Source organism: Phyllostomus discolor, chromosome 1 (assembly GCF_004126475.2).
Source record: "Phyllostomus discolor isolate MPI-MPIP mPhyDis1 chromosome 1, mPhyDis1.pri.v3, whole genome shotgun sequence".
In the NCBI taxonomy this organism is placed as follows: Eukaryota; Metazoa; Chordata; class Mammalia; order Chiroptera; family Phyllostomidae; genus Phyllostomus; species Phyllostomus discolor.
The window spans coordinates 1,233,580-1,349,958 of record NC_040903.2 but is presented as its reverse complement, the minus strand read 5'-3'; the positions used below and the strand labels follow the sequence as shown (position 1 = coordinate 1,349,958).

Genomic DNA, 116,379 nt, shown 5'->3' with positions numbered 1-116,379 from the left:
GCCAGCTGGAGTCTGCTGCCTTTGCGGTCTCGTCTCTGCTCTCCTGACCTCACGCCCCTCTTTCCTCCTCACCTGCTTGTCCCGCGACTTCGCGCTCGGCACCACATGCAGAAGGAACTGTCCGAGGGGGCACGCGCGGCGTGGAGCCCACGGGGGTGGGGGAGGTTCCAGGGAGGCTGCAGGACAGCCTGCAGCGCTGCGAGGTGGAAGACCCAGAGCCCGGGCGCTCAGAGGGCGGGAGGAGGTTCACCCCTCCGGCAGAGGGCGGGGCACAGGGAACCGTGACGGGGCGGCTGCGATCAGGCCCCGTCGCACAAGTTCTCCGGCCGCGGCCACGCGGGCCCTGCGGCAACAGCCCGCGGCCAAGGGTTGGCGGGGTCAGGGGTCGCCGCCGCAGCAGAGCGCGCCCCACGCCCAGCAACCCAGCCGCCGAGCTGGGGCCGACGTCCCGCCCCGGACCCAGCCGGCCGGAAGATTAAGCGCGGCGGTCCACTTCCGGGGGCGGGGGCGGGGAAATGGGCGGGGCCTGAGCGCCCGCCCCGCCCCGCCCTGACAGCGTGCCTGGCTGGCCTTTCCGCATCCTTCTGTCCATCCACAGGTCCCTCCGTCGGTCGGTACCGAGCGCGCGGCCGCAGCAGGTATGGGCGGGGACCCTGGCGTCCCAGGAGCCGAACCCGGGGTGGAGGTAGGGGAGGCGGGAGTTGTGTTCTGCAGGGCGGGACCACCTTGCGTCCGCCGGGGCCCCAAAGTCCTGCCCTCCACCGGGCCTCAGTTTCCCTGCCCGCTCCACAGGGGGACGTGGGCAGCTGCGCGGAGCGGGGTGGCGCCCGCGGTCCGGGTGCCCCTACCCTGGTCCTGGGACGGTTGGCCTTGGTGGCTGTGGTTTCCTTGCGCAACCCAACTCTCCCGCTGCCTGGGGCCGGGGGCACGGGGTGGGGCAGTGCTCTCTGGCTTTTGGCGGGTCCAGGGTGTGACGGGAGCAGGTGGACTCCGTCTCCCCCGTGGTAGGACCGGCGTCTGGGGCTGGGGTACCCAGAGGTGCCCTCCTGCAGGCCCACCACACCCCCAGCCAGGCCGGATTGAAGTGCCGGGACACCATGGGCTGGGGAGCGGGTGGAAGCTGCACTCCGCGCCCACCAATCCGCCAGCAGCCTGCGTCTGAGACTCGCGTGATCACGGTGGTCTTCCTCGGCCTCCTGCTGGACCTCCTGGCCTTCACTCTGCTGCTTCCCCTGCTGCCCGGGCTGCTGGAGAGCCACAGCCGTGCCCACGTGAGCTCCACGCCCTGTCCTGACGCCTGCCCCCCACAGTGGCTGCCCACTGCCCCCAGCCCCTCGGGGACTCCCCAAGCCGGTCATGCTTCTCCGTCCCCCAGGACCCCCTCTATGGCTCATGGCAGCGAGCAGTGGACTGGTTTGCCGCGGCCATCGGGATGCCAGCAGAGAAGAGGTACAACAGCGTCCTGTTTGGAGGTACGGCTGAACCCCACACTGGAGCCCCTAAGCTCCCATCTGCCTCCTCTTTCCGCTCCCTGGGTCCCCGTCAACCCCAGGTCCTCGTCCACACCTTCTGACCCTCGGGCACAATCTGCCTCCTGTCCGAGTGTCCACTCTCTCGTCAGGGCCACTTCGGCTTCCGGTCCATGGCCTGGGGGTGCAGGACCAGTGTGACCAGACCCTTGGGGACTGACACTGTGTTGTGTTGACCGTGACTTCTGTTTCCTCCAGGTCTGATTGGCTCTGTCTTCTCAGCCCTGCAGTTCCTCTCGGCACCGCTCACGGGGGCCATCTCCGACTGCCTGGGGAGGCGCCCCGTGATGCTCTTGTCCCTGGTACGGGCAGGGAGGGGCGGGTCCTCGAGGGGCCAGTGGCTCCTGTGTCTAAGCCAGGCTGCGACTGCTGCCATGGAACACTGGGAACACGAGTGGCTCTTGGGTGCTCTGGAACATGGCAGGGTCCCAGGGGTGCTGCTGGGTTTGCTGGCCCTGCCCCGGGCCCCTCCCGGCTTTAAGTGACTGACCATGCCTGCCCCTCTGCTCTGGCCCTGAGGCAGGCAGGTCTGGCCTCCTCTTACGCCGTGTGGGCTGCCTCGGGGAGCTTCGCGGCCTTCCTGGCCTCCAGGGTGATTGGCGGCGTCAGCAAGGGGAACGTCAGCCTCTCCACGGCCATTGTGGCCGACCTGGGCTCTCCGCCCGCCCGCAGCCGAGGCATGGTGAGGGCTCATGCCAGGGGACCAGGGTGCAGGGATGCCTGGGCCTGGGTCTCCCTCCGGGCTCAGGCAGCCTTCTCCCCAGGCAGTCCTCGGGGTGGCCTTCTCGCTGGGCTTCACGCTGGGCCCCATGCTGGGCGCCTCCCTGCCCGTGCAGACAGCGCCCTGGCTCGCCCTGCTCTTCGCCGTGTCTGACCTGCTGTTTCTCTTCTGCTTCCTGCCGGAGACGCTGCCCCCGGAGAAGCGGGTACGGTGGGGCCCGGGAACAGCTAACAGGTCCCGGGTCCGGGGACTTGGTTCTGGGGGCCCGCAGGGAACCCCTCGTGGGCGCCAGTTTTGGGTGCCAGGGGAGGCCGGGATGCCGGCTCTTGGAATCCAGAAGCTACTGGGGACGAGGTGCCCCCTCGGGCCCCGTCTCTGAGGCCCGGCAGGTGCCTGGAGGCCAGGCCGCTAGGGCCGAGCTGGTTTGGGCCATGCCCTCCCTGGGCTGCTGGACACAGGGCCACCCCCAGGCCACCAGCAGGCCTCTCCAGTTCTGCCCCCTGCCAGGCGCCCTCCATCACCCTGGGGCTCCAGGCTGCCGCAGACCTGCTCAGCCCCCTGGCCCTGCTCCGCTTCTCCGCCGTGGCCCATGGCCAGGACCCGCCCACCAGAGACAGTAAGGGGCAGCGCGTGCGAGGGTGGGGCTCCCCTGGCTGCCGTCCGCTGGGCCCTCACACGGGGGCCCCTCTGCCCCCCAGGCCTCGACCACCTGCGCCGCCTTGGCCTGGTCTACTTCCTCTACCTCTTCCTGTTCTCGGGCCTGGAGTACACACTCAGCTTCCTCGCACACCAGCGCTTCCAGTTCAGCAGGTGGGTGTGCGGGCCCCGGCGGGACCCCGCCTGGGGGCGCAGCCATCTCCCAACCCCCCCACCCCCGGGTTCAGCCCAGGGACCTGGGCCAGGTAGTGGCTGTCGGCCCAGCGGCCTCTCCTGGCCCAGCCAGGCCGGGCGGCTGGCTGGCTGGCGGGCGGGGGCGCTGAGCCTGCCCCGCTCCCAGCCTGCAGCAGGGGAAGATGTTCTTCTTCATCGGACTCACCATGGCCACCATCCAGGGCGCCTACGCCCGGCGGATCGGCCCCGGCAGAGAAGTCGCAGCGGTGAAGCGGGTATGGGGCGCCCCCGGAAACAACGGGGGCGGGTGGTTTCCCGAGCTCTGTGGAGTGCCCAGAGCCGGTCCTGAGGTCTGCTGTGCCCCCCCACCCCCACAGGCCATCCTGCTGCTGGTCCCCGCCTTCCTCCTCATCGGCTGGGGGCACACACTGCCCGTGCTGGGCCTGGGGCTGCTGCTCTATTCCTTTGGTGAGGGGGTCTGCCCAGGCTGGGGTGGGGGTGGGGAGGGGCGGTGGCCACCCACGGCTGTGAATCCTCCGGGTGCAAGCCCTCAGTCACTCCTCCGGGCTGACGGGCGCCTCACTGATGCCCTCCACCCCCAGCTGCCGCTGTCGTGGTGCCCTGCCTGTCTTCCGTGGTCGCCGGCTACGGTGAGCAGCCCTTCCCGACCGAGGCCATCCCACGTGGGAAGAGGCTGCCAGGCATCTGACGGCCCCTCCCTCTCCCCCGCAGGCTCGCCTGGGCAGAAGGGCACGGTCATGGGCACGCTGCGCAGCCTGGGTGCCTTGGCCAGAGCGGTGGGGCCCATGGCGGCCGCCTCAGGTGAGGGCTGCGGGACAGCACTGGGGCACGCCGTGGGCCCAGGGAGCCAGGCCGCTGCCCCTGGTGGGGACCTCCCACGGCCACCGCCTTGGGCCCAGCTCCATGCCGCCCCCCCAGCCTGGGGGCTGGCGGGCGGGGGCGGGGCGGGCTCACACGGCCGCCCTGCTGTCTCCCCACAGTGTACTGGCTGGTGGGCGCCCCGGCCTGCTTCACCGTGTGCTCCGTGCTCTTCCTGCTCCCCTTCCTCCTCCTGCGGACCCTGCCGCCCCTGGGAGGCACGCTCAAGGCAGAGTAGCTGAGGCAGGACGTCTGAGTCTGGGCCAAGACCACCGCTGACCTCGACCACTGGCCTGACCCCTCTCTTCCCCCCGGGGCCCAGCCGAGGATGTCGCAGGGCCTGGGCCCCAGGGGCCGCTCCACACCCCAGACCAGGGCAACCCTGCCCACTACACACAGAACCAGGGACTCCAAAACCCTGCAGGCTTCCGGTTTGCTTGTTGTTTTTTTTTTACACTTGGGAACAGGCTATCAGCCAGGCGTCTGAATGACAATAAAGCAGCTATTTTATGACAAGCGCCTTCCTCCAGTACACAGCGTACAGCCACCACGCCCCGGGCAGCAGAGGGACCTACACGCCTATTGGCTCCGCTGACCGCAGGGCTGCTCCCTCCCCACGGGTGGGGGTGGGAAGTCAGATGCAGGTCCTCCCAAGGCAGGTCAGCCCTGGCAAGGGGACGCCTGGGGTGTGCGCTGCGCCCCAGCACACTGGGGAGGGGGGCCCCTCCTGCTGGGCTGTCCCCGGCCCCACCTTCCTGCCCGGGCCCCGCCAGACTGACCCCAGGGTCTGCTCTGACAATGGAGGACACGGGCCTGTCTGGGTGGCGTTGGCGCTGGGGCCCTGCCCCGCAGCCCGACCTGCACCGCCAGCCACCGGGGCCCCAGGGCAGGGCAGCTCTGGGTCAGACGGTCCTCCCCAGTGCAAAGGGACCCACGGTGCTTCATCAAGAAGTACAACACTTGGGGGTTTTTTGGAATATGAGACGAACCTGCAGGCCCTATTAAGAAGTCAAAGAAAAGGGACTAAGAGGCAGGGCTGCTCCCTAAGTGCAGACAGGGCACAGGTTAAAGACCTTTATTCGTGAGAGAAATGCGGCACGATGAAGAAAGGGCACAGGGCCTGTGTCTGCATGTGCGACTACACTCCGTGTGTGATACAAAGTTAGAGTAAACTACCAAGGGAAATTAAAGGCGCCACACGTGTGGGATGGAGGGCGGGCCCGAGGAAGAGTCCGTGGCTGACTCGAGGACGGGGCGGAGCAGGGAGCAGGCTGCACCCGGGTGGCGACCGTCAGCACATGGGGAAGCAGTGTGCTCGCCGGGGAGCTCAGCGTGGTGGGTGGTGCCATGTAGCCCGCTTCGGCCCTGCCGGGGGGTCAGACCTGTGGGACTGAGCCCACCTCTGGGGCTTCCCCGAGGGGCTTCTGGGACAAGAGGGGGCGGGCAGGCTGGCACCAGGCAGCTCCCGGACTCGGTCCCCTTGAGGAGCCCGTGTGGCCGCCCGTTGGCTCCCACGAGGGAGCTTTACGCTCTTTTCCAGGGGGCGGAGTTCACGGACAGTTCACAGAAGTGGAGGAGGGCCAGTTAGGGCTCCAGGAGCGACGGGGGCCTGGCGGCTACGGGGACACCCAGGGCCGGCTTCTGCCTTGAGCCGCCCTTGGCCAACCCCAGGTCTGTCTTAGGACGAGGTCAGGAGCAGACCCCCTCTGTCCCGAACCGCCCCCAGACAGGCGAAGAGAAAGGACACAAGTCACCGTTCGTGCTCACAGCTAGCAACGTAAGATGAACTGCAAATCTGCTGAAAGAAAATTCTGGAAAGGACTCTTCCCCGACTACACACCCTCCCTGTGACGGGAGCCGAGAGGCCCCAGTAAGACACTGAGCCCTGAATCTGATCTGGCCGGGGGACCGGTCAGGCCGTGCGTAGGCTGCGCCGGGCGCACACAGGCCCGCCTGCTGCTGGGTGTCCGGCTGAGCCCGCCCGCCTCCCTGAGGCCGCTGCCGCCCCGGGCCGTGGGCAAGCACAGGGGGCTCTCACCGAGGCCCTGTGTACGTGAGCAAAGGGAGCCGCCGAGCAGGGGAGGCCAGCAGGGACGTCTGGGCCAGGCACCTGAGACCGTGGGGTGGGGGGAGCCTAGCAGGGCCGAGCGCGGTCACTTCACAACAGGAGGAGAGCGAGAGCGGTCAGGGCCAGCGCTGCAGGGCCTCCGTGCAGCCGGAGCCCTGACCGGATGGATGCCCCCAGGGAGCGGGACTGGAGGAGCAGCCAGGTGAGCACGGAGGGGGACACGGGACGGAGCCTCCCCGGACCGAGGCTGCAGCCCCGGCGCCGCGGGAGGCCCGTTGGAGCACAGGAGGTTAGCACCGGTCCGCGAGGGGCTGGGTCGGGCGGGGTGGGGGGTCTCTAGCTACATGGGGGTGGGCTCAGCATTCCATTACCGGGAAGACAACACGAGAGAGAGAGAGAGAGAGAGAGAGAGAGAGAGAGAGAGAGAGAGAGAGAGAGGCAGAGAGAGAGACAGAGACAGTCTCGGTTTGGACGGGCGGGCCTTCAGCAGTCGCTCCTCTTCTTGCTCTTCTTCAGGAAGGAAGGGGTGCGGAACTTCTTCTTCTTTTTGGAGGGGGACTTGCCTGGAGACCCGTCACTGCCTGGGTCGGCCGCGGCACCCTCCTCGGCGGCGGGGGAGGAGGCCTCCTCAGCCCCCGGGGCCGGGGCTGGGGCTGGGGCCGGCTCGGGGCTGGCCACCGTGGAGGACCTGGCGGGGCTTGGAGGGCCGCGGGCTTCGCCAAGCCCCTCCCCCTCCTCCTCCTCCTCCTCCTCCTCCAGCGCAGGGAAGCCAAGCGCTTCTGAAGGCTCATCCGGGGACAGGTCAGGGAGAGTCGGCTTAGAGGTGGCGGCTTCGCCGTCGTCTCCTGAAGCGGGGTCCCGTGGCAGGTCTGGGGGGCAGGGCAGGAGAGACCGGGTTAGGACGGCTGCCCAGCCCTCCGAGGGGAGCCTGAGGTGGGCACCGCCCCGCCCAGACGCTGCCCCGGCCTGACTCCAGAGCCTTCTACCAAGACGAGAGGAAGCGACTCGGAGTCAGGCTGCGCCACACGCAGACGCCGTCTCGGGGAGGGTCGTGGCCGGGCCCTTCTCGGGGAAGCCCGCCGACACCGGCAGCCCCCGTCCCGGGCCTCGGCGCCCAGGCAGAGAGGCCGAGGCGAGCCGGGGAGGCGTGTGCTGCGCTCAACCCTTGAGGCGGGGTCTGCCCCGGAACCCTGGGGTGCCGCCACCACACCTGGTCTCCCTAAGGGGAGAGCCACGGGGAGCGACGCAGCCCGTGGAAACCCCAGCTCACCCCCAGACCGTGTGTGAATCAGCATCACATAAACAGAGCCACGTTGGGCGGGAGGGTTAATTAAAGGAAGGGGTCGGGGAGGGGGGCAAAAACCAAGCCACCGAATGATCCGCAGGGACACCTGAAGAACACTGTGCGGCCTGTCTCCAGGAAACAGCCGGGGGCCGGGGGGAGCGAAGACGACCATCGCCAGGCTGGGGGGCGGGGGGGGGGGGGGGGGCGCTGGTTTCACAGACTTTCAGACTAAGAGCCTACGAAGCCCGAACGACTGACAGGCAGGTCAGGAGCACCAGACCATTCAGCCCTTCGGCAATCAGGCCAAGCCTCAGGCGGCCGCTGGAGGCCTGGCCCCAAGCACTGGGCGCCGGGCCGTGGCGGCTGGCACGGCCCCAGGATAACTGACGGCCCGTCCTCGCGGACCCGGGGCAGCAGGAAGTTAGGAGTCACTCTGCAGAGCGTGCAGAGGTGGCCTGTGGATGCTCATGGAAACCTTCATCATCGGACCAAATGTCACATTAAAAAATAGGCCAAATGTCGCTCTTCTGTCCTGAGCTTAAGCAACGATCCACACACGTGTGACTCCCATGTGGCAGATGGCAAAACCCCGCTCTGCCCGAACCTCAGTCTGGACTCGTGCCTCCCCTCAGCAACCCCGAGTCTCCAAGGCCGGACAGGACGACACGCCGCTGTGGGACTTCTGGGGCCCGGAGTGCTCAGCCCACTGCCGCAGTGGCTCACGGGAGCCCTGAGGGCGGGCTGCCCACCACACAGCGCTCAGGTGACTGAGCCCCTTCCAGGAAGGCCACTGGCCAGAATGGGAGGACTGGGTACCAAGTGGGGGGGAAGAAGGGTGGGACAGTGTTTTTATCTTGAACGAACAGAAAACAAAAGGCAGCAAGCAACAAAGCAGCAGCACGAGGCGAAGCGCAGGGCGTCCGCCGGCGGGCGGTACTTACTATGGTAACAGGTACTCTTTAGCACATCCTCCTGCTTGCAACGCAGCCACAGGAAGAGAAAAGCACAGGAGAGAATCTAGGCATTCGGTCACAGCCACCGGGCACCGAGGAGAATGGCCAAGCCATTCTTGTGGACACAGACGGGGTGGGAGGTGAGCCACGGGCTCCCGACGGACATGGGGAGCATGACGTACGAGACTGAGGGACAGACACGGAGGCCACACGCCACAGACATGCAGTGGGTGGTCTGAGAGGCTGACAAAGGCCAGCACTCTCCACGGACTGATGACACGGCAGGTCCAATGACGCCTTGTGCCCAGACAGCTCGGAGGACACTTCCAGAAGCGTGATCCGAGCACAGGAGAGGTTCGGAAATGTGCAGAGTGGGCAAGACGGACCTCTGTCCTCCCAGCTAGGGACAGCTCACAGACGCTCTGCTTTGCCTCAGGTCACCCAGGACAGAGCCAAAACAGGAGCGGCGCGGGCCGGGGCCGGGAGCCTCGAGCCAGCTGGCGCCCACACAAAGGCACACGCCTCACTTGCGTCCGCTGCCCTCCTTCACTGGGCGGAACACGCAGCTCCCCGCCGCCAGCCCTCCCCGAGGATGCCCGCCGCCCCCCCCAGGGCCCTGCACCCTCCCTCACCGGGGCGGCCTCGCCCACCCCCGGCCCAGAGCTCACCTTCGCCCAGCTTGACAGGGGTGCTGGCGGCGGCGGGGCGCTCCGGAGGGCTACCGCCTCTCTGCTCTGCGGCCTCGTCCGCGCGCTCTGCAGGGCACAGAAGGCGAGAAGGGCGAGTCACGCTGCCGCCGGGAGCCTGCACCCCTCAGGAGCAGGTGACCCCCTGCCGCCTCAGGGAGGACGGGCCCCCGAGGGCGCACCCAAGAGACCAGGAAGGGCGCACAGCCACAGCCGTCTGTGTCCTTCTCCACCCCCTCCCCGAAAGAGGGGGAAGGGAGTTCGGCACCACTGGGGTGCGGATCTAGATTTCAGAAAGATTTCACCAACTTTGGACTCCACGTTAACTTCTGCTCTCCCGCGCACCAGAGCCCGCCGAGCCGTCAGTGAGCCCCCCCCCGGCACTGCTGCCCCTCAGCCTGCCCTCCAGCGGGCGGCCCAGGGCGCTCCCCCTCCAGGGAGACTACAGGAGCATTCCTTCGCTTTCAACGTCTTACACAGAGCACTTTCTAACGCAAGTGGACACCTCGCCACTGTAATGCCCGCCTCCCGCCTCTGAAGCACAGCGTGCCGATGAGAACCAGGGCTGCAGAGACCGTGACCCGGGGTCCAGCACGTTCCGAGTCTGCCTGCCCTCAGGGGGCAGCACACACCCCAGTCCCCTCGCTCCTCAGCCCCCTTCTCCCCATGCACCTGCACAGTGACCGCTGAGGGCCGCCAGCTCCCACGCTCTGAACGAGCCTCTGTGATCGGCAGGCCCCGACCTTGCAGAGACGCCTACCCGCAGAGCCTGCGGCCGCCTCCCTGAAGCCAGGAACCTGCCGACCAAGGCCTTCCCATGGACCTCTGCTCCCTGGGGCTCGGCCTCTCTCCTCAGACGGCAGGCACTGACCCTGACCCATGGCACGCCTCCGCCTGTGCCCAGGGCCAGCACCAGGACGCACAGGGGATCCCGGCAGGGCTCACAGAGCATGGTCACAGCTGCCCCACCCGCTCACTTGCTGTAACATCCCTCCTGATTAAGGGGGAGTCTTGTGTGTCTTAGGGTTTGACTCAAAATAGAAAAGGAAAAAGCCCAGGTTTCCCAGAACATGGGAAGGGCACAGAGAGCAGACACACGTGCATGTGACAGGTGGCGACCACACGCGCCCCAGCCCTCAGCCTGCGACAGGCAGCCATGGCGGAGCCCCAGGCAGCTCTCCGCAGGGCCCCGTGTGCCACTCAAGACTGCTGACCGGAATCGGTGTGGGCTGTGTCGATGTGCGGTGAGTCTTACCTGTAATGCACGTGTAAGGGAAAGGGACAGGCAGGGACAGTGTAACACTTCCTGCACTCAATCCAGCAGTAGCATTTTGCACAACTCAAATTCCAACGGCAGCAGCAGCTGGTCTAATGCAAGACGCGCAAGGAGGTGAACTGGGCGAGTCAGAGACGGGGAGCAGCAGAGAGCTCCCAGGAGAGTCACCTGCTGACCCCGAGTGCGTGGCCAGGAGACACCCACTATGGGGCCTCACTCCCGGGAAACTGGCTCCCAGGGCGAGCGGAGCGGGAGGTGCGGGCCGACGTCGTCCCTGAGGCTTCAGCACCAAGGCCAAGGCTGCGCCTGCGGCCCTGCAGACTGACACGGGCACCTCCTGGTGGGCGGACGTCGTGCCCTGGGTCCTCCTGGTGCCAGCCACGGGTGCTCGGGGGAAGGGGCGTGGGCCCTCTGGAGCCTTCGTGGGAGAGGCTGGGGGGGGCGTGCTTCTCCCGTCAGTTCTCACAATACCTGAACCTACTTTTAAAACCTGAAGTTCGGAACAACCTGCCCTGTGAGGCCTGGCTCTCGGAGCCATTTGTCCCCCCTTGCTGTGCAACAGCCCCGTCCCATCCTACACAAACACGACCTCCCCGGCCAGCGAGTTCCCAAGAGGGGAAAGAGCCAGGCCTGGCAAGCAGCCACTGTGCCGGCCGGGAGGCGGCGGGGAGTGCGGAGACGAGGGCGTGCCGGCCCCCTGGCTGTGAGCGCCAGCGGGTACGGAGAGGAGCCCGCGGCCGCGCCGCCGAGAGAGCGGACTGTGTGCCGGCCCCTGGACCAGGGCCGGCCGGGCGCCGCCACACACGCCTCGTTCCCGGGACCCGCCCCACCCGTCTCGGCGTCGCTGTGAGCACCGGGTGGGGCGCATGCGTTCGCAGCGCTGGGCACGGAGCCTGGCACTGGGTGACTGCTCAGAGGTGGCCAACAAGTGTTAACTGAGACCCCCGCCTCAGAGCAGACCCCTTCTCTGCCAGGCTCTCGGAGAAGACACACGTGTCTGACGCTGTCTCTTACGAACGACAGGGAGCCCAGCGCTGCCACCAACGGCTCCAGAGAAACGTCCCCGTCACTCAACATGGTCGGCAGTCCCGCTAAAGACCTGGCCCCACTCAGCACGCACGGAGCTCTCCGGGGGGCAGCGGGCCCGTGGGGCTGGTGGGGGCATGAGGCTCCACGTGCCCCCCTCCTCCCTGTCTCACCACGCCCTCACGGTAACTTCTGACGACCAGGGCGCCTCCTGGCCCGGTCCCCTGCCCCGGCGTGGGGCTGGGCGCTGGAGTGCTCGGCCGTCATCTCTCCCACATGCACTGTGGGTCCCCAGGCAGAGCACTCTTGGGGGGGGGGGGGGGGGCCGACCTGTTCTCTCGGGGCCTGCCTGAGGAGGAGGGAGGGAGGGAGCACGGGAACTCTCTGTCCCGAACCAGACACCTGGGGTGCAGAGGCGCTCCCTGCATACCCAGACACGCCGCACCTGCCGTGCTGCCGGCCCTCTGCGCGAGTGCTCACCTGAGGGGCCCTTGTGCTTGCGCTCCACCTCCCTGCGGTACTCCTCCAGCTCCTGGTCGGTGAGCGTGGTGAAGGGGTTGGGGCCCGTGGTGCTCACAATGACATGGGGCTGGTACTCCTTCTCAATGATGGCCTTGGAGGCTGTCACCAGCTCCCCCTGAGGACAAAGAGGGAGGCCAGGTCTGTGGGGGCCCCACCACGGGGACTCCCTCCTCCCAGGCTGGGTGCAGGCAGGGGGCAGGCAGCGCTCCGGGGCACACACACCCCTGTGGCGCAGGCTGAGCCACAGCCGTCAGTGGGAGCAGCCAGAGAAGTGACCCCGGGGCAGCACACAGGGGGAGAGTCCTAGGAGGGTCCTCGGGTTTCGGAAGCAATGTTGGCAAGTGCAGGTGGGGCGGGGAGCACCACGCCCGCCGACACGGTGAGCGGGCGTTAAGGACCCCCCCCCCATGTCAGGTTGCCACAGACCACCGCACTCAGGTGAGGCATGCTCCTGGGTCTGCTTCCATTCTGAGAGCACAGGTAAGTTCTGTTCTTTTGACATAAACACCAGTGCCTGAGGAATTTGGGAAACTGAGAATGTGCAGAAAAAACAAGAGAGCAAAGCACTGTATAGTGCCCATGCCAGTCCAGTCTCCCAGGAGAAGGCAGCCCCAGGAGGCTGGCTGGACACAGGGAGTGGGGCAGGCCCTGAGGGAGAAGGGGAGGGCACCAGGTGGGCAGCCCTTGGGGCTGTGAAGCCCAATGGGTACCCCCTCGTCCCAGCACGGCTGTGTGCCCCACAGCTCAGCCTGCTGAGCCCCCAAGTGCTCAGGGGCTCACCTTTGAGAGTTAAGCAGGACTCACTCATGTGCCCATTACTTAATGGGAGCTTCCAACAACAACTGAAGAGAATCCAAAATCATTTTGGTCCCAGGCCCGCTCCGTCAGCGCTCTCCTCAGCGAGGGGTGAGCCCCGGAGGCAGACAGCACCCCAACCAGTGCACACAGAGCCAGACCCAGGCCAGGGGAGCCTGGGCTGAGCGGCCCCGGTCCCGTGAGCTGGGTACCGAGCGTCTGGAGCACTCTGCGGCTGATCAGTGACAACCACTCAGGGGACAGAACCCAGGGGACAGAAGAAAAGGACCTGCCGACACCAGCAACCTGTGCTCAGAGAGACTCAAGACTGAAGATGGCCTGGGCGGGCAGGCTTCTCTCAGGGCAGGCCTGGCCCAAGCTGACCAGCTCTCCGTCCAGAGGCAGCCCCACCGCACTCACCAAGACAGGGACCGGGACCCTCCTCTGCCGCTCAGCAGCCCTGTGGCCCGAGACAAGCCCCTTCCTGTCCGCGGGCCCATTTCACCAGTCCCGAGGGGGGTCTGCTGGGCCAGCCATGGCTCAGGTCCCGCTACGCACCGACACAATCAATCGACTGCAACCTGGCTGGCGGCCCGTGCACCCTGGTGTCACTGCCCGTGACACAGGGAGGTGACAGGAGACTTAAGAAAAAAGCACACATCCATTTAAGTCAGATGTTCAAAATCAGTGAAGGAAAACCATCAAGACCTGACCACCACAAGGACGACCTTTGGACTACTAGGCCCCAAGGCCCTTCCTGTGCCAGGACACCCGGCCCTCTAGGCGCGACATGGCTGCTTCTGGCCACTGCTGGCAGGGGCTCCCTCCCCAGGGAGGGCCAAGCTGGCGTTAGAAGAAAGAGCCATGCTCGAGATGCAGAGAGAAACACGCCCCGTGGGAGCCGCCCAGCTGTGAGGTCGGGTGTGAACGTGGAGGCTCTGGCCGCATCCCTGAGGTCCGGCCCCTGCCAGGGCCCTACACAAAGCAGGCGCCCAGCCACTGCCCCGCCCGGGGCTGAGGCAGCCTGAGGGGAATGACAGCCCCTCCCACAGCGCAGCCCTGGGCTGGCGACCGGGCCTCTCTGGGCATCGGGTTTTCACCCGCCAAACCTACACAGACGTGCATGTACACCTGGGCCAAGCACACGCGGGGCGCTGCACAGCAGCTTCCCCAGGGAACCTGCCAGGCAGCCCCAGGCCCCTCGCGTTCCAGCCGGGCAGCCCGGAGGGAGGCGGGCGCCTGGCCCTGCGCACAGGGATGCGGCAGAGCAGGCCCCGGGGCCGTACACGCCCCCAGCAGAACTCCTCGCGGTGCTGAGCAGCCTCCAGCGCAAACCTTCGGGCCCTGCTCTCCAACGACTGGAGCCCGAGGGCGGCCAGAGCGGCCGTGCTCCGGCACGCACAGCACTGAGTCAAGGCGGGCCTGGGCTGGCCTCCTGGGTCCGGGACACTGGCACGCAGGGTGTGGCTGGGGACTCGCTGCCCTTCTTCCGTCAGAAGACACGGGGGAGACAGAAGCAAAGGAAAGACGTTCCGGAAGAGCCCAACCTCCTTGGCCCCACGTGCCCGCTCCTCGGGCTCCTCGGTGGGAAGCAAACAGCTGCAGGCTCGCTCCCGGAGAGAGGACATCTGTGGGGCGGTAACAAACACGCTCCTTTCAACTGGCCAAGGACAAGGTCGCCTTGCCAGTGAGCGGTGCCACCTTTCAAAAGGAGCACGGTGACCTGTGCTCGGCGGTCCCCACATGTCTCGGAAGTGAGCCCCGGCAGCGGCGCCAGGGTCAGAGCACACCCTCACCTCCAGAGGAAATGCGCTTTGTCACGGGAAGGTGGCCAGGGTGCAAACCTGAGCACCCAGAAGAGGGCAGCGGGAAAACCAGAAGCTGGAGCGGGGGTCTCTGCAGGGCACATCTCCGCTGCTGGGCTCAGCACAGACCCTGCAGGGTCCAGTCTGGCGCTTGGCCCTGCAGAGGACGCAGGACTCGCTGGGAATCCCACCCCCACAGCCAGCCAGGGAGGGGCCCGCGCCACACGCCATCTAACAGGCAACTGCGATGCACTCCCAGGCGAGAGCACCACTGGACAGAGCGGAACCAGCCCTGGGACCGGACGAGGGACTGGCCAGCACAGCGGCCTCCCGCACAGAGGGCCGGTCTGCCACCCGGGCAGGCAGCCCTGAGGCACAGGCAGCAAGCACTGCAGGCGGCCCGATGCCAGAGCGCCCGCCTGAAGCGGCCCCGCTGCAAAGCGGGGGGCTGTGCCACTCGGTGAGCCCCCGGGGCTCCAGGCTCCGCACGTGAGATGAAAGAATGAGGATCTGACAAGACCACGCAGTGTGGAAACACAAAAACCAAGTGGACAGGCAAGAGGCCATCTCTTTCCCATGGTCTAAGGAGCTCCTCCAAGAATGGTTGCAGGAAATGTATTTTAAGGACAAGAGGAATGCGACCCGTGAATATAATACATAAATATGCAAAATAATGTCCTTAGGGAAGAAGACAGAACACAGAATGCCTCCAACAAACCAGCTTCTCCCTGGCACCTGGAGCACGGGTAAGAGGGTAGCTGCCTCTCCCGGGAGGTGTGCTAACGGACGGACACGGGCGCCCAGCTGGGGCCCTCACCCTGCACCTGCAGGGCCTCAGAGCTTGTGGCGGGCAGGTCCCCCACCCGGGCACCTGCTGCCAGATGGAGTTCCCCTACTGAGCACGCCCGCTATGCGTACACAAGGAGAACTGTAATTTTGGGTTTCAAATTTTCACAAGTCTTTTTCCCTCCTGCAACATTAAAAAATTGCCTAGGTTTTTTTGAAAGGTCAAAACAAACACATTTCATCAATAAGGGCCGACAAAGACGGTCTTGCTTCCTTCCCTGCTTCTGTGAAACGACATCTTTCAGTTACACCACCTCCAACTGCACGTTTGTCGCATTAGGGTTGCAACTGAGCAGGTGAAGGAGAGAGTCGCACAGGGCAGTGCCACCACTGGCCAGAGTCACACGTGGAACTTCAGAAAAGGACCCCATCGCTAAAACTGCCACCTTTCCGCAACAAGGAGAATGCCGAAAACTGGAAAGATAACTTTGTATCAGATGTGGCAACTGCGGAATGGAGCAGGCAGAACAGAACCTTCCGTACTGTCTCACAAATGACTCGGAGGGAGACCTGGGCACAGGCCAGACCTGTGTCAGCCGCCGCGGCACCGCCAGCGGGGGCAGACAGTGTGGGGCGGGCAGGCGGAAGGCAGCGTGTGCCGCCAGGTAATTAAGGGCAGGGCAGCGAGTACCTTTCTAAAAGAGAGAGACTGAGCTGGACTAAAGGTCTGCTCTGTGAGCTCGAGCCCTTCGATTGTCTCCGTGCAGTCGGACAGGGGTGCGTCCTGCAACAGTAAACTGAGTGAGCAGAGCCCCAGGCCCAGCCTGAAGTACCAACCGAGCCCACAGGATGGCGCCGCCGAGAGCATGCAGCAGAGACAGCCCTCACAGGGAAGGCGCGGAGTGGGGTGGGGTGGGGTGGGGTGGGTTGGGGGGCGCACGTGACCCCGGAGTCAGGAGCACAGCTGGCCACTCAGAAGAGGCAGTGACCACCACCTGCCCTGCAGTCACGTGTGAGGTTTCGGGGGCAGCCGCTCACACGGTTACCCTCAACGGGCCCCGCGGTGCCGTCTCTCTCTGGCAATGCGGGTCGCTGCTGACCACACCGACAGGTCCCCTCTGCGGCCACCGTCCCCAAGCAGCACTGGGCTGCTGAGACAGCAGCGTGCACGAGAGCAAGTCCGCCAAACCCCTCGCCTAGCACTTCACACAGGGCACCGTGCTCCAGCCGGGCGCGCCGGCCCCCCGGCGGCTGTGCGGCTGGCGCAGGCATGCACCGCACGGGGCAGGCTGGAGGGGACGTGCCCCAGGCATGCTCGTGCTTGGCCTATCAGGGAAACACGGCTGTGACTGCTTATCGTGAAGGTTTCCAACAAAGACCGTCGCCTAGAACACTTACCTCACAGTCACGCTCTCCCATCTTAAGAGTAACAAGAATTTCTGAGTGCTCACCTGGACGAGGCTCCTGTCCATCATTACACCAGACAAAACCTGGGACTGGGGACCGGCCGTCTTAATGTCCTGTAAGTTCTGCTCTCGGATCTGAGGACAGCAAGAGGGAGAAACACGCATCAGCAGCACACAGACGCCTCGCCGGGACTGGGACTCACGCCCACAGCCACGTGCCAGCTGCACCTCCCGTGTGCCCTGCCCACACTGGTCCTACGTGACCACCCTGCCTGCTGTGTGGCGCTGACCCCGCCAGCTCAGGAGCCGTGGGTCAGAGGGCAGGGCGGGCCCACCCCTACGTTCGGCACCCTGAATGCTTGGGGCGAGAAACACTCCCTCACTGCAGGGGACCCCCTGAGTGCCCACCATACGGGGACGCTGAGCAGGGCGGGTCCACGTTCTGACACACCGCACGCCCACAGCTCCCCACGGAGCCCGGAGAGGCAGGAGCAGGCTGTGCAGCCTCTAGCCCTGCCCTGCCGTGTGGGCGCCAGGTGAAGAACCAGGCCCCAGCTGCCTGTGCTCTCGCGTCACACTGCTGGCACAACAGCAGGAGCAGTGCACGGCGACCTCAGCCGCAGCTGTGGGGGCAGCAGAGGTCCCGGGCCAGAGCACACACTCCCTGCCCCCGCGGCAGTGAGCATCCGTCCTCCCGCCGAGGCCTCTGCCCGCCCGCCGGCCCGCCCCGGAGCACGCACCTTGTTCCTCATCTCCTGGACCTCTTTCGGGTTTGTGTTCAACGGAACAAACAGGTTAGGGACGGCAGAGGTGGAAGTTCTATGTCCATCCTCTTTAGTCCACTGCAATGTCAAGAACAGTGGGAACGTCAGAACCGGCACGGCGGGAAGCAACACCACAGCATCCAACCTGTCCAGCTCCTCTTACACCTTGTCATGCACTGAGCGCATCAGAGAGTGAACCAATGCCCACACCCCTGTGCCCTGCGGCCCTCGGGGGGGCCAGGCGTGTCCAGACAGACACCAGGAGTGGTGGAGGCCAGAGTCGTGACTAAGTGGCCTGGGCCACAGAGAAAGCCCAGCTGGACTCTGGGGTCTGACACAGGCTGACGACAGCTGTGCCTGTGACTCCCATGGGCTCGCCAGTGGGACCCTCCAGAGCACATTGGTTCACCACTCCGAGCATCGTCGACACCAAAGCCAGCTGGAAGCATGAGATGACAGGGTCGTGGGAAGCGCTGTGACGTGCCACCCACAGGGAGGGACGACCCGGCACTGGGAGGCAGGAGTGGGCATCACCAAAGTTCTGCACTACAACAAACCACACGTCGGAATGCACTGTTGCGTGGCTGTTTCAGCCCAGGAGGTGTGCTGAATGAACGCTTAGGCACCCAGTGGAAGATTTGGTGATGTCAAATATTTTATATAACATTGTATTTTGTTACAAAAATATCCCAGGCGCACTTGAAGCGCTATGGTCCTCGCCAGAAGGCTGTTTTAGGTGTCAGTGCACACCGCCAGCACCCTGCGCCTTTCAACTCTGTGTCTCGAGTCGGACGTGACCCTTCCATTCACACTGTAATTCTGAGGCACGAGCAGGCACTGAGCATTAAAACAAGCCCCCTTTAGAGAGCAAATGCCGTGCTCCTCAGTGTTCCCAAGAGACACCAAGGAGCCGTAACCGTGAGCCTGGAAAGGAAGCGGCGGGAGCGGCGGGGCTCAGCCACTGTGCGGGAGGGCGATGGGCGTGGAGCCACGAGGTACTCACTGACGTCCTCCTCCGATTAAACCACTCCGGCTTTCCATTAAAGACAAGTGTCAGTGGAACAAGAACACAGCAACCTCGGGAGCGTGAGGCATTTGCAGACTTGAAACGATCACTGTTAAGTGAACATACCGACCTGGGAGCGTGCACGGGCGTGTCCCTCCAGGACGAGACACCGTTCCAGGGCTGGCCACAGTCTCCCTCCACGGCGGCACCACTACAACACCCCAACACATCCACCCCTCTTCACGCGAACACTGAACGCAGCTCAAAGCCGCGGCCACACACAGACCTCGGAACAATCCGGCCTGGCACACAGCCCCATGTACTGGGACCAGCAGCACAGGCTGCTTGGGCCCACGCCCTTTCACAAGTGAGGTCAGTCAAAACGAAACGAACTATGTGCAAGAGGAAAAAGAGGGAGAGGGCGGCTGGGGGAGGGGGAGGCGGGGGAGGGCAGGAGGGCGGAAGGCAGGAGACAGGGAGGAGAAGGGATGGGCTTGAACCTGGAGCCCCTGCCCGCACAGGTGGCACAGAGCTCCACCCCCAGCTGGGCACCAGGAAGACACCAGGACCACCTGGAAGCACAAGACTCCCTCCCCGACACGTCTGTGGGGTGAGACGCGGGACAGGAGGCCCCGAGTGCCGACGGGCAGGCACCCACCGTGTCGGGACAGCCGAGCTCCTCTCGTCTGCACTAGAGCTAGTCACGCAGAGGGGGTCTGTCCCACCTCCGTGTCCACGGGACCCACTGGAGGAGCAGGGCGCTGCCACAGGCCAGGGGAGGGGCCCTGCAGACCGTCCTCACAGAGGCGGCCAAGTGCCAGGCCCCAAGAGCGGCCCGGGGTCGGGTGGCCAGGAGCGCGAGGCACGCCGGCAGCAGCCCCCGCCACGGGCGCCCGTGCTGCACGTGGGCCGTGCCGCACCCGGCAGGAGCCCGGAGACTCCCCGCGCCGCCGTCTACTCACATGCACAGTCCATGCAGGGGCAGCTGCCGAGGGCGTTCGGAGGCTTTGGGACACGAGCAGGGAAGGCCAGCGAGAGGACTGGCCGGCTGAGGGCCCGCCAGGGGCCGTGAGGGGAAACTGCTTAAGAAAGCACTAGAGACGCCAAAGAGCGGAGTCCGCGACACCCGGACACCCCTGGTGCCGGCAGCGCGGAGCGGGCAGGCTCCGAGTGGGCCGCCTCGCGGTGCGAGAAGCGTTAAGATTCCGTTAGGATTCCGCAGAGACAAGACGGGTTAAAGGGCAGCTCCTAGGGCGAGGCTAACACGCGTGTTAGTTGGTACTTTTGCCACAACAGAGGTGCAGTTACCGGAGAAGAACAACGTATCTTAAGCAGTTTCAAGCAGACAGCATTGCGACTGAGGCACTAAGTGGACACGGGTTCCGGCTGCAGGAGGCTAACGAACGGGAAGGTGTGCCGTGAATCGGGCCAGCGGGGCCGGTTCCCAAAGCCTCCGAAGCCCCAGCCACCCGACTTGCTCTACATCATCTAACTATGAACAGTAAGGTAGGCACAGACCAAGCAGTTGGTAATACAGCTTGGCACGCAGACACCGGACGAGAGAGACTGCAGCAAAGGTTTCACGTGATCGTGTGTAATGTTCGTCCACACCTTAGTCTTCGACTTGGGGCTGCTTCCGCTCTGCCCTTCCTCGGAGGCAGCGTCCCCCCGGCCAGAGTTCGGCCGCCTTGTCTTCTCTCGCTGCTGCTTCTGAAAACTGTGTCTGAGCGGGGAGCAAGTGCCCGCGTCGCCGTCACTAGCAAAGGAGAGACCTGTGACAGCAGCAGGGAGCTCCACGTCGCTGTACTTCTTCGACTTCTCCCGCAGAGCCGGGTATCGGTACGGGTAGCCGGTCCTGTAGCCCTAGGGCCGGAGGGAGCAGAACGCAGTCAGCACTCCGCCTCTGCCGCGGAGACCCGCCGCGGCAGGCGGTGCGGGGACGCCCGGGTGCAAGTGCCCAGACGCCGCAGGAGGGCAGCAGCCCCGGACTGCAGCCCTGCCCGCTCCAACACCACTGACGTCCGTGCGTCTGCACGGCACCTTTGTCGTCAAGGGGCAGCGACGTGCGTACCAGGTTATCGAGCATCCGCATGAGGGCTTCAAACTCCTGCTCGCCGACCAGCCACTGAGGAGGGGCGCCGGTGCTCTCCCCTGCGGGGGACTCCGGGGAGCGGGACTTGGCTTTGTACTTCCCAGGGTCCAGGAGCACTAGGTTGTCTGGCCCTCCTGCACTGGCCAGAGTTCGAACCTTTTCAGAACAAGCGAGCGTTACCATTGGAGCTGCTGACGGAGGGCACGGGAAGAACAACTATGAGAAGTCACGTGAACAGAAATACAGATTTCAAAGGCAACCAAATCACCGAGTCTGCGAAGGAGAAAAGCAGGGTGCACAGTGACGGACTAATGACAGTTATTTCAGAAGTTTTTCTTCAGCCTGACAGAAGTATTAGGTACGCCTACGTGATGGAGAAATGGGAAATAAAGCCCCTTCAGAGCACATGAGGCAGAACGGGGAAGGCACTGCCACAGAGACACAAGTTGGGGTGTCGGTGGGGAGAACCAACGAGGGGCCGCACACTGTAGGTGTCTAAGTGGCACCTGCAGCCCCGAGGCTGCAGGCAAGTCTCCAGCTCTCTGCACCTGCTTTGCAAAAGCAGTGCCCTGAAGGTCAGGGAGGTCAGGGGAAGCACCAGTGACTACACATGCAAAGCTCCTGACACTGGGCCAGCCCACACCCGGACTCCATAAACAGCAGTGGCTCACGTATTTGAATGACAAATTACCATTGGCCAACCCAAACCAGTGAAATGGCACTTGTCCTGGTCAATGTCCAAACCCCTAAATCCCTGAGCTCGGACTCGGCCAGGAAACTGCCCGGACTCACCCCCGCAAAGCCAGTGCCCAACGCCTGCGGGCACCCTGCCACCAGGGAGAGGGACGGCGCGGGGTCGCACACCCACCTGGATCTCGCACGCGACCACGAGGCTGTGGATGTAGAAGAAGGCCTCCTCGACGCTCTGCCCGACCGACACCAGCCCGTGGTTCCGGAGAATGAGAACCTGAGCGGGGCGCAGGCAGGGGAGCTCCAGGCGGCTGGAGCAGCGCAGGGACACCGTCCCACCCCTCCTGCCCTCCACCGCTGCGACCCCACGTCAGATGCCTACCGACCTTGCTCTTGGGCCCCAAGTTTTTCTGAATTAGAATCTTCTCCTCTTCATCCACCAAAATCCCATGATAGTCATGATAGCCCACTTCTCCAAGGGACAGGGCCTCTGGGGAGATGGGCAGGAGGCCACATTTCATCGCGGAGACCTGCAGAACGGGAGGTCGCGCTGAGCGAGGGCGGAGCGGGAGGCAGTGCTGCCCTCAGAGAAGTGAGAGGGGACAGAGTTTGTTCCGTGCTCTTCCCAGAGACGAGCGGACCCACGAGCGCCAGAGAAACGTCACTTCTGCGGCTTGCCACCAACTGCAGCCGGAGTGCGGGCTTTCATCTGCACTAGGCGGGTGGCCCCGAGAGAAAGCCCGCCTCTTTCCGGGCACCTCCGCCCTAGCGAGCTGCGGGGGAGGGGTGTGAGGTGCGTAAGGGGCAGGTGACTTTTATTTTAGGTTGTAGGTGGGACTAAAACAGCTGAAAATCAGATAGAAACAAATGTGTAAAAGTTGAGGATAATTATACTGTATAATTCCTCTACATTTATTTAAGTGAAAAAATTCTAACTCCATATAGCCCTTAGGTTTCCTTAAATTTCCCAAACTGACTTTATAATACGCTAATTATAAAGGCCCTCTATCTAGATCAACAGGCACCAAAGAGTCAAATAATATCTCAGGGGTAACAATTCCATACAGGATACTTAATGTAAAAAGACAACACCACAAACACAGCAATATCATACGGAACTCCTTTCACAGTATGAGCTTTAAGAAATTCCCTTACCTTTAAGAAGAAATTTCTTTACAAAGTAAGGTTTTGATAATTTTTAAAACAAATTGCTTGGCAGCTGCTTGTAACCACATTGTCAAAGGTACCTTTAAAAGTGCTTTAAAATGGATGGATTTTAGGAAAAAATTACACCCTTCAGAGAATGACATATTAAACTGCTGCTGACACCAAGAACCACATCCTCAAAGTAAAATAAACCAGCTCTATCACCCATCCAAACAAATCAACATGCGTGACAGTAAAACATCAAGATAGATTAAAATTCGGCATTACTGAATCAATAAAGTCCTCTATCGCACAAATAAGGACAGGAAGTCACTAATATATAAAACTGGTAATAAAAAGCCAATTCTGGACAGTTGGAGAGTGTTTTGCTTTCACGTGACTGCACCAGCCACGGAACGTGCATCCCCCACGGAGAAGTCTGGGCTCGGTCAGGGGGTCAGGGCGCCGGGAGCGGGGCTAGGCCGGTGATGGGTGGGGCCCGAGGGCGTGGAGGCCAGCCCTCCCGACAGCCTGCGTGACTGTGCCCTCTGGCCCCAGCAGCCCTCCTGACTCCCCGTCAGCAGCTGGCCTGTGCTCTGCCACTCCTCCTGCACAGCCGTTAGTGCGCTGCAGGCCCTTGAGCCCCACTAACTGGCCCTGCACTCACGGCACCCTCACCCCCACCCTCCTCTCCCGCCTCTCCAATGAGGGCTCTCCAGTCTACTGCTGCTGTCCTGCTCTTGCCAACAGCGCCAGGCGCTCTGAAACCTGACCTCCACCGCCAACACGCTATGAAGGTCTAATCCGTGAGTGCAATGGGCATGTGAGAATTGTTTAGTAGAGAGACCCCTTCAAAGCAAAGCCTTTTAAGGTCAAACTTGGTGAGTGCAGAACTTTTTTTAACCCCACAAAGCTAGGTTACGGACTCATCGCCGTGAGAGGCACTTCCGGGGAAGCACTCGGGGCCCCTCGCCGGACGGCTCCCCAGCTGCAGTGCGACACTCACCGCGGCCCCTGCCGGTGTGTGAATGTGCACCACACACCTCACGTCCGGGCGCGCGGCATAAATTGCAGAGTGTAACGTGAAGCCAGCCTGATTTACTCCTAGATTAGTGCTCCCACGGTCTACGATATCTCCTTGTAGGTTTATTTTCACCTGAAAATAAGAAAACAAAAATTTCCAGTGTCAAGAGGACTTCAAATTACTGTAAGTAGAAATTACTTAAACCAACATTTAAAGTATTAATAACTAATTGCAAAGGTTTTTTTTTTGAGTTAATCACACAAAACAGTCTCTGCTCTTCCTTGGGAGTTAAGCATCTAACAGGATTAGAAGGGGCTTAGTCGAGTAGCTTGACCTACACATTCATGACACCCGCAAGGGAAGTGACGTTCTTACCAAGCTGGATGCGGTCACCTCGCTGAAGAGCAGCCCAAAAGGTACAATGAGGAAGTGTTCCTGCTCCGAGCTCACTCTGGTCTGTGGGGACACGGCTGAGTTAGCACGGAAATCAAACCTATTTGCATCTCCCGCAGGCCACAAACCCCTGGGTCTGTTGAGTGTGTACACAGCACAGAGCATTTATCACAGTCGCTGAGCAGGCACATGGCGTACATCTTGGTCGCGTTCATGGTAATTAACTGGATGAAGAAAAACCTGGTGACGACAAAACCAAGTGGCATGTGCCAAGAGGTCCCTCTTCGGTCATGTAATAATGGAAACCAGAACGCATGTTCTGAAAGTCAAGCCACACGTGTGTGTGTGGCACACAAAGCCTGCAGGACAACGGACCATCACAGCACAAGGGAGAGCGCGCTCCCGCGCTGCCCGCGCTGCCCGCACAGCCGCGGCCTCTGCCGCAGCCCCGGGCCGCCCGCGCCCTCCACGGCGCTCTCCCTTCCCCCGCCCGCCCCGGCGGACCCAGCAGGGCTGGTGCATAGGTGCACGCGTGCTAGTCCCAGGGCAGGGAGAAAGAGGAGTCCTGCCCTCACAGAAATTCCGTCTAGGTCTTCGAAGGGTTTCGGGATAGACTTCCCAAAGTTATCTGGCTGGAATGAATACATTCACTTTTGGAGTACGAATTCTGACCAGGGCCAGGTGGGCGGAGGCTTCTGTTAGTGGAAACGGCCTTGGGACACTCAGTGCCACTCTCTCATCAGCCCAGTGAGTCTTCTGTGGTGGAGCAGGCGCACGCACACACACGGTGTGTCCGGACAGCTGCAGTGACAGGGACGCGCACCGCACTAAGCAGCCAGCGAACACTCCGCGTCCCGGCTGCAGGGTCCTGGGAGCAGCGGTGACAGAGTGCCAGCTGCAGAGGCCTCTCCCACACGGAGCACCACGTCCGCCCCCGAGGCTCCCTGAGGCTCCGGCACAAGCCCCACCCACCACTCAGCTCTCACGCAGCAGGGGCCGGCCTGCGGCCTCCGCGTCTTCAGGCTGAACAGGCTTCAGCGCCCCCACGGAGGTTCCCGGGGACCCGCAGTCACAGGAGACAGAGCTAGACCCCTGGCTCTGCTGCTGCTGTGGGCGCCCAGGGCTCCTGACCCACAGGTGGGGCGGCGGGCGCGCACCCAGGACACCACCGCCGTCCTTGAACCGGTGCTCCTACGCTCCTCCCGGCTCCCAGCTCGCTTCCACTTGCCTCCAAAATGCACACGGGTCCCCCCTTCCCCCCAAATACCGGCCCGTGAATGCTGGGCTAGCCAGGCTTTTCGAGGCTAATTCGCTCTTTTATTTCAAAAATCAGACTGATCTTTTTAATTATCTAAAAGAAAACTACACACCTGCCCCAATTCCCAAGTTGGGTCAAAACAAAACATAAAACAAGCAATTATTTTGTGTATTCATTGAAATGAAAAAAAAATAAGGTTGAAAATAAAAAATTTAATGTCAGGTATTTTTGCTTAAGTTTTTACTCTAAAACACCCACGTAGAGTACTAAAGGACAGGTGTACTTATTATGTATTTAACTGTAAGAAATCACACACCCAGGGGCCCCCTCACCCAGCTTCAGAAACAGAAGGCCTAGTGTCTCTGAAGTTCCGCCTCCCTTCCCGCACAGCCCAGAACTAGCCACCCTCCTGGCCTGTGTTAAGTGTTTTCTTTCTTTCCTGTATAGTTTTACTTTTTACCTATTCATCCCTAAGCAATAGCTTAACTTTTCTGTTTATGAACTTCCTATGACTGGAATCATACTGTCTGTATTTTGCAGTGACTGTTTTCAATGCTTTATTTATATTACTTACGTATAGTTGCTATACAGTATTAGTTATGCTTCAGGGGCACAAAGGAGTGATGAGATCCTCACACCTTATGATGTGATCGCCCCACTAACCCTAGTAACCATCTCCCAGTATTGCCACTGTATGTATCCCCTTTGCCTTCTCATCCCCCCCCCGCCGCCCCCAGGCAACCATCCCTTTGATCTGTGTCCATGACTCTGCTTTTGCCTGGTTTGGTCTGCTAACTTGTTCTCGTTATGTTTTTAGATCCCACAGGTAGCTGAAATCATACAGTATTTGTCTTTCCCTGCTGCCTTACTTCAATTAGCACAATGCCCTCTGGAGCCACCCATGCTGTCCCAAACGGCAAGACGCCCTCCTCTCTACGGCCGGGGCACGCCCCACGTGCACACGCACGCCCCACGTGCACACGCACCGCGTCTCATCCATCAGCACACTCCTAGGTTGCTTCCATGTCCTAGTAACTGCAAATGACGCCCCAGTGAACACAGGCGTGCATGCATCTTTTCAAATTGATGTTTCTGTTTTCTGTGGATAAATACCCAGAAGTGGAATTGCTGGATCATGTGGTATTTTGAGTTTTAATTTTTGGAGGAACCTCCATGCCGTTTTTCCCAGTGGCTGCACCAGTCTGCATTCCCATCCACCGGGTCCCCTTTCTCCACATCCTTGAGAGCACTGGTTGTTTGCTGATCTGGGGACACCTGCCACCCTGACAAGGGTGCGGGGACAGCTCACTGTGGTTTGATTTGCATTTCTCTGATGATGCGGGGCGTTGCGCACCTTTTCTACGTCTGTTGACGACCTGCACGTCCTCTTTAGAGAGACGTGTTTCCGCGTCCTCTGCGCACTCTGGGTCAGACGGCTTGTGGAGCCAGCCACCCAATTGTGAGGCTCCTCCAGGCGACGGCCTGCACGGCTGCCGTCTGCCGTTCTCCCGGCTGCACAGCACCCACTGGACAGACACACAGTCTACCTGACCGTTCTCCTGTCAGTGGGCACGGTTCCCACTTTGCTATTAAAACAGTGCCAGGGAAGGAGGGGATGGTGGCCAGGTAGATGGACGTCGAGTCCACTTGCTCTTGCTCCCAAATCGGATACTTGGCCGATCTTCCAAAAAAATAAATGGCACACTCAACAGCATCTTAGTGGACGTGAAGACTGGAAGCCAAGGAGGACAGAAGACACTTCATAACATGTGCGTGAGGGTCTTACAGCCCGCAGCCACAGGGGTCCCAGTCAGGGACCGCAGCCCTGCGGCTCCCTCCCCTCCCAGCACAGGAACCCCCGGACCTGGCAGGGGTGACCTGAACGCACAGGGTTGGGGAGGTCCAGGCTACACATACACAGAGAGCAGCACACCCGCAGCCGCAGCGGCAAACGCCAACGGCAGAGTGCCAGAGAGGGACCCTACCCGCACCGCGGCCGGGCGGCAGGGGCAGGCTGAGGCCAGCGGTGGCTGCGAGACAGCTGTCTTTCTGGAGAGGAGGTGTGCGAGGGAGCTGGACAGTGCCTCGGTGCTGCCGTGGGAGTGCCCGCAGAGACTTTCAAGGGGGCCCGAGGCGTGTTGGGCAGGGACCCCATGGGCAGCTGCCCTACCAGCCAGGGGGAAGGACTGAGGGCACGGTTTGCTCCCACGGCGCGCAGCTGGGCGGAGAGATCAGAAGGTGCACAGCAGGGGGCTTTCTCGGCCAGGCCCGGTGCAGGCGGCGGCGGGGCAGAGGCTGCTCCGAGTGGAAACTCTGGACTACGTCTGCTGCAGTGGCAGTGGGCTGGAAACCGGAGGGGCGGGCGGGAGTCAGCACCTCAGATCATTTATAGCCACACAGAGCTGACTGCCCTGGCGGAGACCAAACCTCTGGGAAGGCAGGGGGCACTCGGCCCTGCCTCCTTCAGGACCTCAAGCACCGCCAACTTCGAAGATCTGCAGGAGAGGCATGGCAGCTCCAGAGCCTCTGCAGGATGCATGCCCACAAGAGAAACACAGCCAGAGAAACGCCTGTGGCCCGTTCAGCACTTCTCTCAGGGAGACAAAGCACGCTGGTTCCCAGGGCCCTATTCCGCTGAGGCCAGCGAAGCCCAGAGACCAGACACTGGGGCAGCAAGGGGGCATCAGGGACGCAAAGCTGCCATCAGCACCAAGCAGGGAAGAGCTGACCGTCTTATCCAGATTGGCCCCCTCTTGCAACAAACAGGTAGTTCACCAGAAAGTACACATTACTGGAAATAAGCTGGGACAGACGAAGACCGGCGGTGCAGGGGGAGGGGAACACACCCACAATTTTACCAGAAGACCGAACAGTGCCTCCCAGGGGAGACGCAGGTGCCCCACCCTCCCGGTCACAAGGAACTCCTACCTTTTGCAGCCACAGGGATAGAATTGAAAACCACTACGCTAAGCGAAATAAGCCAGGTTGTAACAGACAAATACCGTATGACCTCACCTGTAAGAGGAAACCAATGAACAAAATAAACTAATGAACAAAACAGAAACACGGGCATGGGAACTTGGAACAGATTGACAGTGACCAGAGAGGCGGCGGAGTGGGGACAATGGTGGGAAGAAGGGGAAGGGACTAGACGAAGAACGTGGATGAATGACCCACGGACAGGGACACAGTGTGGGAACTGACTGTGGGAGGCAGTTGTGGTATGGGCAGAGGAGGGCAAAGGGGAAAATTTGGACAACTGTAATAGAATAACAAAAAGTGACTTAAAAATGATAATAAATTGCATTAACCAATGTTACCCCAATAGAAATAAGCAATCAATGCTGGGAACATCCTTACACCTACCTCCTGGTGTACATGCTGCATGTGCACGTGTCTCCGGAGAACAAAGTGGGGGTGATGCCTAAGCATTTCCCGAGGGGCCCAATGACAGGCACAGCACTGCCAGTAAGATTCCAGTAGTTCTGTGCCTCTGCAAGCATCTTCTCCAAAAACTAAAACCTGGTGTCTGTAAAATGGCATTCCACTGTGGTTTTAATTTATAAATTCCTGGTTACTAAGGAGTTAAGCAACTTTTCATATTTTTATGAGCCACTCTAATTTCTCCTGTGAAATTCCTTTCTTGTCTTTTGCTCCATATTACACTGCGGTGTCTTTTTCTTATTGACAGTTCTTTATGTGATTCTAGATATTTTCTGCTGGCTATCTGTGAAGTAAAATTGTTCAAGTTTTAGCTTTTATTTTTATATTCTTTGCGGTGTCTTTTAATGATGAGAAATTTATTCATTTTAATGTAGTCAAATTTATCCATCTCTTATGATAGACGTCTGAAGACGTCTTTCCTTAAGTCAGGGGTTTAAAAAGATCAATGACTTTCACCCATATTGGTCCCGAAGTTCTTCAAGTATTGCCTTTCCCATGTACTCCTCAATTCACTGGGATTGCTTTGTAAGCATACACAGTGTACACTCACCACGAACACAGGGCGCAAGTATCTTTTGTCAGTTCTGGCTTTTCAGTCCAAGCGGGCCAGCACCATTTGGCGGGGCTGCCCTTCCCCACTGGCCTGCAACGTCAGCTCTGTTGTGTCCTGCTGGTCCACTTGTCTTTCGTTTTGCCCAGAGCTGACTGCTTTCATTGCCATCACTTACAAGTCTGACATTTGATAAGGAAAAAATCTCCTTACCTAGTTCTTCAGGCTTGTCATAGCTATTCCTTGCTGTTTTTCCTCCATATACATTTTATTTTTAAAATATATTTTATTGATTCTGCTATTACATTTGTCACAGTTCCCCCCTTTGTTCAGCTCTGCCCTGCACCCTCCTCCCACCCATATTCCTCCCCGCCTTAGTTCATGTCCATGGGTCGTACATTCTTTGGCTTCTACATTTCTTATACTATTCTTGACCTCCCCCTGCTTATTTTGTACCTACCAATTATGCTCCTTAACCCTGTGTGTTTCCCCCCATCCTCCCCCTCCCCACTGATAACTTCCATATGTTACCACAGATTACCATTTCTGTGATTCTCTTTCTGTTCTAGTTGTTTGCTTAGTTTGTTTTTGGTTTTTAGGTTCCGTTGTTAATAGCTGTGAGTTTGTTGTCATTTTACTATTCATAGTTTTGATCTTCTTTTTCTTAGCTAAGTCCCTTTAACATTTCATATAATAAGGGCTTAGTGATGATGAACTCCTTTAACTTGACCTTATCTGGGAAGCACTTTATCTGCCCTTCCATTCTAAATGAAAGCTTTGCTGGACAGAGTAGTCTTGGATTAATTCCTTGCCTTTCATGATTTGGAATACTTCTTTCCAGCCCATTCTTGCCAGTAAGGTTTCTTTTGAGAAATCAGCTGACAGGCTCATGGGAACTCCTTTGCAGATAACTCTTTCCTTTTCTCTTGCTACTTTGAAGATTCTCTCCTTTTCTTTAATCTTGGTTTATGTAATTATGATGTGCCTTGGTGTGTGCTTCCTTGGGCCCAACTTGTTTGGGACTCTCTGGGCTTCCTGGAAGTCTATTTCTTTACCACATTAGAGAAGTTCTCCTTCATTATATTTTCAAATAAGTTTTCAGTTCCTTGCTCTTCCTCTTCTCCTTCTGGCACCCCTATGATTCGGATGTTGGAACATTTAAAGTTGTCCAAGAGGTTCCTAAACCTCTCCTCATTTTTTGAATTCTTGTTTCTTCATTCTGTTTCAGTTGGATGTTTATTTCTTCCTTTTGTTCTAAATCGTTGATTTGAGTCACAGTTTCCTTCCCATCACTGTTGGTTCCCTGTACATTTTCCTCTATTTCACTTTGCATAGCCTTCACTTTTTCCTCTATTCTGCAACCATATTCAACCAATTCTGTGAACATCCTGATTACCAGTGTTTTGAACTGTGCATCTGATAGGTTGGCTATCTCTTCATTGCTTAGTTGTATTTTTTTCTGGAGCTTTGATCTGTTCTGTCATTTGGGCCATTTTTTGTCTCAGCGAGCCTGTTACTTTGCAAGGGGCGGAGCCTTAGGAATTCGCCAGGGCAGCGCCACCCACATCACTGCACTGTGGCACAGTACGTGGTGGACGGGTCCGAGAGGGGAACAATGCCGCTTGCTCAGCCTTCAGCCAGCTTTCAGTCCCTTCCCCCACCACCCACAAACAAATTGGGCCCTTCTGGTGCTGATTCCCGGGTGGGTGTGGGTTTGTGCACATTCTAGGGCCCTGTGGGTCTCTCCAGTGAATTCTCCTGTGAGGCTGGGAGTTTCTTATGCTCCCTCGACCCCCACAGGTTTCTTCAGTTGGAGGTTTTAAGGGTTTATTTCCCTTAAATAAACCCTTATTTACTTAAGGGTTGGAACCATGGGTTGCAGGTCTGTCTCATTCCCCAGTCACTGTTCTCGGTTTATCCGCACACGAATGTGGGACCAGCCGCTGCCTCGCTATGAGTCCTGTCCACCCGGCTGCCCATCTCCACCCCTCCTATCGGTCTAGGGGAGTGTTTCTTTAACTCCTTGGTTGTCGGACTTCCATACAGTTTGGTTTTCTGGCAGTTCTGGTTGTTCTTTTTTAAATTTGTTGTTGTCCTTCTTTTGGTTGTGCGACATGGCAAAGTATATGTAACCTACACCTCCATCTTGGCCGGAAGTAGGCCTTCATATAAATTTTAGAAGCACATTATCAAGTTCCACATTAAAAAAATACCACACAATCATTTATATTCAATTTCTCTTTGTCTATATACATACATAATTCATACAGCTATAAACTATACATTTGTATTTTGTTTTGTAACGATCATATTTTGCACGGCCTTCAGGGCACTGTAACATTCCTTCAAACTGATGTCGAAAGGCCGAGCCACATCCCACGTACTGCTGGGAAAACGGTGAAAAACGCGTCGTTGACAGACGAGGCTGTAACAAATACATCTGTACACCATGTCTTCTTCTTTCACTCATCTCCTTAACATTATCTCTAGGAGTGAGCCTAACAGATCTGCATACTTCAGCGGGGAAAGTTTACAATACACGCCCTTCTGAGTGGGAAGCAAACAGAAAGAGCCAGCCACAGATGTGACGTGAAAAGCGAGGAGGACGTGCCGGTCCGTTTCCTAGTCCCCGAAGGACAGTGCTGGCTTTCCCGCATGTCTTCCCGCACAACAAATGGCCCTTCTCTGTGTCCAGGGAGCAGATTCTAACGTCACACGCGTAAGGTAACTCACTAAAAATCAAAATCAGTACCTCTGGCAAAGATGCTGCTGCACCCCAGAAACACAGTGCACTGGTCACAGAGGTAGCCGCCAGACCGCCCTGGAGCCGCACCTAGCACTCCGCTGACACCAGGAGGCATTTAGGGCCTGAAAAACCGGCCACCAGCCAAGTACCCCCAGGAGAGGACGGCCAGCCCACCTGCTGACGGGACCACCCTGTCTCTTGACAAGCCCCAAGCCCCTCTAAATCCAGTGCAGTCTGACGGCAGAGACCTAACTGAGACAGGCCCTGACACCGACCGGCGAGCATGCCTGACCCTCGCAGCGAGCACCCCGCAGCGCTCCTTCAAAGAAAGGGCCCATGGCCTGCCCACTTCTCTGGCTCACCGACAGGTACTGTGAACACTTCTTTTCTGTGCCTACATGGTAACACCCAGACTATAGGAAAAAAAAATGAATGACATAAGTAGTTAAAAAACAAAAACTTTCCTCCTAAAAGATTCTCTAGTTCACAAGAAAAAGGAAATATTTTGGTAACCTAAATTTCTTGTTTTACTCAGTAGTAAGTCCCAAACAGATCACTAACAGAAAACACTTCACTAATTTGGCCAAGTCCTAAATAACTAAAGGGGGGGAAACACACAAGCAATTTAAGCAATTCAAACTTATTTAACTATCATTCATAATAGGACTAGTGGTAAACAGAACTTTAAACTTGTAAAGAATGTGATGCTGTTATCGAAGCCGAGGATAGAATGTCCCGCCACAGCCATTGCATTCCCATGGAGCCAGGTTCCAGGCAGCGGCGTCCCACTGAACCCCACACAGAGCACCGGCCGAGCGCAGTCAGCCCCAGGTGCCGCCACGGTCACGCAGGCGCAGGGAGAGAGCTGGCAGCTTGGAGAGCTGACTGGACCCAATGACCCAATGTCAAAAGGCACTGTGGAGTTCCCGTCTGACGACCTCTAAAAAATACTCTGGTGTTTTTCCCTGCCTAGTGTGGCTCAGTGGATTGAGCTCCACCCTGCAAACTAAAAGGTCACCAGTTCAACTCCCAGACACATGCCTAGGGTGGGGGCCAGGTTCCCACTTGGGGCCTACGAGAGGCAGCCAATCAATGTATCTCTCACAATGATGTTTTTCTCTCTTTCGTCCCCCCTTCCCCACTCTCTAAAAATTTTAAAATCTTTAAATACTTCACTGTTTTTTATTTTTGATTCCAGAGAGAAAATAGAGAGAGAGAGAGAGAGAGAGAGAGAGAAACATCAAGCTGAGAGAAACATCCATCAGCTGCCTCCTGTGCGTGCCCCAACTGGGGAATGAACCCCAACCTAGGTATGCGCCCTAATCGGGAAGGGAGCCCACGGCCCTATGGTTTGCAGCATGACATTCCAGCCACCTGAGCCCCACTGGCCAAGGCTCGGGATCTCATTCAGCCATCACCCGAGAGTTCGCATGCACCTACTCCGTGGCCAGCACCTCCCTGGCCCCGGGGACACACACAGAAGACGTAACAGGGCTCCGTCTCGGAGCTGACAAAGACCGAGGGCAGACGTGGGAGACAAACAAAAAGGTACGGTACGGCTGGGGTCACCGCTGTGGGGGGTGAAGATGTGCCGGGGCAGGCGACAGTCTACAAGCAGGGCAGTGTCGCCACAGCGGAGTCGGGCCTGCACTCCGAACGGGTCACCTCAGTGGTAACACGGGGAACAGGCGGACGGGGAGGGCGGCTCGGTAACCCGGCAGAGGCCCGTCCTGCGCCCCGGAAGCACGGTGCTCTGGCTACCAGGTGGGCCCCGGACCACCGCCTCAGGGGCTCGGCACTCCTGACAGTCCGGGACGGAGCGTGAGCTGCACGGGCTGAGTCCGCGCGTCAGACCCACGTCCGCGCGTGTGCTGAGTGCAGACCAAAGGCAAAGACGGTCTGAATGCCGCTAACCCTGGCTGCCTCAAAAATGAGAGTACAGCAAGGTTACGACTCCTTCCTCCGTCGTCTGTGTAAGGGACACCTGTTACCAAAAGCAGGCATAGTATTAATAATTTAAAACACCCAATAAAAGAAATGAAATAAGAAAGCAAGGATTGGGACAAGTTTAAAAGCCAAAGGAGGAGAGCAATTCGAAGAGGCTATCACCACAAAAGAGCACCGAGAAAAAGAGCGACACCTGACACGCACTGGGAACCGAAGACAGTGGACAGGAATGGGACCCCACGGCAGGGCGCGGGGGCAGGCGGTCGGGAGCAAGGGGGGTCTCAGACATCAGCGAGCAGTTCCCGTTTTCTCAGTGACAATGTGATTACTTGCTGGGAGGAGGAGGTCAGGAATTTCAAGCAGAGGAGAAACAGCAGGACATCTGAGTGCACCCAAAGGTGGTGTCCTACAGCTGCCAGGGAATGTGGTGGGTCCCTTGCAGACCTGCTGCAAATCTAGGGGGAGGGCCAGTGGCTCTGCTGTGCAGGCGGACCTGGCGCTCAGGCTCAGGGACGGGGAGGACGGTGTTGGCAAAGAGCGCTCCCGAGATGACAGGCCATGACGTCCAGCTGGACAACACAGGGAGTGACTGTGGGCTGCTGGCCTGGGCTGCAGAAGGGAAGACCCACAGAGGCAGGGCCTGCTCTACTCCCTGCTGTGGCCCAGAGTCAGAACAGTGCCAGGCGCAGGACAGCAAATACGCATAGCTGGCGCCCAAGAAGTATTTATTGCAACCACGGTTGAATAGGTCCTGATAGTGTTGAAAAATGGCTAAAAACCAAACTAGCTAAAGAAGTAAAATAAGAGACAGAAGGAAAGTACACGGCTTCATTCTTCGCATTTTTAGGCATAAAAAGATTTTAAGAACTTCCTAATTTTGCTAAACATGCACTTATCAGGTTAGCATGCCAGAAGGAAGTTTTAAAGAACTACTGTTCTCATAATTGTTCATTCAAACTGGCTAGTTCTCAGATCACTATACTCTGCAGCCAGGAATCAGAAGGAAGCTGTTCCAAGATTTCCTTCGACTCAGCGGCTTCCCCCGTCTCCTGAACAGAAGAGGTGGCGCCAGACGCACACCAGCCCGTTAACCGCTCGGTCCCCAGTCACTGTCCCGCCCGACACTCACCGTGATGTGGTTGTAGATGAGCTGAGACCACCCAAACAGATCCGCCAGCCTGTAAAGTGCCGCCAGTTTGCAGCGCAGCAACTTCTCCCCTTTGTCGTAGGCGATCGAATCGGACCCTCTCAGGTCGTTCACAGGAGTCACCATGCCAAGACCTGGAGGAAAGAAAAGGAAAACTCAAAGATTTAATATTTCTTACCAAATGTAAATCAAATAATAGCAGTTCTGAAACATTAATCTTCCATACCGCAACATAAAGTCAGTCTCCAAAACTCAGAGGCTATTTCATAAAGACTATATTCCCTAACAATACAATTAAATTGAAATTTGTAACAAAAAAGTAGCAAAACTTGTGGGACGCAATAAAGCAAAACTCAGAAAGAAGGAAACAGGTTTTTTAAAAAAATGACCTAAGTTCCTTCCTTATGAAACTAGAAAGAGCAAATTAAATCCAAAATCAAAAAAGTAATAATACCCTGGCTGGCATAGCTCAGTGGATTGAGCGCGGGCTGCGAACCAAAGCATCGCAGGTTTGATTCCCAGCCAGGGCACATGCCTGGGGTGCAGGCCATGGCCCCCAGCAACTGCACATTGATGTTTCTCTCTCTCTCTCTTTCTCCCTCCCTTCCCTCTCTAAAAATAAATAAATAAATATATCTTAAAAAAAATAATAATAAAGATAAAAGCGGATTACCAAACAGAAAAATAATAGAGAAAACATTTAATCTTCAGATTAAAAATGAAATACAATAATGAAAACAAAACAAAACAAAATACACCTCTAGACTCATCAACAAGGCACGGCCACCATACAAATCACCACCATGGACGAGAGGACGGGGACATCACTACCAACCTTTCAGACATTAAAAGCATAATACCAGGATAATGTGAGCAACTATTCCAGCAAATTTTTTAGCTTAGATAAAATAGACAAATTCCTTAAAAGACACAAGCCAAGAAAGCTCACTCCATAAGAAACAGGTGTCCTGAGTAGCCCGAACTCCAGGCCCAGAGGGCTGTGCGGTGAATTCCATCCCACATTTAAGGAAGAAACAGCACCAGTTCTACACACAGTCTTCCAGAACCCTCTCCAGCTGACCCCGCCTGGCCCAGCACTACCTTGACAGCAAGAGCACACAGACATCCGCATTACGTGACATCGGGAGAAAAGACATACTAATATCCATCATAAACACAGACTCAAGAGTAATTAGCAGAAGACTAGCAAATAACCCTACAACACATGGAAAGAACACATCGTGACTGGGAAGGTTTAACTCAGGAATGCGAGGTTAGTTCAGCATTCGAAACCCAACTGATACAATTCACCATGCCAAACTAAAGAGGAAAACCAAGGAATCATTTTAACAGATGCAGAACATGCACTTCATAAATTCAACATCCTTTTAGATAAAAGCACTCAGCAAATCAGAAACAGAAGGAAACACCTTCAATTTGATAACAGACATCTACAAACACATAGAATGGTAAGAGACTGGAAGTTTTTCTTTTTAGAAAATGTATTTTATTTATTCATTTTTATATAGGGGAGAGGGAGAACGAGAGGGAGAGAAGCATCAGTGTGTGGTTGCCAGCTGGGGACCTGGCCTGCACCCCAGGCACATACATGCCCTGACTGGGAATCGAACTGGAGACCCTTTGGTTCACAGGCTGGCGCTCAGTCCGCTGAGCCACACCGGCTGGGGCTGATCCCAGCCTTTCATTTGGGAACTATCGTAAGCATACAGAAGAGTATAAATGAGTATATATTAATCTTCTGTTTTGTATCTTTAATTTTTAAAAATTGTTTCTTAGAAGACTTTTCAGAAGATGGTGGTAGTGGCAGCCTAGTTTTAGAATCTCCTCAAATCCCTGTCTCCGCCCCACACAAGAACTGACGACGGTGACTAGGGCAGCAAAGCCCAGACACGAGGAGGACCCCCGCGACACCTGGGGAGCGAGCCCAGGACACTGAAAACACAGGGCAGGGCTGTCCCGGACAGAGTGCAGGGCGCTGGCAGGGCCCGACTGCCGACCCCGAGGCTCCCGAAGGGCCGGCGGGAGCCCCCCAGGACACACAGCGGGCCAGTGCAGCGGGGCCTGCGGCCAGGAGGGCTCTTCGCGCCTGAGTGCAAGCAAACCGCCCACCGCTGTCTTTCGGGACAAAGCCTCACACCAAGAAACGTGTAGAAGTCAGAACCCAAGCTGAGCACCACAGACTACCAAGAAAGGAAAGGAGGAGGAGTGGAGAGAGAGGTTCAGGTAAAAGCACGGGGGGGGGCAGAGCCTGATTCATTCAACCAGCCACCACCTTCTCCGCTCTTCAGGGGAGCATAGACGGAGCTCCCGAGCCACAACATTAGAGACACTCTCCTGAAGCAGACCCTTCCGGGAAAACCAAGTTCATGCAAAAAAAAAAAAAATATTGTGCTCATACCATATAAAAATTACATAATAAAAGAAGTCAGAATCTCATCCTTACAGATAACGAAAGCACACAAAAAGACGTCCACCAAACAGATGAAGACAATAAACTCTTATTTCACAACAAGGTAGAGAAAGGCGTTAATATTGCGAGAGAAAAATACATTTAATATAATCAGGAAAATTCAGAAATGAGAGCTATAGCATAAAAGGATTAGGTACCGTTAGGTCAGAGTCGCTCAAGAAACCAGGTGGACTCACCGAGCTGAGGAGCAGGGTTTACTGGCGGGAACAAGGGCAAAGCGGGGACAACCTGGAGAGGTCGGGGAGCCGGCCCAGGGAGGCCAGGACCCGCTCGGCTGCTCTCAGGGCAGGTTTGTAAGCGCAAACACCCGCAAAGGGTCACTGGGTGGGGTGCCAGAGCCTGCCTGGTTAGAACCGGACGCTGGGTGCCGTGTCTGCTGACCATTGTTCTTGATACACCTTGTCAGGCTCCAGTTAAACGGGCTGAAGCTGCATCCTGTGATGCCAGATCGGCCGACCCCAGACCCCAATCTCAGCCGGGCATCTGTTTGTCCTGGGCAGGGTCGGCAGGGTCGGCAGGCAGCTTCCCAGGCAGGCATTTCCCAGGCTAGCTTCCCATGGTACAGCTTTCCTGCCTGGTGATTTTCCATTCCTGCTAGGCCTACCTAGGTCTGTCAGGTATAAACAATAATTTTAAAAATAAATACTAAACAAGAAGGTGAAGAAAAGTTAAAGGAGGAAGAAAAAAGTTTTTAAATCATGAAGAAATGAAGGACATGATAAAAAGGACTTGCGGACAGTGACAGTCAAGGAAGACACACAGGGCCCTGTCCAGGTGGCTCGGCTGGTTGCAGCGCCATCTCGGCCACCACGACTGCGAGTTCGATCCCCGGTCAGAGCACGTACACGCAGCAACCGATGAATGAACTAGTAAATGGGACAACAAATCCATGTTTCTCTCTCTATCCTTCTCCCTTTCTCCCTCTCAAACCAATAAAAAAATTTTTTAAAACACCAAGAACACCCAACATTCATGTAATAGGAACCCCTGAAGAAACCAAAATCGAGGCAACAGAATAAATACCAGATACCAATTCAAGACAATACTGCTAAATTAAAGAACTGTGCACGGGCACATCAGCTGGTGAAATTAACCCAGAACAACCAACACCAAGACACACGCTGGTGAACTTGTTAGACTCTAGAAAAACAGTATGCACATCCAGGAAATGGGACCAAGTCATTTTCATGGAAAGGTCTTCAAATTTTAATAGCAATGTTTTGGGCCAGAATAAAATGATCATGTATTTAAGATACAGCATATAGAGCCCGGCTGGTGTAGCTCAGTGGATAGAGAGCTGGCCTGCGAACCAAAGAGTCGCTGGTTTGATTCCCAGTCAGGGCACATGTCTGCATTATGGGCCAGATCCCCAGCTGGGGGCTTGTGAGGGGCAACCACACATTGGTGTTTCTCTCCCTCTCTTTCTCATCGCCTTCCTCTTTCTCTAAAAAAAAATACAATTTTTTAAAATCACATAGCATATAGGAAAACATGAGCCACAAATTTCACACCCAAACTAAGCAAACCAAATTAAGCGACCGACCTACACTAGCCAGGCCTTCAGGATGGAGGTTTGTGCTAATAAATTACACGTCTCTAGACATGAACGAGATATCACCCTGATGAATGCCAGTCAACTTCTAGAAGTACCATGGACAGGACAGGTAAAGAGCAAACGCCAGGCGACATTCTGGCACTGGTCTCTCAAAAGCTGTCCATCCAGCTGGACCCGCCACAGCTGGACCCAGGGCCTGGTCCACAGGAGGCCACAAGAGCTGCGGCTGCAGTTACCCTGGACTCCACTCTGCACAGCTACCCGTTCTTTGCCCACGTTCTCACATGCATGCACCCAGTTCACGGAGTCTCTCTGTGTCTCACTCACTTGCAAGCTGCAGAGAGAAACGGTGGCCTCACCACAGCGAGTTCAGGCGAAACTAGTGTGCCTCTCCCCGGGAACGTCATCCCTGTTAGTGTAACTCTCACAGGCCACACACGGGGGGCCGTATAAGAAGAAAGTCACCTACCTGAGAAGTCAGCCTCACGGGCTCATAAAGATGAGCTCTCTACATCAAGACACTTTCAGGCTCACAGCCTATGTTTTCCTATAACTAAAGCACATTAACCTTCAGAAACCTCCATTCTCTGTATCACACCGACTTCACCTAAGACTGTGTCCGGAAATTCTTCCTGGAAGGAGACACACGCGGGGCCAGGAGCTACTCACTCATGTTCAGGGCGGCCAGCCCTCCTTGCGGGGCTGCCGGGTAGACGTTGGGAACGGTCGTGGTCATAAAATCGGCAATCTGCTGCAAGGCCAGCAGGCCGGTGGGGTTCTTCCCCTTCTTAAATTGTTCCTGTATCATTGACTCCAGCTCTTCACAGAAAGCCTGCAGAAAGGCAAAAGCGAACAGTGAGACACCATCCCCTCTCTGCCCCCCGGGAGGGTCAGGGCAGCCCTCACCCAGTCCGAGCCCCTGCCTGTTCACGTCTAGCACCAGGAAGGTGCACGGATGCTCCCAGAACATTGCTACTTGAAGCGTGAGCTGGCACATTCTTTCTGGAAAATAATCTAACAATATAAAAGCTTGAAAATCTGAGCAGACATTCTATTCCCAGGAATTCTTTCTAAAGAAACAACCAGGGATGTGCTCAAGATTTGTTCGTGAGGACGACCATCCCAGCAGTACTGACCGAAGGGAGACCTGGTGACGGTCCCCGTGGGAAACAGCAGAAGACCAATGAAATGCACAGACCCACCCGACAGCACAATTGTATGCACGCATTCAACACAGCAGCCAAAAAAATTCAATGACATAAATTTGCTCTTGATACATATTTGAGTTAAAAAGGTTATAAAGCAACACAACCAGAGATAGGATTGAGGGTGGGAGGTAGGGGTAGGTGGGGCAGGGAAAAGTGGTGGCGGAAAAATGGAAAGACTAAAAGCCCTGGCTGCTGTGCCTCAATGGATCAAGTGCCGGTCTGCAAACCAAAGGGTCTCCGGTTCGATTCCCAGTCAGGGCACATGCCTGGGTTGTGGGCCAGGTCCCCAGTGGGGGCCATGTGAGAGGCAACCCCACAGTGATGTTTCTCTCCTCTCTTTCTCCTTCTCTTCCCCTCTCTCTAAATACAAATACATAAAATCTTTTTTAAAAAAGCAATATAACTGGTTTTATAAGAGCAAATACACATGTAAACACAGAAAAGACTAAAAGTAATACATCAAAATGTTCATTGTAATGCTCAATGATAGAATTACCAGTAATTGTCATGTTCTACTTTGTACTTATCAATATTTGCTTCATAATACATTTGTTGAAATTATTTAAAGTTGAAAAAGAAACCTTGACACACTCACCCTTTATCAACAACCCTACCTTAGGCAGAAAGGCCAAGTTAGGTCGATGGTGACTTGAACGTGAAGTCACCACTGAAACTACACACATAACGTACAGTTTCCCTGAACTGCATGATAACACCTTATCACATAGCCTAGGAAGAAATAAATCCTGTCAGGGAATTGTAAATAATATTTCATGTGAGAGTGCGAGCTCACCAATTATCCAAATCTGAAGTACTCCAAGGGCTTCTGGGTGATTTTATACTAAAAGCATTTCTAGTTTCTCCCAGGGTCAGACTAAGTCAGCTGGAGGGAAGTGTGCAAAAGCAAATGCACTGGTGTTAACCTGATGGCATGAAGGCGTGCCAAGAGCCAGGAGCCCCTCCGTCCTGCTAGGGAGCAGCCCCAGCGGAGACAAGGCAGGGCCCCTGTCCAGCAGGGCACACTGGAGAGCCGAACACAAGAGGCGAGGAGCAGAAAGGAGGCGTGTCTCACTGCTGATTCGGCAGTGCAGGAGGAGAGCCCTTGAAATTCCGTACGTATTGTTTCCACCAGCTGGGAAAGAAAACCTTTAAAACTGTGCTCTGATCCTAAGGTCCAGAAGGGAAGGAGGAGGGGACCTAGAAGCTGACTCAAGTATACTACCCCTGAGCCCCAATAGTGGACGCACTCAGATCAGCTGAGTGCCCGCTTGCAGCCAGCTGCTCCAGTGCACAGAACAAACTTACTGACAACTGCAGTTCCTCTGCACGTGGGGCATTCGGACTGGCGGGTGCCTACTGGCGGCTTTGTGCTCTCGTGTTTCATAAATAGACTCGCTCTCTCGCTCCATCACACGTGTTTGTCTCTCGTCTGAACTCTCCTGTGAGCAAGGCAAGAACCAAGGAGAAGGAGCCCCCTAACTAGGGTCTCCCCAGTAGCACAGCCACATCATGCTACATAACGTCCTACATCACATTCCGAGGTTGTCAAGGAGAGAGGGAAAAGCTAACAGCGGCTTCGACTGCAAGGAAGAAACCAGAAGAAACCGCTGTCCCCAAAACATGGTCAGGGGGCCCTCTCTGATGACAATGCCCACTGCACTGATACAGGGAGAGGGGCAGAGCTACAACTAAAGAGATACAAAGATAGGGGCTGCCACGCCCTCTTCCAACCATGTTTTCTGACAAGGTCCGAAAGTGGAAAGAGGGAATTCAAGGAATCCATCTTCCTGGAAGAGAGAGTGGCATACAAAGGGGGGCGGTAATTTTCCTGGGGATTGCTCTTAATAATTTCTTTGCTAACATTGATCATGGTCTTACTTTGTACCCTGATTCCCATAAGAACAGGCCATGAGGAAAAAAGTCTCAAAGTGAGTCAACGATTAACTTTGAGAGAAATTCTGAAGGGACAACTAGTTCTCCCTAGAATATTGAATCATGCCCAGATTGTTTTAAACAAGGTGTTTATAAACCCGAGTAAGAAATTATCCCCAAATGTTCCCATAAAAGAATTCATGAATCAGTTATAACAGGCTGAATTATTGGCAGGCTTCCCACGCCTGTTCCTTACCCATAGATACACAAAGAGTCTTTCTAGAAAACAAGAAAGAACTGTATAGACCCCTACCCACAGCCCAGGGATACCCCTGGGTAGCATATTGGATTAATGGCCAATTACAGTATCCCCCAAGAGGAGCTAATGGTCTCCAGAGGGTTCCAGATCCCCCATTGCCTTATACAGGAGCATGTAATGAGGGTGGCATTAGAATGGTCAATAAGGATGGAGTCCAAGTGCCTTATAATAGTCTAAATTTCATGGAAAGGCTAGCTCGAAGCAGACCTCCCTGGTGTTTATTAATTAAGAAATAAAAAGAGTTTATTGTAGCTGGATTTCCTGTCTATCTCTCCTTACATGTTTGTTTTGGTGATCAAAAGGTGGTGGGATTGTCAGACACCTGTATTTCAGGTTTATTGATTCGCATAATTCCAATGAAGTTGTACAAAATAATTTCTTGACCAGAGAACAAAATCTCCTCTAATGAAATAGCCCCTGAATGTCTAAAAGTTGTTGGAGTAACAGCCCCGCCTTTACCTTGAATAGGAATATACATCAAGTAGAATTAGACAGGCAAAGAAATAAGAAAAGCTGGTTAGCTATTACAAACTAAGCACATAGAAACAGTTACCAGGGAGTCAGATGACAAATTCTGAGAACTTTAATAAATAATAAGACATTCAAACTCTGTACGTACAGCTATCTCTAATTGTCTGATTTATGGCTCTCCTGGTCAAAACAATCTCTGTTTAATATAATTGAATCTATGGAAACTTTTGTATTTTTCCTGGTTACCTTTGTATTAATTTTTTCCTGCTTCACCTAATCGCAAATGTTAATCACTACCAAAAATGAAAGCATAAAAACCTGCTTGTACTTGCAATAAACGGAAGAGAGCATCACCGTCCTCTGAGGCATGCTGTCATCTGTCTCCCGTCGCCGACGCCTTACCCACCTTTCAGGAACCCTGGACCCCGTTGCGGCCGGACTGCGGCAGGGGCCCTGCTAACCTCACAGAGTATGAAGGGGTACAGGGGACACAGAAACTGAATTAAACAGCTCCTTGCCCTTGTGGGCCCTCAATCTGAAAAATCAATCTATTTCTATGGTTTCCAAATCCATATACAAATCAATTGAACATACACCGCCAATGTCCTACACACACTCCACCATGACACTGTAACTGAATATACACACACTGTTCAACACAGGACAGGTGGTCCTTGCGATCCAGGGACGTAGAGCTCAGTGAGGGCAACACACGCACACGCACACGCACACGGGGACTGCGCGGGCGCCCTCTGCATCCACAGCATCCCAGAGGACCCGCGTGTGCAGGAAGGAGCTACGCACGGCAGAGACCAGTGAGGGCCCGAGCCACTCATCTGGACCCCAGAGGGGCTCCACCTGCAGTCACCAGCCGATGACCTTGCGTGCTTCTAGGGTCCTAGCCCCTGCTGGTTCAACACCCACATTCTCACCTCTCGACTTCCTGACTGCCTCTCCTCCAGTGACCCGTCACCCAACTCATCCCAGCCCCCTGCTTCTGCGGACAGCCCCCGACCTGCTCACTCCTCGTAACCGTGCCCCTCTCCGATCTCAGAGCCAAGCATGTGCTCTCCAAAGAGCCCCTTCTGGCATCCACTCCCTCTTCCTTCAACACCACGGTTACCCTAAAACCTTCTCACTGTCCCGGACCTCCCCTGTGCCCTGACCTCCCTCACCCTGAGACCCTTGGCTGAACACTAGAGTCATTCCCTTGCTGTCCCCTGAACTCTCTCCTTTCCACCATTTCCTCTGGCAAAATCCAAGCCCTGGCTGAATCCAGTGTTCACCCCCCGACCTGCCATGCTGAAGGCAGCTGGAGAAAAGCAGCAAGGCCAGGCTGCGTTGTCTCACCATACACTCTGGACCACTCACCTGAGTGCACCCCCACACCAACCGCACAACCATGCTCGACTCCCTTTGCCCACCCCCCACCCGCTCATGTGCCCGTTCTCGGCAGAGGACTCCACCAGCCAATGTCACGGAGAACAGTCCAGGTCCCCTCACATCCATCCAACCATCGGCACCTGTGTGCGCGGGGAGGCCTTCCCACTCCTTCCTAAAACCAAGATGCCAGCTCCAGGGGCATTCCTCTGAAGTAAGCCCAGCTTCACCCATCTCCCCCTAATGCAGGGTCCCAGGCTGCACTGAGATGGGTAACTGGGGGCCGGGGGCTTCGCTGTCCTTGAATCCCCAGTACCTAACACATACTGGGTGCTGAAAGTTTAGTTGCTTCACTGTATCCCCAATAATTTTTACTTAGTTTCTTGTTGCTTTTACGTAGGAAAACTGCTCAAGCCAAGTCTAGATGGTATCCCGATTCTTTTGTTGCCTCTCACCTCTTCCTGCTGTTTATCCCACATTAAAAATGAAACTCGAGGAATCTACCTCTCTCCACCTCTATAGTTGCAGCCTGGCCCAAGCCACCATCACCTCTGGCTTGGAAGACAGCCTTCTCCCTTGCCCCACGGATGCCCTCTCTACATCAAACCCAGACTGAATTCTATGAAACCTCAATCGCGTCTTTCCTGTCTGCAGCCCACCAGTGGTTCTGTCGTACTCTGAATGCAAAAGGAACCCCTGATCTGAGCTTCCCCGCCCTCCCAGGACCTGCTCCCTTCTCCCTCCCCAGCCCAGTGCACCTCCTCCCTGTCCCTCCTGCGCTCCAATACACGGGAGCCCAAGCTCACCCCTGTCCTAGGAATGCACCTGGGCCCCTCCCTCAACCCGAAATGCCCCTCCCCAGGACCCTGTACAGCCACCAGCTTCTTCAGAGCTCAGATTCACCCTTCCTTCCTCAGAGAGGCCAGTCCTAACCAAGTCACATGCAGCTAAGCATCCAGCTGTTTCTGGTAGTGTGTCTGTTTGCTCCTTACTATGTCTCCTTCAGCTAGAATGCAAAGTCTGAGCCTTGATCTGGTGCTTGCAGGGGGGTTACACATCTGTCAAAATTCACCAACCTGTCTGTCCACTTAAGACCTGTGCATTTCTGTGTGTCACACCTCAGTAATACGTGAATAGTAGTAACAGCCAACAAGTAAATCTAGAGTTAGAGGCCAGTTCCTTGAACAGCACATAAGAGATGACAAATAATAATAAATTCATTGACTATCTGCCAATGGCCCTCCAAAATATTAAGGGAGTAAAGTAACACTAGATCAGCAGCATAAGACAAGCAGGGCAGCAGTGTGCACATAAAAAATAAAACGACAGCACTCCTTTATCTAGAGATGCAACCAGAAGGCACTTTGTTGGGTGTGACTGTCATTCAAGATGCCGATCAACCAGTAAACCAAGCACTGCTGAGGCCTACCAAGTGCCCAGCACCAACCTGGGTATTGTGGAGGAATCAGTGATTGTTAAAAGGCTTCAATAAATACTCGCTGGAGAAGCAGTAAAAGTGAAAATGACAAACACCTGTTATCCTTTATGACACAAGATGTTTCCTTTTATTTTTTTTTAATCCTCACCTGAGGACATGCTGATTGATTTTAGAGAGAGGGGAAGGGACAGAGCGAGAGAGGGAGAGAAACAGCAATGAGAGAGAGAAACACTGGCTGCCTCTTACACATACTTCAACCGAGGACTGAACCCACAATGAGGGGCCCCGCGCCCTGACCGGGAATTGAACCCAGGAGACTTCAGTTTACAGGACAACACCCAACCAACTGAGCCACACTGGCCAGGGCAAGATTTTCCCCGTACTGTGTCCCATCACGGGAACTGAACTGGACTCTCTCATCAGTGGCACCCGTGCAGGAGGCGGGACCACAGCACACACGACAGCGCGCAGGAGCTGAGGCGCATGGGGAAGAAGCTGCTCTTACGGGGCTCTGCAGAATCATGGACACCCTCTTCTTCTGCTCCATCATGTTGAAGTCCTGGCGAAGGTCAGGCGCCATGTTCCTCTCTCGCAGGTATTCTGGGTTGTTCTCGTCCACCCTGTCGAAGTACCTCTCTTTGTGAGGGGCTGTGGTCGGGGGCGGTGAGGTCACCACTGCGGCCTGAGTATCACCATTCATTGCACAAGCTTTCCGGGCCCCTAGGGAACCAAAATGAAAGAAAGCATTGTTGTCTGAATCAATGCGCAACAGCATCTCACGAACAGCACGTCAGCCTGACAAATGCACGCATCTTCAGCGTGAGGACGCTCTGACCGACTGACCGGTCCGAGGCATGACGTGTGCGGCTTCTCTGTGGCCTCGGTCACAGGGCTGACCAGCCTTCTCGTGCCCTCCCACCAGCTGATGACATTCTTGTCCTTGCCACTGTTCTTCAGCAGACAACAGAGGAACAGTCTACCAAAGCTATTCAGTCCTCTGACAACCTGAAGAACTAGACAGTAAAAATCTGACAAGATAGTTTAAAGTCAGGCCACTGTCCCACACCAATAGGATCTGCTAACAGCAGCATAGTTCCCTTCTGGAGAAAGCTAATTTACAGTGTTTCCCCTGAAAAGTATCGGCAGTGACTCTGCAAAGGATTCCCCACAGAGATCAACAGGAGAGAAGCTGCTCACACACCATCCACACAAAGAAATGACCCTCGTCACCACCACCTGCTCGGTTCAACAGTCGGTCTGCAAAGATCAACATGCCCTGCTCTGTAAACAACCTAAACAATACACAAAGGGCACAAATCTAAAAGTCTGGCCATCTACTTCCTTTACACTCTTTTCAATCCCAGTATCTCATTTGCAGCGGTGCCCAAACATCACGAATCACACTCATCCTTCACGGCCACACCTCTGAGAGCACTTCCTCGTCATCGTGCGGGCAGCCCCATGGCCGCTGTTTCCACGCCACCCTGAAGCACAGCTGCGACGACGCCCACACCACGCACGCTGAGCATCTGTTGTGTCTAGTGCCCGTGCTGGCACACAAGTCAATTCGATGCGGTCCTCGCTGTGGGGGAGCCGGACTCACCGAGAGGAGCGGGGGTGAGGGTTCAGAAACGGGAAGTAACAGGGCCGGCGTTCCACGGACGCCGTCTGGCTACAGAGCTTTTCTTCTTAACCTCTAAGCCGTACTTCAAGTGATAATGACGACAGTGGGTGGCAGCAGACGGGGCGGTGGACGAGGGAGGGGTGTCCCCAGAGGAAGGAAGGGAATGAGGGGCACGGGGCAAAGACCGGCCTTGAACAGGAGGCCCTGGAAATCTGGGGCTGGCATGGTCAGCTTTTTAATGTGCATACAGAGGGCAGGGAAAAGTAGGTTCATAGTTGTGAGTACATGAAACACACTTTATTCTTGCATTACTGTTTGATTATTGTATTATTTTCCATACAAAAATCTGTAAACTTCCTTGTGCTCTGCCCTGTAAATCACCTGGGGGTCGTATTAAAACACAAACTCAGAGCCAGTGGGTCTGGGAGGGGCCTGAGACTCTGCATGTCTCACGAGCTCCCATGTGACATCAGTGACACTGAACTTGGGCCACAATTCAGCTTTAAAGAATAGTTTATTTGTATCAAAAATATTTTGTAGTACCAACAGCCAAAGAATCCGTTTAAGAAAACTTTTTAATTTAATTTTATGTTTATTTTTAAAAATATTTATTTATGTATTTGTAGAGAAAGGGAGGGGGAAGTGAGGGAGAGAAGCATCAGTGTGTGTTTGCCTCTCGTGCGCCCAGGCATGTGCCCTGACTGGGAATCGAACCAGCGACCCTTTAGTTCTCAGGCCAGCACTCAATCCATGGAGCCACACCAGCCAGGGCAAAACTTTTTTTCTTAAATCAATTTGGATATTGCCCTTCTGAAACCTAAAGTCATGACAGAAGTAACAGCACACTGAAAATGACACTATTTCAAGCACTGAAAGGCAAAGCACGCAAACAGTAAGGGACTAAAAGTCAACACTGAAGAAATGAACCAATGACCCCAGTGTAGTCTTTAAGAGTACTGTTAATAGTCTTTAAGAGTACTCTAAACATTTCCTTTAAAATTTTTAGTTAGTCTGTTTGCTTTAACCTAGTTTCTTCTAAAACAGGGGAGTCAAACTCATGTTTGCCAGGGGCCACATCAGCCTTGTGGTTGCCTTCAAAGGGCCAAGATACTTTTAGGACTGCATAAATGTAACTACTCCTTAACTGTTAAGGAGCTGAAATTACATTCAGCCCTTTGAAGGCAGCCGCAAGGCTGATGTGACGCCCAGTGCTGAGTCTGGCACCCCTGCTCTAAACGACCCAAGGACAAAATAATAATGGGTGTCGGACATTTCACTAGATGTTAAGTGAAGCTGAACATTTTGAACTCGATAAAAATGTTCTACTTCATTTTTTAAAAAAGACAAAAAGGCTATACAGTTAGTAATTTCTCTATTACTAAAGGAGTCCCAATTTTAAGCTGTTTTGTCCATGAATAGGGGCAGAGGGACATTTAAGAGGCAACCATTGTTGCTCCCCGGCTCCCAGAGCTGAATGGGAGCAGACAGCCCTTGTGAACGCAGCGCGTCACAGATGAGGCGGAAGCAGCGCTCTGTTTACTACCCACTGCCCCGTGAGTGGGCTGCCAGCCAGGCACGCACGCATTCCAGTCCTCCAACAAGGAAGTCTGTAAACATAAACCACAAAGCATACATATTCTGAACGCGATAATCAAAAAGAAACACAATTCCATTTTTAAAGCACAAAACCTATACTTGTTTTTTTTTTTGTCAGTTTTAAGACAGCAAATTTTTCCAAGGAAAACCTCTACAAAGTTACAAATCCAATTTTTTAAATGGAAACACACAGATATACAAAATTCTCTGTGTGTGGGGCCAGGTGGTACTTAAAGTACTGAGGGACTACTCTATAAAATACATGACTGTCCGACCGCTACACTGCACACCTGAAACTAATACAGAGTAACGCTGAATGTAAACAGTAATAAAGGAAGGGAGGGAGGAAGAGAAACCAACCCAGATTCAGGCTTTCAATACAGGGTGGGGCAAAAGGTTTACAACTGTCTGTATTAAAAATAATACAATAATTAACAAATAATGATACAAGAATAAACTCTTGTGTTTCATGTACTTACAATGATAAACCTACTTTTTTGCCCCATCCTAAGGTTATTTTTACATCTGAGTAGGTTTATTTTTTATCTGAAAAAATAGAATGGATTCCATATCTGGCCTAGGAACATTCTGATTAATAAATCTCAAAGCGCGCCCTGGCTGGTGTGGCTCAGTGGATTGAGCACCAGACTTTGAACCAAAGGGTCGCCAGTTGGATTCCAGTCAGGGCACATGCCTGGGTTTCAGACCAGGTCCCCGGGGTGGGGGGGCCGCGCATGCTAGAGGCAGCCACATGTTGATGTTTCTCTCTTTCCTTCCCTTCCCCTCTGTCTAAAAATAAATAAATAAAATCTTTGAAAAAATAAAAATAAATCTCAAAGAACAACATTTTTACTTTCTGCCATGCCAAATAAAAGATGAAATCCATCTGGAAATAAATAAAAAGTAGCCTTTGTCTTGTTACAAAAAAAAAAGCACTTTTGCCAACTTAACTTTAAGAGTAGTAATAAATAATGTTTAATACATGGATGGTTGTCATAAATATTGACATCCAATACAATATTATAAAACTATGAAGATTCTTTAGCCTCATATACATAAGAGATCATAACATGTTTAAATGAAAACTATATAATTTCCTATTGTATAATCTTATCCATATTATCATAATCACACACAGACAAGATAATATCATGGCAAATAAACTATAAACTTGAATAAATTGATTTATGAAGTATGGATTGATGTTTCTCTGTCTCACTCAATATTCTATAAATTGCTATAATTTTACCTGTGTAAAAATCTCAAGATTTCACGAATCTTAGCATGCCGATACCTAAACCAGTGAGATCTCTGGGAGCAATCCTTTCAGACATACACGCCCAGTAGAACCCAGCAGTCCGGGTGAACCACAGCAGAGAAGCCCGCCCTGCCGTGAGGCCCCTCACGTCCAGCCCCGTCTCCATTCTGCCCACACCGTCTATGCTAGATAATGACCACTCACCTCCTGGGCAGTGACAGCCGCCAGTGACTCCCGCCCCAGTCCCTTCTCCACAGAGAAGCAGTTCAAAACCACGGCTGTCACTCCCTGCTTAACACCTGACAGTCGATAGAAGGGCCTTGCATTGAGAGATGCAAACAAACTGTAAAATGAAAACCTTAAAATGAAATTTGAGACAATCAGAAATTTGAACACTAACTAGACTTGGATGGCATCAAGAAATGACTGTCAAAGCTCTTAGGCGTGATGTTATTACAGTCATATTAGACACTTACAGAAGTATTTGCGGATAAAATGGCAGGACCCTGCACGGTGCGGAGGGAGAGCAAGGGTTGACGGGAGCAATCAGGACTGGCCGTGAGCGCTCACTGTCGGTGCGGGTGAAGGACAGAGCAGGCTCCACCACACCAGGTACTCTTGCGTCTGAACTGCCCTCAGAATAAAGTGCCTCCAGACCGCCCATCCTCTGGTCTCAGCCTGCCCTCAGGTGAACTCATTTCGGCAGGTTCTTCCAGACAGGCATCACTAACTCTAGGATGAAAGGCTCTTCGGATTAGCATCCCCTCTTTTCTAGCGTCCCAGAGGACGCGGCTCTGCCTAGTATGCCGCTGACCAACCTGGAACTGACGAAGGGCACCTGACATGTGCTCTCCTAGCAAGGGCATGCAGTGCGGCCCCAAGAGGATCCGTCCTCACTACCATGTAACTAAGCCTCACAACAGGAACCAGACAAATGTTTGCCTAAAATACCTACCTAATGAGCTTATTCTAAAGCTTTAGGGCAGATTCCACTATTTCTTAGCGTTTTCCTTCTGGCGCAGACACTTGGCTCATAGCTAACTATTTCAACTACTCGCATGATTTACTCCTAAACCCCTAAAGGCAGAACACTCAAACCGCAGCCGGAACAAGAAGGTGGCTCCGACAGGGATGCTCTGGGCAGGGCATCTGCTAGGAAACGCAGAAGGTTTCGTCAGTTGCTAAACCCTCTCAGAACACCTCTCAGTCAGGCACCAACTGCCACGCGACCGTGAATTACTGTGCCACGGAGAATAGACCAGGACACATCACACACGCTCAATGGGAGTGGTGGCCTCTGCTGGCGTCCCAGGCCACCTGCCGCCCAACTCCAGACAGCCTCTGGCACTCGTCAACAGGAGAACGAGAAAAGAGTGGGAGCCCTGCAGTATCCATCCCCCCTTTTTTCTAGTAACTCCTGGTGCCCCGTGCATCTCCACAGAGCTGTTTTGCACATGGCGTGCGAGGCACCAGAGACAAAAATTACAGCACTGGCAGGAGACAGCAGACAAATGAATGTGCGCAGACTCAGGGTGCCACGACAGAAATCTATCCGCTGGCAGGGAAACTGTGTGCATGGGCGGGGGAGGGGGGGCGCGGGTGCAGAAAGAACAGACAGGCGGTGTTACGGGATGAACTGTGTCTCTAAACATTCACGTTGAAGAGCAAACCCCCAGCACCTCAGGATGTGACCTTACTTGCAAACGGGGCTTCGCCCTAGACCAGTATGACTGATGGCACTACAAGCAGGGGCGATTTGGACGCAGACATGAATACAGGGAGGACGGCACACAAAGACTGGCTGAGGTGGTGCGCTACATGTCAAGGAGCCCCCAAGATGCCTGCAAATCGCCCGCAGCGGGGGCGAGCCCTGGCCCAGGCTCGCCCTCGGGCGGAGGGAGCCCCGCTGCCGGCAGGCTGATCTGGCCCTGTGGTCTCCAGCGCGGGCAGACGGCGTCCTGGGGGCCATCTGGAAAGCTTCACATAAGGATGTTCTTGGAGCTAAGCAGCTGCTCCCAGGTAGCTTGGGGCAAGTGGCAGTCAGCTGGGGAATGAACAGCTACTGAGCTGGAAAGGCAGCAGCCCGGAAGGGGCAGCACAGCGAGGGCCCTCGACAGCCCCCTCCTCCACAGGGGGGCCCGTCAGTCTCTCCCCCGAACCTTTCCGCCCCACTCACTCTCAGGACCCGACCCAAATACTCCCTGCCCCGAGACGCTTTATTCTCACCCCTCCTCAGCCATTCTCACACAGGACCAAACCAGGAGCGTATGCGCTCGCTCCATCGCCAGTAGGAGGGCCAGGAAGAACGAGGGCACTTGCTGTCTGACCCATGTTTTGTCAGCGAGCCCTGCGGAGTTTTACACACAGCAGGGGCTTGACAGGCACTCGGTCTGTTCTTCAAGTAGGGAGCCTACTGCTGCAGGGGACACCCCACTTCTCCAGAAGGACTCTGTGAGGTTCACATCGGGAATGAAGCTGCACCCATTGTTCCACTGAAACGAGACTCGATGAAACAGAAGGACAACTCACCCAGAAAGGGAAACCAAGAGAAGGGGCTGGACACACCCACTAACCTGATTGCGGGAATCACATCACCACACACACACCTATCAAATCAGCGTGTTGCGTGCTTTAAATACACTGCCGTTTGGTCCATTTGACATCAACACAGCCAGAAAAAAGCTTTGAAAAAGCGGAGCCTTTGCTGGAAAGAGTAACGAGATTTTTAAAATTTCTTTTTCAAGAACAGTTGACATGCAACATTATGCCAGTCTCCGGCGCACAGCACAGCGGTCAGACAGTCAGTCACACACCTTAAGCAGTGATCACCCCTCCGTCGAGCCCCCGCCCGGCACCACACGGCTATTCCCCTGTTTTTACTGTATCCCCTAGGCTGTGCCTCACCTCCTCACGACTCCCCTGTATTTCTTACTCCCTACACCTTTTCCGCCCATGCCACTGCCCCTTCTTCCCTGGCAGCCGCCTCTGTGTCTGTGAATTTTTTCCTTTTTCTGCTCATTTACTTGTTAGATTCCACGTGTGAGTGAGTGAAATCACGTGGTTCTTGTCTCTCTCTAAAGGGCGACGAGACTTCAGCCAGGCTCGGGGGTGCGACGCGAAGAGCCGAGGAACAGCACCGCGGTGGCAGCCCACCCCTGCCCGGCGCCTCAGGAGGGAAAGCAGGGGGCCTTGGACGCCCGGCCAGAAATGCATAAATTCATCAATCCATCGCCAACGCTCAGAACCCTGCCATTCTGGACCGGGCGCCGTGCCGTCCACGGAGGGGAACAGACGCCTTCTCAGCGGGCAGGAGGGAGCCAGCAGTGGAGCGCCCCCTCCTGGATTGAGGGGAGCGCACCGCCGTGCGTCAGAACCCTCGCTGCGCACACTCCGAGCCCGCTCCGCACGGCTGCGGGACAGACACCCCCGCCTAGGTTTCCTCCACAGGGCGTCCGGCGGACGGAGCGCACCCCGCTGGGGACGCCGAGCTCGGTGGAAGCCTTTAATCCCGCTGATCGGATCACTTCTATTCCTGTCTCTCCAGATGGTCTCTTATAAATGAAAATGCTCCAAGGTCCCCTTTAAAATAGTCCCTGTATACTGTGGGGTAAATACGCACTGGGAATTCATTTTTACATGCACGAACTCACTTTTTTCTGCAGATAAGGAAATGGCGGCCAAACCAGTCCCACCGCGAGCAGTGGGTTGCTGGGGTCTGAGCTCAGATGGCCTGGCTCCAGAGCACCTGCCCTCGACTCCACTGCGTACCACCTCTGGCCACCCCATGTCCCAGCAAGCTCAACAGAGGGAAAAAAGGGAGTCCTTGCTGGGGAGCTCAGCTAGTTAGAGCACCACCCCATACACTAAGGCTGCAGGTTCAATTCTCAGTCAGGGCACACACAAGAAGTAACAAATGAATGCATAAATACATAGAACAACAAATCAATGTCTCTTTCTCTCCCTCCCCCCTTCTTCTCTCTAAAAATCAATCAATAATTAAAAAAAAAGAGTGAAAGAAAAAAAGTAAAGTTGAACCACGGCTATGCTTCCCAGCCTTGTCACCCAGAGGCTTTTAATTAGGACATGATTATCTGGTCGGTCCTCTTTCTTCCTCTCTGCTTTAGGACAAAGGGTTAGTTAACAGGTTCCCAGCCTAATCCTCCCCATTGTATTAAGTTTTTACATGCAGCCACATACCTGCTGCTGTAGTCCTTTTACCTACGGCATTCTAACCGACCCCACCCCCATCCCCGGTGTGTTATCGGAGACCCCAGTCACCTGCCTGAAGCGGCACGGCCGCGAGTGGAGAGCAGTGTGGAGGGAAGCCTGGGCTGTGGAGGCTGCACTCTGAGGTGCTTCTCACAAGAACAGGGTCCTTGTGCTGACGAGAGGGCTCTCCAGGCCAAGGGTCAGGAACGGGCCGTGGTCAGGCCACTGTGCCAGGGGTCAGTGGTTTGCCCCACTCACTCCACTGGATCACTTCAACATGTGTGAAATCCTCCTTTATAAAGTAAAAATGTTTTTCATTTTCACCAATAACTTTGATGTGGATGTTCTAAGTATGCTGGCTATGCCACGTGGTAGAATGCTGACTGTTCTCAATTAACATCTCGATGTGATCGCTATCAACCTCGACTGGTCCACCCGACCGTGGAGCACCGTCCAGTGGGAAGTCTCCAGCAGGAAACTCTGCAAACCACTTCTGACACATTCGATCCGGCACAGCACCTTCTCCACACAGCGCACAGATCTTGTTTTGCATTTCAGCTGCACTTTTACCTTTCTTAAAATAAGAAAGCATGGTATGCTGAAAATGTTATATATTTTCTTCCATCTTCAATATCAAAATGGGTACACAAAAATTCACTCATTTTGATGTTTTTTTAAATGCACGCTGATATGACAGCTGTCACAATACAATCTAGCAAAAAATTTTCTGAATGAAGTTAAGGACAAATAAGCACTACTAGAGCCATCACACAGGAAAAAAAAAAACAAACTTTTTGGCCAACCCGACGCCTCCCTAAACTAGTGATCAAAAGCGACAATGTGGCTGACAGCACCTTGGGAGAAAGGAGAAAGGGGGACAGAGCGCAGCCCCCATCTCTGTGACCCCCCAGATGCAGTGGAGAGAATGGACTGGAAAGCACAGGGACCCAGGAGTGACCGGTGCAGGGCTGCTGTGGGGACAGCACCGGAGACCACTGCGGAGACCAGCACAGAGCGCCGCCGTTTCCGCAGGCTAGGCCACTCTGCGGACTGAGAGTCTCCCATGTGCAGAACTGACTCCGCTCAAGCCCCTGAGGCCTCTGGACAAAGGGCCGAGCCAGGGCCTGAACCCAAAGCACTCATCCCAGATGCCAAGCGCGTCTGCTGACTGCTTGCTGCACAGGACGCAGGAGCCAGTGGGGCGCGGGCTCTTCTGTCCGGCTCAGCACTACCTCCCCCCCATTTAAAGTGGCGACCAGTACTCTCAGATGGTACCCGAGCAAATCAATCGCTTGCTCTTAAATAAGTGCTTTCAAAAAGAAACTGCACAAGGAAACAGCAATCCCTACTCCAGAGAAGGAATCCGGGAGCAGTCCTCTTGCCCAGGTGCTTCCCGATCTAACAAGCAACCACCACGGCACAGGTGGGGCCCAGCACGGTGACTCCCCCGCCCTGCTCTTCCGAGCCACGGCCCAAACCACGGCCCGAACCACGGCCCGAACCACAGCAGAAAGCAGCCCAAGTCCACCTCCTCCCCCGACTGCGACTGCGCTGGCCGTTTCCTCTCCTCTGCTCCTTCGCACTGCTTCCTGCCTTCCCATTACTGCACTGTGTTCACTTTTTAACTACGCTTTTGCTGGAATCGTTCAAAATGTACTGTTTTACTGAATTTCGTTCCATGAAGGTGCCTTACAAAGTAAGGATCTGAGTTAATTTTGTTTATTTTTCTGGGGGAAGGGAGAAGATGGAGAGGTTTGGCGGGTTGTAAAGATGGTTAAATGCTGACCACCAAAGCAGGCAGCTTTTTCAGAATCTAACGGTAACTAAATGTTCCTGTTTGTGAAGTAATTGGCTCCCAGGGCAGACAAATGATAAAAGACAGCGAAACAACACCACTGTTGAGTGTGCTGAGAAATACACATTCTGTACACACAAAGGCAGAAAGATGATCTACTTTATCAACTCTGAGACTTCTGAAAGTGGTGCCAGGTTCCCCTCTTTAGAACTAGGCAGGAAGTGCTTAAAATCACGAGAATAAGCCTAAGTAAAACTCTGCCAAAGGCGAAGTCTCTGAAACATAACGATGCCAGCTGACGGAGACTGAAGGCCCTGTTTGTGCTCTCAAGTAATTATGAACACGCAGATTTTATTTTTTTCACTTTTATTTTTTATTTTTGTTCAAGCCCAGTTGTCTCCATTTGCCCTCCATGAACACAGATTTTAGATGGTCTAGTTTTCATAAAAGAAGAACATAGTGTCAAGTGAAAAAAAGATACAGAGAGCAGTAACTGGTTTCAAAAACATTATAAAAATAATTACTCATATAATTTATTTCTCATTATCACTACCACTTACCTATGTTAATATCCAAATAACTGCTGAAGTTTTTAAAAATTCCAACTGATAGTTGAAGGGGAAAATTATGAAAGTCTTAATAACCACAAATGGAAAAAAAGGCCAAAAACAAATTTAGACCAAAAACTTGTGGCTCAAATTCCATATATTTGTTAGTTTGTCTTAATCAAAATGGAGCCCTTCCAAAAGACATACCACCACAGAGATGGAGGGAGGGCCCCCCCTCACAAGAAGGCTCTGCACCCAGGCCTGGGGAGCAGAGATGGGTCCCTACGGCTATTGGGGACCCCACCCCCATCTATCCACCAAACATGGGCTCAGCACCTACAATGGGGCCAACCAGGGCTAGGCACTGTCCTTCAGTCTGGGTGCTTGGGAGACATCCAGGCACAAAACAGGTTTCTGCCATCGGAATTTACACGCCAGCAGAGGCCTGGCAGTAAACAAGGCAGTAAATTGATCACACAGTCTGTTAGAAAGCGCTAAGTGCTATGGGTAGGGGACGGCAGGAGAGGGAGGAGGGGAGGCAAGTGGCAACATCAGGTAGTTAGGGCTGAAAGAAGGAAGAAGGTGACCTCCTAGTGGCGAGGGTGTTTGCTAGGCACTCTGAACAGAGCGCAGGCAGAGCTAAGGCTGGAGTGAGGTCTTTGGAGTAAAATGAGCCCATCACCATTTTCTTGAAGCACCGGGGTGTTACTTCATCTACATTTTGGGGAACAGGCAAACAAAGATACAGGAAGGTCCACTCAACCCTAACAAGCCCCCACCAGAACTCTGAACCCTCCCCAGGTGTCGTCTCCCTGTCTCTACTCTTCACCTCCTGCAGCTCGGTCCCCACAACGACGCAACCCGTTGTGCCCGCCCGGCTGGACGCCAGTCCGTGGTCCCCCGCAGTCCCTGTAACAAATCTGAAACCTTGACCACGGCCAGCAGGGACCTCCAGGTGCGGCCACAGCCATCTTTCTGAGGTCTTGTCCCAGACATACCAGCTCCTTCCCACCTTAGAGCCTTTACACCTGCGCCTCTCTGCCCAGAACAGATTTCAGCTGCTCTGAGTGCCTCGCTCCCTGTCAGCCAGGTGTCAGGTCAAAGTTCACCTGCAAATTTTGAGGTCGCATTCCCTTACTACCCTATTCAAAGTACCCCCACTCCAAGCTCTCTCAAATCACCCTGGGTGTCCTGGTTTTCCTTCCCCTCAGGGCATTTGTCAACAAGCTCAGGAAACAGACTCTGGAGCCAGACCCCTGCTCAGCAGGCTTGGGGGACGCGCCTAACTCCCCGGGTCTCAGTCCCCGCACACGAAACAGCAAGGCTAACAGCCCCACCTCACACGGTTAGTGCACGTGTGTGCTCAGACACACAGGAGGCACTCCAGTGCTGGTCATTAGGCTTACGACCAGGAACTCACTGTCTGTCTCCCCCACTAGAATGGAGCCCCCGAGAGGGCAGGCTTGGCTGCCCGATGCACGACTGCACTCACAGGGCTGACACTGAAGGGGCCCTTGATCAACACACACTGAGGAACAAATGCAGCTCAGGTCTGACATTCCTGACTGGCGATGCTGAGTGTGGACCGCAGAGGCATCTGACTGTAAGCAAAGCCGTCGCCTCACCTGAGCCAGGCACAACTGACGTACGACTGCGGAGGCTCTGGGGACAGGGCCGCACACTAACCAGACCCACCCTCAGCCTCAGGCCAGACTGCAAATGGGCGATCTGCATATCAAACTGGGTTTTGTGTTTTGAGTTACCTGGGTTTTGTGTTTCTAAGAATTACGTCAATCCCCAAAGTCGGTACATGGCACAAGTAGCTTTATCTGTCTCTAACGGGCCAGACTTGGAGACTTAAGCAAGTGCAACTCCCAAAGGTGAGGAAGCAAGAAAAGCAAGAAAAGGAGAATTCTAGAGCTCAGCACTAAGTGTGTCAGTACGTAGACTGCAGGAAGACCCAACTAAGTCGGCCAGGAAGCACAGGCTGACCAGATACATGTGAGTACAGAAAATTCTATGTCGTTTTGATAAGGGGAAAAACACTCTGCGCTCCAGTTAGACGCGTTAGGAGGGACTGTGTAATGACACTAGCCTAAGATGAGTGTCTCCCCTGAAAAATCTATGGGTCAATATTGGGGGCACGGTTTATTAGCTATGAAAAGCAGGACAGACAGCGTTAGCCGCAGAAACAACCTCCTGAGTAACGTGCAGCCCGCACTTCAGGCTGCCACACCGACAGAACTGGGAGGCAGCCGTGCAACGGGGCAAAGGCACGACGGAGGCAGAGGCCTGCATGCTAGGCAGGGGCTCCGCCGGCCTCTCCCGCCCTCCGCCACCCGAGTGTCTGCGGGCCGAACGAGACACGCTGTCTGCGTGGTGGTTTCTGAGCGATTACCATAGGTCTGCCCTCCACCTGTCGTCTGCCTGAAATCCGTCTCCCGTGGGCGGCCAGGCGGTGGTCAGTAAGTACACGAGTGGGTGGCCCCAGGTCCTACAGCTGCTGAAACGCAGTGATAATCCATGGGAAGAAGGCAGGCACCGGAGACGTCAGGGTCAGGCCCCCGCCCAGACATTGCCACTTCCTAGGAACGCGCCCCAGGCAAGCTCAGTACCGCGCCACAGCGCGCTCACCGGTGGAAGAGATGCCATAACCACACCTCTGTTCCGAGACCACTGAGGAGTGGGAGGGAGGCGCTCAGCGGGAAGCCCCGCTCGCAGGCTGGCATGAGCACGACTGCTGGGGCCTGAAACACTTCCCCTGGCTTCCCAAAACCTGCATATAAGACGACTTACTTAACACGAATCAACACTGAGCAACTAGATCTCTGGTAGTTAAAGTTCCCTAGAATTGTTTTACTCGCCTAAATGAAGGTCAACAGCTCTCAAATATAAACTCCGTTTTTAAAAAGTTTTGACCTTTGGGGACTGAGTGAAACCCGATAATGTCTGCACATCCCTTTTGCTTAAAAATGAGAACAAAATGGCTAAGCACAGGAGCTGTCTAACATCTGTATATGCACAGGTGCTTTAACACTTTAAGATTATGAGGCTACAGATCAAAATTTTAGAAATAAAGTCTTTTCAATTTGGGGAACGAACAACTTGGAGGACAGGGGGAGGAGCCACATGCTGTCAACAGCTGACTGCGCCCAGACACGGGAGCAGGTCTGTCCCTGGGCGTGCGGGAGAAACCCCGCAGACACAGGCTGAGACACGCCCGGTGTGCCCACGGAGGGGAAGCGGAAGCCCAGAGGACGCCAGTCACTCTCCGCAAAGGAGCAGGCGAGACACCCGTCCCTCCCATGCCTGTCATTCAATATGCAACTCAACACCACGGGCGCTTTTAACCTGAACATAACCCAGTTTCAAAATGAGTAACCCCTTCCTTCCCAGGTATGTATCTTCTGTGTCTAGAAAAACCTTGGGCCCTGGCCTTGCAGCCTGACTTCTTCGGGGACGCCAGGACAGAAATGACCCATCCCGTCAGGTGTCAGCCCAGGCCTCAAGTGGGCATCAGTGCCTCGTTTGCTCACGGGAGGCAGGTCTCACCAGGCCCCAAGAGCACGACACACTTGAAAAAGCCCAACAGTCGGAACACTTTTTAAAAACTATAGCATATTTTTACAAGCCAATAAAAATGCAAAGCACTCTTGACTAACTGTAACACCACAGATAAAATAAACATCCCAGAAAACGTGACCCCTTTAAGAAGTCCCAGCTGCAGGGCCTCGCCCCAGCGGAGCAGCGAGAGCAGGAGCTGCCTGCACGGTGGGATGTGCCGTCCCCGAACCACCGTCCGCAGGGCGGACCTGACGCTGCAAAGGGCACAGCACAGGGAGCCTCAGACCCGGTTCGGGTCAGCACGAAGGTTCACTTCCTCTTTGGGCTCACACACTCTGAAAAGGAAGCGGAGGTATCGCTAAAATCTCCCCGCTGTGGGGGATCGGAAGTGGCTGCTTTATTTGGCATTTCTCTGATTAGTAGGTGAGGATCAATGTTCTTTATTTTTTTATTTACAGAAATTTCCCATATGGTCTGTTAATTTCTTTGTTCACCTACCTCTTCATTGAAATCTTGATGTATTTATTCCTACAAATTTGAAAAATAATATACATACTGACCCTTTGTCACATTTGACATTCTATAATCTTGTTTTTTAATGAGCAAGTATTTTAACATGTTGCATATTTAGGTCTAAAAACCTTTTTTCTGAGTTTTGCTTTTAAAGAAAACGTAATACACATTCCTTCACAGCACAAGTCTAATAAAATGCAGCAAGAAAGTTTTAAGACGTTATCTCTGATAAACATTTTACTTTGCCTTTCTCCACAATCTCTGCAACTTTAAACATTCCTCCTAAACCCATCTGGAATTTATTCTGATGAATGATGTTTTCCAGCTGTCTCATCGCCAGTAACCCCTGGAGACACGGGGCACGCATCTTCACGCCCCACACGGACAGCTCCACTTGACACTATCAGCGCCCCACCACCGCCTCGTAATCAACTGTCTGCCCCTGGGAAGGCCGACCATCTTCTGCAGCTCCGTTTCCTTCCTCATTTGTAATAAAACACTCTCAGGTCCTATGTTCCAAGGTTGTTGAGGCAATTAGAAATAATAAATATAAAATGCTTAGCACTGGCTGCTGTGGCTCAGTGCACTGAGTGCCAGCCTGCGAACCGAAAGGCCGCCGGTCCGATCCCCAGTCACGGCACATACCTGGGTTGCAGCCCTGGTCCCCAGTGGAGGGTGCGGTCCCCAGTGGAGGGTGCGGTCCCCAGTGGAGGGTGCGGTCCCCAGTGGAGGGTACATAAAAGGCAAACACGCATTGATGTTTCTCTCTTTATCCCTCCCTTCCTCTATCTAAAAATAAATAAATAACATTTTTTAAAAATAAAATATCTAGTACAATGTCTGGCACGTAATGGATACCCTATAAATATTTTAATTATCTAATATTTGATGAGAACATAAAAGTAACACACTACAAAATTCCTTTCCAAAACTTCAAAAACATCAAGTTTAACCAATTGCAAGTTAAAATGCATTGTTTTAATTACAAATAACATCTGACTGTAAACTCCCTTTATTTTACCTTTTCATATTCTAAGTAAAACCCCTGTGTCCCATCTGTACCCACACACGTAACACTAACTAATGAGGGAGGTTTCCCACGTTAACTCAGTCCCCCCACCCCGGTTCCAGTGCAGCTTACCGAAACAGACTTGGGTGTGGTTTCGAAAACAGCTCTGGGTGAGGCAAGCACAGATAAGCCAGCCAACCATCTGTTTAACTGAAGTGAACTTTAATGCACCCCGTCCTGTTTATAGTTCCAAAATCTGTCTGTTAACAATGGTACAAAAAGAACCAGGGTTTGGGTCTTCAGCAAATTCCCTTAGCCTCTCAAGGGTGACTAGCTAATAAATGTGCTGGTTCAGACCCCAGGGCCACCGAGCTCTGACCCCAGTTCACCACTACCCGCCTCGTAACCTCAGGAACTCTCCGTCCCTCTGCGCTTCATCCCTTCCTTTGTAAAATAGGAATATCACTACGTACTTTTTTGGTTTAAGATTAAATGAGTTAATTTATGTCAAACTGTTAGCATAAGTGGCTAGTTAATATTAATGAAGGAAGGGAGCAAATTAAATCACACATTGAGCCTAATTAGCTAGGGAGCTGAGCCAGACTTTAAGCCGGACTTACTAGGAGGCGGTAATGTTCACAGCACCCCAGCACCCCTGGGCACCCCCCACAGCGCAGATGGGACAGGACATACAGTCTCCCTGGGGGACAACCAGCCATCAGCTGGAACTGCCAAGGGGGAGAGAGAACAGTCCAGGGGAAATTCCTCTGCTGGGCACGTGCCCGACAGAAGCCAAGATGGCACGGGGGAGGACCCTGTCCTTGGAGATCCGTGAAGGAGGAGCCAAGATGGCACCCACAGAGAAGAGGTATCCGGCCTGCGAGAAGGGTCCGACTGGATGGAGACATGGAAGCCTGTGAGATCCAGGAAGGGGACTGCACAGGGGAGAGACCCAACCCAGGCCCGCAAAGCATGAGGAAAGGGACTGGCTAGTTTAAAAGGAAAGCCTCTTTCCCAAGCCTGCGGTAATGCAACCAGAGCTCACTCGCGGCCCCTCGCAGGGGCACGTGTTTGCCCCTTCACCCGCGCTCTCTCCTGCAGCAGGCACGCGGGCCGGGCAGCTGCTCGAGCTCCGAGCGCAGGCTTGGGTGCTGCAGCTCGGCGCCAGCCTGAGCACAGCCGGGAACAGAGACTGAGCCGGACTAGGTGCTGGCACGGATGAAACCAAACTATGGCAGCCTCGGACGCCCAGCTGATGCCAGGTAACGGCACACCTCCAGACCCTGGCCCTTCTCCTGGGCTCAGTGATGGCAAGGCTGGGCCTCTCCCACAGCGGGACAGAGCTAAGCCGACTGGTTGTGGAGGAGACACTGGGCATCTGGGAACAGTCCTCCATGTTTGCTCCAGCTTCAATAAAGCTTACCACTGCACTTCATCCTCCCATGCAGGGGACCCCAAATTACTTTTCCAGCAACTCCATGGGAGAACCCCACTTCCACCAGTGACGAAGTGTTTCCATACAGTGCCTGGCACACAGTAAGTCATAAACCAGTGTACAACCACCATTTCCATTACTAGTAAATTCCACTTGGAATTCTCAAGACAAAAATTTGAGGGGCCTCCACTCAAAACTACCTACCACTCAAATAAGATTTCACATAAAAACAAATGTTATTTGCATGTAAGAAATACATGAAACTTCCAAGGATCAAACAAACCCAAAACCATGAGAAGGAAACTAGAACACTAAATGGGAACACTCACAAAAGGTGACATTGCCAGAGGTCAAACACCCAACAAAATCAGCACTGCTGGAGGCAAAACAGGAGGAGCTGATGAGCTGGAACTCTGTAAGGCGGCTGGTCCCCAACCTTTTTGGTACCAGGGACCCGTTTCTTGGAAGACAATTTTTCGGGGGGGGGGGGGGGAGGTGGAGCTCAGGCAGCCATGGGAGCCGAGGCTTCACTGGCTCCCGGTGTGCAGCCCAGTTCCTAACAGGCCTGGCGCAAGCACCACCAGTCCACGCCCCAGCGCTGGGGACCCTTGTTACAAGGGATGAAAACAGTCTCAAGTGGGCAGTGACTGTCTCAGGAAAAAAGTGTCAGGAAGGAATGTTGACCTCCAGGCTGAGATCAATTAAATATGAGGTCCAAGTCAAAATTTCAACAAACCCAAAAACCATTTCCATAAACGACTGCCACCAGAAACAAAAACCCACAGATCTAGGCCCTCAAAGACTTCAAATACTAGAATTACAATACAAAACACAGAATAACTATAAAATGTATAAATTAATCATACTGATTAATACAACAAGCCACAGGCAGAGGTGAAGAAATCAAATAGAACTTCTGAAATAAAATAATGTTGAAAAAAGTTTAAATCAGTAAGTTAACAGCAGCTTCAACACAGACAAAGAGGAATTAGTGAATGAAATGACAGTTCTGAGAAAATTACCCAGCAACCAGCCTAGGGAGACAAGGAGATGCACAATACGCAGAAGGAGACAGAGCGTGCAGGACGAGAAAGGCAGCCACCCTCCACTGGAGTTGCAGGCAGGGATAAGGGAGAACAAGGGGGAGTCCGCACCCAGTGAGAGGATGGCTGACGCTGTTACACCACTGGAAGACATGAATCCACAAATACTCAGCAAAGTAAATGAGAAATACACACCTTATGCACACTATAATGAATCTGCAAAACAGCAAAGGAAAAATAAAATTTTCTAAAAGCAGACATCACCTGACAATTAGCCTATTGGCAAACTTGTAACAGAAACAACAAGAACAGAGGAGTAAAATATCTTCAAATGCTGAGAGGAAGTAACTGCCAACTTGGATTTCTATACCAAGCAAAACTATCTTCCAAGAAAGTGTGTGTAAGTCATTTCAGATAAACAGAAACAGGGGTACTATTTATAGACCTACAGTAAGGGAGCTTCTACAGAAGAAAAAAAAATCCCAGGAAAGAAACAGAAATACAATAAGGATTGTAAGTAAAAAAACTGCTAAGTGGGAAAGTAAATCTGAAAAATGCTTTTGGATAATATAGTAATAATGATGTCCAATTCACATGGTTAAAAGGAAGGCTAGACTAAAATGCTAACAATAGCAGCATGTAATTTGATCACTGAGTTTAACCGGAATTAAAGTATTTTTAATGCCTTTGTTTTGTCTGGCATGGGAATATGATATTAATTTCAGACTCTGCTAAATATGCAGGTAAAATATCAGGGATAACAACAAAAAGAATAGAGTATGTACTTTACAAACCAAAAGAAAAACATAGCAACTTGGTTGTTTAAAAAGGCAAGCATGGAGAGAAAAAAATGACAAATAGAAAACAAAATGTAAGATGTTAGAAAATACCAATTTATCAAAATCACAATAAATGTAACTGTACTAAACTATGTCAATTAAAGGACAGATATCACACCCACTGTAGAAACTGAATAATAATGGTCACCAAAGTATCAGTCCTGACCCCTGGAGTCTATAAATGCTCCTTTTCATGGCAAAGACTGTGAGGACAGTGTGATCATCCTGGATTGCCTACATGGGCCCCAAACGCAATCACCAGTTCTCTCTCTCTCTGTGAGATTTTATTTATTTACTTCCAGAGGGGAGGGAAGAGAGGGAGGGAAACATCAACATGTAGTTGCCTCTCACATGCCCCAAACTGGGGTTCTGGCCCACAACCAAGGCATGGCCTGACTGGGAATCGAACCCGCGACCCTTTGGTTGGCAGGCTGGTACTCGATCCACTGTACCACACCAGCAGGGCATCACTGCCCTCTCTTAACTACACAGACAGGAGGGCAATTTGACCAAGACGCAGAAACTGGAGTGATGCATCCACAGCCAAAGATGCCAGCAGCCGTCAGATGCTGGAAAAGCAGGAAACCGGCTCCCCTCTAGACCCGCCAGAGGAAGCGCACAGCTGCCAACGCCTTGATCCTGACTCACGGACACTGACCCCGGGCGCCGGCCTCCAGAACCACAGAGGATAACGCCTGTTGTTCCAAGGCACCACATTTGTGGTGATTTGTTACATCAGCACAAATACCTGTGTGTATACATCCACAAAACATTAGAACAGTTTGTTCTGTCTGAAAACAAATAGATGAAGATATGTATTCAAGCAAATACCAACCAAAAGGGAAAAAAAACATGGAAAATAAAAGCATTTACTTAGGCTGAAAAAGCCACTACAAGTTAAGAAAATGAAAAACACCCTAGCCAGGGAGCTCAGTGGGTTGGAGCATGGTCCCGATATACCCAGGTGTTGCAGGTTTGACCCTGGTCAGGGCACATTCAAGAAGGAACCAACGAATGCATCAATAAGCAGAACAACAAATCTCTCTCTCCTCCTTCCTCTCTCTCCCTCTCTCAAATCAAATAAAATTTTTAAAATAAATTTTTAATTAAAAATAATTTTTAAAAGATAAAAATATATACGCCTAATAAAATGTTATCAACACATATAAAGTGAAAACTGCTAAAACTCAAATCTACCATCATGTGAGATTAAAATGTTGCTTAATTATTAGTAGGCAAAAAAGTCAACAATAAATACAAAATAACAACAATATAATTAATAAGTTCGATTCTAAAAGTATGAAGGGCCTCGCACCTCCTTGCTTTCCAAAAACAATTAACTTAAAGGAACGCATACTCTTTAGACCACAAGTAACATCTGTAAATATGCACCTCAGATCTGGATGGAAATAAAGAAAATCTCAACCAATTCCAGAGAATTGCATATAAACCATTCTCTGGTTTAATTGTGTCACAACACAATTAAAACAAATCAGTAACAAGTATTTTTTAAACCACATTATTTATAAATTTAAAAGCACACTTAAAAAAAACTTATGTGCCAAAGAAGAAACCACGATAAAAATTTAAACATACTTTCATAATGAAAATATTACAATTGAAAATTGTTGGGTTCAATAAAACCTACTTCTAGAAAAACATATAACCTTAAACACATTTAAAAAAAAGAGTAAGTGGCCTTTCTCTAGAAGCTAGGGAAAAACTAGACTCCAAACCGTTTAGCAGTCCCACTCACCTGCACTTTAATACATATAACTTCTAGCCTTGAACAACTGTTAGATTACAGCTACAAGTTGTTCTGATTACCCGAGTTTAAGACACAAACCATATACCCTTCAGGGGAAAGAAAGAGCATGACATAAGATGTAACTCATGCACCCATTCTTGCAGCCTTAGTTTTTACTGAGAGTAAAGATGATGTCAGTTTTGCTCAACAGCACAGTGAAATCTGGAGTTAGTGGTTTCAAAAGCTGAAATAACATACAAATAACGCATTCAATGAGAAAGTACTGGCAACCGTCCACAGTGGTATTCAGCAAAGTCTGCACTATTTTCATGAAAATTCTACTCCCTAGTGCATATGAAGCAATCGAAATGGAAATGATCCACCAAGAAAAAATATACTTTAAAGGAGAACTGCTAGCTTGACTTTTTTATGAAACGGAAGTGACAGAAGCTGCTGTGGGCGAGGAGTGCGCACCACCTCGGCGACTGAACAGAACAGCTCCAGCAGGGCCCGCCTGTGTCCTGCAGAGAAGCTCCAACGAGCTCCCGCAGGGCCCCTCAGGACGGCCCTCTCCGTCTGGTCCGAGGAGCCAGCCATGAGCCTCTGAGGCTCGTGAGCCAGACTAACTGAAGGCCTCCGATTAAGTTCAAAGAATCAGTAAGTCCCTAAAATGCTATTATTGTCACTTAGAAACTAGAGACAAAAAAAAAAACAAAAACACATACCCTCATCACTTGCAAGAAGAGAAACACTGCCCTGAAGGAATCCCCAGTTTCCCCAAACAACCAATCCAACGCCCCAAGTGAAAAACAGAGCCCGGCAGCATCCCAGGGTCCCAGGGTCGGGAGGAAGGCCGCCGACACTGCTCCTGCTCACGCTGTCCAAGCATCTGAGCCCAGGATAAGTACCTGGGTGGTGGGGGTCATCTAGTTCCCCTAGAGACAGGCAGATTAATGTGACGCCCCTTCCCAGTGAGGCAGACACTCAGTCCTAAAGAGGCTCGGGCACCACGTCTAACCCTCCTCTACCTGGAGCTGTCTGTATACAGCGAACTGCATTAATGGTACGGCATCATCAGGAAATGAGGCTGGCCTGTTAACTAAAATATTCTTAGACCTTGAAAGAATGGCTTACCCACAAAGTTCCTGCTAAGCTGCAAACATGTACAGCTGTAACAGGCAGAATTATCTCTGCATAGAGATCTGGATTTATTTCTTTTAAAAGGCAGTGGGAGTAGCTGGCAAGCAGAGCTCTCTACGGCCTGCCCTCCTCAGCCCTTCCCTCCTAACGTCTGCTTCCACCCCGTCGGTGCGCTGGATGAGAAGAGGGGGCCACACACTGCCAGCAAGCCTGGGCACCCCGGGTGTTCAAAGCTCTCTCGCCGTGGCCCCACGCCACCATGTGCAGTTAGACAAGACTGTTCTTATTACTATTGCTGTTTCAATAGATGAGAACAAGGAATTCAGAAAATTTCACCAACTTAACTCAGGACCACATGTTTTGAGCAGCAAATTGGACTTGCATTCTGCCACTACACCCCTAATTCCCAGCACTATACCAAGAGAGCACAACTGACTCAGTTCAGTGAGGAAAAACTCCCGACGCGTTTGCATTTTTTAGCTTTAGTGACACATATTCACATACCATAAAATTCACCCATTTAAAGTGTGCAATTCAGTGGTCTCCAGTATTCAGAGGGATGTGCAACCACCATCAGCATCCATGTTAGAACATTTTCAACACCCAAGAAGCCGCCCCAAACACATGCCCATTCTCCCCCACCACCTTCCCCCCCAGCTCCAGCCTCTTTTTCTGGCTCCTTCCACTCAGCACGACACTTCCCGATGTCCTCCAGCTGTAGCTCGTGTCACTGCTTCACTCTCTGTCACCGCCAACCAACGTTCCGCTGTATGGACACACTGCATTTTGTTGCTCCATTCATCAGCTGATGGACACCTGGACTGTCCCCACTTTCCGGCGATAAAAAACACTTGTGTACAAGTTTTTGTGTGGCTGTATGCCCTCCTTCCGCACTGGCATTTTCAAAGCGTTTGCACAACATTCTCTCCTTTGCATCTTACAGCTGCTTCGCTCTGTGATGGAGAAAACTGGAGCTGGGAGCAGTGGCGTGACTTTGTCACCTACTGCCAGGCATCCTGTTCATCCTTACCACCACAGCGCTTTGTCTCCTCTGCAAGGAATTTCATGCAATAGCGTGCAGATGAGAAAAAACACTTTTTAGGCAACTAGCTCCCTGAATCATACCCCAGGGGTCAACCGTAAGGCAAGCTTCAATGAAGCCTCTCTGAGTCCGAGAACGAGAAGATGTGTTCAGGAAGGGTACTCCAAAGGCCCCTCCCCCGAGACGGCCCCCTGCCCGCCCCCGGGGGACACTGAAAGCTGCTGTTCCAAGGTGCTGAGGAGACGCGCGTGGAGTCAGCACCTCCTGGGTCCCGTCCCGAGGGCAGCCCAGGCCTGGCAGAAGTCTGCGGGTGCCTGCAGGCTCCGCCCCCCAACACCAGCCCCACGTGCCCACGCCTCGAGTCAGAGCTAACGCATTCGGTATCTGGGACAGTGTTGGGGGCCGCATATTGCCTCGGTCAACCACATAATTTCCCCACCTCCACAACAGTTACAGTTCAAAATACAGTTAAGATTATACAGTGTTAGAATTATACTGGATAACAGCCATTTACTGACAGCTTACTAGGTGCCTTTAATGTATTTAATTTGTTTAACACTCACTGTAACCGTGCTACTATCGTTACCCCTGTGTTACACGTGAACGCTCTCTCATACAGGAAACATACAGCTGGTGGGAGTATAAATTGGGGTTACCTTCTTAGGAGGGCCACTGGACACAGCTATGAACACTGAAAGTGAAAATACCCTCGGAGCAAGCAACTGCACTTCTAGGAATATATGTACGGATGGGTTCATAGACCCCAAGCCTGGACACGCAAGAACATTGACCGAAACAGTTATAATACTGAAAACCTGGAAACAAATGTGCATCAATACAGCAGCGATCAAGTAAAAAACAGTCTATCTATAAAATGAAATACCTGAGCCATACACTGTAAAATGAAATACCTGAGCCAGTAGGCACTAACAAACTAAGGAGGTAGTAGTACATTTAATTTGTTACAAACCAAGTCTTAGGTTCAGTTTTTAAAACCTTAGATGATAGGGAATTCAAAAAGGACATCCCCCTTCTACTTGCCAAAACAACCTGCCAAAGAGTGGCGGGGAATGAGAACAAACAACACGTAGGGGTCACAGATAAATGGGGTTTTTTAGTGACTTTAGACTCTCAAGGAGGCTAGGAGTTTACGTAAAATGAAAATGTTGCCCCCCCAAAAAAAGAAAGAAAAAAAGAAAATGTTGCCACTTGCCATCCCCACCACATCAAAACTTAAAGTTCTGTTGCGAATGTGTCAGGAAACTAGTAAAATATAACCCAACAAGCAATCAAGCAGGAAAATATAATGCACATTAAGGAAATAAATCAATCAAAACCAATCCGGAAGTGAAAGAGAAGTTAAAATTAGTGGACAAGGTCATTAAAACACTTAGTACAACTGAACACCATGTGTTGAAAATCTTAAGTAGAGAGAGGGCAAACACACAAAAAAATAGAAATTGGATGTCTAAAAATGAAAGTCACAATGTGTAAAGTGAAAAGTTACACTGAACAAGATAAGTGGTAGACTCAACACTGCAGAAGATTAGTAATCTGTATAGCAATGAAAACTGTCCAAGACAAAACACACCAAGAAAAGGCAAACGGCACCAGGCTGCTGGGGCACAACTTCACAGTCTACCGTGCAGGGAACTGCGGAGTTCTCGAAGGAGAGGGCACGGAGAAGGAACAGAAACAAATACGTAAAAAGTAACGGCCAAAATTTTCCCAAATGTGATGAACGAACGCCATAAACCCACGGATCCAAAAAAGAAGTTCCATGAACCCTGAGCACAAGAAACATCAAGAAAACAACTATACACAAAGGTATCGCAAAATAAAATCGCTCAAAATCAGTGACGGGAAATCTTAAAAGCAGCCTGAACACAGCAACATGTTATGTAGAGAAACAAGATAAGGAAGACAGCAGATTTCTTGTAGGAAATGATGCAAGCAAGAAGACAGTGAAGCAACATCTTTAAGTAAAAACTAGATTTTAGCCCCAAGGTTCTGAGCTTCAAGTCCTTTGTCACGAATGTATAATTTTGTGTAGCCAACTTCTGTAGCAATGGCGCCTCTAATTGTGAGCATTTCAGTGTCTCTAACACTGTCATATCATTTGGCTAGATTAGGCATAACATATTTAGCATCTGCTTTTCTAGTACCATGTTTTATACCCAAAAGGCAAGAGATAAATAATTTCTGAGGGTGCATTTAGGAGAAGTTAATGAGCTGTGAGTAATGATTCCTCTCTCCTCTTTCGCCCCCAAGTATATTCTAAACGTGTGGTAACAAATCACACACTTGAGCAGCATCTGTTGCTTACAAAGAACTCTCTCATTTAACCTTCGTACAGGCTCTGAGGCAGACGGGGAAGGCGTGACCATGCCGACTGTGTAACTGAGGAAAACGGAGCTCACGAAAAGGGAACTAACTTGTCCAAGGTCGTGAGGCGCAGGCAGTGGCGGGCAGAAAGCAGAAACAGGTGTAATGCCAAACAAGGTCAATCTGGCAAAGAAACTTACACAGCTAGTGCACCTGACCTTGCTAAATCCAAGTAGCTCTTTCTATTAAACCACAGCTGAAATATATTACACTAAAGGAAAAATTGAAATTTCATTCTACTCAAAGAAAAGTAAAGTGGATTTCTTGACGAAAAGGAAGAACAGTTTTTACTTATTTGTGTAAGGAACAAGGCCCAGCAACTGCCCTACAACCAATACAATGCACTGCCACGTTTCAGAACAGTATTCCTCCCATACAGTTCCTTAATGCAGACTAAACATGATGCAACCAAAGAAAGCCCACTGGCAGACGAAACAATTTAGTCCAGGTGACAGATGTCTAATTTGATCTAACGATAAAATTTAGACCCTTCGGGCAGAAACTGGAAAATGATGGCCTACCCAAACCCAATCCACTGACTGTTTTTACAAGGACCACAACCTAAGGTTTGTTATTAAAGGTTAAATAAAAGAATAATAAATGAAACATTAATAATAAGTGATAGACAAAGTCTTCTCAAATTTCAACATCCATAAATAACCTTTTACTGGAAGTCACGCTCATTCATTTACAAGTCGTCTACGGCTGCTTTCGTGCAACCACAGAGAACTGAGCAGTTGCAACAGAGATGTATGGCCCAAAAAGCCTAAAATATTTGCATCTGGCCCTTTACAGAGAGTCTGCCAGGTTCTGCTCTAAGAGAATAGATGGGCCACACCACCTTTTACAATTTGCCATGAACACTACTTCTCATAACTAAGCTTTAAAAAAATTAACTCAAGATCACTGATGCAACAGGTATTTCTTCAGGGCCTGTTCTGCGCAGGCCTTGTGCTAGACTCGGAACTGCAGCCACTCACAAAGCACAGCCCCCGCCCTCACCGGGAAGGCCCTCACCGGGAAGACGGGGGACAGCAGTTACTGTCGGGCATCTCAAGAGTCAGGGCTGAGAAGCACAGGGAAGAACAAGCATGGCCTGGTGGTCAAGGCTCCGCTCTGGACTTAGACAGCCTTGGTTTGGATCCCCGCTGCAGCACTTCCTGAGTGTGTCACCTTGGCAATCACTTAAACTCTTTTTTTTAATCTGAAAAGTGATACTTGAAAAGAAAAAAGCCACTAGTAACTATTTAATAAGACTGTTGTAAGAATTAAATGATAAGATACATAAAAGCACAATGCCCAGCATATAGCAAATATATACAAAGATGAAAATTCAAGTTTTTAAACTAAATTTTAGAAATTCTAATGTTGCCAATTAAAAGCACTTCCTCACTTTTAAACAATTATGTATACACCGAGAGGGAGAAATCTTAAAGAACAGTCCCGAGGCACTTAACCTGGACGCAGGCACCCAATGTGGACAGTAACCCCACCTTCACAGAACGGTGGTGCTGGGTCCACCATTCTAGGCGCAAAGCCATGAAACAGTGGTTCCTAATCACCTGGCCCAGGGCTGCGGTTCCGCAAGTCTGGGTAGACTCACCCCGTGTGTGTGTGTTTAAGCCACTGCTGTAAAACATAACTGCAAAACATTTTAGTTAAAAAAAAGTTCATTTCTCCTTCACAAAATGACGTTTTTACCTTTACCCTCTGTACCCAGCTTTCAAAGGTTAAGTCTACACTCTGCCCCCTTTCCGCAGCCTTCCTGGAAGGGTTATGACCTCGTGTGTTTAGCTAGCACTGTCCCAAGAGTGTGACAATTTCACGAAGACTTAAAAAGACTGCTTTTAAACAACTCACCCACTCCACAGATATTTACTGGGAACCTACTGCGGGCCAGGCTCCGTGCTCGGAGCCCGGTGGGAAGCAAAACCAAGATGTTATACGAGACAAAACTGGGGACACTGGGCTGGAGCCTGAAAGCCTGGCCCAGGCGCTCAGGGTTTTGTGTCGAGGGGAGTCACTGAAAAGCCCCCCACGGGGAAGTGACGCAGTCTAGTCACGTCCCTCACTCTAGCAAGAACTCAGAGGGCCAGCTGCCACGGCGGGCGACTGCGGCTCTGCCCCTGCGGAGCCCCACTGCTGTGGGAGGGAGAACAGAGTCACTCAAACCGAGGGACAGAGGGGATGGCTGCGGTAGGGAGTGTCCCTGGCAGGGCAGCCAGGGAGCCCTCCCGCAGGGACATCTGAGCGAGGCCTAAGAGAGGAGGAGGAGGAGGAGGAGGCGGAGCCGGCCGGCCGGCAGAGCAGTGTAAAAGCGTCCCCCGTGCGGAGGGACCAGCGTGCTGGCCCCAGACGGGAAAGCGCCAGGCAGGCTCCGGGAGGACCACTGTGAATGCAGCGCACGTGAGCAAGACGAAGAGCGGCAGAAGCTGAGACTGGAAATCACGAGAAGTTTGGGTTCTGCTCTAAGTAGAATGGGAAGTCAGGGAGTTCTTGAGCTTGTTTGTAAAATTACCGTACTTATTTTATTCTGAGTATGTAATCCAGCTGCACGAATCAACATCTGAAAGGTATTTAAGGTCATACAGTGGACAGTAAGTCTCCCTCCCACTCCTGTCCAACAGCCGCAGAGCTCCCCGGAGGCAGCAGAGCTCCCCGGAGGCAACCGCTGCATCAGCCTGCGAAGGGTTTCAGCAGAACGTGACCCGATTTACACTTGGCGGTGACCGCCCTGGCTGGCTGACAGGTGAAGAGGCAGTGGAAGGCCAGGACCCGGGGGGCCGGCTGGAGGCTGCTGTGATTGCCCAAGGGAGACGTCGCGGCTGCCGGGCCCCTCGGCATGAGTGGAGAGGGATTATTGGGGCTGCTTCGGGGTGTACTCTAAAGGCAGAACTGACAAAAGTAATGTCAGCCGGACAGTGTTAGTGACAACAGCTACAGGCACTGAGTTTCACACTCTTAGAGCTACAGGTCTAATCTTTTGGACTCTAAGGCTTAAATACTCAGAGTTCAATAAATATGTAGATAATGAGAGAACCGTGAGTAATAACAGAAAAAAGATTACTAAAATGTGATGTTAACCATTTGATTAATAGTAACACACTTACTCTGTCAATATAAATTAGATGACTTTATCTCAAAAATAGCATTTCTGAAACCAACCCAAACTGTACACTGCAGCTGAGGGGCTGAAATGGCAGCTGCTTAGAAAAGGAAACCTGTAAACCTGAGGAGTTTGACCCCGGGAGCGGTTAGGTGCCGCGTGACGGCGAAGGCTCCGGTCCTCTCCTTGGCCCAGAACTTGGAAGCACGACACCACACCTACGTGGAGAATCTCCTTCCACCCTGATCACTTAAAGTGTACCAGAGGATCCTCACCAAATCTTAGGATAAGAAAAAAGTGCCACTGATGGACAAGGTTTTCGTCGAGTGTTCTTTCCTATCTTCTGGAATAAAGCACGACACGACGGAAGGAAGGGAAGGGACGTCTGTCTGCACCACACGTGGCGTAGAGGCCAAATGTCGGCGCGAAAGGCACCTAGGGGCTAGTGAAACGCAAATCAAAACCACAAGATGCCACCCCACACCCGTTAGACGGCTCCTGTAGCTCCTCTCAGAAACACAGAAAAGCAGTGTCAGCGAGGATGTGAAGAAGCTGGAACCCCTGTGCTTCCCCCTGCGGTGGGAACGCACACCGGCACGGCCACTGTGGAAACCAGTATGGCAGGGACTCAAAGTGTTAGCCACACAATTACCACACGATCCGGCAATTCCACCTCTGTGTGTAGACCCAAAAGAATTTAAAGTGGGGTCTCAAAGAGATGTGTGTACTCCCTGTTCTTGGCAGCACTATTCACAGCAGCTGAAACATGGGAGTGAGCAAGCGAACGTGGTCCGCCCATACAGTGGAATGTTATTCAGATTAGAAAGGATGACAATCCTGACGCAGGCTACAACACAGACGCAAAGTGAGATAAGCTGGTCACAAAAGGACATAGGCTGCAGGACTGCACTCGTGAGTGACTCGGTCAGAACCGGAGAGGCAGAAGGGAGAACTGTGGCTGCCAAGGGCAGGGCGGTGATGAGAGTGGGGAGTCACGGCTCCCTGGCTGCAGAGCCCCCGCTGCGCAGGAAGGGGCGCAGGGGAAGGACGGCTGGCTGGCGGAGAGGGAAGGTGGCAGTGGTCGCACGGCAATGTGAATGTATGTAATACCACTGAACTGCAAGCTTAAAAACAGTTAAGATGTTAAATTTTATGTGTCTCACCAAAATAAAAAAAAATGTTAAAGCATGCTGGGAAAACACGTACAGCACACTATCTATCTAATAAAAAGGAAGTATGAATGTAACCATGAAATTAAGATTATATATCCTACCAAATGGGAGAAAATACTTGTAAATTATATCTTTTAAGGGGTTAATATCCAAAATATATTTAAAACTCAACAGCAAAAAACCAAACTGATGAAAAAATGGGCAGAGGATCTGAATAAATATTTTTCCAAAGAAGTTACAGACAGCCAACAGGAACACAAACGGTGCTCAGCATCACTGATCATCCGGGAAAACCAAAGCCACAATGAGATGCCACCTCACACCTATCAGAAGAGCTATTAATAAAGTATGAAGACGTAAGCGTGAGGGAGGCTGTTGAGAAAGGGGACCCTTGTAACCCTTGTGCACAGTTGGTGGGAATGTAAATTGGTTGTAACCACTAGGGAAACAGTATGGAAATTACTCAGGAAATAAAAATGGCTCTACCATATGACCCAGCAATTTCACTTCTGGGTGTTTCTCCAAAGAAAATGAAAACACTAACTCCAAAAGATACATGCACCCCCATGTTCCCTGAGACATCATGTACAATAGCCAAGACGTGGAAGAAACCTAAGTGTCCACTGGTGGATGCATGGGTAAAGAAAATGTAGTGCACATGCACAATGGAATGTATTATTCAGCCATAAAAATGAAAATGCTGCCATTTGCAACATGGATGAAACTTAAAAGCATTATGCTAAGAGAAATCAGTGAAAGACAAATACCATATGATCTCACCGATATGTGGAATTTTAAAACACAAAAACAAAATTTGAACTCATGGTTACAGAGAACAGATTGGTGGCTGCGGGCAGGGGTGGAACATAAAGAAACAAGACTTCTTTAAAAATACCTTATTTTATATGTTTGCTTTTAAAAGTCTTTTCATATTTTATATAATTACAAAACAAAATTAAAAAATTTAGAAGCAACCCCTAAATACGAAAGCAAAATAAAAAACAGAAGAACCAGTAGTGTGGTAACATCATGGAGCAACGATTCTAAGTGACTTTAAACACAGTAATTTGACTGCATAACCCTAATAAGTATGCAAAAAAACCCCTTACACAGTTTTTATTGGTTACTGGTAGTAGTGTTTGTATTACCCTCCTGAGACTGAGATGTGTACAGTGTGGGACAAAACACTGAGTAACTGGAATCAAGATGTTTGTCTTAGAAGAAAAAAAGACACAGGTGTAAGACCAAAAAGGTTAACTAGAACTCTGTCTCCCAGCTTTACCACTGGAAGTACCGGCAACCCACACTCTGAAAAGACTGGGAAACACTGACCAACCTAGTGGGAACGCGCAGCCGACCCCAGGGCCCAGCCTGTGGTGACCCAACACGGCTTTTCGCTTGGAGAACTGGAGAAATGGACGAGTCCAGGGCGGGACAGAAAATGCATGAGACGAGCCTGGGGCAGGCAGTCTGCTGTACCAGAAAGAAGAGCACCCAGAGACTATTAGCATTGTGTCTAAAGGATTTAGGAACCATTATTAAAAATAACTACTATTATTTTAAAATAGAGGAAAAAATGACTTAGGCACCAATTTGAGCAGATCCCTACTGGACAAAGATGGGATAACCTGAGAATCAGTAAGGGTAATGTCTACAATGGACTGAACCACATCAAATACGCTCAAACCCTTGAGTGCCAGTGACACACACACACACACACACACACAGCTCACTGGCTACTTCTGCAGGACACCAGCTCATTATTTTAAAACTAGTAAGTAATGGAAAGAAATTAAGTATTTATCCTGCCTTCCCCAATAGAACTATAATTTAAGGTAACAAAATTATAGAAGGGAAATGTCTCCTTATAGAAGTATTCCAGCTAATAAATGAAATCACAGGATTAAAATTTCCACATCTTCAACGCCTAATGAAATAACGACTCTAGGTCTGAGCGTCAAGGGCTGCTAGCAAGAAAAAAGAATATTAACCCTGATCTGCCTGCTCGCCTATGAAGTCTTCTCACCAGAAATTAAACCAAACCTGAATCTGATTACACCTTTAGATGTAACTACATTAAATTCACAGAGAATTCTGTGTAGTTAAACCCTAATACAGAATAAAATCCAGACTGTGTATAACTCCACAGGGCAAATCACCAAGTTCCAGCAACAAATAAACTGCAAGAGGGAACAAAAGACAAAGGGGGACCTGTGGGTTAAAACAAGTCACAATGCGTGAACAGCACTTGGATCTTGACTCAAACTGTTAAAAAAACCGAGGCAATCGAGAAGATTTTAACACTGGGTGGGTATCTGAAGGTAATAAGGAACCCTGTGATGGTGGTATTTCTGTTTATCTTTTTAAAAAGATGAATGTAGACATACACAGCGAAATATTTAACAGTTAAAATCAAACGACATCTGGGCTTCAGGCTGCAGCAACGTGAGCTGTGAGCTGGCTGTTGAGGCTGGATGAGGGCAAAGGGGCTTATAATCAATACAACGTATCCTTCATGTGTGTGAGACAAATCACACAGGTAAAAATAAATAAAGTCACCTTAAGCTCTCAGTTTCCCGTAATAAAAATGTGTTTTTAAAATTAACTGTCGGAAACCATCAATAAGCAAAAAGACAACCCCCTGACTGGGAGACCATTTTCACCGATACATATGATAAGGGGTTAATATCCAAAATTGATAAAGAACTTATAAAACTCCACACCAAAAAAACAAACCACCCAATTAAAACATGGGCAGAGGACCTGAACAGACACAGTCTCCAAAGAGGGCATGGAGACGGCCCACAGACGTGTGAAAAGGTGCTCAAGCCACTCACTGGTCAGGAGAGAAGGGCTAACTGCAGCCACACTGCGATCCTCTCCGACCGGCCAGAGCGGCCTGCAGCGACAGGTCAGCAGCCAACAGGTGCTCACCAGGACGAGGACCGGGGGGGGATGCGGACTGGTGCAGCCACTGTGGGAGGCAGTATGGAGACACCTCAAAAAAACTAATTAACTTTGAGATACATCAAAATTAAAAATGGCTCTGCCTTCCGGCCCAGTGATTCCACGTCTGGGAACACATCTGAAGGAACCAAGAACGCGTGTTTGAAAGAACACAAGCACCCCTGTGTTCACTGCAGCGTTCTCCACAACCGCCGAGATCTGGAAGCAGCCCAAGTGCCCGTCAGTAGAGGAGCGGATAAGGACACTTGCACAGCGAAGTACTACTCGGTGGTAAAAAAGAAAATGTTACCCTTTGCAGCAGCACGGATGGACCTGGAGAGCATGATGCTACGTGAAGTAAGCCGGTCGGAGAAAGACAAGTACCACATGACCTCACCCACATGTGGAATCCAATGCACCACCTGATCCAACAAGCGAAACAGACACAGACGCACAGGTGAGGAGCAGGCCGACAGCCGGGGGAGGGGGGTGAAGGGATCAAACAAAAGAGAAAAAGGACTCATGGACCGACAACTGGGTGGTGATGGCAGGGCGCGGGCATCGTAAGGGGGATAAATGGTAATGGAAAATACAATAAAAATGTTTTTTAAAAACTGTCAAACTAGTAAACAACGGAGACGACAAAACTTCAGCATTAAGTATTTGACTTTTTTAGTTTGTTTATTTTAAAGCATTATCGGTATTTACTTTTCTGATTCAATACAGTGACTGCCTGAAATAACAAAAACGAACAATCCTCTAAAGAAACAGCTTTTGCGGCGCAATCAGTGGAACACAACAACCCCGAACAGAACCTAATCAGTACCCGATAACGCCTCGGGTTAAAGGAGAAAACGGCCGGTCCCAGCCCGTCAATTCCTTTTTCCGAAGAAAACCAGCCCAAGTCCGGGAGGCGGGGCAGCTCTCCGAGTCTCCGCGCCCCGCCAGCCTCCGCGGAGCAGGGGCGAGCACCCGGTCACCCCCGCCGGCCGTGCGGCCGCGAACCGCATCGAAACCACGCCAACCTCCACTTCCTCAAAGACACCGCCGCCGCGCCGGTCCCCCCCGCAGACAGCACCGAACCGAAGGCGCAGGTGAGGGTTTGGGGGTTTAAGAAAGAACGCACGCACCGCTGGCACCGGCCCGACTTTGGCCAACCCCCCGGCCCGCCCTCCGCGGCGGGGCGGGGTGGACCTCCTGGCTCTGCGCCGCCTTCTCGCTGCGGCCGGCGATGCTCGCAGGGAGGCCGAGGGGGGCCTTTCGGCAGCCTGCTTCCTACCCCACTCCGATTCCAAAACATTTTCACGCGGAAAAAATAAAAAAAAAAAAACCCGCACCAGCCTGCCAGCGTTGTGCACAGCCACCAGCGGCGCGCCCGGTCCTCGGGGCCCCGGGCCGTCGGGGCGGAAACTCGCACGGTCGCAGCAGCAGCAGCACTCGCGGCTCGGCCGATCTCGGGGCTCCGAGGCGGCGGGCACGAAGGGAACCCGAGCCGCCCCCCAGCTCCGGACCCAGCACCACCGGAGCAGACAGAAAAGTGCTGCAGGCAGAGACCCCCCCCCCCGCCGACACCTCCAGAACCGGGCGAGGGGCGGAGGTGGCCCAGGGCTCCAAGTTCCCGGGCGGCCGCCCGTGGCCGTCCGCGGCAGGGCCGGCTCTGCCCCTTCCGCAGCAGCCGTCGTTGTAAAAACCGGGGCCGCCGGGCAGGATGCGGAGGCCGCGACGGTCTGCCTCGGTGCCCGGAGGGGCGCTCGCCTGCACCGCGCGGGTCGAGCGTGAGAGCCGGGGCCGCCTCCCCGCACGGTCCCCCGGCCCCCGCCAGAACCCGGGCGCCCCCACCGGGGCCAGCGTGCAGAACCGCTCGCGGGGCGTGGGCTCCCGCGCCGGGTCCCGGCGGACGGGCCGCGGCCCGCGGGCGGGCCCCTCCCCAGGGCGGGCCCCGCGGCCCCGCCAGCGCCCCCGCCCGCTCCGCCGGCTGCGGGCCCCGCACCCCGCCGCCGCCGCCGCCGCCGCGCGCCGGCCTCACCTCACGGACGAAACGCGGGCAGCGCGCAGGATTCCCAAGTCCGAGTGCGGCCGCCGCCCGTCGCCTCCGGCTCCAGCTCGGCCTCGGACTCCGGCTCCGCCCCTGTCCGCCCCGCTCCCCCGGTCCGCACCTCCCGCCCGCCCGGCCTCTCCGCCCCGTCAGCCCTCGGCGTTACCCTGGCCGCTGGAGTTGGGTGCGGCCTGCGGCGCTGCAGCCCAACAACACGCCACCCCATAGGTCCGGCTCAAGCCGCACCGCCAAGCAACACGCTCTACGATTGGCTGCTAGGGTCTGCGGGGCGGGGCCTGGGCGGCGAAGGGCGGGGCTGCCGCCGGGGCGGAGGAGACCGGACCCCGCGTGGCCCCGCCCTCCCCGCGGACAGCCGGGGGTCTGGCGCCACAGGTCGTCTGAGCGCTGCGGGCGCGCGGCGGCCGCTGCTCCGCAGGCCTCGTAGCTGGAGGAGGCCGGGTGGGCTGTGCCCGCGGCGCCAGCTCGCCCCGATCCGCCTCCCCTCGGTCGTTGTTGCCTGCAGACTGTGGTGGAGCCCTTCCGCGGGCCCAGTTCGCGGGATGCTCGGCCGAGCCTTCCAGACGGTCCCGTTGGCCAGGGCCGGGGCCGCACCTCTCCCTGCCCGCCTCGCCCGCTCCTCCAGCAGACGAACCCCCACGCGGAGGCCTCGGCCCCGGGCTGGTCTTTGCCCAAAGCTCCAGCAGGCGGGCGCGTCCCCCCGAAGCGGACCCCAGGGTGCGGCCAGCACGGCGGGGCCTGCGGAGCCTGATAAGGCTCGACAGGCGGGGCTGCAGCCAGGGGCCCGAGCCGGGCCTGCCGCCGCTGGAGGAACGAGCCTCGGTCACCTTCTCGACCCGGGGATTGGCCGGGCCGGGTCACCTGCCTGTGACCCTGGAGGCCAGCCTCGAGCCCTCCCCTGCTCCGCCCCTCCCCGTTGGGCTGTCTCAGCCCCCAGAAGGCCCGGGAAGGCGGGTTGTTGTTTTTTTAGACTTTATACCCACGGCACGCTGAGGTCCTGAGCTGGGCAGTGGAAGGACAGGGAGGAACCCGAGCCTCCCTGACCAGCGGGGACCTCGCCACAGGAGGGTCAGAGGCATTGTCCGTGTCTAACAGTGACCTCTGACTCCGCCCGTGGCCTGGACAAGACCGCGCAACTCAGTCTGGTTCACATCGGTGTCCCGGCACCCAGCAGCAGGCCCCAGCCCCCCGGGAGGGTCAGTGCACAGAAGGACGGGAAGGGAGGCAGGCGCGACGGGAGACGACTGAGCCAAGCACCGCGGAGAAAACGACTTGAGAACAGTAATAACTGCGTGGGTGGTGGACAGAGCAAGACCTATCACCGCGATCCCTTCGAAAGTCATATAAATGCCTGATCCCTGTGTTGTACGCCTGAAACTAACCTAACACGGTATGTGAGCTGTAGTTGAGAAACAAATTGAAGATATTATTTACTCATTTCTAGAGAGGGGAAAGGGAGGGTGAACGAGAGGGATAGAAACATCAGTGTGAGAGGGAGACTTCGAAGGGTTGCCTCTCGAATGCTCTCAGCTGCGGGCCTGGTCTGCAGCCCAGGCCTGTGCCCTGACCGGGAACCGAACCCACAACCTTTGAGTTAGGCCCTGTGCTCAACCTGCTGGGTCACACCAGCCGGGGCTAAAGATTGGTTCAACAAATTTGTAAAGACCAAATCAGAGTTCTAAAGGTGAAGACGACAGCGGAGGGGGCGAACAGCAGATGAGGACGCATCAGAGGAAAAAGTGAACTAGAAGCTGTGGAGAAGAAACGAAGCAAAGCGGGAGAGGACGGGGCCTGGGAGAGAGTGGGCAGAGCGCCAGCGAGCCGGCGGACAGCTCCAGGGGGCCAAACTCGGGTGTGATCGGAGTCCCCGAACAGGAAGGTGGGGTTGGGAGGGAGATACACTGTTCGAAGACACAACAGCTGAAGTTGGTTTTGGTTTTTTCCCCCAAGTTTGGTAAAAACTATGAAACCACAGATCCAAGTAACTCAAGAAGTCACTCTGGCTTGCTCCTGGGCCCCGGTACAAATGGGATGTTTCTACCGGACGTCAAAAGTGACCGAGGCCAGAACGGCCATCGCTTGGCCTGGGGGACGGCCAAGACACGAAGTTGGGGAGATGCAACAAAATCTGGATGTGGTGGACCCAGGACCAGGTTTGCACAGGTGCAGAGGCAGGCGGTCCAGCCCCCACGTCATCCCCTGCCACCGTCACGAGCATCTGCACCTCAGCGCCTGTGTTCTCAGGGACTCCCCGTGCCAAGCGGTCCCTTGCACGCCCACCAGGCAGGCTTTCCGGGCAGAGGGACAGGGCCTGAAGGCACATGGACGAAGCCGGATGTGTGTGTGGGAGCTGCCCTGGGAGGACTCACTGCTGCTGGGTCACAGCCAGAGACGGGCTGTGGCCTTCCCCTCGCAGCCCCTCCTCTGGAGACGCAGCTCTGTTCAAGTGCCAGCTTCACCCCTTGTTCCTCGTGTGGCTTGGATCCTCCAGGTCTCCCCTCCAGAGACCAGTCCCAGAGGGCGCTGGGCAAGAAGCCCCTTGGACCCAGATCCCAGTCTTTTCGACCCACTGGCCTGGTCGGAGCCACCCATCCCACCTGGGGGCCAGGAAGCTCCTCCTTGGACCAGCAGGGGGCGTCCATGCAACGTGACCCAGAGTAGGGGTAGGGTCAGGGAGCAACTACAGACTTCTTTTGTGAGGCCTCTTCTGGTTCTAAAAACATCTTTTTTTTTTTTTTTTTTTAACTTTTCTTTTTAATTTATTATTTATTTTTATAGAGGGGAAGGGAGGGAGAAAGAGAGAGAGAGAGAAACAATGTGTGGTTGCCTGTCGCATGGCCCCCACGGGGGACCTGGCCTGCAACCCAGGCATGTGCCCTGACTGGGAATCGAACCTGCGACTCTTTGGTTCGCAGTCCGCACTAAATCCACTGAGCTACGCCAGCCAGGGCAAAACATCTCTTTATAATAATAAAATAATAATAAATCTAACAACGGGGGTATCGAGTTTCACTGCATGATTTCTGACCAACCGCGGGAGAAGGAAAATCCTGTCTGTCTGGGGCTGGGAGAAGCTTCCCACAGCGTCTGGGGCTGTCTTCCCAAGCCCAGGAATGGACGGCATCTCTGAGCACGCGGTGATCTGGGCCAGCCCGGGACTTCTCTCTGAGCCTGCTTCCCTGTCTGTGAGAACCAGGAGCGGGTAGACCCGAGGGCAGGCCCCGGGCCTTCTGTTGGCTTACCCCAAGGTGGAGGCAAGTCAGTTTGGCTCTGCCCACGGGGCTGGGGCCCCTCGGCTGGGTGGGAACACGTTCGCTCAGGACCCCGGGAGACAGACTAACCAGACACCAGACAGGAACTGCCAGAGGCCACGAGGGTGGCGGGGAGCCGGGCAGGAGCCAGGTCTGGGCTCCGAGTACGGCAGGAGGCCACGTGGCAGTAAGTGGCAGAGCCAGGACTTGAAGCCAGGCCGTGGCCTCAGCTTCCCACCTGTGAAATGGAACTAACAGCAGTGGCTTATCCAAGCAAAGTATCTCACGTAGCCGGCTCCGCGCCTTGGGCAGTAAGTGCTTACTGAGTGAGTGGCACACACCCTCCCACCCTCAATGAGGAATAGAACATCCACAGGGGGTCTCCGGAGGCAGTGGGGCCCCTCTGGCCCCCACTTCATGCTGGAGGACCATGCCTGGTACCTCATCCACCCCCCCCAACGCACACACTCTTTCAACCGAGGCCCAGGGGCAGGTCACACAGAGGTAGGCCCAGGGCCCGGGCGGAGGGGGGCATGCCAGGCCCTGGGGTGGGCCTTGGGCAGCCACAGGCCTCAGCAGCACCTATCACGTGGCTCGGGGCCCCAGAACCACTGAACCTTCCAGCTCAGGTGTCTTCAAGTACGCTTCACACGCTCAGCGGCCTGCAAAGGGGCCGCGCGTCAGCCGAAAGCCTCAGCGTCCCACGTCTGCCTCACCACCAGTGCGGAGGGCTCCGGGCACCGGGTGGAAACTGCCTCTCTGATCCCTGTCCCCGGTTTAAAAAGGAAGGCTGCAGCCTCGGTGTGGAGCAGCGTGCCGCCCCGGGTCCCCGGAGCCAACGCAGGGCAGGGGGCTGGCGGGTTTCCAGACGCCGCGCAGGACTCGGGAAGCCCCCTGCGCCCCAGACTCCGGGGCGACCGCATCGGCCCGGCCCGGGCAGGCTGTAGAGGATACGTCTGCAGACAGTGCCGCCCTGGCTTCCCGGAAGCAGATGGCCGTCGTCCCCACTGCGGCCCTCGGCCTCCCAGGGACGCCGCCTCCCACGCCAGCAGACCGCTGCCGGGCTCCATCCCCTCCCCTTCTCCAGCAAACCGCCCCAGCCCACCCCCGAACATGCCTTCTCCCGGTGGAATGGGTTTGGGCGTTACACAGCAAATACCTTTTCCCGACACAAGTGCCGGGAGGGTTAGATGCCCCTGGCGTCCCCGCCAGCCTGACCCCCAGCCGAGGCTGTGTCACACACAAACGACCCATTCAGCCCAGATGGCCGTGCCAGGGAGAGAAGCCGGCGGGACTCCACGGCAGGAAGTGAGCGATGGATTGGGGGGCTGGGCCTGTGCTGTGTGGGTGCCGCCGTCCCCGCCTACCCTGGGCCTACTCAGGGCCCCCTCTTCCTGCCCCTGTCCGTACTGGTCACTTCCTGGAGCCACCAGCGGGACTCCAAGCCCCGAGCGCCACACCTGCAGCCCCTCGGTCTCCCCGGAACCAACCGCTGGTCCATGCAGCGCGTGACCCAACTGTGCGTGCAGGGGGAGCTCTTCGCTCTGCCGCCCCGCGCCCTGGTCCTGACCCCCCGCCATGGAACCTGCCGCTTCCGAGCGTGGGCTCTGCGCCCGGGCTGCCTGGGTGCGCCTCCCGTTCCGTCACCAGCTGTGCGCCCGCGGCGCGTCACTGAGCCAGCTCCACCCTGCACGGTGGGGGGCCGCTTCTCAGGGTCCCGTGGGCTGAGCTGCTGCGGTCTCCACTCGGACATCAGTGCAGACACGCAGCAAGGCCGGCCACCCCTCCTTCCCGATAAAGCCCAGCCACCGAGGCAAAGGTCGTCTGTGCTTTATTGTGCAGCAAAGGCCCCTCTTGGAGCCTGAGTCTTAGCGTTCCTGGGGGTCCTGGGGACAACCCTGCCCCAACCGCGGATGCCCCAGCCCTCCCTGCCCGGCCCCCAGCCCCGAGCAGGGTGGGGCCCAGAATTCCTGTCCGTGAAGCCCAGGCCAGCTCCGTCGAGAGAGAGGCCCTGGGCGGCTAGGTTTCACCTGGAGGTGAAACAGAGGGGGGGGGCGGGGCAGGATACCAGAGAGCCCCTGCCCTCGGCAGCCTGAGGCCCAGCCCAGCCCCTAGGACCCAGCCTGCTGGGTGGGGCCTGGCCCAGCCCAGCCTGGCAGTCCGGTGTTCCGTCTGGGAGGCCTCGGGTCGGAGCTCCTCCTGCCCTGCGGGCCCGGCTCCTCTGCGCAGCCTGAGATGGTAGCCTTGGGGTCACCTCTGCCCACAGTGCGTCCGCGTCACCTGGGCCCCGAGTAGCCGTAGGGGTGCTGCAGCAGCAGGCTCTGGTGGCTGGGCAGCGGGTGGGTGTGGTAGTGCTCCACCAGGCTGCCAACGCTCACAAACAGGACCTCGCCCTCCAGGTAGAATTTAGAGTCCTGCGGGGAGGGGGCACAAGGTCAGGGGCAGGGGGCCAGCCTCCCCTCCCTGCATAGCGGGGTGGACAGGCCCGCTCCCGCGGCCCCGAGCTCCCCGCTCACTCCCCGCTCCGCCCCAGGGGCGCGGGCCGGTCTGTGGGTCAGTCCAGGGTCCCGAGCTGATCGCCCCACCCCCTCTTGGCAAGGAAGGGGAGGCGGAGGCAGTGAGGGAGGGACAGTACCCAGAGATGCCAGCCTCAGCCCATCCGCCGCCTGCACACTGAGGAGACCGTCTTGCCCTCACGCCGGGTCCCCTCCCTCCCAGGTCCTCAGCAGGGCCAGCCTGCTCACCTTCTCAAAGATGCGGTAGTTCCTCGCTTTGTTGGAGCTTTCGTCCCACACGACCAAAACCTGCAGGGAGAACCGTGGGCAGCGGTGGGCGCAGGCTAGCCACAGCTCTGGCCCTGACGGGGTCAGGCTCCGGGGCCCAGGGGGTGAGCAGCACCACGGCTGGGCCCTGTGGCCCTCAGGGGTGGCACAGGGAAGGGCCGCCCTGCACAGACAGCAGGGTGCGGGAGGGCAGCCCTTTGCTCCAGGGCTGTGGCCTCAGATGGTCTCTAGCGAGACTTGAATGACAGTAGCAGGGGCCTGGCCCACCCTGGGACCACCGAGGATGCACAGGGGACAGGGAGGCTCAGTGGGGTTACGTGGCCACCCTTGGAGGGGCAGAGGCGGAGCGAGAAGATGACCTGCCATTCCCACTGCCCCAGCAGCCTCCCCTTCCATGTGGGGGGCCCCCACCCACATCAGAGGCCGGGGCCCCAGCCCTGCCTTCCCGTCTCCTGCCAGTGCTGGGCGGCGGCCACCAACACCCCGTCCACAGTGGCGTTTAGTTCCTGAGGATAGACGGGGAGGGGGGCTGCGAGGCAGAGACCCCAAGGACGACACTCAGTGGAGGGAGATGACAAACAGCAGGCTGCATGGGAAGCTGACCTACACGCTGCAAAGGCCTGTGCTCGCCTGCAGGCCGGGTGCGTGGAAGGCCAGCAGACGCCAGCACAGGGCAGCCGTCCCAGGGCCTCTGCTTGGCAGGGCGGCTGCCAGGGCACCCTCCCCGGCACCTACCTTCCCCGACTTGGTGGATGAGTTGCGGATGCAGTAGAGTCCGTCCTGCGGCTCCCCCCGGGGGCTCGTGGTTTTGAACAGCCTACAAAAGTCAGCAGGCGAAGCATCCTCAGGGAGGTCTCGCGGGGACCCTCCAGCCCCAGGCCCCAGCGTGGCTTTTGTCCTCTCGCTGTCCCGCAGCTCAGCTGCCGAGGGCGGTGGGTGCCGAGGGCAGTGGGTGCTGGGAGGGCCAGCCCACACAGAGCTCTGGGCCACAGGGTGACGGCCAGCAAGGGGCCTGAGCTGATGGCATCTGTTGTCCTAGCTGCACTTGACCGTGTACTTGTGCCAGCAACGACCCAGCACCAAGGTGAGCGGGGAACAGAAACACAGACAGAACCCTGGCTGGTGTGGTCCGGTGGACTGAGTGCTGGACTGCGAACCAAAAGGTCGCGGGTTCGATTCCCAGTCAGGGCACAGGCCTGGGTTGCAGGCCAGGTTCCCCAGTAGGGGGCGTGCGAGAGACAACCACACATGGATGTTTCTCTCCCTCTCTTTTTCCCTCCCTTCCCCTCTCTCTAAAAATAAATAAAATCTTTAAAAAAAAAAACCCCAGCAGCAATGACAGGGAACCTCATGTCCACAAAAACAAGGCCTCGGAGAAGGAAGGGCTCCCGACTGACCTCTCCACCTCGTAGGACTCTGTGGTGTTGACGAAGACCGAGCTGGGCAGCGGCACCTGGGGAGGGGTCGCGGAGGTCAGCGGGAGGTCTCCACGGTGCGCGAGGCCAGCGCCCCTCCCCCTCCCCCAGCTGGCTGCTGGCCTGCCCCAGGCTGTGCAGGGCTCCGTCCCCTCAACTCCAGGGACCCGGGGGCTCCTGGCTTGAGATGGCCCGAGCGCGGAGCCCCCTGGCCGGCAGCCCCCGCCACCACCGCCGCCCACCCGAGGCCGCGACTGGGGCGCTCCACTCCGCCTTGCCTTCTCGTAGTCCTCGTCGGAGTCCTTGCCTCCAGAGTCCGCCTGCGGGGCGTCGTCCTGGGAGGGCAGACGGGTCTTCTCAAAGGAGAAGCTCCTGAAACTCTGTCCGTCGGGGGGAGAGCGCCTGGGGAGGGAGCAAGAAAAAGGTCACGCTCCGCCGTCACAGTGGGTGGTGCCCCTCCACACCGGCCATGCACCCCCAGTGACCGCGCCAAGCTCAGCCTCGGAGCGATGGGGTCTGGCTGCCCGTGCTGGCCACCCTGAGGTGGCCAGGGAGCACCTGGGGCCGGGAAGCCTGAGCTGGGCCAGGGCTGGCAATGGCCCCGGCGGCGGGGAGGGTGGGGGTGCTGGGGGCCTGCGCGCCGGTGTCGTCACAGCACAGACAAGTGCTCTGGGCGCCGTGGGACGAGGCCAGGCTGGGGGCGCCTCATCCCCTGCTCTGCCACTGCCCCGCTTTGGAGCCCGGCCGAGTCACGCCCCTCCCAGAGCCACAGTGTGGCTGGATGACTGTGGACGGACCGAGTCCTGGGGACACGCCCACACCTGGGGCCACGTGACCACAGGGAGAATGAAAGGAGGCCACACAGGACAGGGTGCTAGGCTGTGGGCGCTGGGCCCCGGCACCCAGGCCTAGGTAGGGGCAAGGTGACCCTGGCCGGACCACCGCGGCCCCTCATGAAACAGGGGCGCCAGCATGGCGAGGGGTCCTCTCGGGCACCTCCCACAGGCGTCAGGGCGAGCAAGAGTCCTGGGGAGGAGGGGGCTGAGTCCGGGAGCCCCGGTCCAGTGCACCCACACGAGGCCCACCCCTGTGGCTTCCAGGACCTTCCCTGCTATGGGTGCAGGCATCTCTGACCACAGGCTGTTAACACAGCAGTCAAGCAGAAAACATTCTGGGGAGGCCTCGGGGGTGAGTCACCGCCCCTCCACGGCCCCCTCCACGGCCCGGCGGCTCCCAGGCGGGAGGGGCACAAAGGCAGCTTTGACGGCTGCCGGGCCAGCGGCTTACCCAGAGCCCCAGGCAGGGTCCGAAGGCTCCCTTCCCCACAAGGCCTCTCTCGGGGCCAGGCCAGCCCTGCAGGCCCTCCCCTGACCCCAAAGGCCCTCCCTCAGCCCAGCAGGAGCTCCGGAAGCCCTGTGTCCCCAGAGTCCACCTTGCCACAGCTCCCTGAGGCAGCCACAGACCCAGGCCCACCGCCCCATGGGCAGAGCACCTCCAGGGCAGGGCTGGACGCCCTGTGGGCCCCTGGTCAGGTGCAGAACTGGCCGCTCGGCCCCGGCAGAGCCTTCTGCCCCGTCAGTGCAGGGCTGGCGGCCCCCACCGTGGGCCAAGCGCTGGGGGCAGGGAGGCCGGGAGGCCGGGGAGAGCTGGCCGGGTTGGGAGGGGTCCCGGGGCACCAGCGCCTGCAGACTCACTGGAGGTGAGGGTGGAGCGGCTTCTCCAGCCTGGGCAGGGCCAGGGGCCGGACCGCGGCCTCTGGCACGGGCAGCTTCAGCGCAGGCGGCCTGGGGGCCACGGGGGGCACGAAGAGTCCGGGCTTGGCCGCCTCCCGCAGGGGGGCCTCCTCGGCCACCATCAGGAACTTGGGCTTGTTGGCTGGCACGGGCGGGGCCTCCGGCGTGGGCGGCCCCCGGGGAGACAGGTGGAAGGACTTGAGCTTGTCACAGTTCCTGGAGGCGGCCCCCGGGCTGGGGACGCGGGGCTCCGGGCCAGGGCTGCTGCTCTCGGGGAAGCAGGGGGGCTTCCGAGGGTTGGGCAGGTGGGGCAGGCTGCTCACGGGGGGGTCGCTCATCCTCCTGGGGGCAGCGGGCACCCTGAGGCCGGGCTCTGCCCGCCTCGGGCCCAGCAGGTCCCTCTTGGAGTCCTCGGGAGCCAGGCCGGCATCCGGGAGGCCGCGCTTGGGCGGCGGCGGGGGTGGCACCAGAGGGCCCGGGCCCCGGGAGGTGAAGGAGTGGGCCCGGGGCATCTCGAAGGCCGGCTTCCTGGCCACGGGCACGGGAGGCGGGGGGTAGGCCGGCGGGTGCGTCAGGGTGTCTGGGGAATGAAAAGGCCCTGCCAGTGAGCAGGCGTCGCCGGGGGGAGGCCGGCCCAGCACCACCCCTGCTCCCGACAGAGGGCCGGGGTGGAGTGGACAGGAGCCCCCTCGGAGCCCCCACCCTCGGCATTCCTGGGCTGCCTTCCTCCCGAGCTACGGGGCCCGTCCAGCCCTCCGGCACTCGGCAGCCTGAGCAAGCTTCCCACGTCCCCAGGGATAACGGAATCGTCAGCAGGGGGGAGCCCAGGCCGGGGGCGGAGCCTGCGGGAGGGTGGGCCACGGGAGACGGGGCCACGGGAGACGGGGCAGGCAGTGGGAGCAGGAGGAGAGACACGGAGACAGACGCCAGGACCGAGGCGCAGCCCCGTGCCGCCCGGTGACACGCGTGTGCGGTTCCTGGCCCGTGACTGGGTCGGCCGCTACGCTGTGCGCTATTGGAGGTGGGGGCGGGAGTCGGGGGCGCAGCGACAGGCCTACAGAGCTCCAGAGAGCTGTCAGTCATAGGGGGTGGACCCTGCTCTGGCCCTGCCCACTCCAGCCCAGGGCGAGCCCCAGCGCCCCGGTGCACCCCCAGCCTGGCGAAGCGGGGAGCAGAGCGACCAGTGCTGCCCCTTCTGCTCCGTTCCGCCCGACACGCTGACCCTCGGGGTCAGGAGAGGGACCCCGAGGCCGCCCAGACCGCTGCCCGGGCCCACCCGCCGGACACCTACCCTCGGGGGAGTCAGGCTCCAGGTAGGAGTCGTCGTCGTCGTCGTGCTCGTAGTCTGTGGGCGACGGGGTCGGGTCAGGGGGGCCCGGCCGCGCCCGCCCGGGGAGGCGCTGAGAGCACCTCTGCGTCAGGGAGGCCAGGGCGGGGGCGGGGCGGGCGGGCTACGGGGGGGTGCCCCAGGGACGGGGCAGGCAGAGCAGCCAGACCTGCCTCCCGTCCTGGGCGGAGGGGCCGCGCGTGCAGAGGGGCGGAGGGGCCGCGCGTGCAGAGGGGCGGAGGGCGCAGCGCGTGCAGAGGGGCGGAGGGGCCGCGCGTGCAGAGGGGCGGAGGGGCCGCGTGTGCAGAGGGGTGGAGGGCGCCGCGCGTGCAGAGGGGCGGAGGGCGCAGCGCCGAGACGCGCTTCACCTTCGCTGTCCGTGGGGTACTGAGAGACGCTGATGTCCACCGGCCGCTCCACGGCGCCGTAGAAGCTGTCCGAGTCCGAGCTGGAGTCGCTGAGGCTGGCGGGGAGGGGCGGGCGGGCGCGGCAGTGAGCTCGGGGCAGGGGTCCCCCTGCGCTCACCCATCTGGACACACTGGCACACGCAGACACGGACAAACACAGGCACGCACACGCTCAGACACACGGACGTGGACGTACACACAGATAAACACCAGGGCGCACACGGACCTGGATGCACAGACACGTACAGACGGGGCCACGCAGATATGCTCTGTATGGGGTTACACGGGCCGACAGGGGAACAGGAAGCTGCAGTCTGTCCGTCCCCCCCCCTGCTCCGTGGTTCTTGCCACAAGCATGGCCCCCAACTGGTCAGATGCTGCCAGGCCTCAGGGTCCCAGTGCCCACCCGCTCCTTCCTTGGGGGCGTGCTCAGCCACCTCCAGGCCGAGCCTACGGAGGGACACCAGCTGGGCCCGAGGGCCAGCAGCTCCGAGCGCAGCAGGGACCCGCAGGGCGGCCTTTCTCGGGCCAGGCCTTGCACGGCCTCAGCCTCCTCGTCAATGAGAGGACACTGTTTCTGGGCCACCCGGAGGGCTCCTGCTGCTGGCTGGGCCACTCCCGGCAAGGCCACCGGGACCCGGAGGGACTCGCCCTGGCCTCACTCCTGAGCCAGCCAGGGTGGACAAGGGGTGGGGACACCCAAAGCCCTGAGCTGCTGCAAATGCTGGGCCTCCTGGGTGGGCAGGTGAGAGCACGGGACCCCTCAATAGGAACTACCAACGGGGGGCACACACACACGGGCACGTACGCCCAGGCTTACACACTCGGGTGCACGCACACCCAGGATCAGCCCAGGGGACGCACACGGAGCCCCCAGGAGAACCTCCGAGGAGGGGCCTCTGAGCCGAGCTCCTGGAGGTGGGGGCCAGGGCCGAGCCCAGGGCCCTGGCAACGCCCGCCCGCCCGCCGACACAGCCCCAGGCCCACCTGGTGTCCAGAGGCGCCTCCTTTTTCTCGTGGAAGTGGCCGATCTCCCTGCGCAGCAAGGCCATCCAGCTCTGTAAGTCAGCCACGGCCAAGGTCAGCACGGTGCGGCCGGGGGCTGCAGTGCCTGCCAAGGTCGGGACGGCCGGCCCGTGGCCCCCTCGGGGCTGCAGCCCCCCTCAGTCCATTCCGGGCCCCTCCCGGGAGCACGTTCTGAGACTCTGGGCGTGAGGGCAGGTCACTGAGGGGCAGGCTGCCCCCCCCCCCCCCCCCCCCCGCCCCCGGCCCCCAGGCACCACCTTGCGCTCGTCCTCAGAGGAGGCCGAGAAGAACCACGTGCGGTGCTTCTTGCTGATGTGGATGATCTTGAAGGGGAAGACGTTGCTGGACGTCGTCTCCTCGGCCGCCCGCATCACCCTGAGGGCACAGACCCCGGGGTCACCGTGGGTCCACGCCCACGGGGGCCGCCCCGCCCCTGGACAGCACCCAGCACCAGGCTCCGGGGGACACGGGCAGGTCTGGACGGCCGGGCGGAGGCCCAGAGGCTGCCGGCGGAGGGGAGCGCTGGTCCTGGGGATGGGGGGGGCGGCGGGCGGCTGGGGCCCTGGCCGGCGTCCCGGGAGCAGCAGCCATGAGGCTCCGAGACGAGGACACTCCCCCCTCGCTGCCCAGGACCGGTCACCACCTCCCGCCTCGGCCCCGCCTGCCCTGCTGTCGTTTCTCTCCTAAGAAACGGGTGTCTCACTTTCCACTTCTCTTTGGAGACGGGGAAAGAGCGGGCAGGGGGAGAGAGAGATGAGAAAAAGAAACATCGATTGGCTGCCTGCCAACTGGGGATGGAACCTGCAACCCAGGCGCGTGCCCTGAGTGGGAATCGAACCCACGACCTTTCTGTGCACTGGCCAGCAGGCCAACCTCTGAGCCACATCCGCCAGCACCCCCTGCCCCCCGCTGTCTTGAGAGCATTTCAAGGAGGTGACTCACTGTGGTCGCTCGCCCAGCCAGGACGCAGGGTTTGCACAGAGATCACAGGGTCTAGCGGGGGTGGGGGGCCCTGCTGGGCCGGGCACCTCGGGCAGGTGTGCCCACGTGGCCTCTGAAAGGGCCTGAGCCAGCAGCCCCTGGGGCAAGACTACACCCCCGAGCGGGCTAAGGGTGCTGAGTTGGGGGAAGGGAAACACCCCTGCACAGGTGACCCCGGGGCAGCCATAGGAGGGCCCCAGAGCCTCCTCCCCCCTCAGCAGTGCCCCAGCCGGCCCGTCCCCGGGCTGGGTGCTGGGGCCAGGCTCCCCCACTGGGCTAGCGGTTAGGGTGGAAGCCAAGGTCGACAATCCCTCCCGGAGAGTCCCAGTCCCACCAGCAACACTGTGGGACCCTGAGTCACCCCCGGGCAGGAGGGACAGGCCCTTCCAGGAAGGCGAGAGGCACAGGCTGACGCCACGGGGCGCAGGGCCCCCGGGCCCCCTCCACCTGCCCTGAGGCCCCCGGAGACGAGGGGTGGGCCGGATGGAGCCGGCAGACGGCCCTGCACAGCAGCGCACCATCCTCACAGGGAGTTCGGGCCCAGTGCTCGCCTGCCCCGGAGCTGGGAGCCCTCGAGGGCAGACTTGGGGCCCCTTGCCTGGGAGGCCCCTGGAGCCAGGGTGGCCTGGGACAGGCCTGGGGCAGGCCGGCCTTGGCCCCTTGGAGGGAGGCTGCAGTGGACAAGGGGCAGGGAGAAGGGATGCAGAAGCCACTGGGCAGTGGGCCGAATAGGGACTCAAAAAGCAGGCTGTCCCCACCCTGGAGGCCTGCTGATAGAGTGCAGGGAGCCCCGGCTCACCCCAGGCCCTGGGGCTAGACCGTCAGCAGGGGCAGGTGCCACCAAGGGGCAGCAGCGAGGCTGGGCATGGCACCCAGGGCAGGGCACCCCAACCGTCTCGGCAGAGTCTGGGTGCCACAAGGGGCAGGTCCGGCCAGAGCCCTGTGGGGGAGCCGGGGCGCAGCTGGCCGTGGGGGCGGGGCAGGCAAAGGCAGGCAGGCGCTCACCGGTTGTAGCCGTTCAGCGAGAAGGCACCCTGCGGGGAGGCGGACGTGCTGGTCTTGAAGTAGTAGATACACCGCTTGTGGATGATGACGAAGCGCAAGGGCCCTGTGGGCAGCGGGGCGAGGGTGGGGGGGAGCTGCGGGGGGCTGCTAGGCAGACCCCACTCCAGGGACCCTCCCCAGAGGCTGTGGGGGCTGGACCAGGCCTCAACCCCCCTGAATGGCTGGGCTAGGAGCTGGGCCAGCATGCTGGCCCCTCCCCAGGAGTTCATTTGACCGCCACAGGGTACGTGCGGACAAGTTCATGGGCATGATGGCCGGCCCCCAGCAGGGGTGGAACCGGCGGGGGGGGGTGGGGCTGGCTATGTGGAGTTACCACGGCCCCCAGTGACGAGGGCTGTGAGGCCGGCTCCAGGAAGGGCCAGAGGCCCAGGGCAGCCCCAGCCACCTTGCTGGGTGCTGGGTGGCGGTGGGTAAGTCCCCTCCACCCTAGGGTGGCACTGCGAGCGGGGGGCACCTAAGCCCGGAGAGCCTGCGGACAAGAGCCACCGGCGTGGAGCCAGCCCCCAGGCTGGGCGTCTCCCTGAGAACCCCGGCTCTCCACCGCCCCGTCCCTGAGCAGCCCCACCCAGGCCAGGGGACAGGTCAGTGGCAGACTCCCTGCCGGACGACACCAGGCCAGCGGGTGCCCAGAGGCCAGGCAGCACAGGGCAGAGACAGGGCCCCTGAGGCTGCTCGGGTGGACGGACCAGGCCCGACGCTCTCTGACCTCCAGTGTCTGGACAAGGGGGGCCTTGGCTTGGCAGATGGGGCCATTTCCAACCTTGTGACAAACCCCCGACTGAACACCCACCGGCGAAGGCAAGGGCTCAGCTGTGTGCACCGGACGGAGGCCCACCCTAGCTCTACATGGCCCTGGACCCCCTCCTGGATCTGAGGAGGCCCACCGCAGGCCTGCCAGGGACGGCAGCCACCAGGGACAGAAGGAAGACTCGGAAGGGCCCACCATGTCGGGAACGGTAGGCTCAGCTCCGCCCCCACGTCCCCCCATCGCGCCCCCACGGCAGGGGACTCACACTTGAGCAGCTGCAGCTGGGTGCCGCCCTTCTTGTGCAGGTAGCCGGCCTTGGCCACGCCCCCGGGCATGGTGAGCAGGTTCTGGGCGCCGATGGCCTTCATGGGCACGGGCCAGTGCATCTCCTCGGCCGCCATGAAGCTGCGAGAGAAGGGGCACCGTCTCAGCCGGGTGTGGGGGACAGGAGAGGGCTTAGCCGGACGCTGCCGAGACCCCGGGGACAGCACGAGGGTTCCAGGCAGCGAGCGGTGCGAAGGCCCCGGGCTCCTGGGGCCGAGCCCAGGGAGACAGGCTGCCTGGTCCACCTGGTCAGCCCGGTCCATGTGGCCACGTCCCCGACCTCCAGAGACCCTGAGAGCTCGGCGTGTTCCTTCGCTGTCACTGGTTCATTCAGCGCACGCCGCCAAGCTCAGGTCCCACGGGGGCTGGGTCGCAGTGGTGAGTGAACCACTAGCAGTGAGTGAGCTCGGGAAACCGCTGGCCCGGGCAAGTCAGCCGTAGCCCGCAGCCACCCCACGTCCAAGCGCCAGGCGCGCCTGTCATGGGGCCTGCCCCAGACAGGAAATTCAGAGAGGGCTTCCAGGAAGAGGTGACAAGAGTCGCAACCTGAAGGAGAGAGTTAAAGAGGTGCAGGGGCTGGAGCTGGCCCTGGGAACCCTCTTTACCAGCTCTGAGCTTCAGTGGGGAGGGCCATGGCCCCTAGATACGCAAGCCTCCACTCCTGAGGCAACCCTGAGCTGGCTTCTTTTCTTTCTTTCTTTCTTGCCTTCTTTTCCTTTTTTTTTTTTTTTTTTTGAGAGAGAGGGAGAGAGGGTAACATTGATTTGTTGTTCCTCTTATTTTTGCATTTGTTGGCTGAGTCTTGTATATGCTGTTACCGGCGATTGAACCCGCAACCTGGGCACGTTGGGACGCTCTAACCAGCGGCACTACCCGGCCAGGGCCACTCCATCCCTCCCTCAAGGCCTTGAGACCGGGAAGCAGGACAGCAGGCAGCCAGGGGCCCCCAGCTCCTGGGTCAGATGACCTGCCTCGGCCTTCTGGGGGTCCCTGATCCACCGCTGCGGGGGCTGTAAAGTGGCAGGGCCGCGCAGACACAGCGTGGCACGCAGCACACCCGCATCCGCAGTGCCTGCGCACGACTGCCACCTCCCCACCGGCCTGGGGCGTCACCCGGGCAGGGACCACACTGAGCGCCGTCACCCGGGGCAGGCTGCCGGTCTCGGGCCGGCCCAGGCCCACGGGAACTCGGCTTCTCCATCCAGCCTCCTCCTGGGGCCAAGCTGCCGCACACTCCCGGCCTCGCTGCCACCCCTGCTCACCCTTCCAGGCCCAGGTTCCGAGTGCTCTTGTCTGTGCAGGACCTCAATGCCCCGTCACAGTTGGGCTCCCCCCTCCCCCGCCTCTCTGAACAGCACCCCCCAACCCTGCACCGTTATGTCTGGGCCTGCCCCCACCCAACCCCGGCCTGGTCCCTCCAGGGACTCCCCAGAGTGGGAGGAGGTGTGTGGTCCGAGGTAGCGCCCTTAGGGGCGCAGGTAACAGCAGACCCAGAGGCCCAGGCCTGCTGGGACTCCTGCCACTTCCGCCCCATCCCCGAAAACACAAAGAAAAGCACTCTGCTCCGGGAAAAGCAGCACCGTCCATGAACTGTCCACCGCCCGCGGCCCGGGCTGCCCCCGGCCTCTGCCCAGCCTCCGTCCCTCCCGCGGGCCCCGCACACAAAGCCGCCCCTCTGGCCAGGGCTCCCCTGACAGCCCAGGCTGCGGACAAAGCACGGCCCGCACTCCGCGCCGCCCGGCCCGGCCCCAGAGGCACCCGCGCCCACGCTCGCACCCTGGTAGGTGCTGCAGACGGACGGACAGGCAGCCGCGTGCCCCTTCGGGAGCCCCCGACCCACCCGCCGCCCCGGCCGGCCGACGCCCGCCTTTGTTCTCGCAGGAAGCGCTGACCGGGTCCGGGCTCGGTACTCACGGCGGCCACGCGGCGGGCACGGCCAGCTTCCGGGGGTCTGCCCGCCGGCCCTGCGCGCACCGACAGGGCCCTCGGCCGGGCGACCCCGCCGCCTCGCCCCCGGAGCCCGCCTCCAGCCGACCCCAGCCCCGCGGCCGGTGCCCTGCACCAGCCATGCCGCCGCGAACCCCGCCCTCCCCGCGCCCCGCCCCCAGCCCCGCCCCCAGCGCCAGGGGCAGGTGAGGAGCCCCGCCCCCTGTGCGAGCAGGTGAGGAGCCCGGCCCAGGGCCCCGCCCCTCAAGAGTGTGCTCCGGTAGACGCGGATCTCTCACGAACTCTTGCAAAACCAGAACAGGAAGAAACTCTGTCCCTGCGGCCCGCATCACCCTGACGCCCAAGCCGAAGGCACCGCCAGCCGAGAGGGGCGCAGGCCGACGACCCTCCGGACGAGGCAACCAGCTCCCCAGCAAACGCAGGACGGCGAGCCGGCTGTGCTCCTGCCGGTGGGACGCGTCCCGCTCGACCCAATGCGTGCGAAACATTGTGTCCATCCAGTAAAGGACAAAAGCCACGTGACAGTCTCAGGAGGAACAGGCATTTGACGCAACAATCCTTCACGATAACCCCACGCCGCTCTGGGGCGGGGAAGCTGCCTCCCCCTGGAAAGGGGGCGGCGGGGGAAAGGCCGGGGCTCGCGCACGCGCCTTGGTGTGAGGACGGACTCTTCGCCCGAGGCCAGGGGCCAGGCAGGCGTCCCTCTCCCCACTGCCCGCCACTCAGCATGGCCCCGGAGGGCCCAGCCGGGGCAGCTAGGGGAGGAAAAGGAAGGGTGTGCGGATGGGAAAGGAAGGAGGTCAGCTTTGTGGACTAGACGGCCGTACACACAGAACACGCCAAGGAACCCACCGAAAGTGATCAGCACTGACCGGCAGGCCCGCTGCGTGGCAGGGCACAAACCCAGGGTGCAGACAGTGGTCCCGTTCCTGCACTTGAGCAAGGACCAATCCAAACATAAGCCCAGAGTGTGCTCGAGGGTGACCTCTGGGGGCCCTGTGTCCCTCCAAACACTGGCCACAGCAGGCTGTCACTGTCCCCCAACCCTCGCCAGCCCAGGCCTGCCACAGAGGGGCACCCAGGGAGCCCCCGAGGAGGTGTGGAACGCGGACCCTGGCAGGTGGCGGGGACAGCAGGGGGCCGACACGGAGCCCCCACGCCAGCGGACCGAGTTCCCCCCAGTCTGAGAGCAGACCGGACACTTGTGAGGGCGGGAGCAGCTGCTGCCAGGGCAGGCAGAGCCCACACTCCTGGACCCACCCCCGGGGGAGGTCTGGGGGCCAGGCCTGTGAGGGCCCCCACTCCCACCTGGCCGCCGTCCTTCCATGGGCACGACGAGGGCTCCAGGCGGCCACCGGCTGAGCTCGGACGGGCAGGGTGGGTGGTGACAGGGCGAGGCTGTGTGCCACCTTCCCCCCCACCCAGGAATGCCCTCGCTCCAGGGACAGAGGCCAACACCCGCAGTCCCTCTCCGAAGGGCAGGCCACCCAAAAGGAAGCCCATCCTGACACCCCAACAGCGTCTGGCCACCACCATCCTGCCCTGCCCCAGGGGTGAACTGGGTGGGCTGGCACCCGCCCAGAAGCCCAGCGCCCGGCCAGGACAAAGTGGGAAGGGGAAATGGTGGCTGTGGGTGAGGGTGATGCGGGGCCCCGGCAGTCACAGTGACCACACAGCTCTGGGGGACTTCCAGGCTCCTGCTGCCTCCGTGCCCAGGAAAGTTGAGGGGAGTCCCCAAGGGGCACCCTTCCTGGGCACCCTTCCTCCTGGGCCGGCCTGGCCTCCCTGCCTGTTGCTCTCGAAGCCCAGGGTGTCGCCCCAGCCCCCGAGACCTGACAATTAAGGTCCACTGTCCCCAGGGGCCCCCGCAGGCCACCCTGTCAGCTCACCGCTTCTCTAGGGGGAGACACCCCAGCCCCCCAGCCCCCCCGCCCTGGCAAGCTGCTAGAGCTGCCTGCTGAGCCGCCCTGGCTTGGAGCCGTCAGGGACAATGCGGAAGACCCGGGTTCAAATGCCACCAGGCCTGTCCTCCTCTGAGCCTCTGCCTCTTCCCGTTTCAAGGGGGCATCGTGAGGCCGCTCCCCAGGGCGCCCCGCAGCAGCACAGTGACAAGTCTGTCCCCCCCCCCGGGGACCAGGGCTGCCCAGCGAGCCGGCCACAGAGTCAGCACCGGCCCCCCCGCAGTGCTGCGGGGGCTCTGCTCCCTGCAGCTCGGGGGGCTGCCCCGGGCAGGGTGCCGGGGGCCCAGGGGCAGCGTCAGTGGCCACATGGGAGCTGCACGAGCCCCTCCAGCAGGTGTGCGTGTGCTCGGGAGGTGGACACCTTGGCCCACTCGGCCCCTGCTCCTGGGCCCACCCCACACCCCCCCACTCTCAGGGTTGAGACTGGCCAGGTGACCGGAGACCGAGGGGCAGGGTGGGGACAGAGCGGGAAGGCGGGCGGAAGCAGCTCTTTCCCACAGTGGCAGCCCCTTCGGGTTCCGGGAAGTGCAGGCCCCGCCGGCGGTGGGGCCACAGCCCGAGGGGGGGGCTCCAGGCCCACACAGTTCCGCACGTAAGCTGTGGGTCCACCCCGCCGACAGTGGCCAGCTTCACGGCTTCAGTGTGCCACAGAACGCGTGAGAGCTGTGTGTGCACATGTGTGGAAGGGTGTGAGCCTGGCCGTGAGAGCGAAGCGGGCGGGGGGGGGGGGCCTGGGGGGCTGGGAACCTGGGGGGCAGCTGCAGGCACGGCCCTGGCCGGGGCCAGGGAGCGGGCGGCTCGCGTGACCGCAGCGTCAGAGAGTCCCTGTCCGCGGGGCCAGGCGGGCCGGCGGGTGGGAGCCACAGGGTGAGGGAGCGCTCACACACACACTCTCACACACCCACACGCACGCATGTACTTGTCCACACACATGCACTTGTGCCCTCATTTAACCATGCACGCGCACACACCTCATTCTCATGCTCACTTGCACGCATCCGGACACACACAGCCCCCAGGGGCGGCCAGGAGTCTCGGTGGAGGCCCCGTGCCCTGGGCAAAAGCGTGAGTCCTGGTCAGAGCCATGGCCACCACCCCTGCCCTGCGCCGCCCAGGGCCAAGGCCAGCCTGACAGCCCGCCACGCTCGCAGGCCCAAGGCCCCACTCCTGACTGACAGGCCAGGACGCCCGGCCCGAGAGGCTCAGGCACAGGGAGGCGGGGGGGGGGGGGGGACGGGGGGGGGGAGAAGGGGTGGGCACTTCTTGTCATTACCCCCGGGGCCCCCGACGTGTGAACCAGCGTCACCCCCGCGTCACTGATGAAGACACCAGAGAAGCTGAGTAACTCGCCCAAAGCCACTCAGCTGGTAATAGTGGGGTGCCCCCCCACATCTTCCCGCACAGCCACACACCCCCTGCCTGGCGGCGGGGCGGGGGGCACAGGGCAGACGGATGACAGCTGCTGGGAGGGGCCCCCGCGCCTCCCACCCGGCTCACTTGCTCTTGACTTTCGGTTTCCCCCAGTTCTTCCTCTTCCCAGAACCCTTCTCCATAAAAGAATCAAAACCAAACAGCTTCCATGGAGGCAGGCGACCCGCCGTGCCGGAGGGAGGGCAGCGGCCGGGCTTCGAGGGCAGAGCCCAGGCCCGCGGGGGCCCCACACCCGAGCACTGCGCCAGGCGGGGGGGGGGGGCCCGGGGATCCCCCAGCACCGCTGGACCCTCGGTGCCTGGACAGGCACACACACTGGTCCACACTACAGGCACACTCACACACCCACAGTCACACACCCACAGGCACACTGACACACCCTGCACACTCACACACTCCTTCATGCTCACACCCACACTCACACTCAGTCTCACTCAGGGTCACAGTCTCTCACCACGCTCGAACACACAGTGTGTGTGCACACAGATCCCAAACGCCAAGGCCACCCCAGCACGGTGTGCCGTGGGCAGACTCGGCCCAACCTGGGTCCCCACCCAGCAGGCTGCCGGGCCTCCCTGCCAGCTGCCGGCTGAGTGCCCGGGGCCAGGGCCCCGGGCCCCTCACGGGCCTCCCCAAGTGGTCCTGTAGGTGCCGGCCCACACTGCCTCCCGAGGGCCGGTCCCGGGGCCGCCCCACTGACCTGATGGCGCTGACCCAGCACATGGCTCTCCTGCCTGGCGACGGGTGGGGGACCAGTGTCCTGGGGCCCAGAGAGGCCATGTGGCTCAGGGGCCACGGCGCAGAACCTCGGCCCGCATCTCCCAGGCTGGTGAGGGCCGCTGCCCCCGGCGCTGCCCGAAGTGCCGCCCAGCTGGCTGCGCCCACGGCTCCCTCCTGCCGGCAGCCACCTGCTGCATCTGGGGCCCGCGGCCAGCAGGGCTCCGCACCACCCCCCGCCGCCTCACTTCCTGTTGCCGGCCGGCCCCGAGCGGCGGCACTTCCTGCCTCCCGCCCGGCGAGCCCGGGGCCTGTCGGTGTCACTCAGCCCTCGGGGTTCGATGGCCCCTGTGGTCAGAGACCACAGCTCTCCAGGCCCCTGGGGGAGGCCAGCTGCGTCCCCTGGGAGGAAGCTCCCCGCGGGTCCCCAAACAGCCACCTCTGCAGCCCGGGCCTCTCCCCAGCAAACCACCAAAGCCCCACACAGGCCAGGGCCTCGGGCTCGGCCTCCTTGGCCCCGGGGACACCCGGGCCCGCGAAGAAGCCCGCGCTGACACCCCACACGGGGGCTGTGCCCCAGCCCCTGGGCCCTCTGGGTGGCAAGGTGACCCCTCTCTGCCCTCCGACACCGCAGGACCTGGACACTGGTTCCGGGCCAGAGACTGGACGCAGCCTCCGGGTGGGTGGCAGCGGGCCCAGCACCCTCCAGGGGAGGCTGCCCCGCCGGCACTGCGAACGCTGCGCCTGCTGGAGAGCACACGGGGTGGCCCGAGTGACGGGCATGCCCACGGCCCCTGGTCCCGCCCGGGGCTCTGCCCCGCCACGGCCAGGGGGCTGGGGAGCAAGGGGTCAAGTTCAGGCCTTTCAGCGCTGAGGCCCCACGCCCCCAGCCCCTCCTCCCCTGAACCTGGCTGGGTCTCAAGGTCACACCCGTCCCAGGGAGGACAGGACCAGCCAGAGGAAGGGCACCCTGGGGCCACTCTGCTGGAGGAGCTGAGGGTGGTGGGCCACGGGGTGTCCCGGAGTTGCGAAGGCCTCACCGTGCCCACCGGGTTTCCCAGGGCACAGCCCCTGCCACCGTCTGCCACTGTGCGCGCAGCCCCAGGCCCCTGCCAGGGCCTGAGCCCCCCGGGGGCCAGCTCGGGGCCACAGTCACCCTCAGGGCGGGCACCACGGCCCTGGCCTCCCCCAGCCGGAGCCAGCCTGCGTGTCCTCCAGTGGCCAAGGACAGGCCGTCCCTTCAGCGGGGAGTTGGCCAGGATGAGGCAGACAGGTGGTGGCCAGGGGAGGGTTAAGTGGGGCCTCTCCCCGTTTTCCTTCCCCTTTCCAGCCCACTGGGGTGCGGCGCAGCTGGGCACCCAGCCCACGGCCACCCTTTGCCAACTGTGTGGCCGCAAGCTCCTGACTTAGCCTCTCTGAGCCTCAGTTTCTTCATCTGTGAAATGGGTGCTGGGTGCTGAGATAAAATAGCAGGTGAGGAGCCGCTGGGCTGAGGGCCGGAGGGGTCAGCCAGAGGGCAGCTCTGGGGCTGGGTGGGGCTTCAAGGGGTCGTGGGGCCCAGAGGAGGTGCCAGGCCCAGCGGCCCCGGATCGGGGAGCACCCAGGCTGGACGGAGCAGGAGTTTGCCGTGGCCAGGCGGTGGGGCAGCTCGCAGGCAGGGCAGGGCTCAGGGTAAGCAGCGTCCCAGGACGGGGAGAAGTCCACTGGTGACAAAGCAGTGGGGCCCCGGGAGGGGGCTGGGGCGCAGGTGTGGGGAGGAGAACCTGCCGGCGGCCCTGCTGGGGCCACAGCCCGCCCTGGACAGAGGAGGAGGCCCGAGGTTTTGCCACAGCAGAGCTTCCCGTGCCCCGTGCCCCTGAGGGTCCCCAAGCTTACCCACGCAGAGGGCCACGCCCACCGGCCCTGACCCGGACCTGCGGGGACGCTGTAGGGCAGTCGCAGCCCGAGCAGAGGAACAGCGGTCCCCACGGGGGCCAGCGCTAGGGCGGCCCCTCCCCACACCCGGCTTCCCTCGGGGGGGGGGGGGGGGGGCCGAGGTCAGGAGTCCCGCGCCGCTGGGGGGGCTCCCCGGCCGCCCCCCTGGGCCTGTGTCTGTACCGCCCTGCCCTCTCCGCAGACGGCGTGCACCCCTTCGGGGGGCCCCGCTGCCACGCACGCCCCAAAAACTCAGGGACAGCCCCGCCCCCCAACCCGCCAATACTGGCAGCTCCACAACCTTTCACACTGGAAATAACCGTGGCGATCGCCCCCCAGCAGCACCCGAGCAGTGAGATGCGTGGGGCAGGAGCGCCGCTGGGGTCCCCACACTGGGCAGCTCTGCCCTTCCACTCTGCCCTCCCCTGTCCCCAGGGTGGGGGCTTCCCAGTGCCACGGTGCCAGAGGCAGGGCACCTGCCAAGGTGGGAGGGAGCCAGCCAGCAGGGCCCTGAAGAAAAGAGGGAGGGAGCCCAGGCTGGCGTAGCTCAGTGGATTGAGCTCGGGCTGGGAACCAAAGTGTCCCAGGTTCGATTCCCAGTCAGGGTACATGCCTGGGTTGCAGGCCATGACCCCCAGCAACCGCACACTGATGTTTCTCTCTCTCTATCTCCCTCCCTTCCCTCTCTAAAAAAATAAATAAATAAAATCTTTAAAAAAAAAAAAAGAAAAGAAAAGAAAACAGGGAGGGAGACCCTCGCTCGGGGCTCCCGGGGCCCAGCCTGCTCAGGAGCCAGGCAGATGCCCCGCTCGCCACTGGTCCCGGTCACAGCGGCACCGAATCTGCAAGTGTCATTGAGTCAGGGCTCTCAGCCCGGATCAGCCAGGTGGTGCTAACTCCAGGGACAACTGTCCTTATAAGAAGAGAGAGTGAGGCCCTGGCTGGTGTGGCTCGGTGGATGGAGCACAGGCCTTTGAACCAGAGGGTCACTGGTTCGATTTCCAGTCAGGACACAGGCCTGGGTTGCAGGCAAGGTCTCCAGCAGGGGGCGTGTGACAGACAACCACACACTGGTGTTTCTCTCTCTCTGTCTCCCCCACGCTCTTACTACAGGTAAACAAACACAGGTAAAGAAGACATGCGGAGGGGGAGGCAACGGGAGGCCGGGACCAAGTGATGCAGCCGGCAGCACTGGGGGCCAAAAGAGGCCGGGAAGGAAGAACCGGCCCCTGGAGGGAGTGTGGCCCTGCTGACCCTTGGCTTTGGACTTCCGGCCTCCGGACCTGAGAGGCAGTCTCTGCTGTTGGAGCCCCCAGCGTGTGGCACTTCCCCGGGAGACCGTCACACACCGGGACTCGCTGAACTCCTTCTCCTGGACGAGCCGCAGGCTCCCACTCCTGGCGGGTCTGCAGTCCCGGCCCACGGGGCCTGGCCTCCTCGGTGCCCGCAGCTCCCCCCCAGGCCCAGCTCACACCACCCAGACGCCGCCCCTCCCCGCAGGCCCACCCCTCACCTCGTGGCCTCTGGTTCACGCCCACCAGCCCTTCCTGGGCCCAGTCAAGCCATTTCCTGAGGAAGCAGGGAGCAGGGAGCAGGGAGGGGCTGGGCGCATGCCCTGGCCAAGCGTCCAGTCTCGCAGGACCACGGTGGCCGGTTTCTACGATGTGCAGCCCCCTCCACCTGGAGGCTGAATCCTCTCCAACAAAAGCAACCTCATCCTTTGAGACAGAACCATCTAGAACTTCACCTCGGCCCCCTGAAAACTCCAAGTCAACGGCTCAGCCCTGCTCACCCGAGTGTCATCACCTGTGTCCCCACGGGCAGGGTGGTGCCCAGCCCACAGCAGAGCCCAGAGACGGGCCAGTGGGTGGACAAGCGGGGCCACATACACGGCCAAACCCCGGACGCGGCTGCAGCTGGCACACACACACCGGGGCCGGTGCCCCGAGGCCCACCCGACCGTCAACAGGAACTGCCCTGCCCCGTGGCTGCGCCCAGGCCAGGGCCCACCCACGCCCGGGGCCTCCTCCTTGGCCCCAGCAGACGGCGGCGGTGTGCTGGGCTCTGGGAAACACCCAGGGGCTCCTCTGGGCTGCCCCCGGTGGAGGTGCAGGCGGTCGGGCCACTCCTGCGCCCCCGGCCTAATTCAGGGACGTGTAGGGGCGTGTAGGGAGAGGCAGGCGTGCACGGCCGCCGAACGGGGGGCCGGGGCTTCTGAGGACGATGTGGTCACACTGTGGAGGGTGGGGTTCTCCTCCGGGACCCTGGGCGCCCAAGCGGAGCCCATAGGGGACACACAACGCCCACCCAGCCCCAGGTGCCCCACTGGCCCCGCAGCACCCCACCCCGGGGCCTCTCTCTCCCAGGCCTGGGGTGTCTGACTCCCACAAACATTCCCGAGCCGGGCGACAGCCCCCACGGGCTGACGGCAGAGCATCCAGAGCAGAGCAGGGGGCCCACAGAGCCCTGGGCGGGGAGGGCGGGCTCCTCAGGAGAGAGCTGCCCCCCCCGTGGGGGGAGATGGCTGGGGGGGGCTCCAGGCCGAGGGCCCCTGTCCTCGGGCACAAGGTCTGTGCCAGCGGCCCGAGGGGAGGGTGGGCGGGCTCAGGGAGCGCAGGGGCCAGCGGCGCTGTTTTCCTGAGCCCCCCCCCACCGCTCAAACCACAAACGGCAGAGGCGTTGCAGGATTCACACTTCAGTTCATCAATAGTTGACAAGTTTCCACCTTTTCACAGCTTGAGAAAAACTCTCCAGAGTGCAGATGCGTGGGCCCGTCCACCCCCGAGTTCCGGGCCCCTCGCCCAAGGATGCAGCGGCCCACCCCTCCCGCCAGCCCCACCCTGCCCCACACCGCAGCCCCGGCCCCGCACAGGGAACGGGGTGCCACCCCCGAGCGCGGTGCTCAGCCCTGCCTGCCGCCGGGAGACTCAGCCCCACCCCCGTGGCCCTGGCAGGCAGAACGGGGCCGTGGTTGCAGCTCAGCCCACCTGGCGCCTCTGTGTCCTCACCTGACAGCTCCGGTGGGGGCTGTCCTAGAGACCCCGGGCAGAGTGGGCGGGCACACCTACTCCAGGCGCCCCCGGCGCCAGGCTTCCGCTGGCAGCAGCGCCATCTGCAGTCCCGCTGGGGAGGGAGAGCCCCCTCAGGAGCCGTCTGGACCCTGGCGCACTCCCGGCCCCTCTCTGGGCACAGCCCCCTTCCTGTGCCACGTCACCGCCTGTGGGGACCCTGCCTGCAGGTGACGGGCTCCGTGCCTTTGCCACGGCGGCTCGCTCAGCCCGGAGAGCAGGGTGTCGGCTTCCCGGGCCCTCGCCCTGACCTCTCCCGGCCTCGGGGCTGGCGCACAGCAGGCCCGCCCTTCTCCCGAGGGGCCGCCCACCTGCGGGGTCCCTCCCCCGATCCTGGGCCACCCCCCCACACAACCCCCCAGGCATTTCTGCTCCGTCTGCTGACTAGCTGCCCCCCCTCAACATCAGCCCCGCCCCGTGTCCACCGCCTGCAGGGAGAGTGGACGGGGTCCCCACAACCAGCTGGACGTCCCCTGCTCTCCCTGGGGTCCGGTTCACGGGGTTCGCTCGCTGAATTCGGTCATTTACCGCACCCCAAGCACCAGCCCCCTGCATCCCTGGCGGCAGGCTGGCTCCGGGACAGATGCCCAGCCCCGTCCGCCGCACCCCCTCTGAGCACCCTAGTTCACAAAGTGGGGCCAGCGGCCTTCCCAGCAGAGCACCCTGCCCTGAGCAGCGGGGGCCGCACCCCTGGCAGGCCCGGTGGCCCCACACTGCCGCCGACCCTCCAGGGGTCAAGGGGACGCAGCTGGGCAGAAGCCCACCAAGCGTCTTTGCCCAGACGCCCTGAAGGGGACAGGCTGTTCTGTCTAAGGTCAGGGTCAAGCTGGCCCTGGCCGAGCCAGGAGGCCGGAGAGCAGGACTTCCCCAAACCCTGCCGCCCCGCCTGCCCCCTCCAGCTCACCACTCCAGCGCACCTGCCGCTCTGGCCCCTCGGCACACGCTCTCGGGCCGCCTGCCCTACCGGGCTGGTGCTGGGTTCCAGGTGCCCCCCGACCCCAGGCTGTAGCCGGGACGGGACGGGCCCCTCAGGAGCGGAGACGGCCGCCAGCCCGGCCCTCCCGGTGACAGAGTGCCCACCTGTGGACGCCAAGGCGGGGGGTCGTGAGGCCTGGGGTGCTTTCCTGCCCACAAGCCCTCCGGAGACGGGAGGGTCGGGCCGGCGGCCGGGCGGGGGCGGGAAGCAACCTCCTCCAAGGCCCACCCAGTGCCACGGAGGGAGCGCTGCGGCCCACTCAGTCCCCAGGCCCCCGAGGGCGAACCTCACTGTCCCGATGAGGAAGTGGGGGCTGCAGCCGTGGCCAAACCAGCCGGCACTGCCCATGTGACCCAGGGCCCGGGCCGCCACCTCACCCATTTCCTGCCAGGCCCGGCTCCGAGGGCCAGAGGGAGGGGCGGGCTCTCTGGAAGGACACTGGCTCCCAGCTGGGCGGGAGACCCCCCAGCCCAGAGGGCCGCCGGAGGGCACGGGCCCCGGTGGAGGCCGGGGACCCAGGGGCGGGCCACGCTGCGTGCTGGCCACACTCCTGGGTCCAGGGTTTGCCCGTTTTGGCCAAGTCTCCAGAGGAGTCTGGGGGCCGCCGGCCGCACGCGCTCCCTGAGCCCCGCTCACGGCTGCCGGCTCCCTCGGGTTTCCCTGACAACCCAGGCCTCAGTGTCCCCATCAGTAACTGGGGCCGTCCCAGGAGCCCCAGGGATGGCAGAGGCCGTGTGGGCAGACTCGAATGGAGCGAAAGGGCGGACGGTGTGGCTATTCGGGGAACAGGGTCCCTGACAGAAAGAGGGTCCGGGCAGAGCCTCGGCCCAACAGCTCAGGGCACAGGGGCCCGAGAACGGGGTGCTGCCGCCCAGGGCTCTCCTGGGTGGGGGCAGGGGGAGGCAGTCGGGACCCTGCCCCCGGCCCGCAAACCCCGTACCCTTTGCCCCGGGACCTGAGCCGGCCCCCGGAGCTGCGGGAGAGACAGCCACCTCTGACTCACACCCTCGTGACCGCCGTTCCGCCCAGACAGGGTGACACATCAGCCGGCGCTCCGGCGCTCCAGGAGGGTCTCCCACAGGAGGCAGCTCAGCGGGAAGTGCTCATGCAAAGGGCCTGGGGCCGGGGCGAGGGGAGGCACACGCCCGAAGACGGGCGGGTGTCAGGGCCCGGACCCCGAGTGTGCCCGGGGTCTCAGCCCTGCCCAGACGGCTGAGCACCCCGCACGGCACCGTCCAGGACTGGGCTCCGGTCCCGGCCCCTCCTCTTTGCACTGGGGACCCCGTCAAAGTCACTTCACCCCCCAAGCGTCACTTCCTCGCCCTCCCACACGGGCTTGTCAGTGACAGCACCCCGAGGGCAAGAGGAGCAGCTCACGGGGACTCCCTGTGGCCACTAGGCCCAGGGCTGTGCACCAGGGCCTCTGGGGGTGAGGGGCCCCTGCTCAGCCCAGGTCGCGGCACCAGGGTGCAGTGACAGGGGACAGGAGCCCCTGCTGGGCTGGGGTGGGGGGAGCACAGGGACCGTGGCGAAGGAAGCCGGAGAGACCCGGCCCCACGGCTCCTCGGGGAAGCCCGGGGTGTGGGCAGGGGCCGGCCGGGCAGGCGCACGGCCAGCGGACACGCGGACACCTGCCGTCGGCAGTGCCAGGCCAGGGCACCCTGGGGAAGGCCACCGGGGACACCGGCCTGGTCCCTGGCAGCAGCCGGTGGCCTTGGCTGCTCCGCCATCTGTCCCACTCCTCAGGCTGCCGTCTCCCCCGCTGCCGTGTCCTCCCTCGGACCTCGAGGCCCCCGGGCACTTCCCGCCACCCCGCCCAGCTGGGGCGGAGGGCACCCACACCCGGGGGCATGCTGACATTCTGAGGTGTTTTCACACACTTTTCTCCTTTGCCGCTGTTGATTAACTTCTACTACCTGAGTTTTTAATCTGATTGCACCCCGGTCTTTGCTTTGGGCCACTTTTGTGTTTCAGTCCCCACCCGAGAATGTATTTATTGATTACAGAGAGAGAGGAAGAGAAAGACAAAGAGAGAGGAAAACATCATACTGTTGCCTCCCATCCGCGCCCCGACTGGGGGTCGAACCTGCGACCCCGGCATGTGCCCCGACCTGGATGGAACCTGCGACCCTGTGGTGCACAGGACGGTGCTCCAACCCCCCGAGCCCCCAGCCAGGGTCTGGGCCGCTTCTCATTCCTTAGCAGGCGTCAGGCCGGCCTCAGGCGGCGGCGCGTCTGGGCTGGGCCATGTCCTCTCACTGGCGGCTCCCGGGGTCACCCACGGGCCTGGAAAGCGCACCCAGGTGACGGCCAGCCCCTCTGCCAGGCCGGGGTGTGGGGCCCACAGAGGCGGGGCCCGAGGGCGGGAGCTGGAGAGGGGACCCAGGAAGAGGCAGCCAGAGGGCGAAGAGGGAAGGGCCGGCCGGCCCCGAGGTTGGGGAACTGAGAGCAGCCTGTTCCCCTGGGCCTGGGAACCCCGGGCCGGGGCTGGACGGTGACTCACGGCTCGGGCTCCCTTTGCGCCCCTCAGCCCGGGCCCCTCCCCCCCGGTTGCCTGGCCACCCTCGCCGTCCCCGGGCGCCCTCACACTGCCCCATTGTCCGCAGGCCCAGCGAGGAGAGGGTCTGGCCGTGGGCCTGGGCTGGCGGGAAAGGGGCCCACCCCCAGCCTCCCCTGCCCCTCCAGGCACAGCCTGTGCCGGCCCTTGGCAGACGGGCCTGGGGCGGGTAGGAGACCGGGGGCGGGGAGGGTCTCCATCTGCCCCGCACTCGGTCCCCGGTCCAAGGCCAGGGGTCCGGTGGGATTCTGCAGCCACTGCCGTGCTCCAGCCCTCGCAGCCCCCTTGCTCTGAGCTGCTGCCCCAGCACAGCAGAAGTGGCCCTCAAGAGCGACTGTGCTCTGGGTTTCAAGTTCAAAGCCCTCTCTGGGCTGGTGCCCAGCCACGCTGGACACCTCCACGGCCTTCCCTGACCTCCTCCCGCTGTCCCCACCGGACGAGCCCCAGCCGGCTCAGGTCCCCCGAGGCACCCACTGACACCCCACAGCGAGGCCAGGCCCGGGAGCGGTGCCCTCGGGGCTCCCCAGGCGGTTTGGGGGATCCCAGCGCCCCATTCAGAGCTAGAGAGGAGCCTCGTCCCCACTGTTCCCCGGGGGGCTGCAGGCGGGGCCCCTCCTCAGAGGGCGGTGGGCCCCAGTCAGGGCCACGGGCCACCGCAGTCTCGGACCTGAGCGAGCCCCCAGGCCCAGGCCCCCCGTTTGCCCAGCACCCCCCACCCAGCACAGGGGCCTTAGGTCACTGGGTCCCCCAGGCAAAGCCCTGCCCAGCCCCGCCCCGCCAGCACGGGGAGGCCCCCCCCACACCGACAGGGCAAATGCTCTGTAGCCGTTGGCCTAACAGGTGCCCAGAGGCAAGGTGGCTGCTGGCGGCCAGCTGGGCCAGGACCACCAGCCCCTCGGGCCTCCCACTAGCTGCGGGCCGAGCACAGGGTGGGGCAGCCTGCACTGGGTGGGGGCGGAGGTGCAGCTCAGCGGGTGCCGTGGGGACCTGCCCCTTCCCCAGGGAGACGGCCCCCGGGTCCCAGCCCTGCTGCCCAGAGGAGCCAGCAAGGAAGACTTGGGGGGCAGAGTCGCCCCCACCTGCTGGCAGCGCCCTGTCGCAGCGGCCCTGCGCCCCATGGCCAAGGGCCCTCACTGGGGGTCGCTGACTCTGCCCTGACCCGCTGACCCGTCCGCCCGGGACACCGCCCTCCCGCAGGTCCCGCCCAAGCCTCCTCACTCACTGCCACTGCGGGTGGGGTCCGCAGGCCCCGGACAAGCTCTGAAAATGACCCAGCCACTGGGGGGCTCGGGCCGCCAGCACCCTCCGGCTCCTCCCCCCTCCCCCTCTGAGCCCCCACGACGCTCACCGCCCGCCCCACCCCAGTCCGGGAGGTCCCTCCTCAGGGCCCTGCTCGGATCCCCCTGCACCGTCCCCGGGTGCTGCCCACTGGAGGCAGGGCAGGTCTGCGAGGGGTGGGTGTGTCTACGTGGGGCCCTGCGCCCCGACCCGGAGCGGGGCTGTCCCCTCCTGCTCCCCAAGGCCCCGGCCCTCGGCCAGCTGCCCCCTTAGTGCTGGCTGGCGGGAACCCGGGCCTCCCGGATCCTCGCTGGGACACGGGGGTCCTCTTTCTCAATCCTCTTCCTGCGCCAGCGACTTCCTGCACCCAGAGGGCTGGGCCTCAGGGACCACAGCTCCTGGCCCTCCGGGCCTCACTCTCAAGAGAGGGGGACGCCGGCCGCAGAGAGCCCCCGCCCTGGGCCCCAGGGCAGGTGGGGGGACTCGGAGACGGGCCCCACCCCCACCCCACAAGGTAGCTGGTGGACAGCAGGGCCCCCCGAGCTGAGTGCTGGCTGGGGTGGCCCCCCCACACTCACATGGCAAGGAGCTGGCACTGGGGTCCCAGGCCGCCAAGGGGGTGTGAGGTCCCAGAGCGGGGTGCTCCTCACCCCCCCCAACCCCGCCGTGGGGTCTGGGACGAGCAGGGGGTGAGGGGGCGTGTGGAGCCCCAGCACCCTGGGCTCCGAGGACAGCTGGGTGGTGGGCCCAAGGCCTTGGTGGCCTGACGCTGCCTGCAGGGTCTCCGGGGTCCTCTCCGGCCTCCAGCTCCTGCCGGTCACCCACGGTGTCGCCAGACCTCCGGGCACCAGATGGCCACCAGGCACCCCCACGGGGAGGGACGGGAGGCAGAGCCGCTCTGTCCTCTGCCCACCGTGGTCGCACCCACCCCGTGTCCACGGGACACCCTGCCCACCAGGCCCCAGCGCCCGGTCTGCAGGTGGGCCCTCAGGGCCCGGAGGGTCAGCAGCGCCAGCCCCTTCTGGCCTCGGACGGGACGAGAGGGGCCTTCTGGGGGGGGGGGGCACCGCCCTCCCCTGGTCCCCACAGGGCTGTGCTCCCGCCTGTGCCCGCCCCACCACTCAGGGCCCCAGGGTGCTTTCTGGGTCCTCCCCCACCGGCCTCCTGAGGCCTGCAGATCTGGCCTGGCCGGCGCACCGCGGGGACTGGCTCCCTGCGGCCCCAGTCCGGGCAGACCAGCCTGAGCCCCAACCGAAGTCTCGGGGAAGGGGCAGAGAAAGGACCTGCTTTCCTCTGGGACGGGACTTCGAGGGCCCCTGGCAGCTCCTGGCAGCTGCAGCATCCCCACCTGCACCCCCACCCCGGGGCAGGGCGGGGCGGGGCAGGGTGGAAACCTGGAGAGCTCCCAGCCAGACTGTGAGGCCCAAGACGCCGCTGAGACCTGACACGGAGCCCCGCCCACCCTGCGGCGGGGCCCTCCAGGTGCGGAGGGCGTCCGTCTCCAGCGCTGAGCAGGAATCAGACACGGGCCAGGAGGGAGCAGCAGCCAAGCCCGAGAGCACGGGGCGCAGCCAGCCGTGCCCCGGCCTGCCGAGCCCCGCCTGTCCCTGTGCCCGCCGCCGGCACTGCCGGTCTGCGGAAGCTTCCGGGAGAGTCCACACTCCCCCTGCCCCTCCGTGGGCCAGGCCACGTGGGCACTCGGGGGCGGCCCTGTCCTCCCTGAGATCCCGTCAGGCAGGGGGGACCAGACAGGCGACCACGGTGACCGGAAGAGGCTCCGGGGCGGCGCCCAGCGCAGGGGGGCCCACGAGCCCCCCGAGTGCAGATGCTGAGGCCTTTTGCCAAAGTGCTGCTTCAGGGCAGAGCGGCCTGCGCCCTCCGACCTGCGGCGGGCCTGCCCACTCCCGGGCCGCGGGCCCCGCCCGGGTCCTGGCGCACGAGGCGCCCAGCGAGTCTGAGGGGAGCGGTCACCCGCCCGTGGTGTCCCACGGCACAGCTTCCAGGACGGCAGCCAGGAAGACCCAGGTGGCCCCCCAAACCCAGCTGCTCCGGGGGCCTGAGGCCTTTGCCGAGAGACCCAAGTGGGGGCACACCCGCAAGCCCGCCCTTGGCCCCAGCCCCACCCCCACCCCAAGCAGAGGTGGCCCAGCGGGGCAGCCCTGAGGGCTGACACCCCCGGGGCAGAAAGCGGCTCACCGCCCGCTGTCCAGGGGAGCAGAGCCCCGGCCAAGGCCACCGGCTGGGAAAAGGTGCAGGTGGGTTCAAACCAGGGCCCCTGGGACCTTGGCCGGGCCCTCGGTTTCCCCGTGCCCCCCAGGCTTCCCCTCCGGGGGCCTGAGCGTGTGCGTGCAAGTGCCCCCGTGTGGACCAGCGCTGACTCAGCGCCCCCTCCCCGCTGGCCCCGTGAACAGGAAGAGCCCAGCGGCGCTCTGGATCCCGCCCACCCGCCCTCCTCTCCCTCCTAGGCCAGCCTCCCTGGTGGTTCCTCCCAGCTCTGCAGGCCTGAGGGACTCCCCCCAAAGGCCAGGCCGTCTGTTGGCACCCCTTTCTCCAGGGGGCTGGCCTGCCCCTCTGCCTAGGGTGTGCCCTGACACGGCTCGGAGCCAGGGAGCGGGGAGGGGGGTGGGCAGAGTCCTCCCGCCCCAGGGCCCCACGCCGGCCCACCTGGAGTGAGGCCCTGGCTCCGGGGGCCCCCTGCACGGGTGTCCCAGGTAGTGGATACAGTGTAGGGGGGATTCAGGAGGTGGAGCCCAGCCCCCGCTCTGGTCTTGCAGAGCCTGGGCCGGAGGAAGCAGGGACTGACCCAGGGTCACACGGAGCCGGTGCAGGACTGGACTTGAACCTGCAATCCTGCTCCCACTCCAGGACTCGCCCTCAGCCCTCGGACGGTCACGGGGAAGGTTCCATAGTCCCACCACCACCACCAGGGCCGGCAAGCTTCCCGGAGCCCCGTTGGTGCTGGGCCAGGTCGCACAGCGGGCCGCCCAGCGGCAGGCAGGGGCACCGCGGGGCCTGACGGGCAGACCCAGGCACCGAGCGGGGCCCCGCGTCCCTCGCCGCGGCGGCGGGGGCAGGCTCCGGCTGGCGGCGGCGCCCGGCCCTCTGACACCCCCGGAGGGACGCACTGCGAGCGCCGGGGGAAGGAAGCCCAGGCCCGGGGCAGCAGGAAGGAGCCGGGCTGCTGGGAGGGGCCGGAGCCGCGAGTGGGAGGCTGTCCCCAACCCCCAGCTCTCCCAGCCCCTCTGCCACCCCCTCTGACGCGCCGCTGTCCCCCAGGGCGGGCGTGGCAGGCGCCCCAGAGCCACGGCGCTCGGCGCCTCACACTTCACGGAGAACCAGCGCGGGGCGGCTCCCCCCCGCTTGGCGGGGCGGGCGGAGGGAAGGTCCGCCGGGGCTGCGCGGCCGGCAAGGAGCCAGTCCCCAGCCTGCGCCTTCGGAGGCCCGACAGGTGGGTCGTGTACCCGGCCCGCAGCGCCCTTCCAGCCCCGGGAGCGGGGCTCAGGAGGACGACAGGCACAGGGTCGCGGGACAGACTCGACCTCACCGCCCCCCACGCCTAGGCCTCCGGGGTGCACCCTGCGCACCCCGAACCCCGGCGCTCCCTGGGGCAGTGGCGCCCCCAGGCCCCGCGCGGACCGCCCCCAGCCTGCCGGACCCCGAGCACCGCGCCCCGCCCGTCCGCGTCTTACCCGCCGAGGCTCTGCTCCCCGCCCGCGGGCTCTGCGTCCTGGCGACGGCGGCTCCCGGGCAGGGCCGCCAGGAGCTCGGTCCCGCGCGGCCTCGCCCCGCCCCGGCCCCGCCTCCGCCCCGCCCCCGCCTCCGCGGAGGCTCAGGACTCCGTCCTGGGGCCGCTGCGCAGCTCGCAGTCCTGGGGGTCCGAGGTTGGGGGCCGGCCTCAGGGTGCAGGGACGCCCACCTCGCCCCGCGCCCGGCTCCCAGGGACAGTGGATACACCGTCCATGCACGGCACACAGTAGGTGCTCAGTAAATGCAGGGGAGCGAACCCGAGAGCGTCTGTCCTCTGCGCGTGTCCCGCCCTGTGACCGTCGGAGGCTCACTGGAGGAGGCGCTGCCTCCGAGCCCCGCGACCCCAATCGGGCCGGAGGAGGCTGAGTCTGCCCTTCCCCACCCCTGCCTCGTGCCCGGGATGAGCCCCTTCCCGGGACCGGAACCCCTGGACCCCTGGTGGGCATGGCTCAGCCCCTCCAAGCTCAGACCCAGCCCCCGGACCGGGCCTGGACGCCCAGTGCCCAGTGCCCAGGAGTCCTGCCCCCCGGGGGCCTGGGGTTTGTGAGTCCCAAAACACAGGGAACGTGGCTGTGCCTCTGGGGAGGCCCCACTAACAAGGCTTCTCCCCACGCCCTGGGGTGGGGAGCACAAGTCCAGCTTCCGACGGAGACAGCCCCCCCCCCGCCCCCTCCCCGCTCAAGGGGCAGGGGACCAGGGGTGAGGGCTTCCGGGGTGGGGGGGGAGACGGCTTCCGGCGGGCACCCAAAGGGCCAGGCCAGAGGGGAGGGAGTGAGGGGCTCTCGGGGGAGGAGCAAGCCAAGCCTGCCCGCCTGCAGGTGTGGGGGCCTTCCAGAGACGGGACCCCCTGGGGGGGGCACACCTCCCCGGGAGGTGCGGGGACCGGACCCCCACCCCAGGGCCCAGGAAGCCGTGGGCGGGGGAAAGACAGAGTCTGGCCGGGAGCCCGAAGGGGCTGGGGGCAGGGCGGGAGGCCAGCCCAGCCAGTGCCGAGCCCTGTCCAGCTGTGAGGCCAAGGTCGGTGCCTCTGTGTGCGAGACGGGCCAGAGTCCAACAGGCCAGTTGACCTGAGCCAGGCGGGGGCAGGGGGCACTCAGGAGCCGAGGTCCCCGAGGGCCTGGAACAGACCTGGCCAGGCCGTGGGGGGCCCGAGCCCTGGCTGTTCCAGAGCCGTGCAGCCGCAGGCCCCA

The 116,379-nt window shown here is 58.2% G+C and overlaps 3 protein-coding genes across 18 annotated transcripts; 1 reads left to right on the top strand and 2 right to left on the bottom strand.

Moving 5' to 3' along the window:
• The first annotated feature begins 511 nt into the window (after positions 1-511).
• Positions 512-4,476, top strand: MFSD10 (major facilitator superfamily domain containing 10). Of its 4 annotated transcripts, none has more exons than XM_036018261.1 (13): positions 512-638; positions 1,070-1,271; positions 1,376-1,472; positions 1,728-1,831; positions 2,053-2,211; positions 2,294-2,455; positions 2,758-2,866; positions 2,949-3,060; positions 3,248-3,356; positions 3,459-3,549; positions 3,684-3,731; positions 3,814-3,903; positions 4,083-4,476. In XM_036018261.1, the coding sequence occupies exons 2-13, from the start codon at positions 1,098-1,100 to the stop codon at positions 4,196-4,198; spliced, it is 1,371 nt and encodes a 456-aa protein (XP_035874154.1). In that variant the 5' UTR covers positions 512-638; positions 1,070-1,097; the 3' UTR covers positions 4,199-4,476. The 4 variants fall into 4 exon arrangements, with proteins under 4 accessions (XP_035874154.1, XP_028359603.1, XP_035874162.1 ...); XM_028503802.2 differs by having other exon boundaries at positions 516-638; positions 1,009-1,271; XM_036018269.1 differs by having other exon boundaries at positions 528-638; positions 1,074-1,271.
• A 526-nt stretch (positions 4,477-5,002) lies between these two features.
• On the bottom strand, positions 5,003-80,633 carry ADD1 (adducin 1). 11 transcript variants are annotated; one of them, XM_036018189.1, is made up of 17 exons: positions 80,507-80,633; positions 46,015-46,229; positions 39,491-39,653; positions 34,758-34,909; positions 23,666-23,746; positions 23,273-23,422; positions 21,507-21,650; positions 21,299-21,397; positions 20,410-20,586; positions 19,857-20,201; positions 17,309-17,410; positions 16,614-16,703; positions 15,854-15,946; positions 11,735-11,891; positions 8,935-9,021; positions 6,491-6,897; positions 5,013-6,422 (listed from the first exon to the last, which is right to left on the bottom strand). In XM_036018189.1, the coding sequence occupies exons 2-16, from the start codon at positions 46,207-46,209 to the stop codon at positions 6,512-6,514; spliced, it is 2,421 nt and encodes an 806-aa protein (XP_035874082.1). In that variant the 5' UTR covers positions 46,210-46,229; positions 80,507-80,633; the 3' UTR covers positions 5,013-6,422; positions 6,491-6,511. The 11 variants fall into 11 exon arrangements, with proteins under 11 accessions (XP_028359612.1, XP_028359614.1, XP_028359613.1 ...); XM_028503811.2 differs by lacking the exon at positions 80,507-80,633 and having other exon boundaries at positions 5,003-6,424; positions 6,493-6,897; XM_028503813.2 differs by lacking the exon at positions 80,507-80,633 and having other exon boundaries at positions 5,003-6,422; positions 19,950-20,201.
• Positions 80,634-85,599: 4,966 nt separating this feature from the next.
• On the bottom strand, positions 85,600-115,220 carry SH3BP2 (SH3 domain binding protein 2). Of its 3 annotated transcripts, none has more exons than XM_036018161.1 (13): positions 115,132-115,220; positions 95,535-95,674; positions 94,462-94,564; positions 92,733-92,850; positions 92,437-92,507; positions 91,411-91,505; positions 90,992-91,060; positions 89,677-90,295; positions 88,261-88,384; positions 87,965-88,020; positions 87,303-87,384; positions 86,529-86,588; positions 85,600-86,198 (listed from the first exon to the last, which is right to left on the bottom strand). In XM_036018161.1, exons 2-13 carry the CDS (start codon positions 95,668-95,670, stop codon positions 86,061-86,063), a joined length of 1,671 nt encoding a protein of 556 aa, XP_035874054.1. In that variant the 5' UTR covers positions 95,671-95,674; positions 115,132-115,220; the 3' UTR covers positions 85,600-86,060. The 3 variants fall into 3 exon arrangements, with proteins under 3 accessions (XP_035874054.1, XP_035874048.1, XP_035874041.1); XM_036018155.1 differs by lacking the exon at positions 115,132-115,220 and adding an exon at positions 101,633-101,818; XM_036018148.1 differs by lacking the exon at positions 115,132-115,220 and adding an exon at positions 97,508-97,675.
• Between the last annotated feature and the right edge of the window lie 1,159 nt (positions 115,221-116,379).

Bases quoted from the DNA above. Each gene is read 5' to 3' on its own strand.
- MFSD10 (XM_036018261.1), top strand. From the start codon at position 1,098: ATGGGCTGGGGAGCGGGTGGAAGCTGCACTCCGCGCCCACCAATCCGC. The intron at 3,357-3,458 runs GTATGGGGCGCC...CCACCCCCACAG, and splicing joins AAGTCGCAGCGGTGAAGCGG to GCCATCCTGCTGCTGGTCCC. The intron at 3,904-4,082 runs GTGAGGGCTGCG...GTCTCCCCACAG, and splicing joins GCCCATGGCGGCCGCCTCAG to TGTACTGGCTGGTGGGCGCC.
- ADD1 (XM_036018189.1), bottom strand. From the start codon at position 46,209: ATGAATGGTGATACTCAGGCCGCAGTGGTGACCTCACCGCCCCCGACC. The intron at 21,398-21,506 runs GTCGGTAGGCAT...CGCCCCGCTCAG, and splicing joins ACTTGGGGCCCAAGAGCAAG to GTTCTCATTCTCCGGAACCA. The intron at 17,411-19,856 runs GTCTGTGCCTAC...TTGACATTGCAG, and splicing joins GCTGTATTACCAACTGCTTG to TGGACTAAAGAGGATGGACA.
- SH3BP2 (XM_036018148.1), bottom strand. From the start codon at position 97,662: ATGGCTGGTGCAGGGCACCGGCCGCGGGGCTGGGGTCGGCTGGAGGCG. The intron at 95,675-97,507 runs GTGAGTACCGAG...CTTCTCTCGCAG, and splicing joins GTGCCCGCCGCGTGGCCGCC to CTTCATGGCGGCCGAGGAGA. The intron at 92,508-92,732 runs GTGGTGCCTGGG...GCTGACTTACAG, and splicing joins CCTCTGAGGACGAGCGCAAG to AGCTGGATGGCCTTGCTGCG.